The 144,179-nt window shown below is 46.1% G+C and overlaps 2 protein-coding genes across 3 annotated transcripts; one reads left to right on the top strand and one right to left on the bottom strand.

The window, feature by feature from the left end:
• Positions 1–100,033: 100,033 nt before the first annotated feature.
• On the top strand, positions 100,034–122,324 carry MRPS18A (mitochondrial ribosomal protein S18A). Its single transcript, XM_066180398.1, has 6 exons — positions 100,034–100,149; positions 100,320–100,351; positions 103,781–103,885; positions 111,774–111,897; positions 112,696–112,762; positions 121,357–122,324. The coding sequence occupies exons 1-6, from the start codon at positions 100,050–100,052 to the stop codon at positions 121,499–121,501; spliced, it is 573 nt and encodes a 190-aa protein (XP_066036495.1). The 5' UTR covers positions 100,034–100,049; the 3' UTR covers positions 121,502–122,324.
• A 1,085-nt stretch (positions 122,325–123,409) lies between these two features.
• Positions 123,410–141,923, bottom strand: RSPH9 (radial spoke head component 9). Of its 2 annotated transcripts, none has more exons than XM_066180395.1 (5): positions 141,697–141,923; positions 141,383–141,545; positions 140,552–140,681; positions 139,840–139,986; positions 123,410–123,663 (listed from the first exon to the last, which is right to left on the bottom strand). In XM_066180395.1, the coding sequence occupies exons 1-5, from the start codon at positions 141,921–141,923 to the stop codon at positions 123,503–123,505; spliced, it is 828 nt and encodes a 275-aa protein (XP_066036492.1). In that variant the 3' UTR covers positions 123,410–123,502. The 2 variants fall into 2 exon arrangements, with proteins under 2 accessions (XP_066036492.1, XP_066036494.1); XM_066180397.1 differs by having other exon boundaries at positions 140,552–140,729; positions 141,422–141,545.
• Between the last annotated feature and the right edge of the window lie 2,256 nt (positions 141,924–144,179).

Genomic DNA, 144,179 nt, shown 5'->3' with positions numbered 1-144,179 from the left:
AATAGTGTCTTTGTTAACAACCACTCTGTAAATTTAGACAGGAGACATCTGTAGGTTCTGAAACATATATCAAAATCAAGGAAAATGTCAATGCAAAAACTTTGTTGTTTCTTTCTGAGAAAATCTGTCCTGATTACACAATGTCAACAAACAAATAAGGCCATAAACCCAGTTGTATTTTCACTTGGCAGGGCACCTGTAGCATGTGCTTGCTCTTACATAAAACAGAGCTTTTTAGCCAGTTTTATTGCTCTCTCCAGTATCAAGATGCCCACAACATTCCAGCCAGGAGCTCTCCACTGCTTCTGGGGTTGTAACCATGCCAGAAATACCACTGCAAAAAGGAAGGCTTCCTTTCCGTACACCAGAAATAATATTTTCCACAGATCCCCAGCTTGCACAGGTTAGTGTGACCACAGGCTTCTTCCTTAGCCCCCTGTAGTGTCTATCATGATGAAAGCTTTTGAAAATGCTTTGTACACTGAACTTCCTGGAGACGATGGGAGGGCTCAGTGTGGCGTTCTGCAATCTGAGCATCCATCTAAGCGGCTGTGTTCCTCATGGAGTCCCAGCACTGTACATGCTGCATATCTGTGCTAGCAATTACTGCAAAGGGGTGCAGCTGAGCCTGAGCTCAACACAGCTGAAGCTCAAGCACTGCCAAGAACAGAGTGTGTTCGGCGCTGTTTTAAGAAGTATGGCTTGCCTTCGTATGTGGGAGCTCTCCTTGTTCTCATTACCTCTCTTGAGTGCCAGAGTCCTTGAGGTAAGCAAGAGACCCTTCTCCTCCCTTGCTCACAATGAAAACTGCTTGCCTCAGTTTGGAATGTCCTTTAGCTAGAAATTATCTCTTCTAGGTGTTTGTCTGCAACCCGGTATGTCCCAGAGCATATATCCCTATATGTCTATCCAATGATCTCCAGAAGGAATATTCCTTTTTTGCTTGTGGAGACATCTCTCACTACATCCCCAGTTTCATCTTCAGGTTGTTTTATTTGTCTTTGATTTTATCCTTTCACCATCCCAGAAGGAGATTCCTATTCTCTACATCTCCTATTTGGAGATGAAGATGAATGAGTACAAAGCTTTTATTATGGACTATGTGTCTGTCTCATTAATAGCATGCCTATCTTGGTGCATCAGTACAAAGAGGCTATCCTGAATGGACTTTTTTTTTTTTTTTAAGTGAGGGAGAGAGGCTGTGGTGGAACAATTTTTGTGCTTGGTGGTTGGCTAGTGTAAGCCAAGCCGAGATAAAGGAGGATGTATTGTTACTGCATAATCATCATAACCCCTCCAGGTGACCCTTCCCAGGAGTTCCACGTTTCCCTTGTGCAGTTTCAAGCAAGATGCCCATCAGTGCCGCCCTCTTCTTCAAACATTACCTGAGAATAACTGATCCTTTTCAGCAGTTATGAATGAACACACAAGTTCTGAAGGCTGAATCAAAGAAGGCCTCAGTAATCTCCAGCTGCATCATCTGTTGCCACATATGCATAATCAAACTTTCCTCCTCCTCCTCCATTTCAGTCTATCCTTCATCCTCGGATTCAGCTGCCCTTTCCCTCATCAGTTACTCTCCATCTCAATTTACCCTGGAAGACACTCCAGCCATCTCACACCATTCATCCTTACATTCCCCAGCCCTACCAGACTTAAAAGTTTAGGGCACAGATTTTTCCTCGTGCGTGCGAACAGCAGTGGGTGGAGTGGCTGCTGAAATCTTACTGGATCTGCAATATGGGCAGTGTGGTCTGTATGCACTTAAAACAAAATCTTGAGGGAAATTCTGGAGCCAAGCTAAAATGTCAGGATTTTGCTCAAAAGGCCAATAGATCTGCAGTTGAGAAAATGAATCACTGGCACCAAACAAGATAAGGAGGAGATGAGGAAAGTTAGGCTGTTTGCCTAGAAGCCCTTCATACTAATCCTGGCCTCTGACTTTGTGACCTGACAGAGGGACTGTTAATTTGCTTCTAGATGAACAGGCCACTTCGGGAGGAGAAGTGAGGAAGAGAGCATGTCAGTTTTTTGCTTCAACTAGCCTGGCAATGGCCATTTCACTCTCAACTTCACTGACCCAAGTCTGTCTCATCAAAAGAAACCAGAGTTCAATGTCTATTCTGGGAAATACAGATGGGAGTGAAGTGAAGGAGGGGGGAGATCTGTTTCCATGGTTTCAAGCTCTTTCTTTCTCGATGTTGCTTCCCTCCTGTTACACAGATAATTTTTCCAGTTTCGAGGCTCAGGCACAGCTCCGCCTCCTGCAGCAAGGCAGGGTCTTTCACACCTTGGCAAGTTGCTCACTGAGGGACATGGCAGGGAAGCCAGTGGTCTGCTCCTGCTCATGTCAGGGCAGGCTCTACCATGTGTTGTACCCCAACTTCCACTGAGTTTTCAGGTTGCTGTGTCCCACTGCAACTTCCATCTCTTCAAGCTGACCATCACACAACTGAGATCTAGCTGGATTTCTCCCTTGGCTGCTTTAAACCATGGCGATACATCTAGGATAAGCTCTAACTCTCCTCCATCTTTCTTTCCCCAGGAGAGGAGGCTTATTAAGTCCTGCTATTTCCCTCTCTTAGCCTTGCTGAAAGGATGTCCCAGCAACCCCATTTCTTCTAGGACATTTTTCTAACTCCCTTAAAGGCTGCATCCAAGTAGGTCCTGCTGGTAGCATGTAGGATGTCCTTCTGGCAGGGGCTGAGGTCAACCCACTCCAGTGCTCTTCCTCCCTACTGGCCTGCAGCAAAACCTTTTGCCACTTTCCCCCTTGGCACTCCCTCATTCTTCCCCCACCTCGAGCCCCTTTCCCAGAAGATCCTCCCCCAAGACCAGAGGCAGATAGTCTTCCTGAAGACTGTGTAAAGGTGAAGAAACAGAGATCTCAGAGAGATCTCTTGCACTGCCCTGAGCTGGGGCTGAATTTTCCTGGAAACAACTGCAGCCTGCTTTTTCTAGGAAGAAATTAATGTAGAGAAGCCTAGAGCTGGATTCATGGCTACAAGTCCAAATGCAAGAAAAGTGAAAAAGGAATTAAAAAGATAGCTACCTTATCATTAAAATATGAAAATTATTAAGCTTATCTCCTTCTTGGGAAATAGGAGGAAAACGAGGCATCAGTGTTAGGGGCCAGCAGTTGAACAAGCTGTTTGTAGGATAAGTGGCTTTTATTCCTGGTGAGAGACCTAAGCTGTGTTTACAAATAATGCTGATGATCCAGCCCTAAATTTGGTCCAAAAATGCAGCATCCCTACTCCTGGATTGCCTCAGCACTGCATCCCCAGAGGCAGGGAGAAGCAATAAATCAAGAGTAGCAATCCAAAACATGACACAACTTTTTGAGCAATATTTTCTTGTGCCTTGTGGTATGTAGAGGGCTTGCTGTCTCCACATCCCCCTAGCAATTGCTCTGGTAACAAAAATATTATTGTCTACACTGTCATGGACAATAAAGACCCCTCAGGCTCATTGTTTTAATGTCGGGATTTAACCCAAGTATCCTTACCACACCTCTGCCTCTAAATGCTCTGATTCAGTGACTTGGCTGTGAGGTGGTGAGTCACTCCCTTCCATCTGCTGCTTGGGTCAGCCCTGCAGGTGGGACAGAGGTGATGTCTCGGGCTGGCCTGCGAGACAATGGCAAGTTACACCCCTTCGGAAAACAGTGCTTCAGAGCCCTATGGATCAGAGTACTTGTGAGGTTACCAGCGTGTCTCCTTCGCGCTCTTGCCCACCCCGATGTTCTGCTCCTCTGGACTCCATCTCACGTCCGTGAGTTCCCAGGTTCGGTGTCTTCTGAACCCTAGAGGGTACTAGAGAGCAATATTCAGCTTCCTGAGGAGCAGGACACTTGCCTGAGGTCCCAGAGGTGTCTTCTGTGAAAGTAGGAAGCAGCCCTATGTAGCTTGGAAGAGCCTTGGAGGCAGCAGAGCCTGCACATCCCTCTCATTCACCACTGCTCTCTGAAGAACCCAAGCAGGGACCAGTCAGTGTAGGGAACATGCAAAACGTGGCAAAGGATGTATTTCCCTCTGGAGTTTCAAGACAAGCATGCCTGGGCCCCAGTGAAGATAAAAGGATGCTAATGCATCCACCTGTCAGCACCACTCTAACTTCAATAACCTGGGGTGCCTTTGTTACCGACTCCTCTGCTTTACCAGACACGTTGCTCAGATGTTGCGGTGGTAGGGACCAAAGAAGAAAAGACACAAGCAGACCAGGCAATCTGTACCACATTATTGCAGCCCTCCGATCAGTGACTGTACATATTCCAGCATGCAGAGTGAGCACATACACTGCCCTGCCTGGAATCTTAATGCAGAATGGGATCATCCTGAGCCCATCCCATCTAGGGACTCACCCAAGTTTTAAATGTTCTGTGAGTTCAGACACAAGAGAAACATTTCTGCCCTTTCTGCCTTGCCCCACTATGACAAGAGAGGAACAGCAGAGCCTGAGTAGCAAGCAAATCAAGCAGGCCCCACCAAATGATGTTTTTGAGTGTCATGACCAGTCTTGGTAACTTGTTTCTGCCTCCTGGACCGTGCAGAGTCCTGACATCAGTAAAGCCCTTTTGCTTCTGGAGGCAGAAGCAACTCTGATTCCTGACAAGCCAGGGTGACAGATGCTAGCAGTGCTGTGGAGCATGCTGGCCATTTGCCAGCTTCTTGAGGTTGGCATGCTAATTACACCTGAGCATAGAGAAGATTTGAATCAAATCTAACCACTCACAGTTATAACTTTCTACTTGGGCAGCAAAGGCATGTAGAATTTCACAAAACATGGGTTAAAACAAAAATATGCTTTCAGAGCAGCAGGAAAAGAACCAAAACAACTTTCTAAAGAACCAATAAGTCCTTTGCAAAACCTCACTCCCATCTTAGAACACTAACAAAGGACACAGCTTCAAGGTAGAAATGGATCTGTTGCTGAACAGCTCTAAACAGTTCAGCAAAGTGATCTTGATGTTCCCTGTGCCATTCAGCAAAACTACTGCTGTCACCTTAGTATTGCCTGAGACTTGGAAAGAAAAATGAGACGTTACTATGCAGAAGTAATTTTTTTAAAAGTATCAACGGCTTTTTTGTCATGTTGCAAGAAAAAAAAAGAAATAACTCATCTTTTGGCCCTGAAATTTGAAAATGCAATATAAAGTACAGTTTCAAGGCTTGTAAAAAGCCAGATCACAAAATGTTATCTTCAGGTATTTTGTTCTTCCATCATTACAAAACAACAAATTCTACCAAAAAATCTATTAAGCTCCTGGCAATCATTGACTGTGCTATTACCCTACAAAAGGTGTAAGACTTGCATGATCAGCTCTCTGCTATCTGACAGACTTCATTGTGTGTGAAACCATTGAGGATTTACTGTTTCTCACATCCATCACCTAAAGTACCTGTTTGTGGTCACCTGGATAAAGTGTTTCTGCACCTGCACAGCTCAAGGGAGAACCAGCTAGGAAGTGGTCTAAGCTCCAGCAAGCTCCCCAAGTCATGCTTCAAACAGCCATTCCCACCTGTGTCACAGAATCACCAAATCACAGAACCATTGAGGCTGAAGGATACCCTCGAGATCATCTGGTCCAACAATCAATCCATCACTGCCATTATCACCCCTAAGCCATATCCCCAAGCACAACATCCTCTTGAATGCTTCCAGGGATGCTGACTACACCACCTCCCTGGGCAACCTATTTCAATGCTTAACTGCTCTTTCAGTGATTTTTTTTTCGTAATATCTAATCTGAACCTCTCCTGGCACAACGTAAGGCCATTTCCTTTTGTCCTTTCACTGAAGATATGGTAGAGGAGATCAGCCTCACCTCACTGCAGCCTTCTTTCAGGTAGTTGTAGCAAACAGTGAGACTCCTCCTGAGTCTCCTTTTCTCCAGACAAAACAACCCTAGTTCTCTCAACCATTCCTCACAGGACATGTTTTCTAGACCCTTCAGCAGCTTCATTTTCCTTCTCTGGACATGCTAAAGTGCAGAGAGCCTGCAAGTCAGCACACACATGGTTACACAGCCACTGAAACCACACCATGGTGAGGAAAGCCAAGTAGACTAGTGCAGGCTTAGGCCCAGACACAAATTTAGCGGACTCACTCCCTATGAAACCATGGGAAAGGCAGCAGCTACCCTGATAGCACCAATCGAAGCTCAGGTTTCCAACAAGCTTTTAAAATTACCAGTCCTCCTGCACTAGCACTGAGATGAAGGCAGATTTAGAAGCTATTTATTGCACTTCAGGTTCTGTTATCACTCCATTAAAAAAAAAAAAAAAGTTTTGGACATGAACACAGTCAGTTATTTGGCTTTTGCTGTGCATACGCAGGGAAACTTCCTAGTAACTTCTTGCACTGTCATCAAATGCCAGGAATTTGTCCCTTTCCCCTGAACTAGGCTCAGGCTTGAATTCTCAATTCATAGACTTTGAACTTGATTCAGGGTAACATTGTTTTAGCTGAGGTTCACAGCCCCTTAAGGCCATAGAGGGCCAGCCAGAACATCTCATCGAACCTCATGGCTGCCTCCAGGCCACAGACTTCAGCAGTTCAAGAGCTACACTTGGATTCAGCAAATCTCTGCTAGCAGTACCAGGAAGATCTCCAAGATTTTGTACTTTTTTTTGTTTTGTTTTGGTTTGGTTTTTGGGGGGGGTTGTTTGTTTGTTTGTTTTTGGTGGGGTTTGGGGGTTTTTTTTTGGGGGGGGGGTTGTTGTTGTTTGTTTGTTTTGGGGGGTTTTGTTTGTTTGTTTGTTTAGAGATGGTAAGATATTTATTAGGTTGGGGTTTTTGGGGGTTTTTTTGGGTTTTTTTCAAATGCAGCTTCAAAAGAAGACACACAAAGACAGAACTATGGTAAAATCTCCATCACTCCAGTCCTTACACCCTATCTGGGTAAGGACAGGCCAGACCATTTCCAGTTGCTCTTCTGGGTCTCAATACAGAGGTTGGGATGAGGCTTCTCAAGCCAGTGATTCTGCCATTTCTAGAATACTTCCTCCTGCTCCCACTCTGCCTCAAGCTTCCACTGTTTCCATCCCATCCTTCCTCACTGGTGAACCCACAAGCTAAAATGACATGAAAAAACATTTCTGAATGTCAGTTATCCAGTCCTAATAAAAAAGGCTGAAATTTTCCATGTAATTGCAACCAAGTGGTTCTGTTGTAAAAACTGAGCTCATTCATAAAGAGAAACAAAGAGGCAAGTTGTCTACAAAGAACAATTCACAGAGCACATCTCCGTCAGCTTTGGCCCTTTCCACAGACCTTTGCTTTGGTACCCATTTGCACAGGGTGTTCCCAGGAAACCTGAAGAGGAAAATGGAGAGAGAGGTGACATGATCTTCTCTGCTCACCTGAAGGCATGAGGCAGAAACTACATGAGGATTTATGACACACTTTTTTTCTTGCTTTCACCATCTTCAGAGATTCAAACAAACTGTCTAGCTAGTATGAATGCTCATGGTCAAATTCCTGTGGGAAATATTCTTGCTGAGTCAAGCTGGCGGAAAAACAGAAATTCTGCTTTGTGGGAAATTCCAGGACCTCTGTTTTCTCTCTAAATTAATCAGAAAAGTCTGAAATCAAATTTTTCTACAAAATGTCATTTTCAAGTATTTTTCTTGAATATTTGGAAGAAAAAATAGGCCAGTCTGAGTTTCACAAGCCACAGCTCTGTGAGACGTGTGCCAATTATAAAACCATTTGGACACTTCTGTCTGCAATTCCAAAAGCCACATCACACTGCAGTAAACAAGTGCAGCCACAGAGACAGTGCTCCTCACAGCATCAGATTGCTCTGCAGAAAACACAGTGTCTGTGCAGGCAATGTCTACAACCTTCCCCTAGCAGACACACCAGGCTGGGAGAAGAGCCTTTTCCCTGCAGGGTCATTTGTTGGGCTCTCTTCTGATATCTGTGCAAGGTGAAAGCATGTTTACTGTTTACTTTACTGTACCTTGTGAGTAGTTTCTCCTTCCACTGTCATTACCTCTCCCACACACTGTGTATGTTTGAGTGACAGTGCAAAGGAAGCTACAGCTGACAAAGGAAAGGGACAGGCTCTTAAGATCTCCCCAGAGCCTTGAAACAAAGGCTATTGTAAGGAACTGTCTGTGCTCCTTCCAGTGTAGAGTGCAGGCACACCCACATGGCAGCTCCTGAAGCCTGAATGGTGCGATCCTGTGCAGCACCAGTGAGGCTTGGAGCAGGTGGGCGCATGTAGCACACACTGGACTGAGTTCATGAGGCTGAGTGAGGAGGACTTCAACCCTACATACTTTCTTTGCATGGAGAAAAAGGAGTAGTGGTCAGCAGCAGATGGCTTCATGAGGTGGTGCTCAAAGGATAGACTCTTTCCAGCACAGTAGGACACGGGACCACAGCCTCCAAAGCCCAGGGTTGTAACGGGTGGGAAGAGGGACAGAAATAGACCAAGACCTGATTGCTGCTCTTGTGTGCCAGAGCTGCATCTGCATCAAGAGCTGCATCAGAGCTGCATCAAGCCAGAATCAAGCAGAGATTCCATTAAATAAGGCAGTCCCAGGACAAGGTCTCTCAAAGTGCTTCAATATCAGCGACTAAACATGGTTTAACAGAAGTAGGATGAAAGAATTGTTCTGTTACATCCAACAGTCTTCCAGACTGCTCTGTGGCATATTTGTAACAGCAGCATGCTGAGAAGACTGCAAATACAGGCAGTAAAAGTTACACTATGAGGTGCAGGAGGACTTTAGCTAGTTTAGGCAGTGAATTTAGTGAGGACTGACTGGAACACAAAGGAAGTGGTGTGTGTGGGCTCTTCACTGGCAGGCAGAAACAAAAAGCGTAACAAATCACTGCAAACTCCTAATGGGAATTAGTAGACAGAAGGGCTGCAAGACATAGACATGGAGCACACAAAAAACAAGAAGCAGAGTCTAGGAAACCAAGTAACTGGATTATTTCTTCTTGAGCTGGAGTATGAAGTTCCCATCTTGTAAAGGTGCTGTATCATTCATCATTCATCTTCAGCAGCTGTAACAGGAAACAATACAACAACAACAAGATAGTTCTAATGGTATATACTCCTGTCAGGTGCTGTAGGGTTACAAACACAAGCCCTGATTCTACTATGTGTTTCTCACAGGTGCCATCCCCTCCTCCACCTCCAGATGTGGTTAGGTTAACTCAGCTGTGCACTCATAAACTGTTCTTTACAGGACCAGGGCCAGAGTTTTACCAGCAAATTCAGTTTTGGGAAGTGACTTTTAGTGAGGCTTAAAAGATCTGGAAGAGAAGAGGTGTGAAACTTCCAAAAAGCTTCATCATTCTAATTCCCGCAGCCAGAAGAATCAAAGGCCAAGTGACCTGATCACATCTCTCCTCCTTCCTTCTTCACACATCAGGAAACAGCAACAGCAGCATGCCAGAGTGGTTAGAGTGACCTGTGGTTGCAGTTACAAGGAGTAGTGAATTTCCAGGAAGCTTTCACAGAGCCATTACTAAGAGGTTTTTAGGGACAATATCCTAGCAAAACTGAGGTAGTATAAAAAGAATAAAATGAGAAGGAATATACTAGAGTGACGGTTATGTGGTGCAAAGGGTTAACACCAGCCTAATCTGACATTTTAGCTCCCTTTGAATACATGTGGAGTACTTTGGGCCTAAGTGAGATACCAATGGACTCCAGCCTGGTGTTATTTTCTTTGCATAGGAGAGAATTCCCACAAACAAAAACCAGACTGTTATAGAAAATTTCATAGCTCCACTACCAAACCCTAGAGGGGAGAAGAAATGCAAAATAGTAGGACTGGCAGCATATTGTGAGATTTTCCCCAGTTCTTCTACTGCAAGATCCAACCTTTAGGATGCCCAGGGTTTAGGCCAGCAAGTGTTCATCCACACGATGGAGTTAACTCATGTAGTTTGCTGTCCAGCTTCCCTCTCCATTAGCTGACTTTGCAGAAGAGCAGCTGTACTTTACTGGCTCCTCTTCATGCTTTGAAGAACGTATCCCACAGCCCCATGTTCTGCGCAGGAAATGTCATGGCCCTACAAACCCTTTCCCAGAGGACTGGGAGGGAAGATGTCTGTCTGACCCAGAGGAGGGAAGAGAGCTCCTTGAGGACTTAGCAGCACAGGAAAGGGGGTAGCTGCACCCGCATTGCAGAGGAGTTGTGTCAGCAGCCTTGGGGGTGCACTCTAGCCTATCTCCTTGGCTGACTAGCCAGCTTGAAAAGCATCTTCAATCTATAGGGATGTGGGTGTGGATAAGATACAAGTTACCAGCAACAGTGGAGTTATAATCTCATTAACTCTGCAGTGAACACCCACGTTAAGCAGAGAGACCAGGGAGGCAGGATGAATCCAAAAGAGGAATAGGGCAGTCAGGCTTGTAGTACTGGTCCAGTTGTAGCTTTCCCACTCTTTCCCTTCACCGCATACACCCAGTGATCTCATTGCCAACTGCACAAAGTGAGGGCAGGACGTGGTTTTCCTGCCAACAGCAGGACACAGGATCTCAGCAGCAGGACCCCTTCCCCCCGCCTGTATTTGCAGACACTCATCCCTTCTCCATCTCCACCCTGAGACCCTGCAGCTGGGCCCAGAGCACACAGCCAGAAATGGAAGTTGTCAGTGCAATCACTGTTGGTTTCACAACCTCCTATTACTGCAGCTTTACAGTTTATTTGCTCTGTGTGCCAACAAATGTGGACACATGTACTGTTCCTGTGAATATCCATGCATTTTTGGGTCATACTACCCCCCTCCTAAAGTAGACAAGAATGTCAGGCCTGTGAAAAGGTGATATCCATGGTTTGGCTGCTGCACATTTCGTGATTACTCTGTGTATCAGATGGGCATGGGAAACTCCTGCCAGACTCAGGCAACAAGTTTCTCTCTTGGCTAATTTTTAATGGCAAAGGTTTTGTAATCACCATCCGAGCCTGAGGAGCAGAAATTCCTGAGGGGTAATTGGCTTTGTCGGTCTGTTGGGCGCACTCAGCCTTGATCTCTTCAATTACTGTACGCATGTACCTACTGTCACGCTGACAGTGAGAGCCAGTGAGGACAAGCCTGCCGGCTCCATGGATGGGTGCATGTCTTCAAGCAGTGCAACCGCCCTGGCAGCTAATGCAGTGCACAAGGCATGGGGCAAGGCTAGCAGGAACCAACTCTAAGCTTGGTGGGAGCCACTTCAGGAAAAAGATCACTGAGGAGACAGGGCCTGTGGGGACAAGGGGAGAAATGAAGTGGGACTCCAGTTGGTCCTCTTCTACCACTTGACTCTCAGGTTGCTGACCACAAGCTTCCCCACCTGTCACCACACAGGGCATCTTGTTCTCATTACCAGCAAGGAAAGCACTCCCAACGGAAACTCAGCTTCAACTGGCAAAAAGTCTGCACATGCCAGGGTGGCTTATTTTGGATGAATTTTCTGCCAGCAGAGCAGCACATTATCTTACGACTCTTGCCAGCATTACTGTATTGATGGGAGGGACAGGATGACTTTTCCTTCCCTTAATTAATGGGGTTATGCAGGCAAAAAATTTTCGGGAATGGACAAGGCTGATGACCCCTTAATGCTGCCTCATCAGCACACAGCATTTAAAGGATGTGTATAACACTGAAGCATGTTTTGAAGCCCCTCTGTGGGGCCCGAGAGGGTTACACATAGGGACAAATCTTCAGGCCTAACATCTGTTATATCAGATTACACACTGGGGTCTTGGGCACAACGAAGGAGTCAGGATACATGTGCACCATCCTCTTCATGCTCCCCACATCGTCATCATGGTCCAAACACTACATTTCTCCACATGACCCCCAGTCCATCTCTGTCCCACCAGCCCCACATGCCGTTCCCATCCTGCTCTATCTTCCTCATCTCCTCCCAAAAGCAAACTCTCTGCTACTGCCTTTTCTCCTCCAGCCCTCAGGTCTGTCACTCATTCTCAGATCACCCCAGGAGCTACTGCTCCTACACTAGTGGCCAGCAAGTTGTTCTCCAGCTCCACTGTCCTGGAGTTCACCACAGGCAACTTTCACTCCCTCATCTCCTCTAATTGCGGTCAGCACCCCCACAGGCTGGGGGAACTCGTAAATACCACGGTCTTGTGAGGGAGTCTTCCATCCAGTAATTGAGTACACTTTCCAGATGCTCTTCCAGCAAGAAATTAAAGAGCAATGTGACCCTTGTCGAGGGTGCAGGCACCGCCCGCAAAGCAAACACCCTCTCCCAGGAAAGCCCTGTCCCCACAGACATGGGGCTGACTGAGCTGGCAGGAGCCACAGTGACTGGAGCCACTGGGGGGGCTGAGGGGCCATAAATCAGGCCTCTCCTGGCCCCCCTCTCCCCCAGACCCTTATCAGCACCACTCAGCATGGTGGGCACTACAGGAGGGATGTGAGCAGAGATAAGGGCCCCACTGAGGCAGATTCTGCTCCGTTGGGAGTCTCCAGACCCTGCAGGCACACAGGCTGGCTGGTGGTGTCCAGCCCATTCCTCTGGGGCAGCAGGCTTGGCACAGGGGTCTCCTCTTCCTCCCTGCTCCCAGCCCTGGCTCCTGACAGCACTGGGGGCTGCAGTCGGAGTGTCCAGCACAGCCTGTGCCTCAGCAGACCCGGTGTCTTAACCTGGGCGGGCTGTCACTACCCCCTCCGTGCACCCTCATCCCCTCTCCCCTTTGTCACATGAGAAGCAGCCTTAATGAAGAGACTTAATGAAAAATAAACAAGCTGGGAGCTTTGCACTTGGGGAGCAAAACAGCCACAGACTGACACTGTGCACCAGTACCAAGGTGCCCCTTCCCAGCCTTGGCCATGGGAGTCACACTGAGTCCCAGAGGACCTGCCTTGCTGGGGGCCATTCTGGCTGCAAAACCCTTTCCCTCAGCACCCAAGCAGTGACATCATATCTCAAATGAGCATCTGCACCCTCCAGGAATGCTGTGATGGAAGAGGAGGTACAGCTGAGTGTCTCTCTTGCTGCAGGCCTGATTCTTGGCCCAGGCTCCAAAAAACATGCCACCATGTGACAGAGCTGACACCTTGCTGGGTTTGCAAGAGGTCTAAGAATTGGGATCAACATAGGGTGCAGGACAAAGAGGTGTGGGGGCAGAGTTCAGTGAGGAAAGGGTCAGGGAAAACAGAGGTCCTCAGCAGGACTGCCCGCAACCAGCAGGGTCTGGAGAAACTTGGGGCCAGGGCCAAGGGACCAGAGGAGGGAGGCTTTGGGAGGGAAACATGCCCTCTATGTGCTGGGCTCCTGCACCCCCTACTCCCCCAGCACAATGACCTCCAGGGCAGAAATGACAGTCTCCAGCTGTAGGGCTCTCAGGCAGGGGAGGGGGGAAATCCAGTAGGAGGGAGGGCATTCTCCAGCACCAGCGTGGAGTGAAGAGGAAAACTGTGTGTGTTGTGGCTCACTCCTGTCCTGCCATAGTTGGTGGCTGGGAAGCAGAAGCCAGGGCTGGTGAGGGGAGGTAAGACCAGTGATAGTCCCTGCAGAGCAGGACAGGACTCCCTGTGTGGGGCACAGAGGGAAGTGCCTGGGGAGCACCAGTGATTCACAGCATCGAGGGCAGGCACAGATAAGTGGTTGAAAGGTCTCTCACCCTGCTAATCCTGCTTCCTTTCGATAGCTTTAAATCCATCACTTAAAAATTCTGAGTTTCTCAGTTGGAGAGCTGGGTGGCCTACAGGATGAATGGAGCTCTTCACCCCTAGGGCAGCAGGGAGACTCCAGAAAACAGGGCCAGGAAGGTGCTGGCATGTTAGCACGTATCTGGGTTATAATTTACAAGTATATGCCATATGCTTTCTCCCATTAGCATCTTGGCTTGGAAGGCACTCAGTCTCCTTTCACCCCTGAAGGAACTGACCTCATTAGAAAGCACTCAGAAGCCTTCGTGGTTGCTTGCAAAATGGAGGCAGCTACACCTAAACCAAAGCCTTGAACATCAGGCTCAAGCCTTGAACATCAGGCTTGTTCCCTTTGATGGAGTTAGAAAGATGGCACTTTTCATTGTGGGCAATCCCAATTTCCCTGAGGGGACACAGCACACAAAGACAACCTTGCTCTGATTTCAGTGACCCCAGGTGACATGCAAGAGGGATCATTTGTGTTTGCATATTTAAAACAACACCTGTGAGAGATTGCCCAAGGGTCCAGTGAAGATCAGTTAGCTGGTAAGAGAGGAGTCCTTAACTTCATGGCTAGTCCACATAAACTGTGGCCTTGGAGGCAGTTAAAAAGGGACTGAGACCATGCTTAAGTGTGGTTTTACTATTGCCACTAGCGCTGTTCACACTGAGTGTGACAAATACTGTCCCCCTCCTGCACTCCTCTAGGGAAGGTGCAACCATTTCAGAACCTGCAAATAAGTCTCAGAGACAGGTGAGGTCCTCAAGGGTCAAAACAGCAGTCCCAGCTACACAGAAGGGCTTTGCCTCTGTGTGGACTTGTCTCCATGCAGCTCACCCACTCTCCCACCATTCTGGAAGGCTACAGTCCCACACCATCCCTTCCTGTCTTTTTCCACTGTGTTTCTACCATCTCCACTTAATGAGTGCTATAAAACCAACTCCCTGATCTCTGTGGACAGGCCCAGGATTCCAGGTGGAGGGTTGGGGGTAGGAGGGTTGCTGAGTCTGTGTATTCTTCCAGATCTCCTTCCTGCACACTCCTCCACGCAGAAATATCCCTGCTCCTATCAGCAGTTTTGGAGCTGACGTCCTTTGTGACGCAGGTAACATCCACAGGGGTAACAAGGAATGATCTCCCCCAGCTGGGGATCTCCCGGACCCTGCCTGCCCCATCTGGGGAGACCTCACACTCATCTCATTGCTGCTGCTCATGAGATGCTGCTAGATCACACTGGCTCATGGAAGGCCAGGCCAGGTGACAAAGTGGATCAATGCAGATTTAGACCCACCCAGAGAGCTGACCTTTGAAATGCTGCTCCCTTGCTCCCAGCAGCCAGCATTTTCCTTCCGTCAGGCTGTTAAAAAGCCATACTGCCAAAAGCCCTTGCATGCCCTCTTGACCAGCATGGCCAAGCACTGAAACCAGTCCTGCAAATGTTGAAAGTGCTGGAGCTCAAGCCCACGCTCCCCAGTTGGTGCCTCCATCATTTTGTCACAAAGAGGACTTGGATCACTTACAGGAAAAGTGGACTGTATACAGTAGTTGTTCCGGGAAAGGAGCAAAACTCTCAAGGAGTGGCCTCAAATGCAGCCTCACTATCACGCCAGCATGTGTCTACTGTGGAAAGGTGTTTCCAGAGACCCCCATCTCATTCCTTTTCCTGATTTGACCACATGAGAAGCTTTGCAGTAGAAAGAAACCAGGCACTGTAGGACCGGGGCAAAGGGAGTTCACATGATGAATGCTTAAAGCAAGGTACTGAAGTGCTTTCTTGCCTTGGTGCTTAGGGTCAATGCTCTCTGACTAGTCAGGTGCTAAATTCCCTTATCAGCCCCAAGCTACTGCCTCAGGTCAAAAGCAACCTCCACCACAGTGAGAGAATCAGGTTCAGCTGCTCTTTAATTCCTTCCTTCCTTCCTTCCTTCCTTCCTTCCTTCCTTCCTTCCTTCCTTCCTTCCTTCCTTCCTTCCTTCCTTCCTTCCTTCCTTCTTTCCTTCCTGCCTGCCTGCCTGCCTGCCTGCCTGCCTGCCTGCCTGCTTCAGCATCCCCACACTTGTCCCTGGAGGTGCTCCCTGTCGTGCATCAGCAGCTGCAGGAGGGCAAAAGCAGAGAAAGGGACACGAAGGAGAGTTCTGCTTATCTCTCCCGGAGAGTATTTCTCACCTCCACTCTGTTCTGCTCAGCTGCCCGGGAGGCAGCCCTGTCGCCAGAGACAGTGTCTGGCCGGCTGTGTTGACAAAGTCACAAGAGATGTGGAGTGCACATGGAGATCAAGGCAGGGCTGACACAGGCTTTAAGCTCATTCCCAGTGCTCCGCTCATCAGAGAAAGGAGGCGGGGGTGGGAAGGGGAGAAGACTTGTCTTCTGCACTGTGCTCAGACCCAGGAGCAAACCTGGGCCCCTCTGTTTCCCCAGCCCAGCTGCTCTCAGCTACTCACACTTCCCTGCCCAGTCCCAGTCAGAGACAGCACAGGGTTGACAGCCGGAGGCATCACTCCATGACCTTTGCAGAGAGAGCAGAAAATGTTTTCCTCACATTCAAGTAGTGCTGTCAAAATCTGGTGGAAGTTCCTGTGTCAAACACACCAAGGTTTTGCTCCCAGACTTGAAAGGGAAGCAAGCTCTTCAGGACAGGCATCCACAGAGTATGCTGTCTCCTTCCTAGTCTTCTGCTCTCCTATTTCAGGGTTCCTCATCTAGATGATTCCTCATTCAGATACTTATCTGCTGAGTTTGGCATCAACCCTTAGATCTGAGCGCTCTGCCCACGATCCTGCTGCACCCCTGTTTGCAAAGGATCATGATGATATACACTGTAACTGCCTGGCAGAGGAGGACAAGTTTGCATTTGCCTGGCAGTTCTCATGCACACATCTCGACTGATTGCAAGTGCTCATCCGTGCCTCTCTTTAGCACAGAGTTCACGTGCCAGGAGGGGTTTGCCCGTTTCCACAGGCTGGGGCCAGAATCACTGCCAACATCTCCAGCAGCAAGAGCAAAGCTGCTCGGAGTGTCCCCTCCCCACATCCTCCCTGACATCCAGGCTCTGTTGCCCCTACTCACAGCCCCCAGCTGCTTGCACCACCTGCCCCCTTCATGCCCTAGTCTGCCCTCAGAGCTTACTTCAGCTAGGTGGGAAACTCAGGTGTGTTAGGTGCACTCAAAAAACCTCCCACTTGCACTGCAGCACTCCCAGTGCACTTTGTGCACTGGTCCCCGAATGCTGGCACCTGGTGAGACGTCAGAGGAACCTGGTGGGCTTCCAGGACTGAGCACACATCCCTGACCCTAAGTAACTGCTGTCCTTGCCACTTGGGCAGACTGGGATGAGTTAGCAATAACATTTCAGTACTGGTGTATCCTTTAGTGGGTATCCTTCCTAGTATAGAAAGGTTGCTTTCAAAAAAACACCCCCTACCTCTACATGTATCAGTTTCATTGTGTGGCTGACAGAATAAAGGCCAGCTTAGCCTGAAATAGCTGCGTTTTTAATGGTGCTCCACTCTCAGTCAAGACAATAATGAATCCCATCCCCCGTGGAGCATCAGAAGTGGTGCTGAAAATGTGGCCAGCAGTGCTGCCGCTGCCGGCAGCCCCAGACACGCAGCAGTGTGGATGCAGGACGCCTCACCGGGAGGGAAGAACAAGCAGGACTTCCCCTTCCCTGACGCTCTGTCTCCACCTTTGTGTTGCAAAAACAAAGAAGTTTTGGGTGTGATCCCGCCCTGCGCCCGGCGGCAGCTTCGGCGGTTGCGTGCACAACGTGCTCGCTCCTGGTGCTGCTCATGGAGGAGGGTGTCTGTGCCATGGGCACGTTCCTCGGCCCCCGAGGCACCATGCTTCTCCCTCTCCAAAATACACATGCCTGCACCACCTCCCATATGCCCGCAGCGGAACAGTTGGTGGAGACTTTTCCATGCTGCAAGCCAGGTTGGATGAGGAAGGCTGGGCTCTTCTCAAGGTGTCCAACTGCCTCCTAACATGAAATCATGAAGCTGATCGATGCAGATGAGCACATAGAACTGTGTGTGCTGTCTCAGCCTGACTAAAAGAGCTTATGGTTGACAGCCAAACCTGGATTGACCTCTTCCAAGATTACCCCAGGGAGCAGGAATCTTCTTCTCTAGTTCTCCTTGTCTCATTTTATTATTTTGACCCTTATAGCTATATCCAACTAAGCCCCTCAGGCTAGAAATCAAGGGGCTGCACTTTTCCTCAGTGGTCAGTGGAAGCCAAGAACAAGGAGAACCACGTACTGATTCACTTTGCAACCTAGAATACAGGATCAAGGATCCCATGACCAAAAAACAGAAGAGGGCCACGTCTGTATGATGAAGGGCATGAGGTGTCAGAAGAAAAAAGGATCAGAGTAGGAAGAAAAGTACCCTGACTCTACTCACATATGCATGCCCAACTAAAAACAAGCAAACTGTGAAGACCCCAGGTCAGAATGAATGGAGCTATAGTAGTAGCTCCATCCAATTTGGTTCCCATGATGAGGAGAGGAGCCTGTGATAAGCAAGATGGCAGAGCCTGCCAGAGCCAAGCTATACAGTAACATTAGCTGTCAGAGCAGAGCCTCTGGGCTGTTCAGTCTAGGCTGCTTGCTTTTTTTTTTTTTTTTTTTTTTTTTTTTTTGTCTTACTCTGCTTCTTCCAAACTCCTGACTCTGACAAGCATTCTGGACAGCCTGCTAACTGTGTGCTAAGTTTGGCCTGAAAGCATATAATCCTAATGAGAATAGAAAGACCTGACTCTCTTTGGGAGCTCCTGCTACACTTCAAAGGATCCAGGACTTACCAAGCAGTTTTGAAACACATCCATGACTTCTGGCCCACATTCTGATTGCCTCTGAGGAGGGAAGGCTGTGTGCATGCCTGGAAAGTGGCATGGGGCTAGGAGAGGAAAGCAGGGGCTGTGTTCTGCAGGAGCAGAGCGGGAGACATAGGGTTTTGCATGCAGTGTTGGGGGGGGCAATGAGTCTGTGTGCCAAGAGGGGACCAGGAGGATCAGGAAGGATGGACGTAAGTTTTCTTCTTGTTGCTGGAAAGTACAGATGGCATGGTAGAGATGAGAGGGTGTAAGGGGAAGGAAAAATACCCATTAGCATCCAAAGGTAAAGACTTTACAACAAAGAGAGGTGCAGAGCATGGAAAATAGGACTGGGTATCAAAGGAGGTCTACAGAGAGAAAACACAGCCTGGGAGCTCACACATGCATGCTGAGTTGGGACTTTGGATTCTTCACTTGCCCACTTAGAAATAACCCCCTGGACCTTGCAATACCATAAATACCTCTCCCAAAGGGAAGTGCTTCCTAGGGGTGGAGAGGATCCATGAGAGCAGTCTCTCTCATTAAAAACCCTTTTCACCTTATACTGGTTTTGCTGCATATGTCAGAAGGAAGCATGTATGTGTTTGTTTCATGCTGGACACTGCCACACAGGTATTATTACTAGCTCAGGGGATCACATGAACTGAGAGCAAGGGGGATACAAGAGCATTGGGAATGCAAGATCCAACTGGACAGAAAACAGCATCCTTTCTGACTTGTCAGATCTAACATTGCCCAAATCAGGGCTGCACATGGATATGCTGCTGACAAAGCAGGTAAAAGCCTGGTGCTATGCCAGGAAGTATGTGTGGCACATTGCTAATGCAGAGAGGGGCTATCACCCTCAAAGGCACCACTGGCATTTCAGTGCCTGATCTCTCACAGATTTATCCATCTGGCCATCCTGGTGCTGGAGTGCCTTATGTGGAAAGGCAACTGCAGTGCATTTTTCACAATGCAGAGATGCTCACCTGCCTGCCAGCTGCTTGCTGCTGCTCTGCTGACTTGCTTCATTACTTCTTCCTCATGAACATCAGCCTTTTCAACATCAGTCACCAGCAGTCATCATAGCTGTTACTTAATGACTTGCTCCATAGGAGCTGCTTGCCCAGAAATACAGAGGCAATGGCCTGTCTTCTTCACTCTCCATGGCTGCCAGACTGCATCTCTGGGGAGGCCTCAGCCCCATCACCCACTCCCCACCTCCTGGCAGCAGCAAGGTGGGTGGTAGCATTTCATCTCATGCATAAACACTGCTGCTATTCATTGCTCAGAGCTGGCAAGACCAGAGTGTACCACTGGTCTGTACCCCAGATTGTAAGACCCAGCCCTCTTACCAGCCCAAGAGTAAGAGGCACACACATACACACTCTCATCCTGGCCCAAGCACAGCCTCCAACGCAGATGTGCTCTCCTACCCAGCACTCATAGACAATAGGAATGGTCTCATTAAAAAAGCTGTGGACAGAATGAATCACAGCTTCCCTCAGGCCTCATCTCTGGCCCTTCCCAATGAGATGAGATTGGCAAAAGAAACCAGCCCATCACCCAGGGCTGCCTGCTAACTTTAAGCAGCATCAGGGGGAAACATCCTGCTTGCCACTCTGGGATCAGGCTCACCCCAATAAAGAAGTGGAAAGAAAAAGCACTCCACTGAGAAGGTAAAGAAGCCCTGGGTCCACACCAGGGCCTGCCAGGGAACAGCAGTCCTGAAGTTACAGGCTATGCAAGGAACTGTGAATATTGAGAGATGCAGGCAATGTTGTAGCAGTGAGGGAAAACAGATCTTCGCCAAGGGAGCAGCCAAACATTTTCCCCAGGACCCAGCAGTGACGACTGTCTCTTGCTCTGAGCTGGTCTGCTCTGTCCTAGAGAATGTAAGAACTAGCACCTATTTTACTTGTCTCTCCAGTTCTGGTTTCAATTGCTTGTAACTTTCCACTTTCGCCACTTGGGCTGACATTTTCCAGGCCAGGCATCTGCCTTAGCCTGTTACAAGAAAAAGAGGAGAAAAAAAGGAAAACAACCCAACAAAAATACCCACGCACATTTAGGGATTTTGACCATTTTCAAGTACCAGAAGGAAAAGAGGTTCTCTTGTCCATGCTAAAAAAATCAACACTTAAAACTCGTTAACTGAGAATTTGCAGTTTAAAGCAAGAACTTGAAATTAGGCAAGAGAAGTGCCTAGCTGCCAAGAATATGTCTCTGCTGTCCCCAAGAAAAATATCCCTGAATTTTGATCCAGTTATGAGCTTGATACTCACGTAGAACAGATTTGGCAGAGTTGCAGCTCCATTGCTGCAAAGTTTCTGCCCCAAGTGAGCGTGCTGTACATCCACAGGGAACTCTCAAACATCAGACCAAACTGGTCCCACACCAGAACATCTGCATGTCTCTCTGTCCATGTATGTGGGGTGCAGTATGTTGATGGAAATGTTACTTTCCATGAAGTACATAAACATTGGCCTTGTAAAATCTTGCGGAATCTTCCAGTCCCAGTTTCGAAACATTACCTGAAAATGCTTGCCAGGTCTACCCTAACTTCATCCACTTTACACACCTTTTGATTTCTGCCAGGACCAAGACTGTATGTCACAAACAGCTCTCGTTTCCTTCTCTAGAGATGACAAATTCATGTTCAGCAATCCGAAGACCAATGTAAACCAGAAAAACACATAGAAAAAATGTAACATGATTGTATTTATATGGTATCTGATCTCCTTATATCCAGGGATGCAAAGAAAACCTTAATTCTGCCACTTCCTCACTGGAGAGATTTGACAATATTTTTAACCTCTGTTGCTATGTAGGCTCTTACTCTTTCATCTCTGTAGTTTTTGAGCTAGTCCTAAGCAGTATTGATCCTGACTCTGCGACTTAGGCCTCCTATTCTTTTACCCTGCATCCAGGGGAAGAACTGGGGAAATATTTTGAAGCCTCATTTCTCAGGTATTATGCTTTTGGACAGATGTTGCAGAGTGGGGACCACAGCTCACAGATGTCTGCTCCAAGAAGAGTTCCAGAGAGGAAAGCTAACTAAAGGCAAGCTGTGGCCCTTTCCAACAAGTGCTACTGAACTACATCTTTCAGAGTATTTGGAGGTCCAGATTTCCAGATTCAGCTTTCACATCAGCAGTCCAGAAAGCAGAAACCAGAGTAAATCACAGCATTGACATACATAGTACCTTTCATATCAGGACCGCTGGGCATTTTGTATCAGTTTCACCTCCAGAGAGACTCGATAATAATTATTACTTTTTTTCTTTTGCAGAGTAGAAAACAGACAGTGACTATAAGGTGAATTACTCATAGACAACAAATAAACCACATGCAGACTTATGAGAGGAGCCCAAGTGTTCTGACTCCTTTCTTCCTGCTCTGACTGTGGCAGTGAGCTGGAGTAGCAGATGCCACATGCAGACAATAATAACAACATTACCTTATAGAAATGCTGCACCCTTAAATTTTAGCCAAGACTTTTGTGTAGATTTCTTCCTTGTTCTGCTAAGTATTTATCCATAGCTATGTCTAGCCATGTTGGTAGCACTGAGAGTTCTTTCATGGCGCAGGAGTGGTTTGGTCCTTCACTAGTTTCCTGAGAACACAGAGCATGCTGGAGGACATGTGTCACATTCTCCATGCCACTGGGATGGCTTTGGGACATCTTAATGATTTTATTCTGTGTTGTTCAAACAGAGTTTGAATTCAGGGTGACAATGCCTTGCTATGCCATATAAAATCCCCAGCATGGACTGCTTCTTGCTAGCCTGACTTATTGCTAGCACCACCCAGCACTTCATCCCTTTGTCTTTTGTTGGCTGCTGTTCTGTGTCTATGTTTCCCCATCAGAAATGGGCATAGGACTGAGAGCTCCGTGCAACACAAACCTTGCACTGTGCAAGCTGTCCAGCTTCTCTGCAGGGGTTACAAATCCCAACACAAGCAGGACCATGCTCATCCTCAGCCTTCCTTGAATGCTGGGAGCTTCTACCACAGAGACCACACTTTGTTACAGCAGATGCTGTAAATCTGGATGACTGTGTAGAAGGCATGGTGCAGTTTCTGAGGATGAAAGAGGTGGGACATGTGGGAAGAGATGGGATGGAGTTGGGCTGCGGCCTGTGGGACATGCCTGCAGAAGCACATGGCAGCACAGAGAGGCACATGGCAGCACAGAGAGGCTTGTCTCTGTCAGACCCTGGGGGGAGGAGGCGTCACACGGCAGAGCCGTACGGGAGAGGTGCCTGCTGGAAGCTGACAGGTGAACAGCATGTGATCATTCCATAGAAGGACATTTAGAATACGTGTAGCTGACGTGGCAACATGGGATAGGTCACAGAATGAGAATTACTATATAATTACCATACTGTGCCTTGAAAAAGTGTATAAAATCAGCTCATTTCTCATGAATAAACAATTCAGTTTCCCTCCTGGTCTATGTCTCAGTCATTCACAGGACCAGAGGAGCCTTCCCTAAAGCCTTGGAGGCAACAGTATTCTTTGCCGAGTCTCCACTATGTAATTCCTTGCAGAATATTTTCTTCCTGCTGCATCTTGCCCTGTTTCAGACATCTTCTTTTCTGACTCTCTCCTCCCTCTCTCTTTCAGTCTCTGCTGTTTGTTCTATGAAACTATACATCAGATAATTCCCACGCACGGCTCCTGGGCATCAGTTCACCCATGAATAGCTCTTAGAAGTCTGCTTGAAATACCAGCTGCTCTGAGTGGATGTGCATGGGATCCTTCTGTCCCTTGTCATGAGGCAAATCCTTTGGATGGTGCAGATATTCTCACAAATAGGCAAAATCTGAAATGGTTTCCTGAGGTCAGTCTCTCCTGTCTGATGTTCATGTCCCTTTGGAGCACACTGAACACTCTGGACAGAATCACCGTGTTCAGAAGCAGTTAGATAAATTAGTAGGTATGGATCAATTTAATCAGAGATGCAAACATCTCTGGGCAGATTGGACAGTAGGGTCAGCAGTCGCTGATTCTCCAGTAGGCTTGTGGAAAGTTTCCATGTCCCTGCTAAAGTAGAGGAGTGTAGAGGTAGATAAATCTATATTCACAGTTTGCTCTATCCCTTTTCCATGAATTACTCTGTGAGCACAAACCAACCAGTCTTTCCTTGTGCCCATCCCCAACAACCCATCTGAAACCTACTCTAGCTGAGATCACATTGGAAGGCATTTCTCAGGATGACGGCCCTGCTTTCACCCAAAGAGGGGCTTAAAACAAAACAGCCAAAGCCATTCAATTAGAGTTTGGGGCTTAGAAGGCCCCTTATCTCATGAAAAGAGAGATTAAAGCCCTCTGATAATTTATAAAGTGCTTAAAAGTTTAAAGGGGAATTGAGCTTTTATCTGAACTATCAGATAACAGGAAGAGCGCAAAGGCCACGCACAAGTCAGCCCCAGGGTGCAGTCACTTCATTGTAGAGAGTTTCTGCTTCCAACCATGGGTCTGATCCCGGTCCCTAAAATTAACAGCCAGACTCCCAGACTCTTATGGACGAGTAGCCAGGCCAGTCTGACATGCCCCCACTGTTCAGACACAGTCACGTAACTCTCGCCTAGAAAGTCCTTGGGTGTCCTCACATAGTGCCTGACAGCTCCTGTGGTGAGATGGGCTGGATGTCCTGGATGCCTTTGAGTGAACATCCTGGCACTGAGGGCTTCTCCCACCACACCAGTGGCCAGTGCTTACTTAATGACGGTGCTTGGTGTGCTCAGCATGCCCTAAGCAATGTATAGTTGGCCCAAGTGCTCCCAGAAGCTTGAACAACCTGTTTTCCTTTCAGTTGGTATTTCAAACAGCCAGTTATTATTTGTGTGGTTGAGGCCATCATTCATTTACTCTCCTGGTAGACTTCTGCTGTCTTTGCAGCTTTCTCTTATGCTCATGCCCACTTTGGCTGCTGCTGACAACAGTGTCCTGACAGGCTGAGACCACCATTGAACCATGGAGGAAGGAACATGTGTGGGACACAGAGTGTACCCTGGAGCTGGCCTTGGGTACTGGAACTGGCTCCTGCAGGAGACTGGGACTCGCAGGCTCATGGCAAAATGGCAAGCTCATTATTCCTCAGCACTGCCCACACGTAAAGGAAATAACTTGCCCTTTGAGCAACAGGGCTACCAAAGCCTGGGGTTCCTGGTGAAAAAGGGATGTCCTTTGTCCCCAGACATCTTCTCCTCACCTGCTGCATTAATCCTCATCCCACAACATGCAAGGGACAATAGCAGTGTGCATAATCTAGAGCTAGATACCTGTCAGCGAGCAAGTCATGTTCACATTTGGTGATGGTGTGGCCAGTTGATGTCTAATGGTTGGGTTCTCTTTCCTTCAGAAATCACTGGTTTCTACCATTTCACCTCTTCTGACAGCCACAATATTACTGGTTTTGAAACTTCTAACTGCTCTTTCAGATGTGATTGAAGCTGACTGACATGTTACAAAGGTACTGGAAAAAGGGAGGATGGACAGCCAAAAAAGCATTTTTTCCTTTGGAAAATGGGCTTTAAAATATCTGAATATAAACCAGACTTTCTTCTTTTGTGCTGACCTTCAGTAAAAATGTGTCCTTCATTCAGCTCTCCTAACCCCAGTCATCCCACAATGCAGACAAAGAGACCTGGCCCATACTCACTGAACCAAACTACTTGGTCTCTCATGGCTGAATGAATCAAAAACTCCACCTTGCATCTGCTTTGCTGGCAGCCCAGAAGAGGATCAAAATGTTCCCAAAATAAAGCATTATGGAAATTGTCTGCCAAATACTTGTTTTGAAGGACCTTTATTGCAGCTTTTGAAGTCCAAGTTGAAGGTTAACTCTGGGGATTTTGGTGCATCACTTGGAGACAGCTTTGTCAATCTCTGATGTGAGGGCCAGGAAATCTGAGTCCTTTCCCCAGCTCTTTCTAGGACCTTCCACATTATCTTAGAGAAACAACTCCTTTTTGTATTTTCTCTCTCTCAGAGTTTGTCCATCTGCTTTGTTAAGACTGTTTTCTCTTTGGGAAGGAGGCTGACAATAGAGAAGAAGTGACCAACATTTCTAGAATGGGCCCATGAACTTGACAGACAGGGCAGTACAACACTAATAGCACACAATAATAGGTAAGGACTTGACAGGTCTTCATTTCTGGAGAAATATATGCAAGGAAATAAGTATTACAGAATATTCTTAATTGTAAGTGACCAATTAATAAGGATCATCAGAGTCCAGCTCCTGGGCCTGCCCAGGACAACCTCAAGAATCACACCACATTTCTCAGAGCATTGTCCCAACACTTCTTGAACTCTGTCAAGCTTGGTGCTCTGACCACTTTCCTGGGGAGTCTGTTCCTTTGCCAACTACTCTCTGGACGAAGAACCTTTTTCTAATATCCAACCTAAAACTCTCCTGAAACAACTTCAGGCAATTCTCTCAGGTCTTGTCACTGGTCACCACAGAGAACAGATCAGTGCCTGCCCCTCCTCTTCCCATCATGAGAATGTTGTAACAGCAATGGGGTCTTCCCTCACTTTTCTCTTTTCCAGGCTGAACAGACCAAGTGATCTCAGCCTTTCCTCATACAGCTTCCACTCAAAGCTCTTCACCATTTTAGTTGCCCTTCTTTGGATGTTCTCTAATCACTTAATTTCTTTCTTATATTGTGGCATCCAAAACTGCACACAATGCTGAAACTGAGGCTGCATCAGTGCAGAACAGATCTGGACAACCCCCACCCTGGCCTGGTCAGCAATGCTGTGCCTGATGCTCCCAGGACATTCTTGGCCCTCCCGGCTGCCAGGGAACTTCTGACTCATCTTCAACTTTCCATCAACCAGAACCCCCAAGTGCCTTTCCATGGCACTGTTTTCCTGCATCTCATTCACCAGTCTGTCCTTACATGCAGGGTTGCCCCATTGCAGGTGCAGAATCCAGCACTTTCCCTTGCTGAACTACATATGGTTGATGATTGCCCAGCCTTCTGACTTATCGAGGTCTCTCTGCAGGGCCTCTCTGACTGCAAGCGAGTCAACAGCTCTTCACAGTTTTGTACTGTCAGCAGACTTCCTTGGTATCCCTTCCAGTCCTGTGCCCAAGTTGTTTTTTGAAGCTGTTGAAGAGCATGGGGCCTAAGAGAGCCCTGCAGAACCCCACTAGTGCCAGGGCCCCAGTCAAATGTCAGCCCATTCCCTGTAACCCTTTGTGCCCGACCCATGAACCAGTTGCTCACCCATTGCATGACGTGTTCATCCAGTTGTGTGCTGGACGTTTTTTCCAAAAGAATCTGTGAGAAATGGGATCAGAAACATCACTGAAATCCAAAAAGATTACATCAACATGTAATAGATGCATAATACATAAGTACATAATAGATATCTAAGGGAATGCACATATATATACCAGTGTAATATTCACATCTATAAAGAACCCAATATAAAGTGTGGGAATTGATGTACTTAAATAAATAACTTTGAAAATGTTTGGAAGTGTTTGGTCTGGTAATTGGTCATTGGTCATCTGCTCAATATGCATGGGACATAGGAAACTGCTCTCAACAAGTGACATGTGCCACACAGCCAGGCCTCTCCAACACCTTCCATGCAGCCAGGTAAGACTCATTCCAGGCACCACTGTGTGTCAGTACTCAGCAACTGACAGCTCTTGTCTGCTGAAGGAGATTTTGTGTATACATCAGCCACCTGGCTTGTGCAGTGCTGAGCATGGGAGCCCCTGTGAGATGGAGGTGTTCAAAACATTCATGAAACATTAGAACATCTTGGGGGATTTGTGCTGTGGTTTGTCCTTTGGTTTAGGACACCACCAGAACCAGCCAAGAATACTTTAGCGTGACAACATTCTCATTCGCATGGCTGGCATGCTAACATCCTCATTCTTACCTTGCATGTCTGTCAAGTATAAGCAAAGTATCTATTAATTGTGTCTGACTGGATTTCAGCTGCACTTTTAAAAGGTCACTGATACAAGTTTAGACAATTGGCCAAGAGGAGGCTGAATCCCCATGGAGAACACACAAGGCATTCTCTTGCATTGCTGATTTAATAAGGAAGAATTGAATACTCCTGTTTAGAAAGGCCCAAATACTTTGAAGGTTTCTGCTTGAATGGAAGTTGGAATTCACTTTGGCTGTGCTCTGACATTTTGCATGCTCACCTCCCTACACTGCCCAGCCAAGGATTGTACTGTGGGAACCTCCGCAAGAATAGCAGATGACAATGCTAGCTTTTTGTGGGAAACCTTGTTTCCAGAAGATACCTCCTTCCAAATGTGAGGCTCATCCTCCAAGGCCAGCAATAAGAGATGAGATACATGATATTCAACACCCAAGACCATAAATGAGGTGATCACCATGTGCCAAGAAAATGATATTTACTTTGATTATGAAGCACTGGGGATTTGCAAATAACAAACTTCTGAGAGTTCATCTGTAGGCAAGACATAAATGTATCACTTGAGATGACAAATAATCAATCACAAACTCATGGGCTGCCAAACAACATGACCAGGGTTGAAGTGCCCCAGGTACATGATTGGGAATGTTACTCACTTGATTGCAGGCATGACTCCTCAGGTCCACATGGAACAAGAAACTCAGCCAAGATCTCACCAAGCTGGCCCTAGCTGCCAACTCCAAACCCCTTCACTTAGTCAAGTCCTCTGTGCAATACACACTTCCTGCCCTACCCCTTGCCAAAGTCCCACTTATCTGCAGCTCACCCCCAGCAGCAGATGGAAAACATCCACAGCAAGAAGCAACGGGAAAAATCAGCTCTGGTTGGCTCCTCACCTCTCAGCACACTCCAAAATCAGTGAGCTGTGCTGGCTCCCTATCCCAGACAGTGCTGCCATCTCTCCCTTTCCATTTTAACTGCTTCACATAAGGAGTGGAAAATTCTGCAAGGGAATTAAGCTGCCAGGAGCACTGGTAGGCATTAAGTTGTGAATAACCTCTCACTTGCCTGAGTCACAAGAAACAAGTTAGTGACAGAAGCAGAGTAGGTCAGTGCCATGATGGGACACAGGCATGGGTGTCTCTGTGCGTCAGATGCCATAAAAAACAATACTCCATGCATTATATTCATTATATACCTTTATAAGAGCCCAAAGCAGCAAGATGTGCCAGTCTGCACTGCATTACAGCCTAGCAGAGCTCCAGACACAAGGCACAAGCAGGCACAACTCACTCCCTGGCAGAGTATCTCATGGAGCAGTGTACCAGAATTTTGTAAGCGCTGTGTGTCCCTCAGCCCAGGAACACGAACAAATGCCGCGTTCCTAACGCACCTGAGAGTGGAGGCTGTACATTATTGCAACTTTCATAATCACAGCTCCGTATCTCTGATGTGATAACAGACAGACAGTTTCTATTACGCAAACAGCACCAGATAGGGCCAAGCAACCCACAGCAAGGCATTGCTGGCATTCTAGGAACGGCTCCGGTCCTCTGCTGCCAAAACACACCACCCCCAGCACGTCCCGGTGCAGTGACATGCCAATGGGGAGCTACAATCATCTTTCTGCGGCCCTTTTGGGACTGAAAAGGAGTATATTTTGGGGGGATACTGTGAAGTCCTGCTGGAGAAGGCCAGCAACTGGATGAGTGTGGAGCAGCTCAGGCAAGACCTGACACCACACAGGATGCCTGTTGCTTATATAAAACAGCTAATAAAGCTGGTTATCATCCCAGCAACTCTTGTCTTAGGTGTCAGTGGCCATGTGGAGGACTCTCAAAAGCAACATACATGCTGGCTTTGCTGCCCAAGGAAAGGAATGTATAGTAGGAACTCAGCAGTTGGATTTTGTTGGTCCTTTAACAGATATCTAGCAACAAATGTGGAGCAAAGCTCTTTTCAAAAGGAACTTAAGCATGTGTGGATTAAAGTTAAGCATGTGTTTGTGTGCTGTCCTAGATGATATCCACTGCAATCTCAGGGCCTGTGTCTGGAGAGGCTTTGTTGGCAGAAGGTGCCTTAATGCAAAATGCCACCTACTGAGAATAGATTTTTGCTGGTGTCTTCTACCTAAATGGGGGATACAGCAAGCCAATGTGCAGAAATAGAGAATTACCCCAGCAGGTGTAGAGGCTCCAAACATTTTTAGTCACACTCATCAGAAAAAAACAAAGCAAAACCAACAACCTCCTACAGCTGCATCTTGCTCACAGACTTTTGTGAAACAGCCCAGAAGGCACATAAAAAAGATGCACTCACACCTCTGCCTGCTGAGGATAGACTCATTCTTCCATTCCTTAGGGTGAGAATATACTGCGGTGTATTTATTTGCAACCAAAAGCATGACAGGAAAGGCCTCAGTGGAAATTCATCCAAGGAAATTGTAAAAGAACATCACAAGTACCAGGAGCATCAAATGAAAGCAGCAAGCAAAGCACACAGTAGGATGTGTCTGTTTACACAACAGGTAGCGAGACTGTGGAAGTCCTTGCCACAGGATGCTGTGGATACTAAAAGTTCACAGGGTTTAAAACCAGGAAAAAAAAAAAAAGTGTGAAAAAGAACAAAAAATGCAACAAAGATACTAGGTCTGCCTCAGAAAGTCCCCCAAATTACAAACTGTGGGACATGGGGGAACATTTGGGAGATGTATCGCTATACATTTGCCCTCAAGTAATGCTCTTTGCATGTGTTATCAGCCACTGTTGGAGACAGGCTGCTGGGCTCCAAGAACCCTTGGTGTGACACAGCACAGCTGTTCCTCCCCTGTGAACATACACTTTTTGCTTGGTGGGGGAGGAAAAAAGCAGCAGACTCCCAGTAGTCACTGCCATAGGAAACACCTCAGCTTGGATCAGGCTCTGTCCCATAGCTGGTTGTGCATGATCAGAGAAAGATATTTTGCTCAAAATGAGATTGGGCAGAGACTTGAATCTGGGCATTTCTCCCTAGGTACAAACACTAACATGCACCCCTCATATTTCAGCTCTGAAAAAATTTCGTTTCAGTCTGAAGAGCACATTTCACACACAAAAAAATGGAAATTTGACACAACACACTCTCTGCCAGAATAGCTGAAATATTGTGGCTTTGTCCCAACATAGACTGAGAGCTAATTAGAAAGCTTTGAAAGTTGTTCCCAAACAGAACTGCTTTCCTCTGGTTATCTACCATGGCAGTCTCACTCCAGAAATACACAAATATGTCCAAAAATATAAGGATGTGTATCAGCAATTCATAAATGTATCTGGAAAAGAATGGCACGGTCTATTCTACACAGAAGTGGTAGCATGGCTATGGTTGGAAGCTGAGGCTCTGAGAAGTGCTCAAACGCTTTTCTGATGTTACGAGAGGAAATACCAGAGGCCAAGGACACGGGCAGAGTTGGGGGAAAAGCTGGCGGAGGGGTCTGGGATGTCAGCCACAAAAGGAAGCTTCCAAGATTAAAAAACACAACAGAAAGATAGTAAAGTATCATCCTAACACAGTAATGGCAATTCCAGGCACCCATACTCATAAACCAGATTAAAAAAAAAATCATGAGTTTTGTTTAAAAATAAGAAATTTAAATCCAACATGGTAAACTATAGTTTTTGTATCTGCAACAGAGTCTTCAAGCATTCAGACTCCATACTCCCAAGCTTTTATTGATGACTCTTTGGGCTGTAAATTTGTTTTTAAAAGTGCAGGAAATGTGAGGGGGGGTGGGGGGGGAATCACACTGATTTGGGGATTTTTTTTGTCACAGCCTTTTTGAAATCCTTGCTGTTGCATGCAAAGCAGCTCCTGCATAAGTAAGTCTTTGGCCTAAATATTTGCCCTGAAAAAGATTTTCAAAAATAGCAAAGTCAAAGAAGAATAGGGCCAAGGATCCATTCATGACTATCAACACTAAAATAAAATTTTAAAATAAGAAAGCAGAAGAGAACATGCTACATGTTTTGTTTGTGGGGTTTTTTGTTTTGTTTCTGCTTTTTTCAAATAAATATCAACGGCATGAAACAGGGCAGCCAAATTTTCTGGATTAATTGATGAGTAAATCCACTCAAATCAAGTGACTTATGAGCAGAATAGCCCACAGAGTGTTAGGAAAAAGAAGGAACGAAGGTGTTAGCTGGCTTTGCAACACAGAAAAAGAAAAAAAAAACTTTAAGTAGCTGCTTTTCTGTACAGATAGCTCCTGACATTCAAGGTCATTACTGAATGATCAACTTACCAACTCATTAGAGGCCATTTACATTGTTTATGAGCATATGAACAATTACACAATGAAGATAATGAAACATAATCACCTAATAACAGCATATAGTTGGGGCATAGATGAATTGGATGATCAAGGAGATCCTGCTTAAGTGCTGCCAGCAAGCCCCAGCCTGCCCCGATCATGGGGTGCTTGGAGGCTCCTTCCTCATCTTCTACAAGCTGCAAGTCCAGGAGAGGCAAAAAAAAAAAAAAAAAAAAAAAGGGAGGCCACAGTCCAGAGGGAAAGCAAGGAAGGAGGCATGCACATCCTTGCAGGGAAAAACAGGTGAGAGGCCCTGTACAGAGCCTCAATACCAGTGTCACTGCCACAGAGAGTGTAATCAGGACGAGTGGTATTTGGGAGTGGCTCTCATTCTGTCCAGAGGCAAATTCCAAATCAAGAATTTGATCCTGATGAAAGGTGTTTGACAGGCAGCCTTGAAGATCGAAGGCTTCAAGGTATAAAAAAAGGCAACACCAATGCAAATTCAAGTTATGTTAATAAATTAACTTCTCACAGTATCCCATCTCCTATTTCTTATAGGCTTCCCCTGACCACTTCGCCATATAAAAACAGAAAGGCTGACATGGTCCTGTCTTAAAAAAACCTGATGCCTCAGGGTAAAGGGTTGTCTCAGGGATGGTAAGGAGAAACAGTGATGTTGAAGACCTGGCTGATAGCAAACTGATACCAAGTTATGGAACAGAAATTCTGCAAGTGCAGCAAGCTCCATTTGCGGAAAAATCCCATGCAGGAGGAACATCCACCAACACCTCACAGTGATGTGAGCTCTTCTAGCCCATTCAGACTGAACTTCCTGTGCCCAGGAGGATGTTCTGTGCAGTGGCCAGCATCTGAGGGAGTGGCTGACATACCAGAAGGCTGTGCTGCCACTCAGCAGGACCTCAATAGGCTGGAGAATTGGCCAGAAAGAAACCTGGTGAGGTTCAACAAGGGCAAGGGCAGGGTCCTGCACCTGGGGAGGAGTAACCCCTAGTCAGCACAGACTGGGGATTGACCTACTGGAGAGCAGCTCTGAGGAAAAGGGCTGGGGGTCCTGGTGGGTGACAAGCTGTCCATGAACCAGCAGTGCCCTTATGGCCAGGAGGGCCAATGGTGTCCCGGGGTGCATCAGGAAGAGTGTGGCCAGCAGGTCAAGGGAGATGATCCTGCCCCTCTATTCAGCCCTGGTGAGGCCACGTCTGGAATAATGTGTCCAGTTCTAGGCTCCTCAGCACAAGAAAGACAAGGAGATATTGGAGAGAGTTCAATGGATGCCACAAAGACAACGTGGGGTCTGGAGCATCTCTTATGACAAGAGACTGAGGGAGCTGGGCCTGTTCAGTCTGCAGAAGAGAAGACTGAGAAAGATCTCATTAATGCATTTAAAGCTCCCAAAGGAGGGTGCCAAGAGGATGGTGCCAGACTCTTTTCAGTAGTTCCCAGCAACAGGATGAGGAGCCATAAACTAAAATACAAGAAGTTCCACCTCAACATGAGGGAAGAACATCTTTCCATTGAAGGTGACAGGCTGGAACAGGCTGCTCAGGAAGGTTGTGGGGTGTCTCCCTCTCTGAAGACATTCAAAACGCACCTGTACTCACTCCTTTGCAACGTGCTCTTGGTGACCCTACCGTGGGAGGGAGGTTGGACTGGATGATCTCCAGAGGTCCCTTCCAACATTAAAAATTCTGTGTGATTCTGTGTGATCTGGTCAGTGGTCCCACATGCATTGGACTTGCAAATGCACTGTAACAGAGACACTGAAGCATAGCCGGGCCAGGGGAGTGCAAGACTGACTCTTTGCCTACCAGTAGCCAAGAAAGCCAGAGACCCTCAATGTTTGATAACCTCAAAGGCAGCAACATCTTGGATGAGGTGCATCCAGAAGATAGTGCTTTATGGGAAGTGACAAAATCAGCCAGATGTATGGTACCACTTAAGAATATATGTGGTCTCCTAGATGCTATCCCACCTATTGCTATCACAGCATCTGCACTTATCAGAAAGCTGCCTGCATTCCCCAAAGTGCTCCCCAGGTCGATAGCAGAGACATAGCACCTCACACACCCTGGCTTCCCATGCCTCCAGCACTGGGGGTCAAAGCTGTGACCCCTGGCAGAATAATATGCCTATGGTCATGAAGCAAAGAGGTGACAGGAACGTCAGACCACAGCCATGGCTATCTGAAGGCACCTGTAATGGGTTCAGTTTGTTGCCAACTCATATCTGTTGTCATTGGTGCTTTCTCCATTCCTTTTCCTCAAACAAATATTTTTTGCTGCTGTTTGAAGGCACTGTGATGGGGAGAGAAGGAGTGCACTGCACCTCAAGTGGAAACTGGAAGTCTGACAGCACCGTTTAATTTTGAGTACAGCATAATCACAATGGTCCAAGACATTCTGGGTGGAAGTCACTCACTGCATTGCTGGAAGTGCCGAACAGTCACACACAAAGCACCCGCAGCATAACACAGGGAGAGGCAGAAGAGCCCTTGCCTTGTCTGGGAATGTTTTTTCCATGACAGTGCCCAGAAGGGGGATGAACACCACCTTGATGGGGCAGACAGGCAAGAAGGACATAGATGAAGTCCAATACCAGTTTCTGCAGGCAGCACTAATGTGATCTACACCTTCCTGTGCCTGCAAGCTCCCCATGCTGCTCTTATTCCAGGAAGCCCAGTAATAACCATATGCTACAGTTTCCCATCTGCTGCCAACTCCATCCCAAGCTCATGCCTCCAAAGCTGCCAGGGATTTGTATCCCAAAGCCCAGGGAGCAGCTCCTGCTTTTTGTACTGGCTCTTTTGGCCTAAATGCAAGCTGAAGCTCCAGCAAGAAATGCACTGTCTCTGAATGAACCACAAGGAAATCTCAGCCCAAGTCAGATCCCACAAAGGAGAGGCGAAGGACCCAGATCTCTGAGTTTCCCTCTCATCTTCTCTCCCATTCTGCTCTGAACAGGATGGTCAAAAAGGAACATGGTGATTTATTAGTGTAGCCCTTGTTCTGAAAAGAGGCCCTGGGTGCAGAACTGCTGAGCTCAGCTGAAACTGGGCATCTCCCACAAGCAGCAGGACAGGGAAATTTGTGTCAGCTGAGGAGTGACCCTGCTTCACGGCGTCCAGCTGTTTCCCTTCCCGCCTGAGACTTTGCAAGCCAGCCTACCCACTTCCCTCCCCCAAATTGACTGTCACATTTGTCACAGACTACATTGGCCTAAATAGTTAGGTGTCACGTAGCCAGCAACCCATACGGGAAGATCTTACATAACTCAGATAAATGGGACAAGGTCAGTGCCAAGCCCAAGCTCCTCTGGCAGAACCAATACCAATAGGTTCTCACAGCCCTCCTGCAGCATGGGGGGCTGTCGGAAATGAGGGGAAGCAGGGGCTGCCCAGGAGCCCTGGCCACTGTCCACCGGCAGATCAAAGGGCACTGCTTATATGTGCAGGAAGGGATTCCTGATAGGATTTGCAGGACTGGAGTTTGACATCATCAGTCACTAACCAGCAGTGCCAGATCAGGTGAGATGGTTTAGTGAAACCACAGGTGTGTGGCCCTTTGTCTGTGCCCAGCGTCTGGGACAGTGGAGTTTTACCTGTGTTACCTCATATCCCCTCTGCCTGTTCATTCACATTCTTCTCTCTATTTTTAAACAAGGTGTTCAGTGTCATCCAGTCAGGAAAATTACTCTGTGCCTTCAGGAATAAAAGCTATACTTTATGTCTGCTTTGCTCTATCTCAGGGGAGTCCCTCAAGGGTGATAACATTTAGCAGCCATCAACACTGCTCCTTCATGCACATTTCTGCTGCATCTGCTCTGAGACTGTAAAACCTGCATTTATGGGAAACTCACTGAAAGAAAGACAAAGGGCACTGAGTTGTAGGAGAGGAAAGCACAGGGAGAAGAGGGAACAGGATTATGTGTTTTAGATTTTCATGGAAAATGAGGGAGAATAGAAAACAGTTTGGGGAGATGGGCCAAGGAGACTGGGGAGCACTAGTGGAGGTCAACAGCCGAACAGTGCTAGGCCACAATTTGGGAGCACTGGCCTCAGGAGCAGGGACAGATACCAGCTGGGAAGGAGAGATCTGAAGAGGGGCCTGCCCCATGCAACAGGGAGGCGAGAGTGGTCAGGGGGCAGAGGCACACAAATTAGGATAGCTTTTGTGATAATGTGGGTTTTCCCTGCTTTTACTGAGGGAGGAAAATTTTCAGGACTTGCCTAGAAAAGAAAGGCAGTTTCTAGTCTTGGTCATTTCAGAGAAAAGCTTAGAGTTGTGTCCCAAGAGGAATTTTAAGGATAAATGTTTGGAAGTAGGGAAGGAGGGGAAGGGCTGTTAAATACAAATACTTTTCTTTACTGATATTTTTACTTAATCATTTTGTTGTGCACTTCAAGCAGGCAATTTTAAGAGCCAGGAGGCAGGGTGGCTGCTCTCCGTTCACCTCTGCCTTGCTGGAAAATGCAGTGGGCTGCAGCACTGCTCCAACTCTGTGGCCCATGCTGCTTGGGAGGGATCCAGCCCCACTGCAATCCTAGTGCCTCCATCTCACTTCCCTCTCCTGCATCCCCAATGTCCCTCTCTGCTTCAAGGAGCACTGGCTCTTTTACGCAGACCCCTTTCACACATTGTCATGTTGTGTTCTGCAGAGTCCAAAAAGCAAGTCTGCAATGTGTGATTTAGTGTCCTGGTGCCACTAACCGTGACCCATATGGGGACAGGAGGCCAGCTACAGGTGTCCATCACCTGGAGGAAGCAGCTGGTGAGGAGTGTTTTTGTCACGTGTGGAGAAGGAAAACCACAGTATCAGCTGGAGGCCAAAAACAACAGCCTGTAGAGGAGGAATTCATTAAGAGAAAAGTCAAGAGAAGCAAAGTGTGTTTATGTAAAGGCAGAGCCAGCAGCAAGCCATCCTGCAACCCACAGCCACAGAGGGTCAGAGCTGGAGCCATGCCCACCCAGCTGCTCCCACATCAGCCATCTCTTCAGCTGGGCTGTCCTGGCACTTGGCGACCCTCCTGCCCCCTCTCAGTTGGCCTGCAGGGCTGCAGCAGAGGGACTTCACCAGTCTTGATGTTTTCACACCCCCCAGCATCGCCGTTTGTTGCTGGATTTGGGGCACTCAGGCAGCAGTGGGCCCTGGAGCAAGTGGGTGGTTTTTCAGAGCCCAAGGCCCCACACTCCTGCTCCTCATGGCTTCCCAGCTCAGCATCCCCTCTGGCACGCAGGCCAGCAAGTTCCCAGCAAAACAGTTGGAACAGACTTCAAAAGGATTTACAGTGAGCAACCTTTCTATCACTTGATCCTCTCAGCTGTACACTGGATTAGGGGCTGGCTAAAGCCTGGAGCCCCCAGTCTGAGGCTCGCTCCCCTTGTTCTCTGGGGACATACCAAGGACCTCCTTACCCCAAGTCCCAAACCCTCAGTTTCCCATGCTGGCCTGAGGCAAGTTCTGTCCTGTGTCAATGGTCTTTTCTGGACTCTGGCTATTGAGTCAGACACAGGGCACAGGGGACCGCACAAGGATGTGGGATGGGTTTGCCCACTACAACACAACCTGGTTCGTAGTAAGGCAACAGTGTCTTCTCCACCTTAGGACTGCCATTACGGCTGCCCCAGGCAGAGACCTTTATCCAGGAGGAGGGAATTAGCCCAAACCTTGTATTCCCTGACTGTTTTTGCCAAGGCTTTTTCCAATAGGTGGGGATGGGATCAGAGGTGGAGTCACTTCATGAGGACAGGAAACTGCTCAAGCAAAGTTCACACTGCAAAAGTGGAGATATTTAGCAATCACCAAAAAAAAAAAAAAAAAAAAAAAAAAAAAAAAAAAAAAAAAAAAAAGTAGCAAGCATAGTGGACAGGGTTACTGCAGGGCAGAACGCCAGGGCTTCCCTCCAAAGTGGAGGAGAAGGGCTGAGAGGCAGCGTTGGAGCAGCAGAGCAAGGGTCGAGGAAACAGGGTGTGGAAGCAGCATTGCTGCACTTAAAGCCCACTTTTACCACTGACTCCCTGCAGGGCTTTGTGTAAACCTCCTTTGCACCTCAGCCTACTCCTACAAAACATAGAGGGGAAAAAAGTGGGGTGACTTCCGAGAGGAAGCAAAGGTGTCATGTTTAGAGAGCTGCTGAAAAAGGGAGAGGACTCCAATCTGCAACTGCAAGTGATGGATCCATTGGGCTCTACTGGGACAAACTTGTTTGCTGAGCCTTCAGCTCCCACCACACTCTCCCCACAGCTGCACTAGCCAGTGCTGTGGGGGGACTGCACTGGGAGGTGCTGGGTAATCACTGGATAGAGTCACCACTGCTGCCAGTGCCGCTTGAGATTGTTTGTTTTCCTTAGTTGTCCTTAATCCCAAGAGGCAGCATCTCTGACATGGCAGCAGCGTGATTAACAAGATCCAGCATTGCTGTCACAAGCATGTAATTATCAGTTTCCTGTGTCACTCCTGCTGGGAGGTCAGTGACTTGCCCTCCCTCACTCCAGCAGAGTGAAGCCGCCAACTCCCATCTGCCTCTTAACCTCCTGCCCAGCTCCAGCCTCCAGCCTCCACAGCCCTGGTGAGGGAAAGGACAGCAGGCTGTGAGGGATCAGGGAAACCCAGAGCAAAGAGGAAGGGAACTAGGAAGAATGGAGAAACGTGGGCTTAAAAGGCAGACTATAGAGGATCCTCCTCCTTGCAGGTACTCAGTACCGTTAAGTTTGTCCACAAGGCTCTGTAGCACAGTGGCAACATGTGGAGATGGCTCAGCAGCTGCCAAGAAGGGACCTGCCTTTCAAGACAGGGTGTCTGGTACATCTTGGGAGGCTGTACTTCAGACTCCACAGCAGTGGGAACTGCCTGTTCAAGGGAGACCTTGGTCCCAGGGAGATGGGAAACTTCTCCTCATGAGCACAGGGGCCTGCTGGAAGTCAATATGAGGGCTGCATTGCCCATGGATTCAGAAAAGTGGAAACTGTGGCCTGTTGCCCCTCCCACAATCCTTTTAAGACATCACCATACATCTGAGACCATCCTGAGAGGCCTGGCCAATCTTTCCCATCCCCTACATCCACATACCTCTGCCTACAAGTATATAATGTATGGGAGCCTTGCCACAGTTTGCCCATGTTCTCCCAAAGGCACTGCAAAATCATTTAGGAGGCCCTGTCTAAACCAAGACAGGCCCCAAAGGAATTATCTTGCTCTTCAATATGTATATTTCCCTTACAACTAGCAGACTGGTGAGCAAAGCAGAGAGGAGCTGCTCTCACCAGATCAGTTTCTGAAGCTGTTGTGTATGGGATTATCTGCAAATCGCACTGGAGAAGGACCTGCTGCTGGCCTGTCAGAACAACAAGAGTTTTTGTGCTGCATTTGCTCCTGGAGAAGGCCAGGTTTCCTCAAGCTCTGTTTGTTTAGTAACCCCTACAGAAGGGAATCCATCACATAGCCTCCTTTATTAATGCTGGCAATCATCTGCAACCAGCTGTTGCCCAGCTGTCAGAGCTGGTATTGTATGGGAATCTCTGCACAGAGAGCCACATCTCCTTATAGACTTGGGCTCCAAAAGAGACTTAAGGAAGAGCCTGGGAGGATATGGCAGCAGCTTGTTTAGTGGGGTTAGCTCTTAGCCCCACAACAAACTGCAGCTCAGCTGTACCCCAGGCTGGCCGTGTCCCCACAGCAGCCATTTTGAATGCTCACCCTTGGCAGGAGCAAATCACTTCTGCCTGAGGAGCTGCTGCATGGTCACCAGTTCTCAGCCCAAGCAAAGAGTAGCTCTCTCCAAAGCACCGCATGCTGCTGTATTTAGATGGGGACCAAGACCCAGACTTGTGTGTTCAGGCCAAAACAGATTGGCACCTCATATGTAAAGCTAGCTGTGAAACTGAGTCTCAGTTCTTCCCTTACTGATCCCAAGTATTTGCATCTAGCCAGGCATACCTTCCAGAAGGTCATCCAGTTTCAATCCAAAGATATCAACCACAACAGTGCTCTAGCGAAGAGTTGCCTTCACCATTGAAAAATTCTGCCTTCATCGTCGTTTGGATTTGGCTAGCATGAACTGAGAAGCAAACCCTACATGAGTTGTGTTCTCACCCAGCACAGTCACCAAGAGCTTCAGTCCAGAAGTAACTGCTATAAAAACCTACATGGGAGCAGATGGTGAGGATTTTTGTTGCATTAAAAGGTAAACAAGCCCCATCCATAAAATGTGCTGTGAGCAGGGGCATGATCTAGAACCTCACAGGCAGAAGGGGAGGGTTTTCTGGTTCATGCCAGCAGCCATCCCAGCCGCACACTATTGCTCAAATAAGCAAGGTTTCTCTGACACAGAAAACAGAGCATGGAGGTCCTTCAAGTGAAGGCCCACAGAAGCAGCCTCATATCACAAAAAACTGCAACTAATGCACAAGCTTAGGGGTGACTGGGTGATTTAGCTATAAAGATACTTTTTCAAGGGGCAGCACAAAGCTAGCAATGCGAGTGCAGAAAGAAACTGGAGGAGGCATGAGGCAGCTGTGTGGATCCTGCCAACCATCCTTCCTACTTCCTCCACAGGGAGCAGAGGGGAATGCTGCAGCATACTGGGCTGCGGTGAGGATTACTGCTGAAATCCTCAGTGCATGCCCCATGTAGCTGGTCCACTCACTGATACAGCCCTCTGCACAGACAAGGCCCCTGTAAGTAGCCATCTTGCTCCTGACCACTTGCACAGCCAGTCCCTGAAACTCCCCTGGTTTCTTTCTTGCATCCCTCCATTCACATGACACAACACCTTTTTGTTTCTGAGTGTGCTCGGGTGATTCATAGGCACACGGACAATAGCTGTTTTAGTGAGAGGCCAGGGAGGAGCTCTGCCTGCCATGACAGAGGCACTGCTGCTTTCTGAAGCATTTCCCAGAAGGGAAACCCTTCACCTTGCCGAGGGCAACATCATGTTGGCTGTGCAGCTGCAGGGTTAGCAGTGACTGACACGTGCAGAGTCCCCTCCCAGAATGTGGGTGCTAATCACTTCCCCTGACTTGTCACAGCCCCAGGAGTGGAAGTGTGTCCCCTAGCAGATGAGACACAAAGTGCAAAGCCCTGAGGTGTTGCTTTTGGAGGGGACTAGGATGATGCTCTATACTTCTATTATATTTGAATTTCTGTATGGTGGAGGGATCAAAATGTTTGCACACAATACAGGTAACTTTGAAAGCAAAGCAGAAGGCATCCTTTAAACACTAGGCAGGGAAGAGACAGGTAGTTATTTGTCATCTGCAGTACTATTGGATTGGTTAGGACCACCACGGCCATCAGTCCCAGTCCAGGCAAGTATAAGCTGATCCAGAGAGATCAAGGACACTCATCTCCATCTTCTCCATCACTCAAATGTGTCATTTTTCTCCTCTGTAGTTCACAGGAATATCTCCTGCTGGCCAAGGAAAGTAGACTATGCCACGCATTACAGAAGGTTTAAAAATTGTTACAGCCAATCTGATTTGGATGGAAATACTTTCCTGACCCCCAGTCTTGCATTTCCTTAAAGCTTGAACACATGCACTAGACATGTCAGGCAGGCCTTGGAGGTGTTTCTGTGTGCCACTAAAACCACCATGATACCCCAAAACATCTTATATCTAGCAGAAGTCAGTAACTTGTGCATCACAGGAAAAGAAAAACAAACAAAAACCTTTTGAATGTCTTTTCAGTATTCTTTCTAAGTGAATCAAAAAGGGAAAAAAAGTTTGTTAGTGGGTTTATATGGGCAACTTGAGATAGGGATTAATTTAGCAGAATTGTGTATATTCCCCAGAATTAGTTAGTGCACAGCACCAAACTGAAATGACGTCACTTTTCATGTCCCTTTTGGCAACATCACCAACTGGAACATCCAAAACTTAATATTGTGAGCTTAATCCTTGCAGTCCAGAACCCCGTTATTCTGATATCTGATCCTTTCCATAAATTCAGCAATTCTGCCAATGAATTATGCAGCTGTCCTAAGTCTTAAGCATCAGCTGCCATTCCCATGTAAGATCAAGATCATGAAGAATGGGAAGAGGGACAAAAAGTAAGACAGTTTGCTTTTCCTGTAGACAGAGAATGCCCTATATCACATCCCAGGAAAAGGGCCAGAACTCCCCAAAGTGTCTGTGCTTTTCTAGTTCAGGTGCAGAAGAGCCATGGAGAAGGTTGAGAGGCTCATGCGTTTGATCTGTATATTGTATTAAGACCATTTGTTGAACTTGTATTATTTTAAGATCTTGGTCCTTGAGATTTCTATGAAACTCTTTTCTTCACTGCTTGTTGTTTTGGGAGGGTTTTTTTGGTATGGTTTTTCTTTTGTTTTGTTTTGGGTTTTTTTTGGTTTTTTTGGGTTTTTTTTCCTCCTCTATTTATCTAATCCACAGATGCAACTGGTGCAGGAAGTACTGACAGGACATGACTCAGAAATACATACAAGTGCATCACTGTACATTTGTGCAAGTAAATTCCCATGGATTTGCTGCCAAGGATGGCTGCATTGCTCTGCATGTAACAGGTACTTGTACCAAAGTCCTCAGGGCCTCCTGAGCTTATGGAAATGATCCCTCCTTGGACATCTGGGGGCCTTCTCCCATGAGACGGAACAGCTACACTTATTCAGGCCTGTGACCCACCACCAGAAGTCACAGAATTATAGAATCACTCAGGCTGAAAAAGGCCTTAAAGGTCACCAAGTCCAACCATTAACCCAGCACTGTCCTACTACTTTCTGCTAACAAAAGCAAGGAAGCTGATGGAGAGTGGTGTGTTTTGGAGTGTGAGGTGAGATCATACACTAGCTGACCCTGTACCAGGAAGTCAAGCCCAGCCTCATCTGTGACGCCTCTGCTGATCTTTATCTGATAGAAATGTGATTAATCTATCCACAGCTGGGTCTGATGGGGAACTTGCAAAAGGTGAAAGCTCAGTGAGGCGAGAGGTGGATGAAGGATTGGTTGGCACTGATGGAAAAAAGCTTTCCTGCAGCTCAGACCAAGTGGAGCAAGACTGTGAGCTCTTCAGGTGGACAGGGAAAAACTGAAAGTCAGTGAGAAAAAGCAAAGCTCCAGTATGCTCCTTTGGGATACTTTTTGAAGATCATTACCATCATGCTATGAACAGCTGCTGAAAGAGGCAGATCCCAAATTACAACCAAAGATAGAGGTTCTGGGAGTTCTGAAGCAATGACATAAAGCAGGACAAACATTGCCACAAAGACATAGAAGCAGCACTGGATAAGCTGACTCTGCTACCAAGCTCTGCAGAGGAGCACCAAGTCATTAGACCTTTTCTACATGTCCTGCTTGAAGGACATGTAGAATCATCCCTTCTTGAATTCTGACTGCCAAGATGCTCCAGAGGGAAGCAGAACTTCAAAAAAAAAATACACAAGTATGTTAGAACAAGCATGAAGAAAAGATTTAGCAGCAACACATAATACCTCCATTGGGAATTCTAGAGAACTCCAATGTTCTTCATTACAAGAACCAGTTAAACATTACATCCTTGCAAAAAAGGCATTTCCACTTGACCAGTCAGGAAACGGAAGCACTAGGAGATTCCAACTGATGTTTCTAAATGTAAAAGCCTCAAATCAGATGTCTAAAAGCACTTGCAAGCATGTTAAAAATGGTCTCAGTCTTTCCAAGGTTTTACATGTCCCCACTCTTGCTACCTGAATAATTGCCAGCTGACCTACTTCAGCATCTATAACCATAAACATTTCCATAAATCTGAGAATTATTATTTTTTATAAGAGTGACCACTCCATTTTTCTAAATAATTCCAAGGCTCCCAATGCCATTTTCACCTGATAAAATAGAGAAGAATGTCGTCAAATAATTTGCTTAAAATTTCTCTGAGTTTTCACAGTTACCTCTTGCACATTTTTTTTTTCCAATCTGAAGGCCGCAGACTCATGCATGACTATATGGGGCCATTTAATCCTATCACTTTTCAAACAAACGTCCCCCCCTGGAAATCAGGTGCTAGCAAGTTCCAGCAAGAAAAAATCTGTGTTCCAAGACCATGGATGACTGTAGCTGAGATCTGACTGTAGTTGAGATCTGTATTAACATGTTCTTTCCAGGCCAAAAGAGAATTCATATCTTTTTATTTTAAGTTCACTTTATCCAGACTTCTGGTTTGGATCACCCAATTGGATGTCTGAACAAATCTTCCCACTGCTCCTCTTGTGGCAGGACAGTAAGAAGCTTATGAGACAGAGCTGATACTATTTTGTAAGATAAAAGTACACAACTTTCTGAACATCAAAAAAGCGACCCTTCATCACTTACAATGAAAGTAGGAATTCCTGTCCATGAAAATACTAATTTTAACACTTTCCCAGTCTGTGTTGAATTAGTAACATTCATATGCAGCACTTCGGGCCATTTATGAGGTGCATTTCTTGCAATCAAAAACATATGTCCCATAATAGGCCCATTTCTAAGTTTGCTTTCCTAGAGCAGCTGGCCATTCCTGAGAATACAAAGGAGAATATATAAGCAAGTGTAGGGTTTGCTGATACCCGGAGTTGGCTGGGAAATAGAAATCCCTTCCAGCAAGAAAGAAAACAAGAGTAGTTGAGTTTCTTTTTAAGGAAAATACTAAACTGAAAAATCAAAAAATCCTGTCTTCATTAGAGATCCACAAAAATTAAGCTTTACAAGAACCAGAATGAAAACTTCTGGCCTTCTGGCTGTCCATCTGGTAGGGATATATTTGCCTTCTGGAGCAGGTGACCTGTCAAAAACCTAGGGGGGTGACTTCCCTACCTTCTTGCATCTCTACTCAGCATCATCTCTGATTTCTGGACCTGAGAGGCAGGCTGAATGTCTGAGAGCTGCACAGAAAGACAATTTCTGTTAGTCTGCCTACAATGCTCTTGGCAATTTTATTTTCTTCTTGCAAAAAACAGAGCCAAGGATACTTCAGTTTGATTCTCCCAATGGAAATCTGCAATTTTGTTACAGAAACTGCTGAGTTAGTGAAAACAGCATTTTCCATTGGAGAATTATTCTGATGGAAAATTTCCCAACTAGCTTTATTAATACCCTTGACATTGTTTTGCCATTCCTCTTATTTGTGTATCAGTGTCTGGCCACTGAACCAAATTTCCAGCCAGGGCTTTCATAGCTATCTTTCCCAGAGGGCCATCATGTAATTCTTGGAGTACAGTAGACCTGAGATTTATTACAGTAAGTGCTCTGGTGCCACACGTTAGGCAACCTGGACATGTATTTCAGTACTCTCTTTCCAGCCAAGAAGGCTCCAAGGCGCTGTGTGCTAAGCCCATCTCCTCATCCTTTCATCAGATGTCTCTGTCGACTTGGCTTGCACTCTCTTTCACATTGCATTAAGATACCTGTCACTCTCCAGGTGCTTGTGGTACCAGTCACGAGGTAATCCTACCACACCACCCAAGCAGGAAGTACCCCAGAAAACTTTCCTTCTTCCTAACCAGGCTGCTCCTGCTAACACTGAAGCCAGTGTTCGGCATCTGCAACCAGAGTAAATTGTTTCCTCTTGAGATAAGCTGTGGTTAAACCGCTGACCTCCCAAGATGACCCATGGGTCTTTTCTCTGGGTGTGAGCACAGCACTGCAGACAGATGCCAGCAAGCCCCAAGTGTGGCTCTTTTGAGTATTTTACCCTGATGTCTGGCTTTCAGCATCAGTGTTTCAGGCTCATGGTAACATGCTGCAAGTTTATTTTACAGGCAGTTTCATTTTCTGTTAATGTGAAGTTGTTTGCTTCATCTGGAGCCTTGGCACATCATGTGGATCAACATTACTTCTGTCCTTTGTGCACTGGTCTATTTAGGGAGTGTAATAGTGTTGATGTGTTGGGCAAGACCCATTGGTAATAACTGCCTATCCCCAGAAAGGAAGATAATTGTGACATATCTTGTAGTTGAGGTGCCTTGAGGATAGTCTCATGCATTACTGTGATTTATGAATATCATCTACAAGACCCACGGCTTATGGTTGAGACTCTGGAAAAATCACTTTTCCCTCATTTGCTACGCAGACATTCTTGACAGCCTCACAAGTACCTCTGCAGACACCTCTGGTTGTCATTTCCAATAACCCTTGCCTGCATCACTCTGAAAGTTAAAAATGTTCTGCATCAGCAGGGCCAAGACCCTCCATCAGAACATGGGTGTGGAAACTATCCTAGTGTTGGCCTGTTATGCTGGAATAAAACCAGCGTGTGTATGTGTGTTATTCACAGGGGGGTTTTTGCCATCAGCCAGCACTCCCATAGATTTGATAGTCAAACCCAGGCAAAGAATATTCATCTTGGTTCACAGCAACTAGGGAAGCAGCACAAAATGGAAAATCCTGTTCGTCCTCACTGACACCCTCCCTCAGTAGAGGGAGAGGAGAGGATCCCTGGTCCAGCTCATGTTGTCGTTTTGCCTCTACATAGGTTGTCCAGCGGATGGGTTCTCAGAAGCACAGTGGAATTATAATCACGTTTTTCTTCCAACAAAGCTTTCTCTCATGATTTTTTTTCAATACTGATACTCTCCTGAAGGACTTTCACCTCAAAGCGGAGACTGTTCCCCAAAAGGGGAACAATAAAAGTTTTGTTTCAGGCTGTTTGATGCTGTTGCAACTCCCTGTCTTCTAGAGTAGCTGTATCCTTTGACACAGCAGTTCCTAGAGCACATTTTAAGGCCAAATCAGCCTCAGTTAATAACCGTTTTTGTATTGCTTCATTTTACATACCACACACTAACTGCTCCCTTGACACAGTATTTAAACTCTCTCCAAACTGGCAATACACTAGTAATTTCCTAAAACATCCCCCTTCTCCACACCCCCACCAATATTTAGAAATTGTTTAATTTTCCTTTTTTTTTTTTAATTGCATTTTTCAGGAGCCTAAACATAGTGCCATCACAAGCGCCTTTGTGGAGAGAGGACTTGGGAAACTTCCATCATCTAGGCAAGCATTTCACCCTCTGGTTTAACAGAAGCCACTATTCTGTGGTTTCCTCTATAGCTTTTTAGCAGCCACTGTATTCCTGGATTATAATCCCACTCTGGTCACCATTTCTTGTTTTTCTTTCCTTCTTAGACATAATACAAAGAGCCACACGGTCACGGATCAGCGCTTACTGAGTATACACAGCAATCTTTCCCACCACAACTTGGCCATGAGTATGGAGTAAATGTTGCTTTCTCCTTCAGCATTTTGGCCTGTCTTCTTAACCATTGATTTGCTTCCTGGAGACTGTTTAGTTTAGCGATGCAAAGAACTGGTTTGATTACACATCCTTCCAGGATATCTGTGAACTGATCTTGGGCACCTGGTGATCTTCATGTCAAGTGCTGCTCTCGTACCAGTGAATCCTCACAGGGTAGAGTTCAAACACCCAGGTTGTTGTAAGTACGTGGTCAGTGGTGTTGAGGCCCCACCACAGCACACAAATAGCTCACACCATTGCCAACACACATCTCTACTCACAGCTTCAGGCCTTTAACCTCTTTTCTTCCCTCTTCTCTGTAAAGGACTATATGGTGCCTTTGTTTTCCAGTTCCCAGGTCCCACTTTGCTGATAGGAAACCTGAAATAAAGAGACCAGCACCATGCAGCAGCCATGGGGACTCAGCCTTACTGCAAGCCACTGCAAATGCAGCAGTTAGCTTCCAGGATGGCTATGAGTGAATGCCCTGTAATTCCTCCCTATGCCATGGGGGATCTCTTCTGGAACTACAGGAGGCAGGCAGAGGCAGAGGTGCCTCACGTTGCTTTTTTACTCTGCAAGCACTGTCTCTGCTCGTGGCCAGGCAAGAAAATGTCTGGTGTGCATCAGTTGTGGAGGGCACAATTAGGAGCAGAGAAAGGGGGCCCATGTATCTTAAGGGAAAGGGAGGTATACAATCCAGGCATCTGCAAGGGGAAAGGCATTTTTCACACCTTCCTTCTGGCACCACAGCATATTCTGGCAGGGCTGTGGCAATTCACCTGGGGTGTTACATCACTGGGGCCTGGCAAAAAAAAAAAACTCTGAGAAGAAATAAGTTTCACCAGGCACCCAAGCAGTGGCTACAGGCACAACAGCATGGTTGGAAAGGTACTGAGACGTCAATGAGTCACAGGTGCAGAGTCACATCAGAAAGGGGATACCAGCTTGTCCCCTCCCAGTCCGGTTTCAGAAGGAGTTGCTGGTCCTGCTAGTGGTATTTTCCATGTAAACTTGGCAGAGCCCAGGATTAGCTTCCCTTGAGGGGGGAAGGGAAACCCAGGTGATACTTGAAGTTATGCTAGCCTGATCTTCATACAAAAAGAAGACTGGGCTCTTCCCAGGCTCTGTTTCTTTCTCTTGCCTGCATGGGAACCACATCCCCCAGGGGGGACTGGCTGGGAGGGCAGAGGGAGACAGAAAAGCCCAAGGAAGCTAATGGAGTTATGCTACCTAGGCTGGTCTGATGCTACAGCAGTGAGGGGCATTGCAGGATTCCCCTGTTTCAGAGAGGAAAGTAAATACCATGACTGCTTATTTGGTGGCGCTTGTCCTTTCTCTCTGACATGCACCACGCACACAACAGACCTCAGAACAGCTGCAAACTCTCATTGCTGTACAGAAAATAACAGGCCAGCAACTCCTCTCTGTTTTCTTTTAGCTTAAATATGATAAATGTCAAAGATGAGAAATTACTTTGGCCTGAAGCTCAGTATGGACAATAATGAAAGTCAGGTTTAAGGCAATTTTCTTTAAGACAATTATCTTACATTATCTTTAATGTCTTGTAGAGCGTTGGTGTCCTGCCTCAGGAGAGGAATATTGCCACCTTTCCAAAAGCACCAGGCTAAGCATCAGCTCTGCATAGTCCAAGGCAGCCCGTCTAACACAGCATGGAGCTCAAAGCCATGATTTCACATGAAAAGAGGAAGCTGTTCAGGAGCATCTAGGGGAGAGGGCCTGCTAAGGAGGACTGTACTATCAGAGGCATTGGGAGGCTGCAGCACACAGGCAGAGCTGGGGTCCAGGGCTGGACCAGCAAAGGCTGAAGGGCTGGAGTGTGGAAAGATGCTTTGGGTTGGATGAGTCATAGATAGGAATGGAGGGCACAAGTTGAGCATGGATGACATTTCCACAGCTGCTGTCTGCAACAAATGTGGATGTTGCCTCTGCCCTTGGTCCAGTCATCCTCAATGAGCCATGGTTGGTTGGTTGGTTGGTTGGTTGAAGCAATTTCAAACCCAAGACTAAAGCTAAAGCTGCCTGGAGCAGTGCTACTGTCCACACACTGGGTGACCTCATGCATGTATACACCAGGGAGGTACATCCACCATACAGTAATGACCCAGGACCTGCAGCTTTAAACTCCAGCTCTAAGTGTTGCGTCAGGTTATGTAAAGTTCAGTTGCATCATGCACTGTTGCACAATGCAGCCTGATGGCAGCATGCCATCTTCATTCATCGATCAGGTCTCATCCGTCGCAGCACGCTGGTCAGGAGAGAGGTGTCTGCTCCTCAGTGTAGCCCAGTGTGGGAAAGCCTCTCCCAGATCACCACACCCTCCCAAAATGTGCAGGGGGTGTTGCCACCCAATTCTCTGTGGTATTTGGCACAACAGCAGCACAACAGCCCAGTAGGTGAGCAAGGCATGAGCTGCCCAGGTGGCCTCCTCTTGATCAAAGCTGAGATTATGTCTTTTTGGTGAGTTCCTCTGCAGGCACTGCTCCACAGGAAGCTCTGCCAGGCAAAATGTGCCATTTCAGAGCACAGGACCCACCTCACCATGGTGAATCAGTGTAGCACCTCTTGCATTCTGTGCAACTGTGCAGGTGGTCTTGGTCAGCCCAGCCCAGCACTGAACCCAGCCAATGTAGCTGCTGCTCTAGGCATCACTGCCAAGATCTGCAGAATGCATCTGCAGATCAGCCAGGACAGGGATAGGACACTGCACCAGCACTTCCCCGCTCTAGCAAGTCAAGCCATGGACTAATGGGAAAGATGGTGAGTGGCTCTTCAAGGGCCAAAGGTGACAAGAAAGCAGTTGGAAATCACAGACCACCAGGAGCATACATGAAGTTCAAAGGAGGTTTGTGTTTATCTCCAGAGGGCCCCTGATCAACACCCCTCCCTGGATGTGCTGGGCCACCCATGGTGGCAGGCTCGGCAATGTTCAGTGGATTCACTGCTATTGTGTGAAATGCTGCCTTCTTGCCAAATGGCGCCCCTCCTCTGCTATAAGCGCAATCCTGCGATGACCCACTCCAGGGTGCGGCATTGCAAGCAGTGGCCCATCCACCAGGATGAACTGGATGAAAGCCCTACAGCATGGGAGGATCTCTTCCGGGAGGGGTGTAGGGGCACCTACCTCTGCAGCGAGGTGCTCTGTGTCCCTCCAGTGGCAGAGACCTACAGGAATCAGCTACCAGGCTTCATTTGCCCAGCTCGCCCAGCCACAACCATGTCACACTTTCCATAGCAGAACGTGGGTATTTGGGGCCATGGGGCAATGCCACACGTCATAGCCATGGTGGGTTCTGAAGCCACCAAGCATTGTACCAAAAAAGTCTTCCATAAAAAGGTGCCCTGGCGTGTGGTCCAGTAGCCTGTGGGAGACCTCAGCCAACCAGATTCTTATCCTGTGCAGATCTTGACATCAGCAAAGGCATACAGACCTTCATGGCTCCTATATTCACTTAAAAAAATTAGTTTTTGACTTCTGCTTCTTCTATGCCCAAGATACTGTTGCTAGAAATGGAGGAAGGAGTCTCTGTTTACAGAGTGTATACTCCCAGTGTCTCTTTATACAGAACTACACATTTGGTCTTGCATTTGCCATGCCTGTGATTTCCTTGTGAATTTATAATTGAGCAGGGACATGGACTGGTTGTCTGCAAACCTACCTGCCCCTGCAGTACAGATATCTCTACGGGGATCATCCCAGCTCTTGCAAAAGACCACAGAAAAGCCCAATGCAACAGGTATTCACCCAGATTGTGGCATGGAGATGCTCAGGAGTTTCTCCTAGAGGAGTTGCTGGTAAGGTGGTAACACAGCACAAGAAGACACGGACCCAACTTCCCTGCAGACCAGATCACCTTCATGCAGCAGGAACATCCTCCAGTCTGGGCATGAATTTGGCACAGGGAGGATGAAGGTGAGAGGTCTGGGAAGATAAAGGAGCCTGACAGGCTGGCACGTCTAGTGATTTTCCTCTGTGCAATGACAGGAGGAAAACATATCCACACCCTCATGACTGATTTTAACACCAAGATAATGTACACTAACTGCAACAGGAGCACATGCTGGGGAAGAGAGTTACAACCAAGCCACAGCCCAAGTCTCCAGGAGCTATTTGCTCCCTCCAGGAAGGTACTTTGCAGCCAAAACCTGGCTTTGTCAGGTTGGCTCAGGCTGTTGAGTAGGACAAGGGTTTAATACCAGTCAGTCAGTGGTGAACTGTGAGGGCAGACTGAACTGGACAAGGGCATCGAGAATTTGTTGGACCTACTGTGACCTCTGCTGGCTTGGTCTGAAATTGGTGTGCTGGTTGGCCTTGTCTCACCAGAGTGTGGTGGGAACTGGTCCACCTGTGGCAAGGCTCCCCGGAGCTTCTACACTGCAGTCAGTTCCTGGGGATCACTGCCTCCAGAGAAGTCTTTGCTCTCACTCCTGATGTAAACATAATGCAACACCCTTGGGACCTCTGGAAAGAAAACTGATCCCTAATCCTCATGACAACATCTTTCTGTGGTCCCTGGGCATGCCAAGTTTAAGTTGTGATCTCCCCAGAAAATTTTGTGGGGTCAGGGAGTGCCACATTGAGACAGCAGGCTCTGTGAGGCCATGGTGTCCTGCTCCAAGTAGACTGCTGGTTCAAGGGGTCCCACTGCAGGCTTCCCCATTCTGCTACTAGTGTGGTCATTAGCAGGCCTGCGCTATGGAAGGGACCCTCTTGTGGAGAGTGCAAATGATGCCCTGAGCGACTGTGACCATGAGAGGCCATGACAAGTGCCTGCTTGGGTCTAGTATAGATGAGCCTTGGAAAGGACACCCCAATGAGGTGGTCAGAAGAGCTCACTCTCTTCAGAGATGCTATCTCAGGGTCTGAGTCTTGATCCATATTTCTCCAAAAACAAAGCTGATTTAAAAGTTTCTGACCTCTCCTAAGCCTGACTGCTTGTTCCTGAATCCATGCTGCAATGTTCTGCCTTCTCAGGGGCATATTGATGACAAATTCTGCTCTGCAGCAAAGCTGCTTAGGAAGCTCCTGCCCCTAGCCTTGTGCTCCTGACCCTGCACAGCAACTTGTCCTTCCTCTTGTCCCTCACCCCCTGCGGTGCCACTACGTCGATGTACATGACCACAGGGACAGCTCATTCATTGAAATGGTTTGGGCCAAAAAAAAAAAAGAAGCTTCTAAAATTCAAGCAAGTTTTGTGCCCCTCTGTAACCCTCTCTGTAATCCTGCTTGCAGATTACAGCAGTAGCACAACTGAAGGCACAGTCAACCTCAGTGTAGGGGACAGAAACCTCTGCCCATTTTTGCTGTCAGGCAAACTGCAGCTCTGAACTGTACCCTTGGGGTTTTGGGACCTCAGAAGGAGGTGCTGCTTTGCTTCTCTTTAGATCAGGGGTTTGATCTTGCCTATGCAGGCAGAGAGCAGGAAGCTTTCTGTTTTAAAGGAAATCTGAGCTTTCAGTTTAATCCTGTGTTTTTAGGAATGCCTGGATCTTAATCCAAGCCTGGAGTTTGGACTGTTTTAAATGGATGTTGTGTGACATTTCAGAGCTAGTTGCATTTAATTGGTGACTTAGAGTCTGTTCCCACTGCTTTGTATAAAGTTTTAGACTACAGTTTGATGAGAAACACTGAAACACATTCACTCACAAACCCCTCTCCAACCTTTACATATAAAAAGAAATGTGGAGGGAGGGAGAGATGAAATCATTAACAAACCTGTAGGTTGCTGAACTTCACTCTGAAAATAAAACCCTGATACTTATTGGTAGTGACACATTAAAGTGTCACAAGTTATTCCCATAAAAGATACTGCAGAACTTGTTTTGGTTTGTGCTTTTTCCTATGCAAATTACCTCATCTACAACAACTGTTTATTGTAGCAGAACTTTTTCAGTAATTAAACATTTCAAGATCAATTCCTCCTGCAGCACCAAACAAGACTGAATGGTCATACAATTTCAGAGTTTTGCAGTCATCTGACCTGTCTTGTAATCCAAATACTCTTCATCATTGCGAGCACACCTTCCTCTGGGCTGTTTGTTCCTGATAAACACAGGACAGATTCTTACCAATGCCGCAGTACGTACTGAACAAACATTGTATTGTGATCTAAAAATAAAACTTGGTGAAATAAAAAACTGAGATGTTTAAAACCCCCATAAGACATTCCTAGGTTACAGGGATGTCTTACAAAAAGCCAAGACACTCAGACAAATGACACAACACATCCTTATCAAACAACCTTTGTCCCAACCCATCAGACTACTTCTCTCCCATATGATGTATAGTATGGACTTGTGGACCTGACCTACTTGTGATGCTTTAGTAAGAGCCTAGCCTTTCTTTAGCAAAGGGGATTGTCCACATAGACAAGGGGAAGTGATTGGTACACCTCCAGATAACTAACAGTGTCACTGAAGAAAATATTGACAGCACTGAATAAATGATGGTGAAAACCACTAGGCAGAAGGTTTTGTTATTACCCTCACTATCGCATTTGGGTTGCAAAACCATCTAGAGGGTTCCAAATCCCAACTTTTAAGCCCAGTGTGCAAGGCTGACATACTTTTGCCAAAAGCTGAGATCTGCTCCAAGCAACGCGTGACTTGAGACAGGCAAACAAACGAAAAGCATAGAGAGGGGCAAGGTGATGACAGGGGGAGTTCCCAAATATGTGCTGTGCCCCACCACAGGGGGGGGCTGAATTTTCCAGGTCTGAAACAAAACTTGTGCCATCGAGAGAGTTATGATGATTTTGACTATGAAAAAAACTATCCTGCAATATCAGCCTTGACCTCACTGAGACAAAACCCTCTTAGTCCCTGAGGCAGGGTGGAGTGAAGCAAGATAACTTAAGGAAAAAGAGACTCAAATACTCCCAAAACAAGAGGCTTAATAACAAGCAAAGAATGACTGAGCAGGAAGGCAGTTGCGGGATCTGCCGTGGGTTGCAGGCTGTATTCCTAAAGCTGGAAAGTTCCTTTCAGTGTCCATATAAATATTTCTGTAAGTTATTTTTAAGTATGTGTTTTGAAACTGAAGTATATTTAGACTAGTTAAATGAAAATGTGGTTTAAAGGAAACTGCTTCTTCAGAAATTTCCCACACTGGGGAGCCTGCTCAGCTGTGTTTGGTCCATGCCAGGGCTGCCCAGTCCGGCGGGCAGCTTTGCAGACCGGTGCCATGCGGCAGCAGTGGCACTGCGGGGCAGAAGCAAGGCCACCTCTCTCACTGGGGACAAGACAGCTGTGCACCAGCTCCCTTGTTGGCACAGGAACACTGGCAGCCCACACAACATTTCCACATTGCTTTTTGATCCTAGCATGCCAGGAGTGGGGTAAGATGAGGTGCAGCACATGAGAGAGGGAAAGGGGAAGGGGGAAATCCTGGACCTAGAGAAAGCCAGCTTTCTCCTTCCTGTGAGCCATGGCCAAGTGACTTTCCCAGAGCGCAGCAGGGGTCATGACAACACTCTTCCCAATGCAGCACAAATCTGGGGTACTCATCACGTGTGGCCTGATCCCAGTGCACTTGCCACAGAATCAGGATGTTGTTTTGGCCAGGCTCCAGCCTGGGTTGAGCAGCCAGCACCCTTTTCACAGAAGCCAGAAATCCAAAAAGTTCATGAGACGGACAGCGTAGCCCCTCTGCCTGGTCAGTGGAGATTAGCCACCTAGGACCAGAGCATGCTGTGTTCTACCTATCTGGTTCCCTGAGGGAGTTTTAGTGGGCTGCAAACTTATTTTTCCTTGCCCATCCCAAGTCGTTCTGCAGTACACACAGACAGCTTTCTGTCCCACCCCAGAGAGAGCTGCTCTGCGATGGGTGATAAAGTCCTCCTACCTGAGCTTAAGGCTGAAGGAGGAACACAAATATTTATGGACTAGTTCACATTAAATAATGCTGGGAGTGACACCACGTAGAAAAATGCTTCTTCTTCCATTTTTTGTTTGCATTATCTGTCATCTCATGAGCAGAATTCTCACAAGCTTTCCTGTGGATTTCAGCTGGCTGGGTTGATTAAGGAAAAACCTTCTGAAGCTTTTGCATTCCTGCCTGCACAGTTGGATGACTTTTCGGGGGAGTTCTGGGAAGTGCACATCCAAGAAAACTTTTCCAGGACTCTGATTTTCTTTTCCAGCTTTTATAGATAGTCCAGCTGGAACAGCAGTATCATGCATGCTATAGTTCAGAAATCTGACCTAGTTCCTTTAATCCGCACTAGCCATGGGAGCTCTCAGAGGGCTCAGAAACTGTGCTCAGCCTCACCGGGTCACTTGCAACACAGACTTTAAAGAAAAACTTTCATCCAAAAGTAAAAACATTCTTTGATGGGTATGAAATTAACCTAAGATAGGGGGCAGGGGAGACTTTAAGCTTAAGCAGCAGCAAAAGTATTGTAAGTCTGGTTTCTTCTGCAGATAAATGAAAGTTAAATTCTGTGAGATGCAGTTTCCATCACCCATGAGAGCTTTCTCCAGGGGAATTCCCGAAAACAGAGCAAGAGGTGTATCTGCTAAATACAAATACAGGATTAACAGCAACTGACCCAATGGCAAGACCCCAGTCTACTGCTGAAACGAAATATAAAGCTTGCAGTAAGTTCCAGATTCCCTGTTTGCTGTGCTGTGTATCCCAAAGGCTGGAGGGGCAGCGTTCCCCAGCTGGTAGGTTGCCGTCTGCAGAAAGGCTGCCGGGGGGTGCGGGGGGGGGGGGGTGGGGTGGAGTGAGACCGCCAAAGTGTTATTTAATCACAAATAAAAGCAATGTTGCTTCTTTCTGTCTCTCTCAGTGCTATCCTTAGAGGGCCAGAAATCACCTCTCTGAACACCATTTCTCTTCCCAAAGTCATCAGTCAAGCATTTGGATGTTCCTTTTATTTTTTTTCCTCACACACAAGGGCTTTTTTTTTTTTTTTCACTTTTTTCCAGATAAGGGCTTACTCCTTGCAATAGGAAAAGGCTGAGAATGCCATTTCTAGGTGCCCTTTTCTCAGTATAAGCAGAGATTTTTATAAACAATATTCATGGTCTGTTTGGAGTCTATTTTCATCTTACAATGATAGCTGCCACTTAAAAGGAGGAACAGACCTGCTCTCCCTCTAGTCAAAGCCAACGACAACATTTCTTATCCTAAATCACCCTCATCTTTTCCTTCTCTCATAGAAGTGCTTTTCCCAGGCTCCCAGCCTTTCTCAGTAGCAGTGCCCCAACCCCCTCTATTTCTTTTTTACTAGAGCTGGACACTATATTCCCTTCCCATGAGAAAATGCCACTATTATATTTGCTGGTTTTTCTTTTTTTCCCTCTTCCACCCCACTCCCGTTTTTGTTTCCTTTTGACCCCAGTGACACACTGAGAAGAGCTTTCCACCCAGCCATGCCCACTGATACTGAACATCCTGGCCAAGCAACTACAGCTGATTTAAAACAAAGTCCTCTGAACGAATGTTTTGACCAGTCCCTTGCCATGCACCTTCCCCCAGATTGGTTTGCTTCTCTGGGCCTCAGGGTCCAGATGTTCCCACTGCCCTCCTCACACCTGCTTTGAAGCAGAGATTGCACTGTCCCAGAGAGGAAACCTCTGAGCCTCATCAGCAATGTTGAAAATGCATTTTGAATGCAGACTTGATCGCAAAGTATCCCGACAGCAGTGACATACTCATCTCATTGCTTTGATCAAGCCACTCAAGAATTTCAAGTATACAAACAGGACATTTGCTGAGATCAGCTATGAAAATTTAAGAAGTGGTCACTGCCTGCCCTGTAACAAAATTCCTGTTCTTAATCTGCACAGGAAACATTTACAGGATCACTGGAGTTTTGTTTTGCTTGTTTTTAGGCAATGGAAATTTTGGTTTTGTTTCTCAGGTTTCACAGGCAGCCAAAAGGCTTTTCTGAAACAAAACCATTACAACCTACAAAAATATGGGCCCACACAACACTCTGACTGCACAAAAGCAGAAATATTATACTAACAGTAATAATTTGAATCATGAGAGCATTCGGGGTGAGACGGCTGAAGAGAAAGAAACAAAGGTGGGGTTCGGAAAGACTTACAGCCCCTGCTGCTGCTGCAGAGCTGATGCTTCTTTTGGATCCCTGGTGTCAGGGATCACCTGTATCCATCACCCTGGATACAGGTCACAGCATCACTGTAGGTGTTCATACACATGTACCTGTGCAACATCACCATTGGGCTGCAGTGAAGAGCAACCCCAATATTCCTGTGCATGGCTGCACTCTGCAGAGGCGGAAAGCCTGTGGGGCCAGCCAGGCATGCATTTTTCCCCACCTCCCTCTTTTTCAAAGGGTCCTTTCTTATCATCCCCCCCTCCCCACTCAACCTCCCCATTTCCACATGTTACTGGCATTCAAGGCAAATATTTCTCCCAGACTCTTTGGTCTGGTGTGTCCCCCCCAGCTTTTAGGAGGCCCCTTTATCAGGCAAGATCACGGCGAGCCGGGCAAACATTACCTCAGGGGCACCGTGAATCGGGGCTGGGGGTGTGAATAGGCCCCACACATTCTCTCCAGCCTCTTCCCTTTCCTATAGCAACCAAGTTGGGAGCAGGCAGGTCACACAGCCCCTCCGTTGTGTGAAGAGCCCTGCCGGGGCCGGGGGGGCAGCCATTTGGTGGGAGCGGGTCACAGGGGGACGGGATTGGGAACAGGGGGCACGGGGCCAGTCCTCAGCCCTGTGCAAATATGGCAGGGGGTGCCCCGGCTTCCTGCTCGGGGCCTGGCCTAGGGCTGTGCCCTGCTGGCGCCTGGCTCTCTCTTCCCTGTTAACCAGCCATCTTTTCTGGTGTGAAAGCGGAGCTGCTCGTCTCCATCCTGGCCTTTTCTGCCCTTCAGAGAGGAAAAAGGAAAAGAGCATAACAAAAAATCCTCTGTGTCAACCTCAGATCCCAAAGGAGAGCACCAGGCAAAAGGGAGGGAAGGAGCAGGAGGAGCCTGGCAAGTCTTTCCACAAGCAGAGGTTCCTCCAGGAGTCTTAGACAGGGACCCTCTGCCAGCAGGCCCAGCGCACTGTGTGCAGGGCATGAGCCACTGCTCAGGAGGGTCTCTCCAAGGCAGCATCCCAGACCAAGGGATTGTGCCTGCCTCTCCACACCAAGCCCCACATCTCCCTGATGGACTTCTCTGGAAAGCTCCTCAGCCTTGGCACATACAGCAGCACCATGGTGGGAAACATCTTCCTGTGTCACCTGGATTTTGCATGGCAGTGCCCAGAGGCTGGCATCAACTGTGCCTCTCACCAACTCCCAAAGAAATGTGGAGCTCACTTCAGCAGCCCCCTCATCCCTCACAAGGTGTGACAACACCAGCTCTCTCACAGCACCCAGAAGGTTTCCCACAGCCCTGTGCATGAACTCTCCTGCTCCTTTCCCCACCACAGGGCTCTGTGCAGTTTTCTTCCCAGGGGAATTTTCAGTGCACAGATCATGCAGTGCTTAGCTAAAGATACCAAAGGGCCGTCTGTCCTCTCACTTCTGACCTCCCAGAGGTCACCCCTCTCTTGGCACACTTCCCCCTGTGAGTGTGGAGATAGGGTCTAAACACAGTTGCACGAAAGGACGAGATCTCACCCAGCCCCATGAAACTCCATATCTGGGTGCCCCCAGGGACAGCAGACAAGGCACACACCCTGGCACCAGTGACCAGAGACAGCACTGATCAACAGCCTGGGAATGTGAAGCAATACACTTTTTCACAGGAAAAAAGGAAGAGGATGACATTTTGGCTCTGTAAAGCTTTCCCTTGCAAAATATTTATGATCTGATGTGACAGGGAGAGTCATGGGCAAAACTCTACATGCAACAGCAGCCTCCCTGTGGTTCCATACGTAAGGAACATGCACAGCTGTGCTGAGTCAAAGTGAGCATTGATCTAGTCAAGTGCTCTGTCTCCAACACTGGCTGATAGATGCCTGAGGGAGCAGAGAAGAGCAGGCCAACAGTGATATTGCCTCTGCATGCTCTTCCAGGCTGATTGTAGCTCAGGACTTCCTGAGACAGAGACTGCTTTCATAACTAAGAATCCTTGAGGGACTGTTACTCCTTGTGTCTGATTAATCATCATCACAGGAGTCACAGATTTTTAGCATTTATTGCATCCTGATGCTTACCCAAGGGTTCTATGAAGGATTAACCCTCTTTGATTTTGTACTGTACATGATACTGCCTTCCCCTGGCATCTTAAACAAATGAAAAAAATTAACATTAAATAGGTGATTTTTCTTTCGGAAGCATGGTGGTGTCTGGGATGCCAGACCAGGTTCTTTGACCCCAGACTCCTGGTAGTATGTTGGATACACCCACCCAAGTAATGGGATGCACAGGCATGTGAGCTCAGTCCAATGTCTCTTCCATCATGCCCAGGTGTAATGGGGCTTGTTGTCTTTCCATGCCAGAAACGCGGCTCCTGGGATTGATGTTGTCCTTAGCTGTTTGGGACAGCTCCTGCCTCTGCCAGAGAGCTCTTCCAGGAATTCCTGCCGCATACAATGGCACAACAAATTCTCACCAACATTTTTCTCACTTTCACCTTGCTCTCCTATTTTATGTTCTGCAGCCCTCCCCCAGGAGCCCTTTCAGTCACTGACATGGCATACCTCTTACAGAGGATGGCCATGGGTAGATGCAATCCCTTCCTTAGGCTCAGCTTAACCCATCAGAGAACTCCCAAGCCGTTACAGAACTCCCAAGTCTAAAACCAGAGATATTGAGCAGGACTTTGTCTTCCAGGAGAGAAAGCAGGATAGATTGTAGAGGTGTAAGCATGAAAGGGACCCTTCTCAGGTATCACCAGCACTATCTGAGAGATACTAGTCTAAGCCCCTCTGAAAACATCACAGGAAGAATCTCCCATTGTACCCTTAGATCACTTGCCCCTTCATAAATCAGCCTCTCAGTAGGAAAGTTTTTCCCTTTATCATACCTCAAATATTCCTGGACATTTATGCGTGCTAAGCCTCATACCAGCTGGAGCTTTTCCAGGACCCGTGGTTTTACTCCTAAGTATAGAGGGAAACTGTCAATTTGAATTCTCGTATGTTTCCAAAATGAATGTGTGTTGTGGTTATTTTACTAACATTTTTTATGTCACAGTAGCAGCCATGAGGCACTATGAATTGTACAGATGGTGAGGAAAGAATGGTCTTTCCAAAATCCTACATGATTCATGGAGAATTAGGATGCTGACAAAAGGTGGGTAGCAGGGAGTAGTAGGCCAGGAAAGTGATAGTGACAGTGACTAACATCCTGAAATCCAGGAGCCATTTAAGCTCCCCTACCCACGCCTGAGAACCTCCGACACTCTTGTGGTTTCACAGTCATATATTCCACTTTCTAAAAAAGCTTTTGCTCTCCCCCAAAGATTGGGCAAGGCCCACCCAAACAACAGAAGAAACTCACTGACCAAAGGAAAACTGATTGCACCCAAAGTGCTGACACACGCACTGCATGACCCAGCCAGGAACCAAGCAGGAGCATTTTCCTCTGCTCTAGGGGACCTCACAGCTCAGCGAGGGGATGGAAATTGTGTGAGAGAAGTGCATTTTTAAGTGAATAGTGCCCCTTCAACAAGTTGCTATGTCCTCTGCTGATGGATAACTGGGTCTATCTCGGGGTTTTTTGGGTCATAGGTAAAACATCTGACACCTTCTACTGGACCAAGGGTATAGAAATTCCTCCCTGCAGTGCCATTCTTTTGCTCTCTGGGGAGAAGTCCACCTATATCCTGACATCCACAGCCATTCCCACCACATGGCAAGCATTGCCCTTTCCAGGCAATGGAGAAAACCAGGATTTTGACATTGCACTGAAGATACTGCTAGTCATATCACAAGGAAAAGGCTGGGGGATAGCAAAGAGCAGGAACAGTTTGCAGAGTTCACGACCAGCTCCTCACAGGCCTCTGAGGACTTCAGGATAGAGAGGATATAAGAAAGAGCAGGTCCTGTGCCAGTGAATGAGGTCTGGCAGACTTTGGGCTGTGGCCTGCAATCCCAGCTCCACAGGGTGACAGGACAGGGTAAGGCAGCACCATGTGTACGGTGAGCTACCAGATGTTTTGCCTAGCATGAGACACAACAGGGCATAGTAGTACCCACCAAAATCCTGACCCACGCCAGAGTGGATACTGCCTCAGTGTAGGATTATTGCCCCGTGCATCCAAGCTCAGGCCACATGGGACCACAGGGAAGGGTTCCTGCTAGTTCCCAATCCCTAGGGAGGCGGGAAATCAACACTGAGAAGGGCTAACCACTACCATGGCATAGATAACCACAGGATGCAGAGCCACCCACATTCCTTCTCCCTGACTCCAGGGCAGAAAACCAGGAACTGCCTGGCAATCGACTGTGTTATCTGGGTTTAAGATATTGGCCATGCTGGTGGATTTGGTGCATTGGCCATGTGGCAGGCAGTGCTGCAGGGAGAACAAGCTGCTAAAAGGGCACTGGCCTCAGCCACAGGGGGCTCTTGCCACATTCTTTCCACCAAAAAAAGACTTGAAGAAGGATCCTTGTGGGGAAGGCAACTCCCAGCACAGGCCAAGAGGATCTGCTGGCAGGCTCTTTGTCTTTGCAAAGCTCAAAGACTCAGCAAGGGAAATTACCAGGTGACCTGAATTGTCAGATGATGCTCCATCCTAACACAGAGGTGGCACCAGTCACAACTTTTGCCCTGAGTCACACAGAATTTTTTCCCTGTTGTTCTCAGCTTTAGCCTCTTGACCAGGTATTCCTGCAGAAGAGAAAACATGAATTTGGGATTAAAGCGCTGGGCTCAGGTCTCCCTCCTCTGCATGCAGCAGGCAAACCCCTCCTCGCCTCAGTTTCCCCTCCAGGACCCAAGTCTGACAGGTCCCTGCCCCCTTTTCCTGGGGTGATGGGAAAAAAAAAAATCTCATCTACTGAGGGCTGTGTAGGCATCAGCCCCCATGCTTCCTGATGGGGAGCAGGTTAACACATAGCTTGTGCGTCATGTTTGCAGTTTATTTAAAACCAAAGACAGGCAGGAGAATAGTAGAGATGCGTTGGCTAAGGGCCACTTATCCTACCACCCCCATGTGTGTAAAGTCTCCATTTGAGGCATCTGTGCCTCCCCAAGGACACATCCTCTGCTCCCGGACTGTGGGCAGAACATCTCTTTCCAGCTGCCTCCTGCCCCCCAGCCCTGCAATTGCCTGTGAATGAAACTGAGCTATTATTGCTACTTCTTTTAAAACCCATTTCCCAGAAAAGAAAAAAAGAAAAAAAAGAAAAAAAAAATCCATGTTAACGGGAGCCTTCGGCAAGACACCCACCTTTGTCTTCCTGCCTCATTGCCACCCACCCAAATCAGCAAGAACAGTGGGTGGCATTTACAGAATATCTCCCTACTGAGAAGCAAAAGCACTAGGAAGGTGGGCCAGCTACCAGAGTGGGAAATGCAGTGGTCTGAGAGCACTTGGCCCCAAACTTGAAGTGGTTTATTTCTGGTAACTCAGCCACAGTAACTTCCAGTAATGACCATAAAGCTCCTTTCCGCTTGGGAGACAGTGACTTCCAAGGGCCATCTCAGCTAGCGCTCTACTCTGGCTTCCCTTAAAGTGTGCTGGTGGTAGGCTGAACTCCATGAGGGAGCTGAAGCTGACCAAGATCCCACGTGGGGGACACGAGAGATCTCTTAACAGAACCCACAAGGCACTTTTACACCATGAGTATTGACGAGCCAACCTCATATGGTCTGGCCAGCATCCATGTGTTTAGAGAAAAAGGGAGCAGGATGGCTTATGAAGATTGCCAGTTCCTGTTATTCCCAAGATCTGCGTTATCCAGGTAGGAACTCCCAAAGACTTGCTCTGGACAGGTTGCTCACATTGCCTCACTCCTACCAAGCCCAAGACAGGGCAGTGTTAGCCAGAAACAGCTGTGGCTTCTCTCTACATCTGCTCTAGACCTAATGATGTCTGGCATTTGCAGTGTCCTGTGGGGAAGCTGGGATGTTGCCTGAAAGACATCTCTTGGGGAAGCTGCAAGAACAAAACCACAGCACAATCAAAGCCCAGCCTTGCCCAGAGTTTTTGTACATCCAGATCCGGTGACTTCATGCTGTAAGAATGCCACCAGAGCTGCACCAAGTGAGGTGAAGCTGAAGAAGGCATGGTCCGGCCAGCTACCACAAACCACTCTTTTGCCATGCCAGACGCCGTCACTTATTGTTATCCTGCTTATCGCCAAACAGAAACAGGAGGTCTCATCTATCATGGTGTCCTGCCTCCCAGCCCAAGTGGAAAACAGTAGCAGGATCATAGAGCATCAGCTGCAGCAAAACATAACCCCTGCTCCCCACAGCAGCCCTTGGTCTCTCTGAGGTTTCTCCTGACTGCTACCTACCATTGCCACAGCTGGCCACTCAGCCCTGAGAACCTGACCCTGGCCAAAGCCTCCCCAGATCCTGGCTCCAGTGGCTAAACAGCACCACCTGGGGCACTTTATAAAGCAATTGGCTAATGCTCTTCTTGGTCATTAAAAATATTTCATGTCTTCTGCACCTAATTATTTGCTGGTTTCAAGGGTTGCACAATCACCCCTTTTATCTGCCTGGAGTTTGTTCCCTTTGCATTTCAGCCTGTGCCCCACTCACCTGAAACAGAAAGCTGTGACACACCAGAGCCTCTCTACATTTCCCTGCAACACTTATTCCACTATTGCACTGCCCTTATTTCCATTTCAAGCTACTAGGTAGACCACAATGCTCCCTTGTTTGAGGCCATGTACTTGCTGCAGCAAATCGCTCCCTGCTTTGTCTCCTGTCCTGTCACTTTAGGGGTCAGAGCTGGCCATGTAGCACAGAGATGGGGAATGATGGAACAGCTAGGAAAGACAAGATCTCTTCCCATGGAAAGCACATCCAGTGAGTACACACAGCTTGGCCTCAGCAGCATCCCACTGTGTGAACAGGCACAGGCAAACACAGCAGCAGTGCATACACAGACCCAAGCACCACCGTCCAACACCAGCTGGTTGTTGAGTTGGTTCCAGAGCACAGCTCAAGGGATCTTTCCCTGAACTCCCAGATGGGACTTCCCGTTTATCCCCTCTCCCAGGGACCACCCAAAGCACTTGCTCATCTTCCAATCCAAAAGTCAGGGCAAGGAGTGTCAAGGAAGTTGTCCCAGCAGATTCCACTTCCCACTCAGGTAGGCAAGCATTGCCAGTTTCCTGGGTCAGCCAGGGGCTTTTGCTAGCACAGGGAGGAGGGATCTCATTCCCAGCTGATGTGGAAATGACGGGGATCAGCTGAGAGCCCATTTCCACTCCCTCTGCTGCTTCAGGCTGTGATCTGGCCTTTCCTTAGTCACTTTAATGACTGAGCTTACCTGAATTTCCTGCCAAGTTTTAATCACAGTGATGGAGAGAGAGAAATACATGCAGTAAAGGGGAAAGGCGAGTGAGGCAAAGGGAGGGAGAGATATATTATCTTCAGCATGTCAGCTTGGGAGAGAAGGTCCTGAGGAAATGAAGGCAAGCAGAGCACTATATGCTAGCAATGAATGGCCTTTCCCTCAGGCCAGCCAAAGACCAAAGCTGGGCAGGGAGGTCAGGTGCTGCAGTAAGGGAGAAACACAGCCAAAGAGCAAAGGACACCAGCAGGGAAGGAAGAGGAAGAGAGGGAAAAGATGAATGAGGATGTAAGCATCTCCGTCCTCCACACCGACTCCCAGTAATCAGGAGTATGTTGGAGCATTCAGGCTCTAGACAAGTGAATTAGTGAGAATTAACAGCCAGAAGAGAGCAGGTGACCAGAGCGGCTTGGATGCAGTGCAGGCATGCAAAGAGCTTGCTGATCACTAAAGTTCATAAACACAAGAGCCCTGTGGTGCCTCCAAGTACCAGTGGCTCTCTCTCTGGGAAGCACAGTCACAACAGCACTAGACCCTAACACATAATAGTTTCCAGTAAAGGTATGTTCCCCTCCTGTCTGTGCCTCTGCCTCACCACTCTGCAAAGGAAAATGCCAGCAGGGATTTAGCCATCCTCTGTGTGCCCCAACAGGGGAACAAGGCCAGAGGCATGCCTGTCCTTTTGGTTCCATTTCAGCTGCTGACGCTAAACCAGGATGTCCCCTCTGTCTGCCAGTGGCTATGAGTGCGGTTGGCTCAGGCTTCCCAGTAAGAACCCAAAACTTCTCCTCATGCCTCTCCACTTCTCTGATCCATTCACTCCACTGCTTCCACCGCACTCAGTTTGCACTCTGGGGAAATGAGCCTTGAACTTGTCCTGTCCTCCTGCAGTGACCAAATTGTCCCAGGGATATGCTGGAAGTGCTCTCCCAGGTCAATTTTTTTTGTCACTGTGGTGTTTGCCAAGCCAGAACTAAGTGCAACCCAGCCTGGGCTTCCACAGTCCACCTGCCTTCCCTGCGGGGCCCCACACCTTTGGCCTTCTGCAGTCCCAGCACCTAAAGGAGAGCAGGGAAAGCTTTTTCTTGGCTTTGGAGAGGGGAAAAAGACAAAGTGGTAAAAAGAGAAGAGTTGATGCTACCTGCAGTGTCTTCTCTCTATACAGACTTGGTTCCTTCTGTCCTTAGTTCTGCAAATAGCAATAAACACTGTGCATTGCTATTACTGCCAATGTTTTAATTATTGTCACTAATAACACAGTTTGTATCAATAAACACTGCTTTCTGAGGAGTGGAGAAAAGCCCTACAGCAGATGCAGAGGAGAATGAAGTCAAGGAGATGAACTTGGGTGGATATCCCACACCAGCATTCCCCACACCACACTCCGCCCCTACACTGTTGCTCTCCCCCACTCCATAGCCCATCTGGTACCTCTCAAAGAGCGCTGTGGCATCAGGACAGAGTCAGTGTCCTGGGCTTCCTCTCAGCCTGCTCGGAGACACCATGCTTAGTCTCACTTCGCAGCAGTGCTGAGCTGGCTTGGAAACCACTGTGAGTAGCCAAGGAGAGGAAATTAATTCAGAGGCCACTTTACCATGAAGTCTCAGAAGCTAATCAGAGAACTTTATTAAAAAATAATAATGGCGATAAGAAGAGAAAAAAGTAAGCCGCCTTGGAAGCCGTTCAACTGTGAGCTGCTGGGAGCATGGGAGGCCTTTCCAAATGCAAACACAAGAGAGCCTCCTCAGAGCCAGGCTGCGCTCAGGACAGCAGGTTGCAGTTATCAGTTGTGCCGAGGTCCAGCGCCAGATCATTTCTGATCAAAACCAGCCCCTGCTGGGAATGAAGCACATCCCCTCGCCACTTTTTGCCAGAATCAGTTCCTGCCTGGACAGTAATGAATGAAAGCATTTCACAGAAGCTGGTGGTGCTTCTTCCCAGAAGTTTTCCCATCTGAAGCCAGGGAATCCCCAGTGGCATGCCTGAGGCTTACCCAAGTCCTGCTCTGTGGGCAGCCAGAGCTCTTCCAGCACATGGTGATGTGGCAAGACCAAGATCATCTCAAAAGTTTTGACATTTTTTAATGTTTTATTTTAACAAGTGTTTACAAACAAAGTATTGCTCAGAGGCTCAGGGTGCACACCTGGGGTGCACTCCTCTTGATATCACAGAAATCAGATGGGGCAGGATTTGCTGTCCTCAGAGGTACTTGCACCTTGTAATTGTATTTTCTTGGTACTCCCTCCACCACCACTGCTAAGAAGAGTGAGAAGATGGGAAAGTACCACCAATTTTGCTCTAGTCCATTCTCCATCTGGGAGCCAAAGCATGACTAAAACCCATTCAAACAAGGAGCAGCCAGGCCCTTCCTGGGTATAAGCTTCCATGGACTCAGAATCTTCTGTCCCAACTATCTCTGGATGGGATCCATAGGAAACCAAACATCCTGTACACACGCAGCAGATGATATGGCAGGGACATGAGCTTATTGCCCATTTCCTCTTGAGCATGTCTGCACCTGCCCTCAGTCCTGCTCCCAGCATGTAACAAGAGGTGCAAACAAACTCCCAGCTCACGCTGACCGATTCCTTCCCCAGGTGGCCTCTGGGGAGCACCTCCCCTCTCCTTTCCGTCCTTGTGGCACAGTGGAAGTAGGAGAAAATGCTGCTGCTCTGCCTCAGGGAGAAAGGAAACCTGCAGCCCGCAATGCTGCAAATCCAGAGGCCTTTCCAGGAGTTTTCTCCTCTCCAGGAAGCATCCACCAGGCTCAGCCTCCAGCACCTTGCCAGTGTGTCAAGGAATTGCTCCAGCAACTGGGCTCACCATTCTCCCCTGGCCCAGGGTCCTGGAGAAACTCATGAGTAACGCAAGAAGGAGAGAGCACAGGCACTTGGGGCAAGGGAGTTAACAGGCACTGAAAACCTGAGACAAACCCCTCAGCCACAGGAAACCAGCACTAGGGTCCCTTCTGTATGTCTTGACCACTATCTATAAGGCTTTCCCCTGCAGTCTCTGTTTTCCTTTGGGTCAACTTCAGCATGAGTCCCTTTCTACTTCTGTTATTTCCACTATATGGTCCATTACACAGCTGGATGTCTTGGACGTAAAAAGCAGCTCTCATGGTTAAATTGACTGTACCACCTAATCCTTCATCACGGCTGGGAGTTTTCATCTTGAGGGAGAAGTAACAGAGGTCACTTCACTGCTCCTGTTAGGTTAAATGAGAATCTCTCTGGGGCTCTCCCTGAAAATCAGTCATTTGGGAGCTGTGAAGTGCCCCCAGGGAGGCATAGGCAAGGCAGGGGAGAGCTGAGAAGAGAACAGAACGCTCAGACAGACCTGGAGTGCATCTCAAGCATTGATATTGAATAAACCCCACAAGCAAATCCTCCCTTTCGCCCAAGGACACCCTCACAGGGGAAAACATGCATAAGTAAGTCCTGGAGGAGACACTGCACCAAAAGACACAGCCCTCCTGCAGCCAGAGGTGATATTTACACATTACCTGAAAGCCCACCAGGATTTTTCCTTTCCTCTGGAGCCCACTCTGCCTGGCAGAAGGGGCCAAGGTGGGGAGGCTGAAGTGGCTGTCACAGCCCCTCAGGCTCTTTGTGCCCCCCCACTCCGGTCCCAGGCTTCAGGAGATCATTATCAGTCGCAGGTGACTCCCGGATTATCTCTCACCACTCTTCAAGCTCCTGACATCGTGCATTCATTACAAGCCTCCTCCCTTCTCAGGGGCAACCTGGCTTTCCGGACCCCCCTGCAAGTTTGTCAGGGATGTCGGGACACAGAAGGGGTGGTGGAAGACATAACCAATAGCCCATGACGTGCTAATCCTGGGATTAGCCGGAGTTCAGAGGTTAATTGCAAAGGTGTGGAGAGGAAGAGGGGAGAACAGGGACCATGGGTAGACCCAAAATGACTCCCCTTCCTAAGCAGCAAGCCTGCCCCCAGGCAGGCTGCAGTTTCTGAAAGACAATGTGAAGGAGGGAGTATTCTAGGAAGATGTGATCTCCCACCTGTGGTCAGAAGGGCTCATCCCCCACAGTTTCTGATCCATCTCCAAGCCACTGAGCATCTCCTAAGCCCCAGGCCATCAAACTAGCACTGTCTCCCCCACAGGGGGCTGAGGAAACTAAACCCACTGGAGACTATGCACAGCTCTAATATAATCCAGGCTGTGCATGAGCATAAAATGGGAATGTGCAGGGTAGCTATTTCAGAGGGAGGCAGCAGATTTAGAAATCTTCCCACCCAGACTGATTTCTCAGACATCTCTGTGGCAGACAGAGGCATCCCGCAGGGAGAGCTGAATGGGCTCACAAGCAGGAAGAAGCATAAACGCTTCAACCTCAATTCATTATCAGAAAACATCGCTAATTTGCTCCAGCACAACCCTACCAAGTATGGAGTTTTTTGGGGTTTTTTTTGCTTCCAGGCCATAAAGTGGCTATCTCTGCTGGATACAGCTCTCGGATTATGTAGCTTTACCCACCTGTGGAGAGCTGCGTGGGTGCCCAAGCATGACAGAAGCAGCCCTGTGCTACCCATTGAGTCCTGCTGATCTCAAGGGGAAGTGGGAGAGAGCAGAGGGCCCCTCCCCAGGATCTCCAGGCAGCAACTCCTGGGGAGTCAGTGCTGCTGGCCCACCAACAGGTTCCTGGCATGCCCCTTGCCCACCCCATTGCTGCTGCATCCCCAGGGCTTTCCTCTGGGATGTCATTAGTCAGAAACTGCAGCATATGACCACACATCTGGAAGGAATTAGATGACAAGAGCCTCTGCCAGCTGTCTTCATTTAGGTTTGTTCATACTTGGAAGCGCTCTGCAGCGTGATCTGTAAAATAAAAAGTTGTGCTGATTGACACGAGCCAAGGGTTTCCTCTGAGGCGCTCCCTGCCCCCATCAGCTCTGCCCAGGACGACATTAATACTTATTACATCCCCGAGGCTGGCTGCCTACTATGGAGGAGGTTGTGTAAGAATAATGATGGGACAGCTGTTAACCATTGCCTTTCTCCACGTCAGAGCATGGCCAATTCCAGCCTGGACAGGGAGCCCATGGGAATGTAACCCTAGGTGACAATTGGACAGACCCAGTGATACCACCAGACATCACCACCTAACGGGCATCCAATGGATTATTGGGACAGCCCTGCTGGGAAGCCAGGGCCCATCCCTCAGGACTTCACCCACTGCTGAGTGCTGCAGTATGGGCATCCCATGGGCTATGAGGCAGCTGGTTCCTTCCCTAACCCTATTACATTGGGTTTCTCCAGCCTCCTTCCCAGACCCCAGCAATCCCTGAGCTCCATGTGTTTTGTTCTGCTGTGAGAGGTAGAGCCCCCTACTGCAGTAGTCTGCGAGGCTGGCCTCCCTCCAGTAGTTCCCACAGACCTCCATATGCCAAACTGAGACAGCTGGGCAGGTTGTGCTGCCTCTGCTGTAAAGGAGATGGTGAGAAGGACATCAGTGTTGTGGGACACATGAGACACTGGGTAACATAGCAGACACCATCCCGGCAGTGGTCTATCTGTGGGGTTGGGCATGTGCCCACAACCACAGTGCAGGCATTCCTCACCTGTAAGTTCAGTCTAAATATCCCAGATATCTGCAACACCACCAAGCTCAGGATGGGCTGCAGAGCGCACTGGAGAAGCAGATGAGAAGCTTGGGAATCTCCCTTTTTCATTCCACACACCAATTTCCCATCTGAAGCTGTTTTTGCAGGCTTGCCTCTGGGAGATTAACAAGGTCTGGGGTCAACCAAAGGAGGTTATCAGGAGAGTAGTGTCTAAGCTTCACTGACTCTTCATGGATTTGTCAACAGACTTTGGATCAGCTGTTCCCAATCTAATAATCCAAGTCCCACACACGAAGCAAGGGGCTGCTGGGAAAACAGCTGATCTTTTTTTAGGATCTCCCAGGGTTGGATCCTTCCCTCAAAAGACGAAGCAGAACAGGAGCAGCTAACCCCTGACATTGAGTGCTTCCCATGAAACAGGATGCTACTGTGGGGAGGGCAACGAGGAGGTGTGATGCTGCCCAAGTATGTACTCCTGCAAGAGTGCCATGTGTTCACACAGCCAGGTACAGCTTCCCTCAGCTTCTGTAGGGTGTCCAAAAGCAGCACAAGGGGCTCACAACAGAGCCAGGGTGATTGTCTTGGCTGTGTGACATGTGACCTCCCAACGAGGCTGCCATTGCTGGGCCCCCGCCAAGACATTGCGTTCCTAAGGACATGGCTTCAATTAATGTATTTTCTTCCCCATTTTGTTTAAAATTGGGGTTGAGTTGCTTCTAAACTGATGTGTTGGGGTAGCCAAATATTTGTGCTTTTGCTGGCTGCTTGTTTGGCATCCATGCCTGTCTAATACTAAGATATTCTTTCTTCCCACAGGCAGTGAGTGAGAAGCAGCTCAGGGGATGTGGTGGGCACCCTCCACTCAAATGCCCAGAGAATCGCATTCAGACAGGTCCCTGGTGCCACGATGTCTTATCTGCAACCCCGGCATCTCCCACATCAGCTACATGCTATGGAAGCACAGGAAATATGAAAGCAGTTTCCCCCCTGGGAAACTCAGGAAAAGAGTGTCCAGCACTGGAAGGAGTGGGCAGGAGGCCAGGGAAGGATCAGCCTTGTGGAGAAACAACACTCTGTCCCACACTCACTCTGCCATCCTGCAGCCCACACTGAGAGCAACCTGACAAGCAACCCCCCCCCACCAAAGGGGTTCCACTGGCGTTCCACTGGCCCCTGTCAGGGTGTCATGGCCCCAGTAATCCAGGGTTTTTTCATGCCCCTGCTCAGTCAGGGAACTGTGTCAGGACTTGTCCATTCTGTGGAGGGAGATGGCTTTGGAGATACCCTGAACTGCAGGAAATATAAGGATGCACTGGAGAAAAAGACACCACACCAGGGGGTGCAGCAAGGCCAGCGCCTTCTGTCCCTGTGCTCACTACAGGGACAGAACCCACAAAACACAGCAAAGTCCTCCGGGACTTCCACCCACTCAGCGACATTCTCAGCCCTGGCTTGTCCAGGAATGTGTCTTTGGAGACGATTTCCAGCTGCCTGCAAGGAGGCTTCTCCGCACGCAAACCCTGGAGCTGGGCGCTGGGAAATCCCCCTGCTCTCGGCCAGGGCGGTGATTCAGAGGCAGGTGGCCGCGGGGACAGTTGACGTGCGAGCGCCGATGGAGGCGTGCGGGCGCACGGCTGAGTCTGCTGCGTGCCTCGGGAGCGGCGTGCAGACACCCTGCGACCCGGAGCAGCTTGGCCAGCCCGGCGTCAGCCTCGGGGAACGCGCCAGCGTCACAGACGCGGGGGAAACCTCTGCCGGTCTCGTCCTTCGCTTAGGAGGCGTAAGGAATAGTATCGTGCAGTTCCCTCCTCCCTCCTCCCCGTGCAGACACAGACCTATTCATGCTGTAGCAAACCACAGTCAGTTTCAGAGTTGGAAATGGGGCTGTCTCCACAGACTTCAGCCTCCTAAGCACGCTGGGCCACGTGCAGGGTTAAACACAGCCCTCTGCTCTCACAAGTGGCCTCAGCAAAGCTCCCAGAGCCTGACACACCACCCTGACTCCGCAACAACCTAATAACCAGTGGAGAGAGCATTAAACCAACTGCTCTGGTGCACAGACCTGATCCACCCCTACCCAGTCACGCACCTGGACGCTCATCCATGATGCAGACAACCAAGCTAGAAACAGTCCTAGTACATCCTCTGGCTCTGAGCCTGAGGCACCATGGTGGGAGGAAAACATTTCAGCATTGCAAGCTTCTGTTCCCTTTTGCTAAGGGGTAACCCATGATGCTATTGGTTCACCCCAATGCCAGGCTAGCTAAGCCCCCCCTGCCTCCTACCACCTTTTTCCCCCTCTCCCCCATTTCCCAGGTTCCTCTTTTCTCACACTGTGTGAGTCCAGATGGTCAGGACAGACCTGGATATCAAAGGAAAAAGCACACCAGTCAGGTCAGTCCCTGGATACCCATCAGCAGCTATTTGGGTCTCACTCAGGGGCATATTCTTGCTGGTGATTTATACAGCCACTAAACCCTCAAATCTGTGACTGCTGCCCCACAATATGAGGTGCCATGATCTTGAGGAAGAGAGACATTTTACACTATTCACTTGACAAATTGTTTGAGACTACAGTAAAATTCAGCCTTGAGCCATCAGCCCAGTGCTTAGCACCTCAGCAGAGTGTCAAGCCATTGAAAGCCCTTACCCAAAACTGTAAGGTCAGGAGCTGACCCAGGAACATGTCTCTTGCTATGCTTTCATGTAGGGTTTTTGAGTTTGATGCCAACTCTTTGGACCCAGGTGCTTCTAAGCTTCCTCTGATCTCTGTGTTAGCTTCAATGTCTTTCCTATATTATTTTGTCTTCCATCATTTCCCTGAAACAGGACCAGTCTTGTCCTCCAGCAGCAGACCTGAGCAGATGAGATATCACAGAGCTTCACCTCAGAGACAAGTGACTTATTTTCAACAGCAGTTTAGATGCCAAACTGACCGTGTGGGTCTTGCTTGCGGTGTTTTCCAGCTGAAGGTCTGCCCTAGGCCTGATACTGAGGTGCTCACTTACACTGGAATTTAATGCAGCTCACACAGATTCAGCATCCCATCCCTGGAAGTGCCCAAGGCCAGGTTGGATGGAGCTCTGAGCAAGGGGGATTGGAACTAGATGATTTTTAAGGTTCCTTCCAACCCAAACGGTTCCATGAATCTATAATTCTATTATTCCATGACCTGCTTTTGGCAATGGATGGATCCAAACAATAAGAGATGGGAATCAGTGGCAAGGAAGAAGTAGTGGCTGGTAGGATATTCGGGTTGAAGGCAAACAGTTGGCACTTGTGGTCAAGCTGGTCAGAGATGCAGAGCCAGAGGGTTAGAGTGGTTCATCTCAGTGGGACACAGAGCAGCACCAAACTCCTCCTTGCTGCTCCAACTGCGTGGCAGTTCAGTGCCACCAAGGGTTTGTCAGAATGTCCACCTAGCTCCTTTCCCTTTCTCTTCATTGAAGTCTTACCTTTTCTCCTCTGCCTGGGAAGGCCAAGGGGAGAGAACAGTGATGCAGCAACCTCAGCCACAGCACTCCACCCCAGCAACATCCTGCAGCCTCCTAACTACTCCATATAAATGCCACAGGCTATGGAACGGGTTTCCACCTACTGATCATGGCTGGGATCCATCCCTACACCAGGTAGAGAGACTCTGCCTCTCTAATCCTCCAACTTCAACATGTCAGGAGACCAGGCCATCTTCCCCTTGCTGTCCAACTCTTAAGCCCTTAAGTATGCAAGTGTAAAGGGGTGACATGTAAAAGCTTAAAGAACACTCCTGCTGATCCCACATCTGGATCAGCACTGGCTCCTTCCACAGATGGGCCTTTGAAGTAAAGGCCACAGAGCCCAGGAATATTCAGTTTCTTGCCTGCACTTCAGATAACTGTGGGTTCTCTCCTGATCCCACCAGCCAAGACATGGGTATGTTGTGGGAGTGCCCCACAGCAGCACATTTGTAACCCAGCTGTGCACAGCTGGCAGCACTGGCAGCATCCAGAGCTTCCTGAGGGGAGAGGAATCGCCAGCCTATGTGGGCCGTATGGGCTGTTCCTCCAACTCTGAGTAAGGAGCTGGTGCCCCCTCTCAGCCTTTGAGACAGGAGCTGGCTGGTCCTCTGTGGAGTATCCCACTCACCAGGATTTTGTGTCTGAATGCAACTACATAGGAGTATCCAGTGAGGAGGGAGGATGGTGAAGAGACATTGCTTTTTCCCTGATCACCAACTCACTCACGAGCTCATCATGGTGCCCCAGACAGGTCAAATTCCAGAAAACGCTTCTCCCCAAACACTTACCAGGACGAATTCCTTCCCTCTTAGCAGAACTGCCTCATGATAAAACAGGATTTCCCTTGTTTCCTCAATACCTGTGATTTAGGGCTTTGATTGCCCAATGCTTGTGTGATGGGCTTGAAGAGAAGGGGAGGGAGGTCGAGCCAGTGTCCTCAGAACTTGATGACCATCATCCCCAAAAAGCCTCAAGCATGTCTTGGAGGTCTGCCCTGAGTCATTCTCTGTTGAACTCAACATAGCCATACAGTAAACATCCCACTCTTCAAGGCAGCAACGTCAGATGCTGACTGCCCTGACTGGCTGCTCACATACACTATTCACGTATTACTAGAGAGCACTCACCGATCTGTCGCAGCATCAGAGTGGGATTGTATTTTTCCAGTCTGTTGTGACTCAGTGGTGAGCAACTGGGGACGTGCAGATTGTGTCTGGTGATGCTGTGACATGCATACACACATCTGGGGGAATAATTAAATCTGTGGCCACACTCTAACCTCAGCCTTCCTCTGTGGTCCCACACTTAACCTGGAAGCCAGAGATCGAGGGCATAGTCTGGCCTTGCTGACCCCAGATTAGGGAGACCTCCAGTTTGAGGCCATTCCTGGGACAAAAGACATTGTGATGTTCCTTTTAGCCCTTACCAACCAGTGCCTTACAAGCAGTGTGAATGTTGGTGAGGTGGTGAGAGGGGGAAGGATGCTGGTAAGGCTCAGCTCCCAAGGCCCAGCACCATACCCTGTGGTGCATGTCCCCAGGGTGCACCATTCCCAGCTCTGACCGTCCCCATCATTCTCCCCAGATCCTCAGCTCAGTGGCATGTGAAGCAGGGCATTTTCCAGTGGGTGCAGTCAGCTCATGCTCCACCACAGGAAATGAGGCCTTATTCCTCAGGAGTCCCATACTGGACAGGCAGAGATGAAATCATCCAAAATTTGCTCATAAAAGACCTTTTCTCTTTCCTTTGCCTTTCCATAACCTCCATTTCTCACTCCCCACCTCTCACAGCCCTCCTGTACTCCCAAGGAGGAGGCAATGATAACAACAGAGCTGGATAATACCACCTCTCTGATGCCCAGAAAGTCTTTGTATGTGTGCTAAGTGATATCTTGGGATAGCTGCAGTCCATGCTTGGGCAGGCTGACACAGGGGGGAGGGTTTCTGCTGCCCAGAGCTCCAGTGGGGAGGATTGGGATTCTCCAGACTGGGTAAGGTGTGAGCAGACTGGGCCCCCCTGCAGATAAATTCCAGGGGTGAGATGGGGTGCAGCTGCTAAGGAGCAGGGAGGGGGCAACCACCCAGCTTGGCAGGGGAATCCTTCTAGCTGAAGAATGGCTGTAGTTTAAAAAATTCAAAGTTTTCCCCTATTTCCCTACTAGTGCATCATCTGCTCCACCTTAGTTAGTGTCAGACCTCGAGGAGCACACAAGGCACAGGACAGGCAGCAGCAGGGCAAATCCACACACCCTCTAGCAGTATCACCATCACCCACCAGTTCACACCAGTGAACGATCCTCCCTGGCTGCCAAAACGCCATTGGTTTTTTGTGGGGAGGGCTGCTGCAGGGCCATGAGATAGATGCTGCCTCTTCCCAGTTTTGCCAACAGTAAGGTCGGAGAAACCCAAATCTGTAAATAGACCACACCCATTTTGAAAAATCCTTTCATCCTTCCTAACGGGATATATTGAGGATATCTGTGCTCCTATGCTGTGCATCAAAGCTAAAACCAGGCAAAATCAGGCTGGGCTGGCAAAACTTGCCCTGGCTATTATGGCTTGGCACAGCTAAGGACTTTTGGTTTGGGGGTTTCACATGATAGTCTTTCAGCAGCTCTTGAACACGCAAAACATGAAAGTAGAGAGCTGCTCAGCCTCTGCTCTCCACAGAGGAAGCAGAAGTGAGTGTTTGCAGGCTGCTTTTAGTGAAGTGAAGCCCACCCAAGCCCGGCCCTCAGCCCTCCCCAACCTGGCCCTCAGCCTTCCCCTTCACTCCCCACCAGCAAAAGGGCTCACCAGGCCCCAGCTGTCTCTCCACCCCAGCTACCTCACAGATGTTGGTCATTAGCAGGGACCAGTGTGAAGCAGGGCTGGCCTCTGGGAGCAGCCTCCCCGTGCTGTCAGTGGTAGTGTGTGTGAGCAAGGGCACGTGCGTGCAAGCCAGCATGTGTGAGTGCAAGCTTGTCTCCAAGGGCTGCAGTAACCCCTCCTCTGGCCTGCTACCAGAGGCAAAACATCTTCCTTGCACACTCATGCTCTTGGCTTTTTGCTCAGCCTTGCCCCCCGCTGTTTTGTAAAGCCCCAGACTCATCTGACTCAACAGCTGAACTATCCGGAGGCCAGGAACTGGAAGTGTCCCTGCTCCTCAGCTGTGTTCACACCCAGCATACGGTGCTTTCCCAGTGCACAGAGGTGCCACCTTCTGATGCCACTTCTGCTGTACCGTTTGGCTCTTGTTCTTGTCAGCCCACTCCGACACACACACGAAAAGCCCAGCCTTCTGATTCATCTTCCGTGTGTCCTGAGGAAAATTAATCTTCAGCTTTTGTTTTCAGAGGATGGAGTGGGAACTGTTTACTCAGTGAGATGATTGAGTCATTTTTTTCTCCTTTACACCAGTAACGGAAAACCATTTCAAAGGGAAAGGAGTGGGACAGGATCTGGCAGCAGACGAAAGTTGAATGAACCCAGACAAGAATCAAAGGCAAACAAAGCTTTTGGGTGGCTTGTCCATAATACTGATCAGACCCAACCCAAGTTCTCTGCCACCACAATCAGAAAAAGACTCCATTAAGGGTAAAGCTACAGCCTAGGAATTCTGGCCCCTCCTCCCCTCTCCTGGCCACCTAACCTCATCCCCTCCCGCTGCTAGGACACGATTTCAGCAGTCCTGCCTTCCAGGGGCCTACTTCATCTATTAAGCCAATTCATCTCCTAATGCTGGAAGGGAAGCTCTGGAGTTCTGCTCTGGTTGTTTGGCATTAGTATTTAGAAGAGCTTTTGTTCCACCCACTGAACCCAGCAGGGGCTGTGGAGGCACCTAAGGATAAAGCAAAAGGTGGCAGTAACATCACCCATCCACATGACCCCTTCCAAACATAGACACAGGGTCCTCACCTCATGCCCAGCTTCATGTCAGAAGGATTTGAGGTTGAGCACCTCCATCCTAGAAGGATGGAGGAAGAGTCTTTGACCCAAACTGAAAGTACAGTAACATTGTCTCTAATTATGAAGGTTTTTTCTCTTCAAATATTTGTCTGATCTTAAAGTCTCCTCCATTTGGCATTTACACATTGCAGCAAATGCAGCCAGAGTGCAGCAGACACTGGGTGGCTGCTTAGGAAGATGAGCAGAGACTTGTTGCCCTTCTTGCTGCAGGATCCATGGGAATCATTTCTGTTCAGTCTTGAGGAGCAGCACCTGGGAGATGGCTGCTAGTGCTCAGTGGCTAAAAGATTTAGCCTTTCCAAATCTTTCTTGGCCACAGTGGGTCAGTGGTCCTAGGGGTGGCCTCAGCTCCCACATGGGCCTCTTCTTGCAGCAAAAAAATAAGCAGAGATTGCAAAACCATGGACAATGTATTTACAAAAACCTGTGTTGCTAAGCAGAGATGCAGCTGGGATTGACACCAGTTGAAGTCTCCCTTATTCCCTCCTGGCTCTGTTCCCAGATATAACGAGTTGTATTCAAGGAGCCTGAGGGGTCCTGCTGCCAGATCTGCATCCAACAGAACATGCACAAGGGCAACCCATGGTTGTGTAACCCCCAGGACTGGAAATGTCATCACTGACTTCGCTGGGTGCATTTCACTGCTCTCCAGAACCTCACAGAGCGACTCACTGACATCACTGCTATGGGCTGGCTTGGCACAGGCAATGGGGGTGAGGCCCAGACCAGCCAGCAGCCTAGAGATGGTCGGCATGGTTTCCATGCGTTAGTTTTTCCTCAGGAGTCCATCTTTGCTGCTCAAAAGCCTCAAGTGCCCTCTTTAGCTCACCAGTGCAATAACCGTGACTGCTGTTACGTGTGCAATTTCAACACACAGCAAGACACCCTGGCTAAAGGAGCAACCAACTGGAAATTCTTCAGCTGATTCTGCTATAAGCAAAGGGAAATGAAATGAGTCATCCATGCAGACTCTATCCTTTTTGTTGAGTTGGATATGGAATGTAAGGTTTTCACCACTGCTGGAATACTACCAACAGCTCACAGCAGGATTTTGGATGTACACACGTCTGTGCTTCCCCAAAGATACCTGGACAGAGGGCAAGTGGGATGGGCAGAGCAGAAAGGGAAAGGACGAAAAGGAGAAAGGGACAGGAGGTGAGACAGCTGGATAAGCACAATAGCAGAGCACTGCTCAAAAAAATGAACAGCAGAGAAAGATTAAGGGTTGCCGTTATAAATTATCACATCCCATATTGGTCCACAGAATCCATTAAGCAGACAAGAGGCCACAAGAATTTTTCTCCCAGTAATGTTGCTTTCCAAAACGAAGTTAAAATGAGCACAGATTTGATTTTATCTGGAGCAAAATGCACACACCAAACAACGGTGTCCACAAATAGCCAATGAGAATGGCTCTCCATCTCAACACTTCAAAAACATAGAAAAATGAAAGCTATAAGGAACAAAATAAAGAGCATAAACATAATTTATCCTAATGAGCAAAATAACTAGCTCCTCCAATAGACTAACAAATTGATGTATGTGCACATTATCACAGAGCACAATATACTTGAAGTGAGGAGAGATTTCATGACATTTTGGAAAGTGAGATGATGAAGACTTACACAGACTCAGTCAGGATACTATGAACAGGGCTTTATTTTCTAATGAAAAATACCACTGGACTCATGAAGAGGAAGATCACAGGTCTGTTATCTAAGACAAAAGATTGCACTTCCTACACCCTAGTTTCTCCTAGTACTAGGATGTGCCATTGGGTTCAGCAAGGGAAAGTGCCAAATCTTGAATCATCAGGACTTCCTGTTCACTCCGCAGTGACTCAGAAGACATATTTCTAAATTCTATCCACTTCTTGTTTCCCTTTTCACCATGCTGTTCATATTAGATAAGGGTAGTCAGGCAGAAAATATTATACAGCCTGATTTCTGTTACCTGGTGCGTCAAACTAAAGATCCATTTTGTTGGTTTTTTTTATTTCACTTGCATGTACTAGTAGGCAAAAGGCTTACTAAGTAAATTTGCAGTGCATTTTTTCTCTATGAGATTATTCTGGTGCAATATGATTTCTGGCACAGATTCTTTTCTGTGTGGGAGACTGACATGTCTGGACTGGATCTTACCTGATATTTCTCAGCAAGTTTTCTTGCCAGTTTTTTAATTTAAAAAAAATCAATTTACAGGAAATTAACAGCTTTGTGGAAATTTATCAAGGCTGACAGATCACATGGGTCAAGGTTAGGTCCACAATAAGGATGCAGGAGATCCAGATTCACAGTCTGCATCAAATGGACCAGAGAGACTGATTCATCACACTGCTGTGGTTCCTCTGCCAGGATGAGGTCTGTACCCAAATCCCTCACCTAATGAACAGTGAATCCCTTAAACAGCATGAAACAGCTCCTTGGGAAGAGGGAGACCACTTCCACACAGAAACTTGCAATGGGAAAAAATGTCTGGGACACTAAAGGCTGAGATCTCAGTCCTTGCTTCAATCCAAGCAAATATTTAAGCAGCTTTCACATAGCATCTTCAAAATACTTTGTGCCACATTGTCCACAGTGCTCTGGGTGGCCACTGCAGTGACCCATGCCTGGCAGGTCTGACCTGAAGCCCTGCTCATGTATCCTTTCACTCAGGGGATTAGTAAGGACAGCTGAGCTGCTCCCAAAGCACATAACCAGTTGTTAAAGAGTTGAAGCAAAGTACTGAACCTCTACAGGGTAGTGAATGGTGAACACAGATACTAAAAGGTGTTGGGAAGCCGCTTAATGAACAACTTAATTCCTGAGAAAACAATAGGGCCTAAATCTCCTAAAAGGCTTCCACTGGCACCCCCAAAAGCAGATAGGATTTCAGGTGCCTCTGGCTTCATGCTGGAGGCCCTTCTCCTCACAGGCCATGGACAGTCCCTGTAGGCAGCACCCAGAAGCCCCAAACAGGTATTTCACTTCATCATCCCCCAGACCCCATTGCCTAACCAGGCTCTTAAACAGGTCAACAGAGGTCATCTCCACAAAAACTGGAGAACAAGACAGACTGGAGCAAATAAAAGCCAGACTGCACACTCAGTCCCCTCCATCAGAAAGCACATGGCCCACAAGCCACATCCTGGTTGTTCAGCCCTTGGTGTCTCAACATGAGTGCAGCGAGTGCAGCCCCCAGCACCAGCCATGCTCTGACAGCACCAACAGACAATAACCCTGACTCCCACAGCCACCACAGCCCCACAGGCCAAGACATAAACAATAATCCCCCAGCATTTACCAAACTGCCAGAAGGATGCACTGACTACAAAGCTCAAGCCTAGTGTCCTTTTTCTCTACCAACCTATACCTGGTGGTGTAAGAGGCCACCTCTGGAGCTGGACATCAGCTGTGGGTTTATTTTTCATGAGGGGACCTTCTGCTCACTGCAAGGCCACAGAGCCTCTGCCTGCCTGCAGGTGCCCTGTGGTGAGGCACGTGTTTGCCATTGTGTGGGAAGCTTGGCTATCAGGAGAGCTTTGAAAGCCGCTCCCAGCTGCACCTTGGCAAAGCTGCTTTCTGGCAGAAGGAATTCTTCATTGCTAGCTGGTTGCCATAGGCTAAGGAGGGCTGTACCTTCCTGGTGTTCCTCCCGCTCTTCCTCCCCACTCCTCCTTGCCCAGCAAGGGTGTAATCCCTTGCTGCTTTGCTTCAGGGGCAGTAGCTCCTGGGCTGCAGGACCGGCCCTCCTGAGTGCAGTAAAGCTCTGGGCAAGGCAGGTACCTCTGACTCTGCCCTCCCCAGCCAGCTCCATGCTCTTCCATGAGCCCTGTTGGCAAAGTGCCTCTTGGCTCCCAAGAAAACATCCCCTTGGGAGCTGTTCCTAATTGGTGGTTTCCTCCTCTTTCTCTTACAGTGCTGAGTTTTGCTTCCTAGCTCATATTTTATAAGGCTGTTTTTTAATAGGCTGTGCAGGCTGCCAGACCCGAGTCTACCTTCAAACTACTAGGAAAAAAACATCCTGTCTGCAAACCAGAGGATAGATGTGGCTTTGTGTCTGGATGTGGGCTGGGCCAGTGGGCCCATCCAGAAGCCAGTAAGAGCTCTAAACTTTGAGGTTTCAGGCCTTCAACAATTTGAGTAGTGCCCAAATATCACTGCAGCCCAAAGAACACAACCCAGGGTGGTTTCCAATGTGCATTCCTGAGATTGGCTAACCCATGGCATAGTGTACGTGATGGGTGTGAAGGGCAGGAAAGATCTTCATAGACTGTAAACAGCCTGAATATTTATTACCCTCCCATCATTACTATATCCTTCTTCTCCCGGGAACACCAGCTGGGACAGGGAATAGATGAACCTGAAAACAGCACTGTCTGAAGCACAGACAGATTTTATTGCTGTATGCTCCAGCTGCTGAGGGAGGAGTGACTACACACGGGTAATTTTGCCAGGACATGGCATACACACAAGAGGAGCCTTCTGCTGCCTTCAGTAGGCCAGGCATAGAAGACGGAGGCTGGCAGAAGCAGCATGGTCCTCTCCAGCTGCCTTGGTCATTTTTGTCTCTGTCCCCCCCTACAAACCATCCCAGTCTCCCTTAAGAAGCAGGACACTGATGTCTCCAAGGCTACTTTGTCCCTTTCCTCCTGTGTGGGGACTTCTGGGGTGGTCTGGGCAGCAGAGTTGAACTGAAGCTGAACACCTATTGCACACCAGAGGCAACTGGGCTGGCCAGCATTTTTCTCTCTGCCCTAAGAGAAAGTGCTGGCTCTGGCAGGGCTGTGACAGCAGCAGGGCCCATGTTCCCCTCTAGCCAAGCTGTCACTTGCCTGAACAGCTGAATTCCATGCTCAGGGGAGCAGGCAGGGATGGAGGCACATGGCTACGGTTGATCAAAGCCACAAGTTATTCCCCAAGATAAGCCCAGGCTGAACTCTGTGGTGACAGTTGCAGTTCCAGATCCTGGAGGCAGACTGCAGTGAGAAGGAAGACAAAAAAGCCCCACACAAGTACAGACAAAATCTTCACTCCTCCTTCCATCAGATTGTCTCCTTTGCTAGCTGCTCAGCTTCTCACCTCCAAATCCTCACCAGCTCCTGGGCCTGAGCAAATCTGGAAATTATCAATGCTCACCTACCTTTTTTCTCAGATCGAAACTGGGGAGCCATCACTCCTCCCACCTATCATCCTTGTCACAGTCCACTGGTGCTTGGAAAGGTTTCTTCTCTCTAAGGAGCCCACACACGGTGTGACTGCTGAATTCCACACGTGGCTGGCAAGTCATGAGGGGATGTTTGTGCTCCCAATCCAATTTGCAGAACCGACTAACATACCATGAATTACAAGTGTCAGATATCACAGGCACATCTCCAGCTGGATTTTGCATTCACAAGGGAGGTATTGGTTCCAGAAACGGCAGCAAGTGCCTCCCAAGTGTAAGAAAGAAGGGTGACTGTCAGAGAAGGGTCACTGATTGATCCCCTGCCTCTATCTTTCCTCCTCGATCACTTGCATATTCAATCTGTGTCACATCTCTGAGCCTTTGACCCTATTTGCATACAAATCCTCTCAGAGGTAAGAGGAAAAGGAGGAAGACCAGAGGCAGGATTGTTTCTAGAGAGAATAGCATGCCCTCTGTTTTCTCAAGAAGAATCAGGAGCATCCTGCATCCCTTCCAAGACACTGGGCTCCTTCCACTCCCGGGATGAGCCCCACCACCAAGCCTGGAGACCAGGTCACAAAGAAGGAATTCACAACCCTGTGAACAGCAGAGCGGGGTTTATTTAGGTGTGAATTGTTACTAATTGCTGTGTGTACTGCAGCAGAACAGAGGGGCTCCAGTGGAAATCATGGTTTGCAGGCAGAGACACATACACAGAAGCTCATCCCTGCCTCAGAGCTTACAGACTAAGGAGGAGCAGATGCTGATGCAAAAGGTCCCAGCAGGAAACATCAGAGGCTGTCTCAGTCCAACCTGAGTGCTCCGCTACAGGGTAACACATGTAGGGAGAAAAAAAACACTGAGGGGAAGCAGGGTCTGTAAAAGAAAGCAGGTAAAGTACATGGGAGACTTGAGCAAAGAGATTCCCTGGCACAAATCCCCAGCACCATTTATTCTTGTAACCAGAAGGCATCCTGAAGAAAGCATACAAAATACTCACAGAGAGAAAGGCAACTGGCTGTTGCTGCTGTCCTTGGACACACAAGGGCAAACAGGTATTCAATTAGATGAAGAAGTGACCAGTCCAAACTTCACCAAAGTAACTGATTTCCTTCACTCATCTGGACTAAACCATCCCGAACACAAGAAGATGCGGGAGACAAGCATTTAGCAAACCTTGTGAAAAGATTGGACAATGATGTGAATGAGAAGAAAAAAAAAAGCACACTAATGATAGCTAACAACACTTTTGGAAAATATGCTACAATGTATCCTTCTGGTCCCAATCCCATCTCTAACAGAGTAACCAGAAAGCGATGTTAAGTGTTGTACAAGATTATGTTACATCTGCCTACTGCAGATGTTCTTGCACCTTCCCCTGATGCATCTGGCAAAGGCATCAGAGAAAGCATCAGATAATCAGTGACAGGATCTGGGAATAAATAAATTTCAGGGCTCACCCAGCTTGACCATTTCAAGGTTCCAGTGTTTCCAGGGTCAAGATTGCAATCTCTATATTTGTGTATACAAAGTCCTTGCAGACACCAGGGAAGTGAAGCCATTTGAAGCAGCATTGCCAGTGTTTGTGATGGATTGTGGATCTCAGTATCCTGTTCCTGGTTTTTTTTTTTTTTTTCCTTACAGCTCCAGAACCTGATGACAGATTATTAGGTGAGAAACATGTTATCTGCATAAGACAAGTTTCTAGTCTGCTTGTGTGTGGGGAAAACCAAAAGTTGTGATAGTAATGCAACATGTTTTCTATACAAGAGAAGTTTCTAGTAGTCTTCACTGTGGGTAGAAACTAAAAAATGCTATTTAAAGGCAACTCTAAGGCTCAGAAACCAAGGCAAAGAGATAACATGTTGCATTTATTCTTTTACAAATGCTCATGATTTTACAGTTACCACAAATTTTTGTAGTCCAGCTTAAAACATCTGAACCCTTGGGGCTTAGAATACTGAGTTTAAGGCAATGTAAACTGCTTTAAGCTCCCTCATATCTCAGTTCTCTCAGCTGCAGGGCAGCTCAGCTCTTCAGAAGCTCTCCTCTGCAGGGTCTGCCTCCCCCTATGCTGCTGGCTTTCTAGATTTCATCAGACATCTCGCTGAAGTCACTGTTTTTCTTAAAGCTACAGCTCTCGGACTCACTCAATTATGTGAAAACTTACATCATATAAGGAAAAGTTCCTACTCCTCATAGGTGCCAGGAAAAGCTAGCAATAGAGCCCTACTGTAACCCAAAAGCCCAATACTAAAGGCCAGAGAAAAAAAACAGTATCTTCTTACACTACTGAGATGTTTATGATTTGAGAGATTCAGGTGTTGATTGTGTATCTGAACCCCTTCTCCTGGCAACCTTGCTCTCCCCAGCCCTCGATTTTGAATGGATCTTGCTTGCCTCCAGCCTGATGCTCTGCCATTTGCCATTCGAAACTCACATCACTGCTTCCTAAAAAGGCTAAAACGTACTCCAAGCAGTATGGATTCTGGCTAAAAGAAGGAGATTGATGTTCCCTTGAACACCAAAACTAAGTCCAGCTCAGGCACTCAGGTATGTTCTTAGTATGGCCCTGAGCTTTGTCCCAGCAAATGTCACTGTTGTGTCTGCCTCCAGCTGAGCTCTGTGTCCCTCTCCCTCATCTCAGGGCACAGCATCCCTTGGCCAGGCAGCAAAAGCAGCTCTCCTCTTCCTCCTCCCCTCCATTCCTGGCTCCCGTCAGATTAGCAGAGGTAGCCACGAGCTGGTAAAAGTTATGACTAGTTTTCCACTGCTGCTGTAATTTGGCTCTTGTTTCTACAACACAGCATGCTTTTGGGGATGGGCTTTTGGAACCCCAAAGGCTTTCTGACTGAAGATGGAGTTGGACCTGAGGGTTAGGGCATTCACAATTTGCATGGGAAACAAGTTAATGCTCAAGCTCAGGCTCTGACGTAGGTTTAGCACACAGTGTGAACCTGCCCACATATTACAGTCTTGTCCTGGGGACATGTTACAGCAGAATCTTGAAGGTGAATGCACACATCTAATTTCGTGTAACCTGCTCAGTGAGGGTTTCCAGTGCCTCTCTCACCCCAGTACACAGGTGTGTGAGATTTGCACCTGTGGCTGCTGCACACAGGCACAGCTTTCCAGGAAAGGTGTGTTTTCCAGCTCTTTTCTGTGCCAGTATTGCCGCCACCTGGAGATGAGAGGAATGAAGGGCTCCCAGCCATTTCCTTACCTTCATCCCTCTGCCTTTTTCTCAGCCACAAAGCATCCTCCTCTATTTCAGCTGGAGGGAGTCTGGCAACCTCCCAGCTTCTGTGGTTATGATATCCCATGGGTGCAGCCTGTTGCACGCCTCACTCTGCAAAGGATGGGGCCTTTCTGCTCTTGGTAAAAACACAGCTCCTGGGCACTGGGGGAGGCTTTGGCAAAAGGAAGCAACCCCCACTCAGCTTACTTGCAGTCCTTCACCTTTTGGGAGGAGGCAACTTGCCCTGGGCTTTCCCATCCTTGTTAGTTTAGAATTTAAGTTGCAGATCTGCACGAATGAATACAGGCTTGTGTATTCAGCAGAGCTGTGCACACAAAGGAGAAGGGGTTTTGTCCATGTATTTTATGGCACTGCCTGTGTAGGGAGATGGGAGAGAGCTTATATGCTGCATGTGCACGTGCACATTTTCATGTTGTCTGCACGTGTGTGCATGCGTATGTGCATTTCCATATTGCGTCTAATAGGCTCTTTGTTTCTCCAGAGAAGAAGGAAAAGGAAATCCGCATGTAATGAATCCATTTATTTTATGGAGCTCCCCTGGAGAGGGGCCGGGGAGCATGATTTATGCAAAAAACCAGGCAGCTGCTGTTGGGAGGGGGGCATCAATCTGGTTTTGATTTTAATTCATAAGTGGAGGTGGCCACACAAGCCAAGGCCTCGTAAACTCCCCATAGAAAAGAGTGGCTCGTTGGTGTGAGGCTGTCAGAGCCTATTTGGCCATTAGTATCGAGCCGCTCTCCACTGCATCTGACTAATTCCCGCCCTGTTGTTCTGCTTTCTTAGCATGTGCTTCCCCATGTTGAGGCCTCCCATTAAAAGAGAGAGGCAGAGCTGTACTGGGGCACAGACTGAAATCTTTGTATTGAAGGGCAAAAAAGCCCTTTACAGAGTGTTTGCAGTTTATGTCACAATTCAGTGTAGAATGTATACTAATTTAAAAACCAACAAAAAATAACATGACTCATATGCTACAGTCCAGTTCCTCCCTGCCATTTATAAATACATAGGGAGTGAGGTGGGATGGAAAGACTTCTGGGTTGGGATAAATGGCCTTGAAACTACATACCACTCATCAGTCTTTTTTCCATCCCCGCCATTCTGCATAACTCAATGCATATTGTCAGGACTCTGAGTGTAAAGAGACAGTGAAGAGATACTTTAACAGGGCAGAAGTCTTCACAGATTGTTTTATTACATGAAATTCTGTTTTATTACATTACATTCATTTATTCATCAGAATAAGAGTCCATGGAGTTTAACCATCAGTAGTATAAGAGAGAACTGCCCATAGCATACTCACTCACTCTGTGATTCTCCCATATGACAAGAAAGTTGCATTTGGCTTCCTGATCTCCCCCAGCTGCCTGTGCATGGCATAGCTGATATGAAAAGAATCCAACACAGAATCTAGCTCAGGTCTGTATTCTTCACCATAATCTCATGCATGTCCAGCAGAGGTAGGCAGGTAGGTGGACAGACAGTTCCACTACATCAGTTCAGGAAACCAAGAGTGAAAACTGGCCTTTCCTGACAACTGTCCTCACATGCAACCAGCAATTAATTATTGGACCAAATTAATAGTTTTTGTATTTCACTTACTCTGTGTAACTTGGGTGCCTATGAAGAACACAGATTTTCTTGTTCTCAACACTGAATGATATTTTTAGATCACTCAGATACATGTTGTCCCTACAGAGAACAGACAACACTTGTCTGTTGACACTGAACTTTAAAAGACTTTTGCTTGGCAGAATTAAGGACTATTGGTGGGTCAGGGAGAAGAATTTGGAAGAAGAGGTGTGGTTCACTTACCACTCCCTAAAATGCCCAAACCACCTTGCAGAAGAATGATTTGTTTTGAGACTACAAAAAGGAAGGTGGCTCATTTGCATGTTACACCTTTGTTGATTTTCCAGATAGTCTTTCCGTGGCTTTCTAAGAACTTCATTTGGCAGCAGCTTATACATCAAGGGTGTTTATGCTGCCAGCAATACAGCCCCTGGCATCACCCTGCTCTTGCATCACCAAACATTCTGAAGCTCCTGTTCCCAAGTATCTGGAAGAGAAAAAAAACCCCCAAACCTTTGAAAATATAAAGGCCAAGTATGCACTGATGTGAAATGCTGATTTTAGGAAGCAGCCACAAGGGGTTTTTGGGGGGGTTTTTTGTTGTTTTTTTTTTTTTTGAGGGGGGGGTTTGTTTTGGTTTTTTGGGGGGTTTGTTTTGGTTTTGTTTTTTAACCAGTGGGATCAGGGCCTTTCCCTGAAGGCAAAAGTGGTAGGACCATCAGTTTTCAGGCCAAGAGAAAGAGCTGCTTTTACAGGCCATGCTGAAAAAAGCTCCTATAACAGAGTATGGTCTGTGGAGGAATGGATCAGGTCACAGAATTTCTCCCAGCAGTAGCTTTCAAGCAGGATCCATTTCACAATTTTATTTCGGAAGAAACCTAATAAAGCTGGATCCATTTCAAAATTTTATTTTGGAAGAAACCTAATTGCTTACTAAGTCTCAGAACTACTAGTCCTGTAGCAGAGGCTAATAAAGATTAGCTGAAAGGCCTCAAACTTGCAGTAAAGTGGCATCATCCACACTTGCCCCTTGATAATACCCAATTCAATGATTTTACTGTTTGAGAGACAAGATTGAGAACCAACAACCAAAACATTGTGAAAGTCAAGTAACTGGAAGTAAACAGATCACCTTCATGCTCTTCTGTTTTACGTTTTCCTTCCTTGTTATAAACCTAAGTGTCTTAGTAGTATTCCAAAGGATATTTATAATTAAGGAAATGTTTGAACTGATCTCCCTTTCCACCTTCTGCTTGCTTTCACTTCCACTTATCAAGTGCACGTGTTTCAAGTCGTCTTATTAATTGTACATTTTATGAAGTCTTGGTTGAATGATACTACACCTCTCAAAGTTTTTCAATAGTCCCTTCAGCTACAGCTTGTGCAACTCTCAATTTTAATGTGTTCATCTTCCTACAGACCTACAGGAAAAGAGAGGCACAATTATGTCCCAATTATGGTTAAGTCCCTGAGGAACTCAAAAGACTAAGGCTTGTCCCACACTGCAAAGCTCATTCAGCCAAAGAGGGCTGCTGATGTAACTGTGCCAGCAAAACCTCTCATGTAGATGTCTTCAAACTGATGCAACCCTATATTGTCTTCATTTTTGTCATTGGATAAACAAGGAAACGGCCCAAGGCTGGGAAAAAAAGGCAGTAAATAATGCCCAGTCCAGCTTCTAGACAAGAAGACCACATTCCCCCTAGCTGGCTCAGCCAATGTTGTTATGCTGCTGATCACAGAGTAATTAACTTATTATTCCTCCACTAAAAACACACTTTTGTAGGTACTCTCTACTTTAGGAATGACCAGCATGCAAAAGTTTATTTTTGCTATTCTCTTGGAGTTTGACTTTGGCTTCTATAAATGTGTCCCTTAATTGCTCATAAGAAAAACGTGTTGGAAGAATCACCTCATGACTTTTCAAGGTCACACACAAAGTCTGTAGCAAAGCAGAGAATTGAGGCCAGGTGGTCTGTGTCCTCAGCTAGTCACCTAAGAACAGGGATCAGATGAGGCATGAGAAGCAGGACAGCCTAGAAGCACCCCAAGAAAATCAGTGCCATTATCAGAATGTAACATCCCAAAAAACCAAACACAAAATCATCCTGGGAGAAAAGATGAGCTACCTCACCCAACAGACCCCAGGGCATGCTCACACATGGTGCTGCAAGGCTAGAGGCATGGCTTGCTGAATATTCCACAGGATAGCACTACCTACATTGGTGTGTCATGCTAGGCTATGACACCTCCTCTCCAGATGGGCAGCTCTGAGGACAGTGAGAGCAAATAGTTTCCTGCAGTGTCTCTGAAGATCAAGAGAAGCCCCCACACAACCAGAGTGAGGACCAAACAGTAGGATTGAGACAGCAGCTGGGAGCAGGTTCCAGCCTGGCCTCTGGCCACCCACAAAGGGCATGGTAACTTCTGATGCTCCTTACACAACAGTTGTAGGGTTATTGCTGCCTGTTTGGAAAGGGTCTTAGTATACAATGAGGAAAGTTGAAAAAAAATCTTGAAGAGACTAGTCTAGCTCAGCTGGTCAAGAACAAAGACCTTCCTAGCAGCAAGTAATTCAGCATAGCCCTGACTCCTTCATCTAAGAGGGGATTTTCATCCAAGAGTTCCTCACCAGGAATTACACCTTTTCAGCCAGCTCTCTCCAGTTCCTACTGATTTGGTCTAATAAAAGTGACTCCTAACCAATACTGGTTTAGTAAAGTTCCCACCAGATCAAAACTGACCTCAGTTGGCTCCTGTCATTTCCAAAAAGCTCCTGCTGATTTGGCTGACTGACTGAGCTCCAGGAAAATTGTGTGTAAGCCTTGCATTTGCAGAGGGTAAATTCTCCCTTTCTGGAACACAGAGGAGACAGGAACAAAGCCAACACGAACAAACAGAGTCAACTTGTCTGGATGAAAATGTCTGCAGCAACCCCTGCTCTAAGGCTACTGCCTCTGAGCCGGACAGCAAGACATCCTGGGCAGACCAGCATCCCGTGCCACTGAGACACAAACCTTCCCAGTCCCTGGCCACATTCTTTCTAGCTTTATTTGATTTCCCCAGGCCTGGACACTGGCACAACTGCATGCTGCAGCTACTTGCAGCAAGAACTATCATTACTAAGAGTTTTCTCATCTAGCAAGGGGTCAAAAGATTAGGCCCAAAACAGACACTCAAAAGCACCCTGTACTTCAAAGATGAGCTCAACAGGACTTTCAGGCACTTTCTTCACCCCTCCCAAACTCTTGGCAGAACTGTGATTCAAAATTATTGCTTTAATTAGAGGCTTTCAGCTAGTTAAGCATCTGACTTCCATGCATGGCCCACCTGGCAAAGCAGGCACACCTCCCCCAAACCCATGTCAGGCCCATAACATTTGCAGGCTGTGTGGGCTGCTCTGTTTTGGGGCCGTGGAGCCTGTCGCATTCCCCTCCAGCTGCAGCGTCGGCAGCGTCACGCTGACAGGTTCAAGCCATGCAGAGATGGTTGTTTTTATAACCCACTTTCTTTTAACAAAACTTTCCCAAGCTTATTCCTCTCTATTATAGTTAAGATCACCTGCTGCTCAAGGGGATTCAGAGCCTTAAAGGAAAATTGCAAAAAAAACAAAACAAAACAAAACAAAAAAAACCCCCAAAAAACCCCTGGAAAAACTGACATATAATGGCACCCAAGGAAGAAGAAAGCACCTCAGCACTAACAGTTAGTCCAAATACCGAGCTCTGCTATCATCTCTCATTCCTGACTGGCAACTCCCCACCTCTCTCTGTTGTTCCCTAGTATCACCACAAGAAGCTCTGCTGACCTGCAGCTCTCCCTACTGTTCCAGTCCTGGGACCATGACATATTTCCTAATAGTTGTCTTTGAGCCTTGATCAACAGCCAGTGTGACAATGACATGCTGGTCTACTTACAAATTAATCACAGCTCAGCTCTGGGATCCCATTACCCATCTCTGCCACATGCCTGGGCCTTTGCTCATGACATCCCAACTGTTCTTGTCCCTCATTCACAGCACACCTCCTTCCATGCACTTCAGTCCCAATTCACCACCTTCTTTAGCCCATAAGAAGCTATGTGGAACTTGTGAGTCGCTCTGCTGTACTAGTCCCAAGGTCTCCATAGTTCAGTATTTTACATTCTGAAAAAGCTACCAGACTAGAGAGGGGAGGGTTTAAAATCCACTTAGTAGCCTGTCTACCATCAAAATTTGAACTGACAATAGCTTAAAAGCTGAAACATCATGTTTATTCTGGCTTCCAATTATGTTGCTAATAACTACAGTGATTCTCCACATACTTGCCATTCACACACTGCCCAACCAAGTAAACAGTAATACTATAAGTGCACTGCGTAGTGCTACTCAAGTCTTTTCCTAAACTAATAGAATTAAATTCGAGCAATTCAAGATGTCTGAACAAATGAATTTTCTCTCAAATCATGCACTGTCTCCTGGCATTCTACAGGGAACTCCATTTGCCATGGAGCCTCCTCTTTAGTAAGTTTAGCTGGAGCTTAGCAGGGTCTCTCTGAACTCCTTTCTAGTCTTGATTAACCTAAATCTGGCTAGTGCTCACAGTAATATTTAAAGCTCACGCAGTGCAAATGAAAAAAACATGCTATAAAAGGATTCAAAACAATACCATTTGGTTTGTTTTTTGTTTTTGTTTTTTTTTTTGTTGTTGTTGTTGTTTTTTAATTTTGGTATTGAATTTCATGCTATTGAATCCACAACCCTGGAGACCAAAGTCCTCTTCTTAACTCAAAAGGAGCTGCACAGGCAAGACAAGATTCTTCACTGTGTGCTGAAGAATTGATTTCTACACTCCCTAGTGAGTTTAGATTCTGAGCAACATTTAGTCCACAACTTTTTTGATTAAACAGTCAATGAGTGCAATGACAGTCCAAGACCTTTTAGAGAAAGGGATATTCTCACTCACTACAAACTGTACTACAAAACCCCCAACTTATTTCACACATGTACTGCCAAAGGGCTGTCAAATGGAAACAGCTTATTATGAAATGTTTTTGTCATGAGAATGAATATTCAGTCAAGAACAAGACAAAACCTACCAACCTCTCTGACTTTAAAAACAAAAAGCCCTCTGGCCAAGAGTTTTAAAGCTGTTCATCACCCTCAGCTGGCCTGAGATCCAGGATCCAACAAAGTTCAAGAGCGGCTGCCCAGTAGGACAGAGAATGAAATCCCAAACAGGTGTGGACCAGGTGTGAAAAAGTAGAAAGTTAACAGACCCCATCCATCACTAGATAGCACATCTGTAAAAATGGAAATAAATATTAACTCAAGTCACTATCTTGTCTGCAGATGAGCAAAATTCCCCCCAGTGGTAACTACAGAATATCACGTGGTAAGGACTGCAGCTGAGCTGATTTACTGCTAAGCTGTGCTTGTATGTTTGCAGGAGGCTCTCGTTCCCTTGCTGCTGAATTGCTTCTTCTTAATACAAGAAACAAAGAGTCCTAGTGCTCTTCTGAATATCTCTCTGGTTCATTTTTCCAGTTGCAAAGCAAATGGTTTGAAGTTTGATTGTCTTGCCAGACTCATAAAAAGAAACTATCAAGTGCTAGCCAAATTGTGAAGAACAGCATGTTTTATGAAAACCCAATTAAACTATGGCCATCAGTGGCTCACTTTCATCTTTGTCAAGCACTGCCTCAGCTTTCTTGTTGCACGCCAAACTCATATTCTTCTCTGATGCACTCAGTGAGATTACAGTTAATAGTTTTGTTTTTTTGTTTGGGGAAACACACACACACACACACACACACACACACACACACAGAGTCCTTGTTTATATACTAGATCTGCAGGGTACCAGAAACAAGTACCTTTGGGACCAGGAGGGGATTTTATTTGCATGTATTGGATGTCAAAATGGGAACTGGTTGTCATTAGCACTCACACAAACAGGTACAGAATGTCTTTCCCAAAAACAAACTGAAAGACATTAAATGAAAAGCACCACACTGCAATACACTTTAGGAGTCCTCATCAGCTGAACAGCTCTTTGAGCTGCACAATATGACCCATGTAGACCCTACAGTCCAATGTACCAGGAGAATTGGAAAGTGTCATAGAAGTACTCTTTTGGAAATTCCCTTTTCCCTCATCTGTCTCTAAACAGGTCAGGCATCAGGCCTTCCACCCTGGAAGACAAAGGGAAATGCAAGATCATATTGTGTTTTCACCTGATGACAAGGAGGACATCACTATGGTTTTCCAGCAACCTCCAAGTGTCTTCCAGGTCGATGATTAATAAAAGTAAAGAATTCACTAAAAATGCAATGCAACAGATTGCAAAGCAGAAAGCACATACAGTAAGGGATGAAGTGAAACTGATTTAAATGGACCACCAATCATCACTCCCAGCCCATCTAACCCTTTTTCCAACATGCCAGTCCAGGAAGCAGGCTTGATGATGACTGAAATAAAACAAAGAGATGTCCTACAGAGATGTCCTGTCTTGCATTGTTATCACTCTTCTATTGTCTTCTCTTTAGAAGACTGTCTAATAAGATGGTCTCCTATTGTTTACTACTCGGTGCAATTTTGATGCTAAGTGATAAAAATGCATTGAGAAGAGCATTCCCTGCTTTTATTTGTTGCAATACTTGAGGCTTTTCAATACTGGAAAATTAAAAAAAAACCATGAATTCATCAATGCTGAACAATACTGGAATTTTTTTAAAAAAAACAAAAAACAAAAAACAACAACAACAAAAAAAAAAAAAAAAAAAAAAAAAAAAAAAAAAAAAAAACAGAAAAACAACCAAAAACCTAGAAAGCAAATTCATTCTTTCCAGATTTGCAGAATGCAAAGATAAATCAAGGTTCAGATAACAGTTCTCTGTGGATTAGACAAATCTGCTGAGACCCAGAGTGGTAGCATATATAGGTGTGTACAAGAAGTGCCATGTTTTAAAATTTCTATCCAGCTGGAAAATAGCAGCATCACAAAGAAATACCACTCTGAGATCTACATCAACAACACAGTTGGCTAAGTGAGCACTCTTCTCAGAAATACTTGGAGGAGTTAGATGACTGAAAGTCTCCAAAAGTAAAGGACTTAGAGGCGAATCCAGCTGATATATTTGTAATATAGTGCCAGCATAATTTCCCCGAATGGCTAAAGAAAAAGGGAAGAATGAAAAGGGTCAGTTGGGAATATATGTGCACGTGGGGGAGGGGGGCAAAGAAAAGGCAAAACTAGCTGAGAACAGGCTCCATTTAAATTGCATACAGACCTCACACAAAGCACAGAGAATTGGTCAGTAGATTGAAGCCATCTGGCTGGAAGAGCCATAAGAGTAAAACCCTGCTGGAGATCTCCCCATCACGTCCCATCATGGTCCAACATCAGAGCACAGCACGGGCTTCCCCCACTCCCCCACTTTCATTCATGGAGTGAAATATGGGAAGATGAGGAAGAAGAGGACTGAAAAGTTCATCCTTATGGCACAGCCCCTGCTCTTTTCACAAAGTATGATGTCCCAAGGCCTCTCCAATAAATCTCAAGCTTTGGTGGCGACGAGAGAGAAACCGAGTCAAGGCTCTAGGTGCTGCGGCCAACAGCACAGAACAGTGACACCGACAGCTAGCTTCAGGCTTCCATGACTCCCCAGGGAAAGACCACCCCAGGGCTCTCCTAATGTGAACGAACCAGAGGACTCCGGTCTCTTCCTGCGCACCCTGGCCATTTACAAGCACGTCTGTTGTAGAAGGCAGATGCAGCATTTGTTACAGTGCAGCCTGGAAACATCTGAAGAAGCAATATTTTTATTATAAAAACATACAAATGCATTTTTAAAACTTATAAAATGTATCTTGATTTATGTCTCAGATAAAGTCTCTGATTTCATTTAATGCAAATTAAGACTGCTTGTGTTTCAGAACACTGGTATCTGAACACTTAGCAGTGAAGTGGTCTTTATGCCAGCCAACCATTACAAACTTAATGTTTTTTTATTGCCTGTTTTTCTGAAGTCCCTCCTTCACCTGGCTTGGAAAATCAAGGCACTTAACATCTGGAAAAATTAAAGCTTTGGAAGTTTGCCGGTCTGATTGCCATGGTGTTGTTACAAAGTTTTTGTTCCTTATGATTCTTCCATGCAGCCCAAATATTAATTTCCAGAGATCAAATCTAGTGCAAGTGGTTCCGTTGTTTTCCATCATTTTGACTTGCCCGTGTGGAACATTCCCAAAGCATCAAAAGTCATCAGTATTTTTTAAACACTGAGAAGCTCAGAATTTACCATTTCTGTATCTGAAGTAATTTTGAGCGATCCTAAAGTCTTCTCCCTCTAATAAATGCCATCAGTGAACTATTTTAGCTGGTGTCAGCAATGCCACAGATACTGGGTATCGGAACAGTAGCAGCGAAAATGCATAAGGAGTGTGGTGTGGGGAGAAACAGAACTGAAATGCTCTTGCAAAAGGAAGTTGGATTAATTTTCCCACTGGATTTTTCTTGTTTACACTTAGTTTGAAATCTTGGAAGGAAACGTAATGAAATTATTCCTTGGTTATTTTTCTTTGAAAAATAGCCATATCCACTGGGAAAATAAGAGAACCTTAAAAATATAAACAAGTTATATTCAAGTGAGTCACTCGTTCTTCTACCCAAGTGCCATCTCTCTCTGCTCTCTTTGCAGCATTTCCTTCTTACCATCTCCAGCCACCTTTCATCCCCCTTCAAACTTCCAACTATTAATTTTTATCCCAATGTCATTCTCCTTCCACCTTCTAATGTCAGTTTCAGAAGCTAGCTGTCACTTCTTCATGGATGCAAGCATTTGGGGTACATGGTTGTGGTGTGGAATGGGCCAGCCTTTCCAGCTGATGTGGCCACTCTTAACCAGACACCTGATTCACACGTGATGAACCCTGCAGGAGCCTCCAAGCCCTAAAGGACTCGTGACACTGGACAATCTTCAAGGACATTCCCGTATTTTAGTGGTTGAGTAGGGTGAATTGTATTTTGGTGCAGTATGATTGTTATTCTCTTCCCTTCTTGAGACTTATGACAGTTTTTGTCGTGTTTGTCTTTTATAATGAGAATTTTGAGTTTTCCAGGCTTTTGTTTATGTAACTATAAAATATTATAGTAATATGTGCTTTCTAAGTATGGACAACCCAACAGGACAAACCTGTGAATCTGTTTCCCTCTCATTACAGCCAAGTATCCCCAGAACAGTTCTTAGGATCTGTAACACATGTAATGTATGTACATGTCTAACAAGTAATTTTGAAGAGCTCACTAGTTTTCCTCACTTAAAATCTTGGATGATTAATTGTTGGATTTGAACACATTTCTTCTGCTTTTGATCACGCAACATCAAATTACAGACTTTAACATGAATTCTAGACGTTTTGCAACCTACTTGTAACCAGATTCAGGTTTCCTAATTTTTGAAGAAGGGGGAAGGGCTGTTGGATGCAAAGAGAGAGCTGACCTGCACTGACCCCTTCTGGAAAGCACCAAGAATGTACCACTGGAACAAACCTGCACTGGTCCTAGGGGTGCGTGTGGGAAGTACTTGACCTAATAGCTTTTTCCATCTTGATTCCTATGACTTTTAATCATGTTTGGTTGGAACAGCCTCGGCCTTCAGAAGCTATTTGCATGGGTAAGGCTCTGGAGCAAATATACATGTCATCCATTAACATCCAGCAGACCAGAAAAGGCTCACAGGACCAGAAAAGTTTCTTTGTAGATGGAAGCAGATACACTAATACATTGCAAGAAACAAGAAAAATAACAAAATGTAGTCCATTTTCAGACTACATTCCATTTCAGGAACATAACACAAATTAGCATGACAAGAAAATGGAGCCTTACAGAGCATCTACAATGTGTAATCTCAAAGCAGTTCAAACAAGAGAATACAATTTTTTTGAGAACACTTGTATAAAATCGCTGGACACCATGAGCAGTTAGGGCTTAAGTTTCCCAACTAAAATAAGGTACTTCCTTGCTCCTGACCAGACCTACATTTGGGAGCACAGGTTTAATTTTTATTCAAAAGGAAAAGGACTAATTCTTCAACAGTCAGTGACATCCTGTTCTGCTCCTTGGAAATGTCCAGTTCTATCTAAACTGGATGACCCACCACAGGGCTGACAAATCACAGACCACAGCTGAACCAGCTTACAGAAAGAAAATCACTTTCTTTTCTCTCATGTACAGGGACATAGTATTCAGGACTATATTTCTTCTTCCCTGAACACAAGGGCTTGATGAAATAAACACATTCAAAAATTATCTGCAAGAAATCAGAAATATGTCAAATTTCCAAATTTGGAAATAGATTATGGGCTTCAACTCAAATTGGCACATGGTTTGTTTTTCTCCTTGGGACTCGATGGTCTGCACTACTAACAGTTGTAGAAATATTCACAAGACAAAAAAAAAAAAATCTCAGGAGACAAACTGCTCAAGCCAAGCAAGCAGGTTTTTAAGAATGCAACAATCTTCCTTCTTTGCACTAAATTGTTTGTCACTTAAACTCCTTTAGAGACAGCATTTGTTTGAAGGTAAGGCAAGCTGGTGGAGCACTTACTGCATTTGAAGTACCACTATGTTGCTAGTCTCTTTCTGTCGACCAAAAGCCACACTGCTGCTTAAGTATCTGCTTCAAAAGTCTCAGGACATGGAGAAATTTTTGAACAGCCACTAATCCTCGGTTTTACTTCATTTTACCATGGGGAGCCAGCACCATGCTTATCAACTGTTGATTTCCATCCCATAAAGAGAGCCATCCTTTAAGTTTTCCCAATCACAGGAGGCAACAAAGCCAACAGAAGAAATCGCGTTTATTTTAAGCCATTGAAAAAACTCTTCCGTTAGGTTGTTTCTTGCCCTAGGATAAAACTCACTTTATAAAGAAAAAAAACCAACAACCAACTCATAAAATTGTGACTTCACCACTGTGCCCAGCAATGTTCCTTCTCCTCATAAGGAAATAATTCCCAGACTGGATGGCAGTAAATATTTTGTTTGGCTCTTATGTTAAAGCTTTTGGACAAGTTGAAAATCACTCTGCTTCTAGAAATCATTGTATAGCATAAAGCAGTGAGAGAGGAAGAGGTCTCTTCCGGCAAGCATTCTTACTCAATTTGTTCTCTGAATAAATGGGATGGCCCCGCTTTCACTGCTTGGCATAAAGCACAAGAGTCTGGACAGAAGCCCTGCCTTCATTCCCACTTCTTTGGAAAGTCCCAGAGTTGAGAGCTTAGACCTGCAACAGAAAGAGATTTGCAAAGTAGACTGTAACAAGAAGCAAGTGTAACACACAAGAGGAAGGAGATGGAAGGACCTCCTGTGACAGGAAGATCAAATTATACCTTACAATAAATTTTACATTTATGTTGCACTTTACATTTTGCACCACATTTTAGATACAAACTCAGAAAAACATGCAGAACATCTTGGATGAGCACTGTTGACCACTGATGAAACAGAATAGCATAAATGTCTATCAGTGTGCATGACTCACAAGTGATTTTAATTCACTCAGTTTTCACTTTCTGGATTTTTTTTTAAGAGTTGAAATGACAGAAAACAAACAAGCACTTGGAGAAACTCCATGAAGGACCTTTGCTCTCAAGTTCAGTTCAACTCAAGTATGCTCTTCACGATGATGCAGCATTACCATCTCAGACAAACTGTTGGTATCTGAAATCCCAGTGGACTATGTGGGTCTGAGCAAGCATCTCTAGGCTACCTTCCACCAAAGGCAGGTGAAAGAAGTCAAGCGATGATGTATGCTAAGAAAGATGATGGGAAAAGTAATCTCTCAGCACCCTTCAAATTGTCAAAGGCAAGCAATATTAAAACAAAAATGGAAAGTGTTTAAACTAGACTGACTGTTTAAAAGAGTTACAGCCTGGCAACACGCTGCTTCAAATTGTCACCTGATGAAATGCACAAAACACTGCAGGAACAGGCAGGAACCTCAGGATCCCTGGAACATACAGATGTGGCAATGGTGATTTGAAACAAAGGCCCACAGCTAGCTTGAAAAAGTCCTGTAAGGAATGGCGGAGGAAGCTGAGGGTGTTTAGGCTGGTGGAAGCTCAGGGGAGAACCTTATGGCTCTCTACAGCTCCCAAAAGGAGGATGTAGCCAGGCGGGGATCAGCCTCTTCTCCCCAGAAACCAGTGCCAGGGCAACAGGGCACAGCCCCAGGCTGCGACAGGAGAGGTTCAGGTTGGACATCAGAAAGGGTGATTCGACACTGGAATGTGCCACCCGGGGAGGTGGTGGAGTCACCATCCCTGGAGGTGTTCAAGGAAAGACTGGATGAGGCAGCCAGTGACACGGTCTAATTCCCATGGTAGTGTTCAGTCATGGGTTGGACTCGATGATCCCAGAGGTCTTTTCCAACCTAGCCGAATCTGTGATGCTGTGATCCCAAGCTGATACGACCGCCAAAACACCCAAGCCCCCAAACCAACCAACAAACAAAACAAAAACAACCTCCCCAAAACAAATAAACAAACAAACAAGCAAAACCAGGGAAACCCGAGCCCAGTACCAACCACACTAAAGTTAAACAAACGAAAACAACGAGGAGGACCGGCCCGCGAAGAAGATGCTACAGACGCGGCCGCGCCCCGCTCTGGCCCGGGAGCGCCGGGGCGGGGGGACGCGCCCCGAAATGGCGGCGGCAGCGCCGCCCCCGCCGCCGGAAGCGCCGTGACGGCGACACCGCCCCCGGCAAGATGGCGGCGCCCAGCCTGCTGCGCGGGGGGCTACGGCGGATCTTCTCCGGGCTCCTGGGGAGCCGCTGGGTCGCGCCGCCGGCCCGAGCCCTCCGCCAGGGTGAGTCCCGAGGGGGCTGTGCGCGGCCCCGCGCCCCGTTGCCTCGCCGCCGTCTCGGAGAGATGGTTGCGGTCACTGTAATTCGCCCTCTCCTCCCACCTCCCAAAATGCTACTTTTCTCAGGCTGTACGGATCTCATGCTGGGCTCCCGTCTCTTTTTTCTTTTGCAGTCGTGGAGGTGACTGAAGGCAACACGACCACAGTAAGTCCCTGCACCCCTTTTCCTTGGTAGCTCTGCCTTTGCCGTGGCTTCTCCCACCTTCAGCCACGCGTGTCCGTGCCCTACCCCACAACAAGTAAGGGAAGAAAGGGGACGCTTTCCTACTTGAAAGACCTCTCAGGGTGTGAAGGCAGAGCCAAGGCAGGAGCTCGTAGCGAGTGCAGGTGAGCAATGGAGGGTTTGGCTGGTGAAGGACAGGATCGTCACCCTGTTGCTGGTGACAGGTGCCTCCGGTCAGAGCCACTCAGGAGCACCAAACCCCTCGGCGCTGCCCGGCGACAGTCGCGATCCCTGACCAGCGGCATTCAGGATCTAAAACACCAGAGGCCATTCTTCGGACGGGTTCGTTTCCTGAGTTGGTGCCATTTGGCATCGTCATGAGTGTGGACAGGCACAGGGGAGGATTGCCAGTGGCTTTGTCACTTCATGCTGCGATGGCAGTTCGATGTGGCACTGCAGGACTTGTCTGTACCGCCCACAAGCCACACACATCTCATGCCTTTGATCTGTGTTGTGTTTGTTAACCACAGTGTGTGCCATACTGGCCTCGGGTGGTGCAAAACTTCTGTCTTATAACACAGTAGTAAAAAATAAAATTAATTGAAAGGGGTGTTTTCAAAGGAAGACCTTAAATATTAAAGGAAAACTGCTCCTGAAACAGGAGTTCTGAAGTAACTGATAAAGAGCATCTTCTTAGCTACAGTTGAAGATACAAAGGAAAAGATTAAAGCAGTAAAATTAGATTTTTCTGCCTAGGTAGCACCATCTAATCTGTTATACTTTTATCAAGAGAATTGTCATTTTTTAGAAGCACTGAAATTACTGAAGGGGAAAGGAGATTGCATTAGTCTGCTCACATTGCATATGGCAGTAGCACTAGATGCCTTGGCTGGTGAGAGAGAACACAGATATTTTGAGATAGATAGATAGATAGATAGATAGATAGATAGATAGATAGATGAGGTGAGTGAAGGAGGAATTTGGGAACAGCTAGAAGAGAGTGCATTTAAATCTTAACCTATATATACATAAATAATAAGGGGATGGATTATTTTGCTTGCTAATGAAACAAAAAACCTGCTTGTTCATGCCTTTGAAACTTAAGTATTTTTGTCAGAAATATGTTTTGTTGAAAGTTTTGCTGTATTTGTGTAAGCAGACATTGTCATGTCTGAAACCTGCATGGAGCAGATAACTTATTCTATTTGATGTTACATATCAAAAATGTATGGCAGTTAGCAAGACGTCATAAGACTGTCAACAAAAAAATAAGTTTAAGGTGTGATAATAGGTATGATGGAAAGTATCTAATTCTTGCCTTCAAGTGCCGCCAAACTATTAGTCTTTGCCCAGAAACCTGAAGAGTCTACAAGTGTGATTTGAATTTGTTTTAACTGAAACGAGAAGTGTGCACACCAACAAAACACAGTTAGTGGAATGCTGTATTTTGCACTCAGATCAGTTTCAAAGGGGATGTAAATTACATTCTCAAAAGTCCAAAACATAAACTGAGGCTTGAAGTAGAAAAAGTAAGCATTACATTAGCAGAGCCCTTTATGAAAATAACTTTCTGGAGATCTGGATATATTTGCTGTGTAATATCCTAGCATCAGTCTGGAATCCATCAGTGCCCCTAGATGAGGAAAATGTTGTCAGAAATGGTGTAAATTGACAAACCAAAGGGCTGATGTGCTTCTCAGTGTATCCATTGGTCACTCCATTTATCCTGCCAATTTTACATGTCTTCACTGAATCCATCTTTCCCTGTTCATCTTTCCGTGTCCTTGTTTTTAATCAGTGTTGAAGGAAGTGTTTGATGTGAACCAATTAATAAATCCCAGAGAAATACAGATTTGTCAGCATACTGAGTGTAGAGCCCCTACACTCCCTCTTAGTTGTTTAACAGAAAAATAGAAACTGAGCGGATTAACAGTATTGATGTCCTCAGCAGTTGGGAAATAATTGCCAAAACTTGTATACTGAAATTTATCTCAAGAAAAATTGATGTTGACATAGCATTCTGAATCTTTATTTATTTCCAAGATGGAGTTACAGTCATAGTACAGTCTGAAGCCAGACTGGCAAGAATCAAGACTAGATACACCGGCTTCCCGGAAAATAACTTTACTGATTAATAGAAAATTAGATACTGGCCTACATCTTATATTCATAATTAAGTATTTGTTTCTGTAAAACTGGCGGTTGTACTTGTGGGGGAAGGAATCTTTCTTAAAAATTGACGATTCTGTCTGAGGTACTGAGATGCTTAAACTACCAGTACCTGTTTCCATTTTATCATCAGAAAGGCCAAAATCTGGTGTATAAAATAGTCCTGTGAGTTCAGCTGGATGCCAGTTTTCTGTGCCCACTAACAAGAAAGGTAATGCTTTTGTCTTCCCAGGTTTTCAGGCACAGAACCTGATGGTTTTTTAAAAGTAACCTTGCATTCCACCCAGGTTTTCTTTTCAAACTCTGGTGCTTGCACTCTTTGGGGCTGACAGTTGGTGTTCAGAATATGCTTTTAATCTTAATTTGACTTGAGAAAATTCAAAAATATCTTGGAGAAAAAAATAGCTTAGTTTTATTGTCTCTTCTGTTTATTAGGGTGCAATTTGAGATAGATCTTGCTTCCATTACTAAGTCCTCAAAAAAGAAAGACAAGCGCACATGTAGATAGACTTTGTATTTCTAACACATCTACAATTAGTCAGGTTCTTCCTTTACATACCTCATACATCTCTTTGCATGTTACTTGTCAGAAGATTTGAGTATTCACTTCATAGTGATGTAGAAAAGATAATTTTACAATCTCGTAAAAGAATTGTTCAGACAATTAAACTGGATAAAATACTGGTATTATAAAATAAATCTGCAAGCCCCACAGACATTTCCTAACTATCCTTTTTTAAATTGAAATTTTTCTGAGTTTTCCTTGCTGGTGATTTATAATCCAGCAAGCCCCTGCATGTTTTCAACTATAACATGCATCTGCTATTCTGTGACATTCTCAAATTCCCAGAAAAAACGTTATTTTAAGGCTTTTGGCAAAAGGGCCTCTACACTTTCAAGGCATGGTGGTTCAAAAGAGTACTGCAATAAATGGAATTCAGATGATTATGAGAACTTCATACTGACTGTCAACTAGTTTACATTTAGAAAAACATACACAAGAATTTGCCAAAGGGTTTTCTATACCCTTTGAATTTGTCCTTCTCCCCACAGTCTGTGGCATAAGCATACCAAAGGGCTTGTTGTATCTGTGTGAGAGTGAGTTCAATGATGCAGATACTGTTCCCCTTACATCCGCACAGAACTGGTCAATGTACTGAGGACTTTATGAAAAGTATTCCTTGAGTCACAGGTGTGGGTAGAGCTGTAAGCTGTGCCTGATGGTTTGAATTTGTTTCCTAGATTGAAGGGAGAATTATAGAGGATGCTGAAGCACCACCTCCCCCAAACCCCTCTGGCCAGTGTCCCATCTGTCGCTGGAACCTGAAGCATAAGTACGATTATGTGGTAAGTTTAATGAAGGAGTTTCCCCCAGTCCTCACTGCTGGACAAGTATTGCTCTCAGATCTACGTACCCCACAACCCCCCCCTCTTGTCTTTTCCTGGGTGTAGGAAAAATACTGAACTCCAGCGCTGCTTCTCTTGGGTGCAGCAAGAGTCTCGTGCACAGTACTTGTTTGCCTTGGCTGATGGTGTTCCTGGGAAAAAGGATGAGCTTGTGTCAAATAGGAGATTTGGAATTACTCACATGGCCATCTGATCTGAAAAAGCCATATAGCTCTTCTGTGCCCAGCTGCCTTTCACTGTTGCATTTCCCAGAGAATCAACAGGAATGTAACATTTAGTCAGTGGACACAGGCATAGCCCCAGAGAGGCCAGAAGACTTGACTAAGTCAATTATATGACTTCAAGCACTACATTTCAAGCAATACCCTTCTCATTTGTCATTGTCCACTAAATTAATAACTATTTCATACAGCTTGTAAAACTGTTTTTGAGTATGAAGGAGAGCATACATTTTTATTTACCTTGCAAGAGAAAAAACAGGTTTTATTCAAGCATTTTGCAGGAAATGCTAATGAGAAGTTTATTAACTAATGAGGGGATAACTAACATGAAACCCAGACTATGGGAAGGAAATCCTGTGTCCTTCATAAAACAAAAGCACAACAGTCACGAACACTTCAGAATAAGAAGCGTGATATAGCAGATGCAGAATGTAACTTTACAAGAGGTCATGCAAACACAGAGTTTACAAAAGGACTAAGTTCCCCCCTTGCATGCTCAAAACCCAGCACTGGAATTAGAAAAGAAGAAAACCAGACAGGAACATGCTGTTACTAAGATAAGGCAACAGAAAACTCAGAATAAGCTAATGTCAATAGGATTAGAGAGGGGGATACAAATACATTGGGGAAAAAGAAATGTTTGTGAGAAAGGCCATTAATGAGAGGAGAAGGGGACTGAAAGCCACACTGCTTGCAAAATGACTGAGCTGCTTGTGTGTACTCGTAGTGCACACATGCAAAGGAAAAATTATGTTTTAATATCTCTATATTGATAGCAATCCACAAATGTAAAACAACAGGAAAAAACAAATACAGAAATAACTTAGGCATTGAATTAGGTACAGACCAGCAGACCTGGATTGTATGTTACCTCGAGGTCTTGAAAGAATTAACTAACAAACACATTACTTCACTCACAGGATTTTTTTAAACCATGGAAAAAAAGTCCTAGAGAATCAGCAAATGGTTTGAAAATGGCAAGTGAAATACTAAGTAGATAAGAGAGGAAGGAGAATGATGCTGATGATTACCAACTGGTAAACAAAATGTTGCAAAGTCCAAATAAAAGGTGTTAGCTAGGAGTAAAAGCAAATAGCCTGTTGGATAGGACTAATTAAGACTCATGAATTATGAAGAATATGAGTACAGCAATAGTACCAGACAAAATACTTGCAGTTACTCCAGACAAGTGAAACAGCAGATATGAGGTGTAAATGAAATATGTTTAGTGTCTTTCAAAGCATGTGTTGCAGAAATGGAGGAATTTAGAATCCAGTGTTGTCAGCAATACTTACTCAGGCTGGGTGCTATATTAAACAGTGAAATGAGCTGGAGGCAGGGAAGTATTTAGTGTTTTCTGGCCTAGTTTCTCAACAGCATGTGAAACCTGGAAATACAATGAATTTGCAGATTATAATAAATTTGGTGAAATGCCAAAACCATTAAGGTTTCTAAAGTACTACAAAACCGGATTGTGTCTGTTTTGTGTTGCACATGTTCAAACGCAGAGATTCCTTGCAATTCTTTTTCATGGTTGCTGAATTGTGTTGTGATCAAAACCAACTAGCTACTTGCTCTGGAAAATACTTTTTTAAGGTTCATATCATTTCATGTGACTTCTAAATGCAAGAAGTAAACAGCATCATTAAACTCGGTAATTCTAGAGATTTACAGACAGCATTCCATGAGTCACACATTAACAGCCCTTGAGAAACTATAAACTGATGTTCAGGGATGAAATAAGTTATGGCAGTGGATTACATCTTGGAAATTTATATATAGACTTACATAGACTCAGTTCCTACTGCCATGTGTGGTAGAAGACTCCACTGAGTATCTGGAGAGATTAATCCATCAAGAACCAAAGAAGTTTTAGACAACGTGATTCTGTAGAGTCTGAGTTCAAGGATTAGAAATTGGTCACAACAGACAGTGTGAACCATGAGTTTTACATGTTTGTAGAGTAAAATAAGTTACGAGTTTTCTTCCACACTTCACTTTGATTCTTAGATCCTGATTTCTACTGTTCAGTAAGGAGGCAAGAGAAAACTAAATGTGAAGAGAGATTCTGTAGCCAGTCTTGAGAATCATTGCTAAGATCATTTCTGAGAAATTGTGGTGCTGAGAGACCATGATTGCTAGGATGCTAGGAATGTGTCTATCCCAGGTGTCACATAGATTTTGAATGCATGTGCATCAGTAGATATATCCAATACTCCTTCTGGACAAAAAGCTAAAGAAAGCAGTGTGAACTGCTATTTTGGAATTTTAGAAGTTTCTTACTTCATATTTAGAAGCTTCCCTCTGCGGGGCCGATAAGAACAAGGAGAAGTTTGAGTTCTGGAGTATACCACTTCTCTGGCTGTGTAAATCCCTTATGTTTTTGAATGGTTTGTACCAGTCACAGATTTTCAGCATTTTAAATGTTAAGGTGAATAAAAATCTCCCTTTCCTACACTAAAGCACTGTCTACTATTTTATTCTTTGTTGTTGCCATGATGAGCAGCAGAATCTTGAGATGCTTAAGTACCAAAGTGCATGCATTTAACTCTGTGGGCAATTTAACAGTGGGACAATTTTCTCACTGATGGTTAATTGTCCTAAACGTCTGTAAATTGAGAGCAGCTATTTTTGTTAAAGATATAGCCTAGTTCATACAGCGTAACCTATAAGCTGAGCTTGGTGAGAGATTGGAGTAGATGGTGGTTCCTTTGAGATTGATAAGCTGAGATCAGTCGGTTGCACAGAAGGGAAAGTGTGAGCTTTTTTGCTTGGGACGCTTGTAATTGGACTGAATGAGGCACTATGAAAAGGGAAGTGTTGAATTAGCCCCTGAGGGAGTTGAGTAATATGACCTCACAGGACTTTCCTTTTGTCATGTGCAACTAGCACAGTCTAAAGTAGTGGCATAATGAGTTACTCTGGCTGTCAGAGAACTGGGGGACCAGTGTCTCCAAAGTCATTAATCAACTGAGCAGGCATTGTGAGCACTAGCAGGTCATGATTCCAACCTGCCTCAGCTGTGGTGTGGAGGGCTGCAGTTGTCTTTGCCAGTTCAATCCTGATCCTCTGCTGTGGCTCAGGGTAACAGAGCTTAAGATATAAATTCCCACAGTTTGTCATCTGTGTGTGTCTGTCTGTCCGGCGAATCTGAGATCTCAGTTGATGCTTTTTCATATAAATTATTTTGGTCACTGTATAGATGCAACTGGATTGAAACTCTCAATTCTGTTACAAAATGTGTGGAGAATGGTGTACTGCTCCCAGGAGTAAGGGAGAAAGGAAAAACTAGACTCTTGTATAACTGGGAATAATGACAGGCAGACTTGTCTGATACAACCCAGTAGTAATTTGGCTGCACAGATAGAACTGTTCTTGTAGTAAATCAAAGTTTTAATGAATCACGTGGCAGTCAAGGATCTTTCTTTTCAAAGTGCGTGCAGACATTAAGATGCAGGTGCCTCTGCATTTTGGTTACCATTTATTCACAAGAATGTGCAGTATACAGTGCTCCATCCAGCAAGTTTGTCCAGCCCTTTTAGAAGTGGAGGCTAAACTTGTTTTTCGTTTCCCCCCCTTATCCACTTCAAACATCATTAGTTTGAGTAGGCAGTAAATATGTCATCTTGCTTTGGCAACAGTCAGGGGAAACCGAACTGCAAGCTTTGCCTATTAGCCCTAGATTAATTCAGTCCAAGTTGTTTTCATCAAATGCTGCAGATTACAGGGGTGGGAATGTGGGTCCAGCCTCATGGGAGCTGTCCAGTGATTAAAGCAAATCCGCAGTTACAGGCTTGGCTGTCCACTAGCACAAAATGTGAATTTCATGGAACATGACGGTACCATGAGAACTTGCCAGACATATTTTTTAATTTGACCGCTCCACGTACTTGTTCACTTCCCACAGCTGCCCCATGAAGTTGGCTGTACCTGTCTGCCTTCTCCCAGTGGTAAGATACATCTGTGTGAATGCTCTGGGAGAGGCACTGGCCTATTGACTGTGGGGAATCTTCAGAAACGGACAAACCTTTGGTCAAGTGTGCAGCATTTTAAGCCAAGCAGCGTGACTGTAATTTGGAGCTGTAGCAGCTGGGACTTGACTGATGATTTCAGTCAAGAAATGACTGCCACACCAGGGTGTTGGTCAGTTGGTGACACTGTTGGTCAGAGATGATAACAGAGAACAGATTTTCTTGGTGTTTTTTCCCACAGGGAGAAAAAAAAATATTATCTCCATTTGTTTCCCACCACCCCCCTTTGCATGGAAACACTTGATAACAAGCCTGTGACTCCATGAGGTGTGGTGGTAATATGAGAAATCACTTGGACCACACACACACCCTTCACAAGAGTGTGTGGCCTACTTAGACTTTCATGGCTGCAAAGACTGAAGTGCCTCAAACTTGCCATCAGCTCTCTTCTTCCTCTTCTCCACAGAGTAATACAGCAGGCTAGTAGCAAGTCTTGCCTCTTTCTTGGCACTTGGAGCTGAACAGCCCTTTTTCACTTAGGGAAGTGTTATGTGCTAAATGGCAAATTGAGCTGTTGGTGAGTAGAAGATCCAGACAGCTAAAGAAGAGGAAAAAGGGGGATGGAGTCTTGCTCTAGTTTCCTGAATCCCATCCAGTGTATTTCAGGAGTGGTCAAAAGTCAGTGCCCTTGGACTGTTTGGCTGGCCTCCATCCAGTTTCTACCAGTGCAGCTGGCACCATCTGGTCCCCTGGTTCTCCTTGGCAGGGCCATGTTTTAGCTGGGCTGAAGGACATTCTTCCCTTTTAACCATCAATGGCCTCTCAGGAACATGCTGCTAGTTGCTCAGCTGGGCTTTTCTTGTTCTTTGGATACAGCATCCTTCTGTAGGGTGCCTGATAAGTCATACTGTATCAAGGAGACATTAAAGTCAGTGTCTAAATGTCAGTGGGCATACATGACATGCCATGTTTTCAAAGGAGCTGGATCTGAAATTCAGTCTCAATGTGTTCACTGTAGACAAGTGGCTGCAGAAAGGAGGCCAGTTATGAGAAGAGGGAAACTGCGTGTCATGATGATATTAGTGAGGATGGTATTGATTGGGGGTGGGGGGTGGAAAGGACAAAAACAAACCACAAAACCCTCAAACACACAAAAAACCTAGACATTTTGTGTATAACACTTCTAACCAACATTTTGTCCCAGGTGACTGGAATCCATTTTTAATAAGGATAGAAGGGAGGAACCTGAGGACTACTGATCTATCAGCCTCACCTCTGTGCCTAGGAAGATCATGGAACAACCCCTTTGAAGCTGTGCTAAGGCACATGGATGACAGGGAGAAGATTTGATACAGCCAGCAAGGCTTCACCAAGGGCAAGTCCTGCCTGACAAACCCAGGGGCCTCCAGTGATGGAGTGACTCCATCAGTAGACAAGGGAAGGGCTTCAGATGTCATTTATCTGGACTTCTGTAAAGCCTTTGACATGGTCCCCACAATATCTTTCTTTCTAAATTGGAGAGAGATAGACTCAATGGCTGGACTGTTAGATGCAAAAAGAGTTGGTTGGATAGTCACATCCAGGGAGTAGTGGTCAACTGCTCAGGGTCTGATAGACATCAGTGACAAGTGGTGTACATCAGGGTTCCTTAGTGGGGACCAGTTCTATTTAGTATCTTCATTAATGACATAGGCAAAGGGATTGAACCTTTGTCCGGTTTGCAGATGACACACCTGAGGGGCAGGATGCCATCCAGAGGAATCTGGACAAGTTCAAGAAGTGGTCCTGTGGGAATTACGTGAAGTTTAGCAAGAACATGTGCAAAGTGCTGCACCTGGGCCAGTGCAGCCCCCAGTATCAAGACAGGCTAGGGATGAACAGGTGGAGAGCAGCCCAGGGGAGAAGGACTTGGGGGTGCTGGTGGATGAGAGGCTGGACATGACCCAGCAATGTGTATCACAGGCCAGAAACCCAATTCTATCCTGAGCTGCAGCAAACGGAGAGTGGCCAGCAGTGCTAGGGAGAGGATGAACAATAATCTTTAAGGTCCCTTCCAACCCAAACCATTCTAAGATTCTATGACAGTGACAGAAGGGCATCCTAAATTCCAGCAGCCCCCTTGACAGCTGAGCTGGTCTTGTGCACTGGATGTGGGTGAATAATTCCTAGTTAGTTAGATTTCTGAATACTCACTTTATATTCACTTGTGATTATTTGCTTTTCGAGGCCAGTAAATGAAGGTAGGAATGCTCCAGGGAGCTCTTTGTAAATGAGCAAGGGTGGGGGGTAGGAGCAGGTCTGTGAATCTGTGAACTGGCAGTCAGAGTCACCCAACATGAAAAGTAACAAGTACTCTTTGTTGTTGCCTGTTGCCCTGGCTGGGGGGTGCAAAGTTCTGCCATGCCTCGTTTGAACTCCCAGTGTCTGGAGGCTCACTGGCAGGTCCCCTCAGCCTGCAGGCAGCCTCTGCATGGTCCTGCTGCCTCAACTAGGGACACGCAAGAGCCATGGAGAAGTAAACTCTCAACCAGCAAAAAGTCTGTCAACAGAAGGGGAAAAAACAAGTGCGAAGTCTCTGGAGGCCCTTTAGGCCAACTTAATGCTGATGTCAGGATGTCAAGGATGCCTGCTTATATTGGCCTGAGCGGTATCTTTGCACTGGTGTTGTGTGTGGAAATGGAGAGCATGGATCTGAATCCTGGGCTCTTGTACTATGTACAGTTAATGGGACACTTGTGCAACAGCTGTTGCTGCTGTGTTTAAAAATTTGTCATTCCAACCCCATGATACTATCTGATCCAAGAGATCCCTTTAATTTTGTTTTTATTAAAAGGGCTGCTTTACATTTCTAGAGTTTTTAATTGTAAAGGTCAACAGCAGTGTAGTCTAAATGATTCTTGAATCACAAACAAGCCCTCAGCATGCTTCAAGTGCTCCTTTCAGCCACCATGACTGTCACAGCCCCACCTAATGCACACACACTTGAAGGACTGAGTGCAGCAATTTATCCTATTAGTCCTTACTCATTAGCAATGTTCTTTTCTTACATAAAGCTTCCTCATGCAAGATCTTGGACCATTTTCCTGCTCTCCACCCCTCCAGAGAGACCTGAGGGAAGTTCCATCATGGGAAATTAGATAAAAGTTTGAGGAGCAGATAGCAGAGAACAGTCCTGGTCTGAGGGAACAAGGAGGGGATCAGAGGTGATCTAACATATCTGTGAACTTTAGGACAGCAGCTGTGATGGCATTTCAAGTTGTGTAAACAATATCCATCTGTAGGTCTTGTGTAACTCTGCCTGAGTACCTAGGACACATTATCTTAGCAAGAATCTTGGAGCAAGTAGTGAAACAGTGAAGGAGCAGGGATTGCAGCTGACATCATGTGTTTACACTAGTGAAGTCAGAGGAAGACTCAAACCATCTGAGTGACCTTACTAAGCTAAGCTGGCAGGCATGACAGCAAGCAAAAGCCACTTGTTGTCAAGCTGCAGACAAAATGCGTAGGGAGGAATCATGGGTTTTGTTTTACATCGTTCTGAGTTCTGTACACAACACAAGGCTCAGCACAACACCTGAAGTCACAGCAGTGAAGGTAATTGGTGCGCTGATGGTTTTGCCCTTCTCTCTCCCTCAGGATGTCTTGCTGCTGAGTCAGTTTATCCGTTCAGATGGAGGGATGCTGCCACGAAGGGTCACAGGCCTCTGCTTGGAGGAGCACAGGAAGATTGCTGTCTGTGTGCAGATGGCTCACCGTGCAGGTACACAGCCCTGCCAGAGATAACCCCTGACTGTAGGGTACCTACTCAACTGCTTGAGAGGGGTCTCCTGCCCAGCTGGTATAGCTCAGTGCAATGTCATTGTCCGGTCACCCAGCAAACTCGTTATGGTCCAAGTGCTGGGACAGGGTGATGGAACAGAGACTACTTGTTCTGCTTTCTCTGTGTCCTGACTCCTGCCTTGACAGCAGACATTTATCCTTGTGGATGAGACGAGCATTGCAGAAAGATCTGGGAAGTGGCTCAGTCTCCAGTAACTAATGATTAAACACCTGCTTCTGAAATAACTTGATTTACCTAAGCTTGACCTACCCCATTAGTAACATGCAACTCTGCCATCTGCCATGTGGTGACTTTTTTACTTTTCCCTGCGAGCGGGACCCTGGTTGACGCAGTCAAGGGTATTGTGCTGATCTTTATGCCTGGTACCTGAGTTGTATCCAAGTTAAATGGACTGGGAATTTTAATAGTCAGATTTTCCCTCCTGGAGATGGAATCTGATTGGACACCAGTGCCCTGTGTCCTCTGTAAAAGCCTTTGTGATGAGCCCAAGTGACAGTGTCTTTGGTGTGTATTTCCTCCCTGTACCCAGTACAACTTTGCAGCTTCTCTAGTTGGGGTCCAGGTTCAGCAGTGACTGAAGATAAAGTACCCTTTCTACTGTACTTAAGCTTTTGTTGTGCTGTCCCAGTAGTGACCTGGGTTGCCTGGCTTATGAGGTGTAATGCAATAGAAGCAAAGAGACACTGCAAAATATTCTCACATCTCTTTCTGTTTCAGGTTTGTTGCCAAACCACAGGCCTCCACTTCCTGAAGGGCATATTCCCAAGAAACCCAAGCTGAACAGGTGAATAGTCTTGTCTTTCCACATTTCTCTTTTTGAGGAGTAAATTGGAAGGGGAAAAGCAGTTCCTTACAATTGGGTGAGAAATGCCTCAGGCAGCAGGGTTCATAAAGAGTACTCAGCATTTTGGAGAGGATCTGTCACAATATTCTCTTGGCAGTCTTTTAAGGACAAGTCATATCTCATGTGAGCCATTTATTCACACAAGATTAAAACTGCCACACATGTTAGTCTGCCTGCCCTTCCTCAGCTGTGCTCACTTCCTCATCACTAACAGTCAGTAAGGCAGTCACAGGAGAATGCCACAGATGGAGTCACAGCACCGCAGAGTAGCTGAGGTTGGAACAGGCTTCTGAAGATTGTCTAGTCCAAGCTCCCCACTTAAGCAGAGTCACCTAGAACAGCTTACTCAGAGCTATGTTCAGCCAGGTTTTAAGTATATCCAAGGATAGACCTTCCCCAGATTCTTCTGAGGGCAGCTTGTTCCAGAGAACGAGCCTCATACAAGACAGTGTTCTCTTACATTCAGACAGAATTTCTTTTTTGATTTGTGCCCATTGCCTCTTGTCCTGTCACTGAGCACCAGTGACTGGGGAGAGCCCACCCCTCTCTTCTTTACACCCTCCCTTCAGGCACTTACAAACATTGGTAAGACCTCACTGAACCTTTTCTCCAGGCTGAGCAGTGCCTTCTCTCAGCCTTTTTAGCCCCCAAGAGCAGGAGGGTGCCCAGGCAGTGATAGCAATAGTGAAGGGGGAGGGGGAGGTGAGCAGCCAGCAGGGGCCCATCACAGGTCTGTTACCTTCTGCCCCATCCCAGTTTCCTCCTGTCAGCCATTTGCCCTCTGCCTGCCCTTCCTGTGACACCGAGTTTCCTCCCCCTCCCCAACCTGAATGGCCCCTGGCCTTTGGTGGGCCAAGGGAAAGCCTGCAGGCACCTCCTGCTCTGTGCTGGGCACTTGGAGGTGCTAATCCCCTGTTTATAACCTCACGCTCTGTTTCCATGGGGATGGCAGAGCGGTGTACGAACCTCGCATTAGCAAACCCCGGGGTTACCAGAGGCCATGGGGCTGTCGCTGGGAGAGCTTAGACTGCTGGGCTGGGGATGGCTGGAGACTCCTGCATTTCAGGTCTGACTCTACAGTGCAGATTTGAGAGAGGCTCTTGGAAATGCTGGCAGGCTGCATAATAGTTATCAGTGAGGGTCAAATTAGAGGACTCTGTGTTTGATCCAGCCCTGTAGCCATCAGATACTGTAATAACTTCTTCTTTGTGTCTTACAAGTCTTGGGGATTCTTTAGTATCTATGTCTTATCTGGCAGCTGTGGGGTGGAGCACATTATCTTGTTAGCATTCACGTTGCAACCCTGAGTAGCAGGTTGAGACTGGAAATGGTAAATGCATTATCTTGCTGGAGTCACACCAGGACTCCAGATCTGATGCCCTGACTCTTACAAATTGTTCTATAGACCTTTAGTAAGAACAAAGAATTAATACCTCCGGATACATTCTGCATGCAAGTAGGTGTGCTACACCTCTAAGTTAATTAAATTGAAGAGTACTGCACTGCTAGCCCCTCCCTACACTACCCTTGTTTTTTTTCTTCAAAGAGGGAATGTAGCAGGCCCATTGTGGAAGCAATTTAGAAAAAGAGAGCAGAGCTGTTTGCTGAGGATATGGGGTAGCATTGAAGTAGGCAGACTTTGGGTGGAGAACAGAGAATAGGATCAAGAAATGGGATTGAAAGTTTTTGGTGGTGGGGCTGACACTATACAAATGAGTCCCAAGAGCTAGGATAAAGTGCAGGAGTACTTCAGGAGTGTTCTCCTGGTCCATCATGATACTGTTTTCTCAGCCTGCTGGAAGGGGAGAGCTCTGTGTGTTGGAGCCTTGCAAAATCTTGACCATTCTGTATGAGTTTTCACTGTGTGAACCCACCTGTACCCTCGTTGCTCTCTGCAGCAGTAGCTGGCATGGCATAAGGCAGGAGTTACAAATTGCTTCCTTCCTCAAGCCTGAAGTGCACCCACATGCTGAATGACTGAAGTCATTTAGCTGGTACTTGTTTTGGGAATGAAGCCAGAGCTCTTATCAGAAGTTTCCCACATAAATGACTTGTCCAAGCTTACCTTGTCTTTGCCTCTGTACTTGTTTGCAAAGCTTCCTGTAAGTCTGCAGTAACTTGGGAAGCACTCAACCTGTGGTGCTGCCTAATGCAAGTGAGCTGACAGGAGAGAAAAGGGGCAGAACTGGGCTTGAACTTTGGAGTGGAACAAGCTGCCTTGTTCAGTGCCATCAGAACATGTCTGGGTCATCCTCTACATGAGTAACATCAGGGCTGTTCACCTGACTTTGCTTGTTCCTTCGTTGTGTTTATGTCTAATGTCTATGGATTTTTAAGTGCCAGTTCAAGAAGGGCTCAACAGGATCTAAAGAGAGCCTATTATAGCAGCCAGTGCATTACACAGTTAAGTGATGTATTTCCCAAATCTTCGAGCTTCATCTCTTTTTGAGATCACTGTATTGGCTGTTCTGGCCATCTTTACCACTGTTTAGATGAGAGGTAGCAGTGAAGCTGAGATGCCTCAGTATGCTTGGGCCCCTTGTTAAAGCTTTTTCAAGACAGAAATACAGTTAATGTAAGCAATCTGTTGTCTGTGTCTTTACTCTGAATGGAGAAAGTTTTCACTTCTGTAAAGGTAGGGCTTCTGAGAAGCCACTGTCTACTCCAGATGTTACCTCACACACTTCTGTGGGAATTTGTAGTGTCTGGGAACTGCCTGCCATCTTACGCTGAGCTGAAGAATGTTTTTCTCATGGTAGAGCTCTTGACATACTACACCATCAGCTGCTAGAATGACAGGATGAAAGCCTAAGAGTCTTAGGAACTATTCCACTCACACCATCTGAGACTCAAGGAGATTCATCACTTCAATGTGAACTGGGAGTCAGAGCCCAGTGCCTCTGCCATGATAGACACCTGAGCATTGAATTACTGCATGTGGACTCAGAGCAGCAACCCTGGCCTGGCTGAAGTCTGGCAGATTACTTCATTTGGATGAGCAATCCCTTTCACTTTTTTCCTGTCTGGCAAAGTTCTGGCTGATGCTCCCTGTGGCCAGGCTTCTTCCAAGGCTGTGTCAGTATTTTTGAGAGCAGCTTGATTTGTTGCTGGAAGAGGGACAAATGGGCCTGGTGAAAAAGTGATGTGTCCCTTAGACAGTGTTCAGGTGTGACCACTACAACACGTCAGCCACATGGGAGGAACTCTGCAGCTCCTGGGCAAAGGTACTGAGGAAGTATATAAAGGACTGAGGAGCTGCATTAAGGTATACTTTTGAAAGCACTAAAAGAAGAGCTGTTCCTCAGCTATTTTTTTACTGCAGTTGTGGCTGTCTTGGCCAGAATGTTTGGCCCATGTCACTGTCACCCTGATTAAAAGTGAGCCTGCGTCAAATCCAAAGAGTCTGGCATGCACTGGCTAGCACCTCGCTGGGATTAAAAGGTATCATGTGGAACTATCAGCAAACTGCCTTGTTTGAACAAGGGGCAGGGGTGCTGACATGCCATTGATTTAATGTTGTGAAGTGTGGATTTATCATGCAGAACCCCTCTGCCTCTCAAGAAGGTGCTGTTCTGGTGCTTATTCAATGATGTTTCCCAAAAAAGCAGAATTCCTGCTCTGTTTTCTGAACTAGTTGTACTATCTCAATTGTACAAACTTTGGACATTCCCTTCTACATGCCCCAGATTTCTCTGCAAAGAGATAAGGACTTCCCTGCTTTGCACTGGGTCATTTGGCAGCTGGCCTTCCTCTACCCACTCCATCTCCTTATCCTGTTTCCACTACTGGAATTCAAGAAGAGCAGAATGCTTTGAGAACATCTGACCTGCAGATCCTGCCTTGTGCTTGGTCATACAGCTGTCTAGCATAGTATGGAATATTCATCCGTGATGTAATGTAACGCAGAGGAGGAGATTGGGAACTGCAGAAGAAGGCATAACTTGGAAGTGAAATGGTAAGCTTTGTGGTCCGGAGGGTGGTAGGAGACGTATAAGAACACCTTGTGGTCAGAATTCAACTGAGAAGCAGTCCACATCTCCCTCTTCTATCCCCTGCAGTTGGGACACTGTCCAGGTGAGACTTGCCATGATATTTCTCATTTCTTGGACTTCAGTTCTTTCCCTTTTTGCTTTCTGCTTGATTTGTTTTTGACAGTGATAGCTCCTGAATGTTACCACTTAACTGCTTTTACTAGCTATGGTTCTTCTGAAGAAATGGCCATGGGAGTAAACCACATAATCCATGAACTCTAGAGTCTCATGTCCTCACCTTCTCTTACATATAATTCGTTTGCAGAAGTTGGACATTGAAAATAAATGAAGATTACCCTGTCAATGCAGAATTCCTCCTTACAGTTAATTTTCCTCATGTTTGGCCCAGTCTGGGGCTTTTACTCTTTCCAGGGGATCATTCCACAAGCAAATTTGTCTTACAGCCAAGGATTGTTCCCTCATCCTCAGTCTATATTCTCCCTTTCAAAACTTCCTGCTGTTATTTCTGCATTTGTTCATGCTCCAGCGTTGCATGTTCCAGTTAAGTGCTGCAGCAACAAAATATTTTCACTAGCCTGTGAGGCTGAGGAAGTTCTAAGCAATTTCACCAGCATTGTGTAGAGTGACGGACTGCTCCTATACTCCAGAGTCATGTGTGCAGGCCACCACACATCAGAACCATTTGGGAAACAGTCAAACTCAGCTGTAGGTCAAACTTCTTACTTTCAGTAATGGAAACCTGAATAGCTCAGCAGTTTTCTTTTCAGCATGGGGGTTTTTGCATGGAAAATGTAGACTAACAGTCTATCCAGAAGAGTCTGAATTTATGCCAGCATCTAGATGCTCTTTTAATATGACTATAGCACTCATGTTCTTCTGGCAGGTCCGAAGTATTGGTTAAAATGCAACACTATGAAGTTGTTTCCTGCCCAAAAGGACTCAGGGATATTACAGGTTCCTTGACTCGGGGGGTTTGTCAGCAAGAGGTGCTGTAAGATTATGAAGTACTTGTTTCTGAGAGCTCAGCTGCTGCTCCATTTCCAGCTTCCTACTGGAAGAGCATAACTTGGCACAGACAGTATCCAAGTCAATCCCTCCTCCATCACCTGAACTGGAGGAGTTGCTCCGTGTTAAGCAAGAGGCAGGCTCCCTATGAATTCCTCATGAATTACAAAGTTCTTAGACTCTGTGGACACCTCTTGTCCCTGGGAGCAGAATCTGGTTTCCCTCCTATCAGCTTTTCACTCCAGCAGCATGTGGTTCCTCTCATATGCATGGGAACTGGTGTTGTGCATAGCATGTGTGTTCAAAAGCAAAGAGCCAGAGCGGCTGCAGGTGAGCAAAGCCAAGAGGTGTCCTGGGAAGGGATGTGGCAGGGAGGAGGCAGTCTCGCCAGCACTTTGATCGAGTGCTTCCTGCAGTCTGTAGCCCTCTGCCTTCTGCTCTTAATCCAAACAAAAGCCATATTGAAAAAATTCAGTGAGGGTTCAGAAGTTCAGACTTGAACTGTACCAACATGGCCTTTGCTTGAGCTGTGTACAGGATTGTGGTTTTCCCATTTCCCTTACCCATGGAAGCCTTGTGCCTACTCCTTGGTATTAAGTGGCAGCCTCCAAGTGGGAAGGCATGCCCACTGATCAGAATCCATAAAAATAGACTTCTGCATGCTAGAGAGATTTTAGGCTATTAAAATGACTGCAGTTGAACTAACCATAGTTGTTTCCATCCTGCTTATATCTTGCCTTTTCCCATCAGGGAAATTCCATCAGGGTTCCTATCACACTTTATCCAAACTACTCATTTCTGCACTTGGAGTCTAGGAATTCTTGTTCTTGCTCAGGACCCTAGCATACTGAACGGGGCAAGTAGAGCCCCAAAGCGAGTCACAGTTCCCAGGACTGGCAGTTCTGTCCCCCTTTGCCCAGAGTGGGAGCTGTGCACACTGAGGTGACAGGTTAGGGCACTGCAGACCAGCAGCATTTGGGATCCACTTGAAGGGTCTATCTTGACAACCTTCAGCTACTTGAGAAAATTCAGATTGTGCCAGTGTGTGTTCGTAGGTGATTATAAAAACTCCCCAGGACAAACCTTGTTGGATACAATGAAAAGTAGGGAGACCTGGCTAGAAAAAGGTGTACCCTACCTTACATGGATGGCAGAGTTTGCAGGAAAGTCCTGTGTGCTGGGCTTTGAAGCTCTCCTGTGTGAGTTTTGTGGATTGTTTTTACTCACAGAAAAAAAAACTCAGATCTGTGAAATCATAGGAAATGGAGTTAGTCAAAGAGGAGAAGGAACTTTGTAGACTGAGTGCTCCCAGGCATCAGGCTTTTGCACTGCTGAATCAAGGTAAAAAAAAAAAAAAAAAAAAAAAAAAAGGCAGCAAACAAAATAGGACAAGTTTGAGTTTGGGACAAAGCAAGTATTAAAAGCCCTAAAAGCAAATGTGCTCCAGGAAGGGAAAGCGTCCAAATGTCTGTTTCAGCTAACAATGAAAAGCCCCAGCCTGCAGTCCCCAAAGGAAGCCAAAAGCCTGGACCAGAGGGCTGGATTAGACCTGCTCAAAAGAGAAATAACAAAAGCTTTAAAATCAGGCCATTACTAAATCCTCCTTCCTATGCAGAATTGGGGTGTGCACTTCCAGCCCCCACACAGAAACAGAGGGATTTCTTAAAAAGCCACTGTCTGTCTAAACCTGCATACAGCATTGATGTGTATCTCACATTCACACATTCACTTCTCTCCCAGTGAGATCATTTATTATCACAGGAACACTTTCCCGTAATTGTGTGGACACGTGACTAGAATTGCACTTGGCACATGGATGCATTAAAACAATTTGGGAATTTTTTCCCTCCTTTTCTGTAAGTGTAATCTTACAATACCAAAATTTGTGCTATAGCACCCCCCTTGCAGCAAGGGGAATATGAAAAGGAGGACCTAGCCCATGTGCCCATCTAATACCCCTACAGCTTCTCCGAAAGGAGCTGCATTTGCCAGATTGCAAACTGGGGACCTGCATTTGGTCTCTCTGAACTTCCCTTGCATGTGAAATTAGAGACAGGAAAGTCTCTCCTACTTCCTGTCCCGATGCTGTTATGTAAGGGATTCCACTAATGCACTAGCATAGCATTAGAGGTCAGAAGGGACGAGTTTAATGCACATGTAGGAGAACAAGTGGCTGGATCCTGCTATGTGTTGTCACCCAGACCTCTCCTGCTGTTGCTTCTAGGTGCTTTAACTGTCATAAACTCCTTAAAGCAAAGCATTTTGAAAATGGCTTGATTTCAGAGGCGGAAAGCTCCACATGTGATTCATTTTTCAGTTTGTGCTGTTAGGGATTATTGAGGAAGAAAAGTGCTAAATGGGCTGCTGTTACGCAGTCCGTAGCTGCCTGGCATAGCAGGCTTTCTTTGCAGTTCTCAGGAATGTGCCAAATGCCTTCAAACAAATGTATTACGTGGTCTCTGTCCAAAGTTCTTAATATCTCAAATTTGCACGATGCAAATAAAAGGTAAGAAAGCTTTTTGTGGGGAGGATGAGTGATTGAGGTTACATTAAGACCACGGGATTACTCAACAGAGGCATGCAAACATTGCTAGACAAAGTTTATCAGTCTGTTCCAAATTCTAATTTGTTGGAGCATTGTTTGTGCAGATTATGCTAAGGTTTTACTTTGAATCTTTATTGTCTGAAAAAACTCCTCTTTCTCTAAAGACCTCTATTCCCCTCTCTACTGGTAGCAAAAGATTTAAAGCCTAACAAAACTCCAGGCCACCCAGCCACAGGGCGAGATTTCCAGTAACTGATTCTGGATCTGAAATCCCCTGCCTGTTTGCAAAGCCAAGTCTAAAACTTCAAATGGTAAAAAGCAGAGGATATTTGCCAGACACTGCTCTTCACAGAGATTTGTAGTTGTGATGATAATTCCTTTTTAATACCTCTTACACTGTAGGTGCTGACTTCCTGCACTAGCAAGCTGCAATAGTATTGTACAAAGAACACTAGAGGAAATTTGGACATATAAAAATACAAAACTAGCCAGAAACCCATTCCATGCAGAAGTAATAACTAATTATCCCCACAAAGCAAATTTATTCGTTTTTAGAAGCTTTCTCACAGAATTTAGCCTTTGTAATTAGTTTACCGTATTGAGACCAGCTGTTGAAATAACATTTCCCCTAGAGGCTGGATGCATTCAGTCTTGGACTTAGTTGCAGTGAAGGGATTTGGCACTCCAGTTCAGCTGCAGGTGGACAACTTGCCAGCAGCTTGGAGACTACACCTGATTTGTTTTGTGAAACTGGAAGTCAAGCAGGTGCCAGTGGGTTCAGTAGAGAGATCAGCTTAGAAATTCCAAAACAAACAAACAAAATCTCCTTTCCAGTGGTCCCTTCTGAATTGAGGGAGCTCTGCTCACGGTTATTCCTTTTATAAAGAGGCATGTTAGGGAGGCAAAGGCTATAGTGCCTTGCTTCTGCTTCAGCTGGAACATTCTCTTCGTGGTCAGTCTCAAACTGAAATGTGTTTGTGTTGTTTTGACAGGTACCTGACCCGCTGGCCCATCAAATCTGCAAAACCCATTTGGAAGAGGGGACCTAAGTGGTGCAAAAAGCCCTTTCCAGTCGGACACCCTTTGCTGAAGGATAATGTCAAATATACACAAAAGCCTCTCTGTTTCAACCACTAGTGGCCAGAACTGGCATAGTCAATAAGCACATGTTTTCCACATGTTCTGCTGGGGGTTTTTTTCAAGTTTGTCAATACATCAAATTTTCTCATTCAAAAATTGTCCTTAGTACTTTATATTGTGTCCAGCTGTGATCTCTTCCTCTAGGAGAATACAAGACCCATCAATGCCAAGTTCAAGGATGATTTGACAAAAGCAAGGGGCAAAGACTTCTACCTCAAAGGCAGAAAGGATCTGAAGGCTTTTGTTTCTTTATGTTCCACAAATGGGTTTGGGAAAGGATGTTTCCTTCTTTTCCCAGCAGTGAGTGGTGTTCCCCCATTAACGCGTGTTTCAGATTTGCCTCATTTGTGCTTTTGTACCTGTGACATAGATGGAAGAAGAATCTCTCTGCAGCACTGTATTTTCTCAGCAGTAACAGAAAATTTTAATGACTACTGAAATTATTTTTTTTATTATTATCATCTGTATTATCCATAATTTGCAGCAGAACCCCTGTGGCAGTGGCAAATAGGTGTGTGTCTTACATGTCCCCTTAAGAATTCCTGGCTTGTGCTTCACTCCTGAATATGGCAAATACACAGTGTTGACATCCTTGATGAACTGGCCTGGTTTTTTTGCCCCTGGCAAATAAATTTTTCATAAATCTTCTGTGCCAGTGATATGGTTTCTTCCTGGGATAGTTTGGAACTGATTATCCATCCTGTAACTAAAAGGTGGGTACCATTTCTCTCCCTGTGTAGTACGCATACAGATCTTCCACCTACTGACCATTGCTAATTATGGGCCTGGTATGAAAGGCTTATTAAATTTATTATGCTCATTACTGTTTTGGCTCCATTTCTTTGGTATTTATCTGGGGGCTACAAATCAATACAGAATTTTTATGTACTACTATGCCACTTAATCTTGCATTGCTTTTATCAAAATCATCTGCTAATACCATAGCATGGACAAGAACAAAAGGTAAGGATAAACCTGTATTATCCAGGAAATCAAATTAGATGTAAATGGTTCTTTTTACCCTTATTTTGTGAAATGAAAGCCCTAGATTCAGCCTCTTGGGCTGGCCAAGACCTTTTGCTTTGGGAGACAGAGCCAAGACTTCATTAACCATACTGAGATAAAATCTCTGGCTGACTGTCTCTGTTTTAGAAAGCTTTGAAAGCTGCAGCCCTACAGAAAGGAAAATATTTTTCTTTATTCTCATACATACAGAAGTTACTCTGTCTTCCAGCCCAGGTAGCTCTTCTCAGTGAGCTTTGCTAATGGAAAAGTCACTGGATTAAACCATTGTCTTGAGATTAACCTAAATAAGCACATCTTTCAAGGCCAGGTGATGCCCACAGTTTTTTTTGCTACAGTTTAGTGACATGAGCCTGAAAGACCCCTCTAATTTTGGTGAAATCTTAATATCTCAAAAGCAAAATACTCTCTTCAATATGCCTTTCAGAGTTTAGTACAGATCTCTTACAGTATACATCAGCTTTCTACCCTGACTCCCTCTGCTTTTATCATTTATAGGTGACAGCAGGTATTCATTCATGTTTCCAAATTAGTTCTTGTGTAAGCAAGGTGCTTTTGTAATCAGACAGATGGCCCAGGTTTGATTTCTGACCTAGAGCGTGCCTGTCAGGGAAGAAAATGCCATTTGTTACTATCTAAAGGATCCGCAGTGACACGTTGCAGGGAGGGCTTGGTGCTCATAACGTTGTGTTCAATCCCCTTATGGGCCATTCACTCAAGAGCTGGATTCCATGAGCCTTGTGGGTCCCTTCCAACTCAGAATGTTCCGTGATTCTCTGAATTCAGTCTGGAGTTGAGGGAGGATTGCATACAATGAAGTCCTAGGAAAAGAATCAGGGCCAGCATCCAGGCACAAAAGAATTCTGCTCAAAGTGCAGAGGTTTCACATCTTTATTAGAACAAGTAGTAAACAAAATTTCCCAAGTATAAAATAGATCTTCTCTAGTTCTTGAGTCCTTCTGCCAGACAGAAGAGTCACAGCATGAAGGGCAGATCAAGATTCTTCTCACCAGTGCCAAAGTAGACATAGCCAAATTGCTTGGTCATTGGGACATGGTAGAATGTCAGTCCCAGCCACAGCAGGCTCCGCAGCACTACCACAGTGCCTCCCTTCTCCAGCTGGATACTCCAGGAGCCTGCATGAGAAGATGTGCAAGTGAATCACTGGAAAAGAGAAAGAGTCAGTGTTCCTGCAGCAGGTTATCCTAAGCTGAGAGAAGGGCTGCCATGGGTTCTGCCTGACCAGTTAACAGGGCACAAGGCTGCACTGGAGTTTGTGACAGCTGAAAGGAGGGGAGTCAGTGAGAACATAAACCTCCATGGTCTGATTTCCTTTTGTCAGTTCAGCACTGCAGGCTGCCCTCGTTTCCAGATATCTGTCTGGGTTCACATAGTAGCATATTCCCATGGCTGTGGTGGTAATGTCATATGCGTCACAGGAAGGGACCCACAAGCTCCAGACTGGCATAGCTGATCCCCAGGAGAGGCTGCAGCTATTCTGGGCTATTTCTGAGTGGGCAGCAGTTACTCCAACAAGCTCTGCCACCTACTTGGTGTAGCTAATAGCTACAGAGAGCCAAGATGAGCTATAGCAATCCTGCATAGGTATGAAATTTGTCCTTAAAATAAACTTCTAGCATTAGTAGTGGGAAGAGGAAGAAGGTGCTTTCCTCCTTCAGGGAAGACTGGTTTCTCAGATGCAGCAACTGGAAAAAAATGAGAAAATGAAATGTAGGGTATTTCCTATCTGAGAAATTTATGGAAAAGGTTAATTCTCTTCACTCTTTCTTGGCTCCACTGTTGAAGAGGATGTGCGTGGTAGGGGCAAAGGGATTAGTTTTCACATTAATTTTGTTTTGGCTCTACAGAAGAGGTTCAGAGCCAGTGTGAAAATGCAGTTTCTTCTGGATGCAAGGAGCTCAGAGCCTCTGAGTATTTATTTTGCATCTGACATGACAGCTTGGGAGTTGTGCCAGAGGGAGGGGGCTGAAGCATCAGCTTGGATTCAGTGCCGGAGGGCAAGGAGCTGCCAGGAGAAGAAAATACCAGCTTCAGCACCAAATCAGTAATGCCTAGAGGCTACAATGTAGGGAAGAAGGTTCCTGCTGAATCTCCATCGAAGGAAAAAAAAAGGAGCAGGCCCAAATTAAAAAAATGTGTTTGGAACTGTTCAGGCTACCACTGGCCTAGAGTCAGGCAGTCAGCCTATCTGTACCCAAGGCCAAAATCTGCCAGTTCCAGAATAAGCAGAAAGCACATAATGTGTTGGGCCATTTAGGCAGTATTCATCTTTGTAGATAATTTTAGGCTCATTAATTTTAGGCTCATCAATTTATGCTATGATTCATGCTTACTCATGTCACGGTTAGCCCGGGGAAGGGCTTCTGTGATTGCTGTCAGCTGCCTGTCCTCCCGCTCCACTCGCTTGTGACTCTTGGCCAATTTTAGTCACATCCGACAAAGGGCTGAAGGGCTTTAACACCCCAGGTTCCTACTGCAGGTCTCCCTGGGATGTGGCCCAAGGGCTGACTGCAGCTCCTGGAGCTTTGGTCTGCCAGCAGCTGCAAGGAAGTACAGGCTCTCAGGCCTGCCTGGCAGCCATGAGGCAGCAGCTAGCTGGGCAATCCGCATGTGTGCAGCCTTGGGCTGCTGCGTGCTCCCTCGCAGTAGATATTGTCTCATGTGCAGTTCATGCCAAACTACAGTAGCTGCGGGAAGGAGGGAAGTTGAGGGGAAACGTTTATGTGGTGGCTGCAGAATCAGAAAGGAACAATACAATTCAAAACTCTGTAAAACCAGGTGTTGCGAGTTGTGCTGCTCGTCTAACTCTTCACTTCGTATTTCTGTATTTCTCAAAAGTTTCTTGGACACCACTGTTTCCTCTGTCTCCTTCAGTAGCAAATTCCACGTTTGTTATACTATAATATGCAAGTCTTATGTCATCTCTGATCTGTTACCTTTCAAAGTACCCTCTTCAGTCATGTACAAATGTGGAACTCCGTGAACAGCAAGAATACCTACCTCCTTTCTGACAGACTGACTCAAGCTGCTGGACAGAAGTACAAAACAGACATTCACAGTCTTTTTCAGGAGATTCTGCTTTGGAGAACTTACTTCTGACTCACTCTCCTCCACATTTCCACTAAAGACAACTGAGGTTGCAGTAAAGCAGAACGCTACTTAGTATCAAATGGTCAATCCAGGTGTGTGCCATCTTTTCACCTTCCTTGCACTGTGACATTCTTTGCACAAGTCCTAGGTACAACATGAGCTAGCATCTTCACAAGCAGTAGTTTCACATAGAAGGTAACCACAATCTCCCATCCAGTCTCTCCAGTGCCTCTCATACGGACATAAACTGGACTGGATCTTTTTCATACCTGGAGTAAAAACACATCTTATGGTTTAGCTACTGGGATTACAAATCCTGACTGAGGGGATCTGTGTGTTCTTAAGATATTTCACCACTTGGATAGCATGGAAACCCAGATGAGGAAAACTTCACTACAAGGCAGATCATCCAGTGACTGAAGCACTAGAGCCATTTCCTGTCAAAGAACAAGCTTTCAGTTTCTTGAACTTTGTGTCTAAAAGTTTTCAGCATTTACTAGTGACAGTGCCCTGACCATGCACAGGAGTGTTGATCAACAAGTAGCAGGCAAATAGATCAGAATGTAATAGTGACGAGTAACTCTCAATTTCTCCTTTGAATGACTGGTCCCAGCCCATGGTTCTTCAGCTTGAATTTGTAGAAATGATCTACAAGTCTTTCCTCCAAATACTGGTGGTACTTGCTGCAGCTTTACACACTGGTTTTTGGGGAAGGAGATGACGAGACACTGTAAACTTTTTGAAAAGTTTCTCTGACAAAAAGATAATGCAACGAGAAACTCTCATTGTCTTTGATTTAGGACCAGTCCTCAGAGAAGTAAGTCTGTTAAGAATAGGACTATGTCTTGCCTTGCTGGGTGGTGAAAACCTTTAGGGATTATCTAATTTGTTAATGCCTCCCAAGATACTGGAAGCATCTAACAACCTGGGTACATGTGATAGCTTGTTTATATATCTTCACCTACACAGATAAACCCTCTGCCCCAAACCGTTTACACAGAACAAAAAGAAATGCCTGGAGCATGACAATTGGGAAAGGTAAGAGGGAAAACAGGGTTTATACTGCTCTTAGGAACTATATCTAGATTTAGATATCTTTTTGTTGGATAAATTCACAGAGGAGGTAGATTAAATCAAGTTCAACATAATTAAATCCCCGTATCTGTGCTCTGGGGCAATAGAGTGCATGGGTCCATGATCTCCTCAGAACATTCACCCAGGGACTCACAGGCTTATCAATCTCAGCAGAGTATTCATCAGCACTTAACTCTGCTGGTCAAAAGAGCTTCCCATGCACCTTCACACCTGGCAGAAATGGGCAGATATAATTGGAGATGGCTCCGTTCACTTTCACGCTACACCTCTGAAGGCTGTGATGTGCAGTTTCTACATATCCCTATCTTCTGTCCAAGCAGCCAACTCTCAAAGTGCTTGAATTTGTCATTTCATAAATGTGAGATCTTTGGGGAATATTAATTATTGTTATACTTTCCAGCTCTTCTCTGGCCCTTCATTCTGCATGTAGTTCTACACAAATATGAAGAGTAAAGTTTTGCTGATGCTGCATAAGCCTTCCTGTGAAATGAGGGCCTGAACAAAAAAAGCAGGTTACGTAAGGGCAATCCCATCTGGACCAGCACAACATAGGTTGAGAACAGGAAAAAATTACAAGAAGCTGTCTGGAACTGTAATGTCATTCTCACTGACATCCTGTTTTCAGCCAGAATGAGGATTAATCCTAGAGCTGCTCTTTATTCTGCAGAGCAAAAGAGTAGCAGCAGTGCCACCTTCCACTGTCTGCTAACTGGAACACTAGAGACATTTTTCTAACCTAATCATCAAAGGTGATTTTTTTCAATATACTTTTCCAGACTGGACTTCTGCAACATAAAATCCATTCAGAAACTGCATTTGATACACAATGCTGGTGTATCTTCTAAGAAGAGATTACATTAAAGTTCTGGAACCTCTCTGGGTTTTTTGGACTTTTTCATAAAGGGAAAAAATTAGAACCTGTTATCTCATTACTTTTGTTTTTCCATACCTCACCACATCAGCAGTATTTGAGGAAATGGTGCATAAAACAAAATTTGAACTTGTGAGACATGGAGAAAGTTGTTCTCTTGGAAAGATGCAGGGCAGTTGTGTTCTCTTCTATCACAGTTTAAATCTCACAATATTCAAACAAGATGCTTTTTTTTGGGAAGGCAAATCTTTCTTGTAGGAGTTTAAAATATTGATGTCGTAAATCACTCTAGAAATACTTTAAACAGTAACTAATGAACAGTATGCAACAATAGCTTAAAATGAATATGTCATCTTTTCTTCCTTAAGAGAAAGTCCTAGAAATGCATTTAATAATGCAATATAAAAAGGAATGAGAACTATGAAAATTAAATGCTACTTTCATCCTTTTTTTTTTTTTTTTCTTTTTCTCTCTTTTGTTTTTTGAACTTCTGTGACATTACAGATGGTTGTTGGGGTAAAACCATTGCATAGATAGCTTCAGGTCTGTATTACTATAAAAATACAGAAGTAGGCTGCTGGGTCCAAATCCTTTCCATCACTGTCTGAGAATATTCTATGGCAGTTCCTGTGTCAGACAATATGTCTCTTACTGAGAGACTGGGAAGCTCAAAGCATCAGTCTGTAAGGTACACCAAGATTCCTAGATAAAAGTTGTCAAGAAAAAAAAAGATTTAAAAATATTATTATTTGCATTGGAAGGAATACAACTAGAACTAGGAGACAGTAATTTAAGGTTGGATTTCCTAGACTTAAATAAATACTCATTTTAACTTGCATCTTGGTGTGTGCTGTCTCTAAACCAGGCAGCAGAGTTAACTACACTCATCATGTAAAGCTTGCTGAGGTGCAGGGAACTGGTCATTGCTCTCACATGAGAGATTCCTACCAGTAACACTGCTCTGGCGAGGTTCCCAAAGTTCAAAATATATTTCTTAAAAGAGCAAGTTAATATGTAAGCTGCACCCAGCAAACTTAAGAAAACCAAGCACTGTCTGTGCTGAAACTATTGCCTGTTGCTGCTCCAGAAGGGAAGGGAGGGAACTGCTGTGTGGGAGGAAAGAGCATGGGAAAAGTATCTGCTGGATGAAGATCTGGAGCTTCCTATTCCCTCTTTGGATCAGGCTGCAGCCTCCACCCCTCCAAACACAGGCAGGAATTCTGAGGAGTTCCTTACATCTTTCCCAAACAAGAAAGTGCTTTGAAGATCCTGATGCTCACCCAGTGTTAAACCACTGCCTTTTTTATGGCCCTTCAACAGCTGCCAGAACACCAGGGCTGAATTTCAAAAGTCAACCTCCTTCTCAGCTTCTTCTTCCTTCCAGTCGCCAATAGAAATCCCTGTCTCATCCCCCGTGTCTGCCTCAGCTTTGGGCTGAATCTTGTAATCCACAGAAGCAATAGGGTGCGTGAGACATGAGCTTTTAAACAAAACCCTTTTAAGAGGGCTGTTTGCAGAAGAACTTTCTTGCTGTAACTGGTCCACTTGCAGTATGACCTCTCATAACACTGCTGCTTTGGAGGTGATTCAGCAATGCCTCATTTCAGTGCAACCTTGAGAAGAAACAGCTTTAAGAGCTGGACAGCCTGACAGAGAGGCTCCACATTGCAAAAGCTCACAGAGGGTCATAAAAGTGACATTATCAATTCCTCTTCAAAGGAGGAAATGTCTCAAGGGAAAAGCAGCCACAGCATGGTTGCACTTACCATTAACACATTATGCTGCCACAAGAGCAGGTTACAACATCTATTGCTGCAGTTAGTCCTCAGTGAGAGTCAAGTATGGAGTTACAGGACAAATATTAATACCCGGAGAGGGGCAACATAACCATTTCCCTCTGCAAAAGCAGCCACTGCTTGGCTGCGTGACCCCAAGCACTTAGAGCTGACAAAACCTCACTACACCCGTGGGATTTAGCTTCCATTTCCCTCCAACAGAAAACCCTACTCTGGGAAGAGCTTCCGACTTCTAATTTGTTGTCTGTAGGGAACAAAGAGAAATTGCAAACCAGAGCAGCTGTAAGGAAAGGTCACTGTGCTTTGGCTCTCAATAAATTGTGCCACATGGACATTTCACACACAGCCTACCAGCCATAAGGACACATCCAAACAGTCCTATGTGGGGCCCAAACTCCTTCGTGCCACTTACTGGCTGCAAACTAAATCTCTTTCATTTGCTTGACACACCACCTGCACCCCATATGTTAACACTGCTGTCAATATTTCCAATTCCCCATATAACTATTTAATAATAATTAAACAAAAACACAGACTGGTTGCAGGTTCAGTACTATTTTTAAAAGCCTCCAGAGCCAAGAAAGCACAGCTTACAGTCAGATGCTGCCAAGTGGCTCTTGCATGGTCCTAATGCCTGCCATGCCCTTGACACACAAATACCACCACGCCCAAACCCCAAAATAAAATGGTTATACTTCAGAGGCTTTTCCTCTCCATTATCCTCTCCCACTAGGAAGGCCTCTGCAGTAGAGATGATTTCAACAGGGCCAGGCCTTCTATTTACACACAAAGAGCCTGTTTCCCACTGACAAGGAAGACTCAGGGATTGCAGTGCTGTCCTAGATACACAGTATTCCAGTGCCTCCAAGTAAAAATGAAATTCAGGCCGTACTTAGTCACCCAACAACAGTGCTGCTTAATACAACTGAAGCAGCCTCTGCCCTTAAACCCTTATCCCCACCCTCATCATTCTTCCATCATAGAGACCACAAAATTTGTTTATTTACTGCTTAGTGAGTCAGGTTGGGGAAACAATCTGGCTGAAAAATATACTAGACAGAAATAACATTATTTTTCCAGCTGGAATCTGACTGCATAGCCAGCAATGCCAACACAAAAGAAAGGACAATACACAGATATAAATGAGCACCAGAGGATGGGAAAGACTGAAAAAGCTAGCACTGAATCAAATTAGAGCCTACCTTATAGCCCTGTTAGTTTGCCCTTTAGTCCTAAATCCACCTGATAAAACAAAACAAAACAAAACAAGACAAAAAGATTGTAATTAAGAGAAAGATGGAGACTGCACAGAAAGCATTAGAATAAAGACTTGGAATAGGATTGTGCACTAGAGGAAACAGCAAAACCATATGCAATCAAAACTCATAAGGAGTAGGAAAAACTGATTAAAATCCATGCTATTTGGATTAATACAGATCACTGAGTGTTGGGTTTTCTGTAGTAAATTTAGAAATTTCTCAGAGTGGCAAATCACTTCCTTCCAAAGCACAAGGTTATGCTGGATCTCATCACACTCCATATTTCTTGTTCAGCTGGTCGCTGTGGAAACGTTTTTGGAGCGTGCCAGGAGTCACGTAGCATCTACCTGGGGAGCCCCTGCATTAATCCGTCACCTTCGTGGGTTTCTCTGAGCCCATTGGTTGGTAGGAAGAAAAAGGAGTCTCTCGCCCCTCCCTGCTCTGAATGAAAGACGCTTCCTCTAAATCTTGCTACAGGATTTCAGGCTCAATTCAGCTTCTTTGGGGCTTTTGTCACCAAACAAATGTGATGTCTTTGAAAGAAAGATTAACAGTTTGATGAAAGGATGCAATGGGCAGCTTTGTTCTAGCCTGCTTCCCCTAGAGCTTTTGGTCACTGTCACTTTCTTACCCACGGGAGAATATCTGTCTGACTCTCAGAGGAGATTATGGCCACCTTGTAAGATTTTTCCTCTCCTGGTAACAAAGCACTGGCTACTTTGAGGAGGTGATAATGATGAACAGGGGCTGGATTAGGGGCAAAGAACCTCACATTGATCTCTGAATTCTGAGAAAACACAAAGGAGTCGAAGCTGCGATTCAAAACCCACCAAATGCTTAGAGCACATCCAGTTTGCTCTCCTGCAGGAGGGGCAAGGCCACAAGCCCTGTCAGTCCCCCAGTTGTAGTCCTTACCTCATCATCAAATTAGCAAGGCTAGTTAAAAGGGCTTGGGATGAGGAACAGATGGCACGGATTATAAACTGTTGATGTTTTCGTACTAAACTAGATATGAATTCTGGACCAAATTACCCGAAGAGTTTACCAGTTTCTGAGAATACTGTCACACTGAGCATTTCCACACAACACAGTGCAGTGCTAATTCTGAACACTACAGGCTAAGCATTTTTAAATGCCTGTGATAGCCTAGCTACTTCTGCTAGGCTTTCACACACAGTATAACTGCTATACAAATACACCTGAAGATGAACTGTCCCTTGTCCTTTTCCCTTTACACACTGCCATACACCCCTTCAACATGCAGAATTTCAATCTATATGATATTTGTGTACAAATAAAAACAAGATGGAACAAGATAATGCTGACTGGCTTCCTCCTTTCAAAAGCTCTGTGTCCAAAAAGGCAGCAAACAGCAAAGCAAAGTTTTAAGTAGGGCTGGCACCAGTGCAGGAGCCGCCACTCCTTGGAGCCCCTTCAGAAACAGATCACTCCTAGCAAAAGATGACCTCGTTCTGACTTCAGTTACACACAAAATGTCCTAGGATTTCCCTCACAAGTAATTTTTCATCATTCCTTAGAGAAAAAGTTAGGCCAAGGCTGACTGATGTGGTGATAAACCTGCAGCTTCCGGTTCTGTAAGGCTTTACCAGCATTTCTCATCACTTTAGCAAGAAGTTCATCTCCTTTTTATGTTCAAGGAACCAGGACCTTAAATGGAGACGGGGTGGGTCAAGATTTCTTTCACTGAGGAGAAAAAAACCCTTCAAATAAAAACCTTTTCAACCCAGGAAAGTTGCTATGAAGACTCTGCTTCTGTCCTCATTCTTTCTCAACAGCAGTCTGGAGGGTGAAGGACTCCACCAGAGCTCTCAGTTGATGGGCAGGCCTTTTCCAGTATAAACTCATCCAAGGTCTGACTAAACAAACCCTGAGGTGATATCGACCTAGGACCCAAAAGCTGTGAATGCACTGCTTTATAATCCATAGACACAGAGCCCAAGGAAAACAGGCTTCTTTCCAGTAATCAAAGCAGACATCATGATCAGCCAGTCAGAAGCTCTCGCACTAGCCTGGCCCGGGAGTCCTCCTGCTGTGCTGCCACATGAGAGGTTCCTGTCTGATCTTGAACTCCTGAACTGGCAGCACCCCAGCTTGTAGGAGGGACAGCATCTTGTCTTGCACCCCAGGCAACTTTCCTGGGCCACTGCAGGAACGGCCTTAACAGCCTCTACACATCACTGGCAAAAATTAAGACTGACCCTACTTTTGAAGAATGTAGAGGACGTGCTTATGTATTGTGTATGTCTATTTGCATGCATGTGATCTCTAAGGATGCTGAGAAAAATACTGAAAAGCCTGGTGATGATTCCAGAAATTGCCTAAGCTTGAAAGGGAAAGCATATCTTCTCTATACCTACAGTTCAGGAGGCCAGTATGCCACACACAGTCTGGAAACTCAGGACATACCTTTTCCTTGATTTGATGCTGCTCTTGTTGATTTTCTTTCCCATTTTACTCTTCCGTGGTTTCCTTTTCTCTGCTCAGCACTGACAATGCTGGCGCCATAGTGCACCCTGCTGGAAGGCAGCAGCTAGAGTCATCCTGGGATTATTTCTAGGGATGGCCGACTTCAGTTGAACAGAGAAAATGAGGTACCAATGCTTTTACTAGCAACCAACTAAGCCAGTTACTGGGTTCGATTTTCAGATCAGAAATCCTACTGTTCTGATGCACACTCATCTGGTTTTCTCATTCTCTAACACTGTATTCTAAAGCTTGTTTGTCAAAACTACTTGTATTAATGTCAGGTAACTCCATGGGATTCTGTAGCTCAGTTTCACACCTTCACCAAGCCTAAGGATCACATCTCCTAACGAGGAATGAGGATAGCTGTGAGCCATGCCAGGTATTTCGGTCTACATTTTCGCTACCTCACTTTATCCATGCGAACACCAAGTACTGCCCTCTCATTTATTATGAGTCTTTTAGTTTGGATTTCAGTGAGACAGCTTGAAAAGCCTTGTCCCCGTGTGGCTCTTGGCAGGCTAAGGAGTAAAGTGCTCTTGCTCTCGGCTTTCACAGTGCTGGGGAGGTGCTGCTTATTGTTAAGCAATGAAAGGGGAGGGCTCAGGTCACATCTGTGAAATGTTAGCGGAGAAGGGAGGCTGGGTGAAAGTAGGTGGCCAGCACAGCATAGCACTTCGCTGGATTTTGCAAGGCCACTAGGGAGATAGGCAGCCATTTGTCTTAGGGCCCTGATAAAGGGCCCTTGCCTCTGGTGGCTGGCTGAGGGCTGTAAATACCTCTGCAGACACAGACTCTTCAAATGGCTGGAGACCGAGGCTGATAGGGGATTAATCGCCTTGAAGGGAGGAGGGAGGAGGGAGGGGGATCGAAAGCAAGTTAATTAGCTGTGTTAATGTATGGAGATAAAGCAGGGTCGTGCTTCCTGGCCTTCTTCCTTCCTGCACCCTGACTTTTGGGACAACCATGATGGGGCTACCAAAATGGCCCTTGAGAGCGGCCACAGAAACTACCTCCCACTTAGAAATGCAGACCCTTCATCTTCAAGGACCCATTAGGCATCAGCTTTTACTAAACCGATAAAGACCGTGCTAATGAACATCAGATGACAGGAGGTTAGTGTTCTAACCGAGGCTACTGTTCAGCAAGCTTACAGAAAACCTCGTGCTCCAAGTTTTCAGCCAAGGAAATGGCCACAAATCCCTTTGTCTGTAATGCTGTATAAGGAGTGCTCCAAAACCACGGCACTTTTGTGCGAAGAAATAGAGCTGCAATCCAAGTGGCTTTCACATCCTGCACAGTCAAATGGTAAAGAAGCTGGAATGATCTTCTATCTAGGCACTTCTTCTACCCTACCTTCATCTTGAAACGGCAAGTAGACAAGACTCACTGATTCACCCTGCCACGGCATACATTTGGACTGATGCTATAAAATCTCTCTCCCAGCAATAAAGATCCACAGTGCCAGTAAGTTAGGAATCTCCTCAGTCCTCTTTTGAGCCCTCACATACCATAGTTCAGAAAGCAATGCCAGCTGAAATGAGCTGACTTGCACTTGGAACCCATTGTCACCTTTGTGTTACTGGCACTGACAATGAAGAAATCCAAGCTGAACACCACCCTCCATGGCCATCATCAGGTTTATGGCCAGGCATACCAGGAATCTGGACTCCTACATAGCACTGCCCATTAAACTGAAGTCACTTATGCATGTCTGGGACTATCAACTTGTATTTGCATTTGACTGAAACACAATGCCCAGGAAGACATCCAGCATGATGTTAAGATACCAAGAGACAAAGGCTCATCCATTACCCTTGCTAACTGGTAATCTTTTCACTCTTAGAAATTTTATCTCATTGTTCATTTTAGGTGCTGATTCCTGTTATGCCTTTCTCTGCTATAATAAATAGAGCTTCAGTACCTAGTACTTAAACTCCACTGAGTATTTATACAGTGTAATACAGCCATTCTCACGGGCTTTTCCTCAAGATAAACAGATCAAACTGTTTATGTCTCTCACCAGCCCTTGAATCATTTTGTGACTCTTTTCTGCAACTCTCCACTTTTGCAATGTGCAATAATCCAGTTATGATTCCACTAACAGTGTATGCAAAAGTAAAGTCGCCCTCCTGTTTCTACTTGTTCATGTACCTGCAGATTGTTACCCTTTAAAGTCTCAGGATCACTCTGGGAGCTGATGTTCAGTGGGCTGTGCCTGGATTTCCTTTCAGAGCCACAGTTTCTAGAATACAATTCTCGAAGTCTGACTTCCAGTCCTTACTTTCCTCATGTGACTTTGCAGTTAGGTACACCAAAACGTACTGTATTTAAGTAAGTCCAGTTTTCCACATCGCTGTATCCATCCTTCCCTTGACATTATTTGTCTCTCCACCAACCCTAACTTTTAGATAATTTATAAGTAAGTTGAAGCATATCAGTATTGGCACTGGTCCCTTTCTGACCTCTTCCAGAATACACCCATTCAGTGAATTCTGAATCACAACTGCTAAGGAAGATTAAATTCAGGGGAATAATTCTGAAAGGCCGGGATTCATTTAAGATTATTATGCCACAAGTCTCCTGAGATAATGATTTCAGAAGTAACTTATCTAACTTTGCCATTTTAATGTTTTTGATTCACAGTAAATGTTTTAACTCTACCCTCCCTTAGCAAACAGCCTGAAAACTGTCTGAAACAGTATTTTATTGTCTTCGCTTGATGCAAGTCCATATTCTTTCAAAAAAGAAACCAAAAAACACTGAGCTCTTCTGCCCTTCCACATGCTTATCAGCCTTTTTACCATCACCACTTAGTGAGAGTCTCCAGTACCTTTACTATGTTTTCTTCTCAGCATAGTTTTAAAAAATCTGCCTTACCATTGTCACAGAGTACTCCAGTTATTCTGGCTTCCTTTGTCATTCTCTACTCATTATAAATTCCAATTTATATCAATCATTAATCATTCCAAACCTTCTGCATTTCCTTTTACATGTCTTTTTTTATTCTAATTTCTACTCTCAATCTGCAAGTGAACTGTGGTAGGTTTTCAACCAAAGGCAGCTATTTACTCACGGGGGGTCATGACTTTTGAAGAAAGTCTTCTCATATAAATCCTATTTTCACTCATATCTTTTCCTATCTAGGCATACCTCCCCACCTACATCAGTTTTTAGCAGTGTTTTGTTGGTGTCCCTTATCTCCATATCAAAGTGATCTGAGTCAGTAACCTGTATCAAACCCTCAGAGTCAAGTTATTGCGTTTCCAAATTGCAGTTAAAAAGTGCCAAAGAACTGAATTCTCCATCCCTTGTCTCCCTTCCTTCAAAGCTTTCCATTCTACACTAGTACCTCAGGCTTTCACTCATCCCCTTTCTTTATCCTTGTATAATGGGGCATAGTCTGATCTGATACCAGGGTCACAGTAAAATCAACCTTCCCCCTTTGTTTTCATTTCCCCCATCATTATCAATGCCTGAAAATGTCTATTATTTCATATCTTCACAACATTAAGTCATCAAGTGAAAATGCTGTAGGCATGCTAGGAATTATTGCTATTTGCCTTGCCATTCCATTATCTACAAGCAGATGTAAAACTGCCACAGCCCTAGTTCCTGAAATACTGTATCCAGGGTTCCAAACTTCATGCAGCAGAAAGGACAACGCTGGCAATGTGCCAGCAGCTGAAAGGCCACATGTAATTGTGCATAAAGTTGAGCAGATTGTCTGCTTAGACTAGAGGAAACAAGCTTATCTTTAATGCAGACATATGGCCAGCAAAACCTACAGATCCCAGCATGCAGCATTCTGGCCAGCTGGCCATTTGGATCAGGATGAAGCATTACATGATCCAATGCTGTGGTGACAGAAGATCTGTATCACAACCCCTCCACGTTCATGCTGTCAAGACAAGGTTCTCATTTTCCACTTTTCTCTAGAATCATTTTTAAAAATGCATTTTTTAAAAAAAAGCTAAGTCAGTCACTTGTCTGTGGGAGATGAGACACCAAGAAAAAACAGACAGAATAATTAAAGGAGGAGCAGCAACATATTCTGAACTTTTTAAGTGCACAGATAACCTGACAGATAGGCACACAGACAGAATCTGGAACCTGCAAACTCCACAGATATCACTGCCAAAGATAAGAATGGCAGACAGTTTTGTTACAAAACTCCAGGTTTTCCAAATTTGCACTAAACTCTGCTTTTACCATTGTTGCCTTTATTCAACCCAGTTTTAACTTCCTTTCTTCCCACCTCTCAGCTGTCATATAAAATGTTCTCTCTGCCTCCAACTTTCCATTCTGTAAGACACCTCTGCTCTCCTATAATGACACACCATATATCTTATGACAGTTACCCCCCTGACAGCCGTCACAGATGCTAAGTCTCCAATTAATAGAGAAAACTATTCCAACAGAGTTGTTACTTTTAGACAGGTTAAAACCAGTCCTCAATCTCTCAGTTCTGTTCTTTAGGTCTCTGAAGATGCTAGGGGAATTTAGCCAATGCAGGCTGGGAGCTTCACTACTACTTACCCCCAGATCACTTCTTATGTATTTATTGAGAAAAGAGACAATTCCAGCTTCAGTCACAATTCTAGATGCAATAAATTTGAGAATTCCTACTTCTGCTCTGACAATAGCTGTTCAAGACAGGATCTAACCAGGAAAGGCAGGAAAAACTTTGGGTCAAAATGAGGGGATTTGCCAGAGCTGTGAACAACATGTCAGTAAATAGAAAAAGCACTGACTACTTTTTCTGCTCTGTCAGGACCAACATGCACTGTCAGAGCTCAAGGAAAGTAATCTGAGAACTAGAGTCTGAGTATCTCACAACCAGGAGTGACTCTGGCAAAGCCATGCTGATAAAATCAGCAGAAAGCCTGTGTCTGTCCTGGTTTTTATCCCCCCACATTTTCACAAGCAACCAGTACTTTCAGGCAACCAGAATGCTTGTTAAAGGAGGCTGGGTTGATCTTTCTTTAATGTCAGAGCTCCTATCTGCATGTGATAGAATGCAATTAGAAAGGCTACACGCCTTGCTGATCCTGTAAGCAATTCCTGTCTAACCTCCTTCACCTCCGTCACCTCATCCCCAAATTCAGGACAGAGCAGGCAGAGCTGCACAGGCACCATGATGAATCTCCTCTTCCATTAAGAAGCACTCAGCTGCACTTTAGCTCAGATAGCCTTTCAGAGGCAACTTTTTAAAGGATACTGAAATCTGCACTAGCAGCAACATCCTCCTGGGTAGGGGCTAAAGGTTCATGCTTACACAGATGTCAGGCTGCCACAGGAACATAACCACGATGGTGGCACAGTTGAGCCTCACTTTCTATGTGCCACCAGGTAAAATACAGCTACAAGTCAAATTTGATTTGAAGACTTAAACAAAACCATCTTCATGTCTAACATATGGTGTGTCTCCCTACCACGAGGGAGGGAGGGAAAAAGAGAGGGCAGGAGCGGGAAGGCAGACAGTAGCAAAACCCAAACAACCATACAAAACTGCAGCTAAAATTTTCTTAAGAGATATCGAGATATCTATCTAATCCCTCTTGCAATTCTGCTTTGAGTCAAAAGGGCCACCTCAATGAGCCATTGTATGTAAAAATGTGCAGTCTCTGCAGACTGCACCTCTGGAAAACAACTGCATAAGGACACTCCCAGTAAGATGAATATTTTAGCGGTTTGTACTCTGTCAAAAATGTTTAGAATTCAGGCAGGAGCTCATATTCTCAGTTCTTTTTTTTTATTTTGCCAAAGGGAAGATTGGGAGGGGATAAGAAGAGAGAGGAAGGGAGGGAGAGAGAATCTGAAAAGCCATTTACAACACTGGCAATTCACTGTCCATCCACTCAATTCCATCTGGTACAGGTCACCTAGTATCTTATCCTACTACTCCTGGACAGGAATAAAATAGCAAATCTAAGTTTGAATTGTTTCCCTAGAATCTCCTTAGACAGAGGACATGAAAACACTTGGTCCAATCCAAAAAATTGCAGCAAATTAGCAAAAAAACAGATAGAAACAAATAACAAGCCACTCCCATCTCTTTAGAGAAATATCCTGCCAGAGGGATCCCTGGAAGAGACTTTTAATATATTTGCAGTTGTTCAGCAGAACAGTAGAGATGTAAACTCATGTAAATCCAGAATGCCTGTATTTTTTTCCTCCTTTCACGGTATATAATCCTGCCACAGTACAGACTATTCCAACACAGTTTATCAAAGGAACATTTGAATCCAGCCTCTCTGAGATATCAGCTTGGTGTTAATGAGAGCCCATTTAGATAAAGAAGAGAAATACTGGGTGGAACAAGAGGTGTGAAATACTTCAAACCACATAAATTCCCTCTATCACTGGTGGAGTTATCTCTCTCCCAATAGGGTCAGCAGTTGTCACAGGCTTTAAAGAAGTCAGGAGGCAATATAGCACTGAGGCAGAGTGTGACCAGACCTGTTGTGAGGAGTTGACAGCCCTGGTACACTTACATCTTTCCACTGTAAGCATTTAGAACTGCATAAAACACGAAGTAACTACAATATTTAGTAAAGTTCCTTTACAGATTCACAGAATCTTCTCTTACCACCACTACAGTAACCCACACCAGTCCTCTCAGTGTTTGCAAGGCTACTCAAACTTCCCTATTGTCTTCACTTTCATTGCATCTGTTGATTTTGCTACCTTTACCTCGTGGGATATCATGCTCCAGAGAATCTAGAAAGTCAGTGGATGGGTCCAGGTCAGCCTTTTCCAGCAGGGTTTTATTCTTCAGGTTAACAGGATCAGTGAAATGGAAATAGGAACTTAACTTTTTTGCTTCCACCAAAGACAGACCTGCAAATAGCCATTGGTGAACATTAATACATACATGAATGAACATTCATTATACTATGAAGTATAACATTTTTTCTCTAACGCCCACAGCCCAGGACAGAATCGCAGTCTTTCTCCAGGAGACTCCACAGAAGGCTTGTCAGAAACAGGTGCCAGCACTCCCCAATGCTGTGCACTGCAGACCATACTGACTGCAGGCCCAAGTAACCAGTGGGCACTGACTTGAGGACAATTTTCTGTGCCCAGTTGGTCATGTCTTATATCTAAACGGACAATTCACTACTTCTACAATTGCTAAACACTGCCATAAACTACAGTTTATACAGACAAATGACTCAGTTTAATGACTCAGAACTATTACCAACTCTTTTCCCACCTTCCAGAGCTGAATCACACATCCGAACATTACTGGCACTGGATTCTCTCCTCCCTGTTCATCTTATCCAAGGGGAAAAAAACCCAAACAACTGAAATCAGAACATCAGTTAGAGAAAGTAATCTTAATTTACAGGTTTTATGATCAAAGTACAGTTGGTCCTGTACTGTAAAGATAATCAGAATTTACCTTCAAAGTGTCTGTTTTCATGCACAGACCCAAGAGGAGTCTTCACAAATGCCCCACGGGGGACAATACCAACGTCTCTGTCTATCTGCTCTATGGTAGCTATGAGGCGGGCCTCTTCCTTCATCACAGGCTTTGAAGAAAAATAGGCAAGTTTTAAAGGCAGGGCTTTCCTTGTTTTCTGAAAATAAACTTGAGGTGACACAATGGACTTATCATCTTGGAGTCCAATGGCACTAAGAGGACCTCAAAAGACATTTGTCTCCTAGGATAGGACAGAAAACATGGCTAGGAGCAGACAGTTTAGACTCACCAGAGATCTAACTATCCATCCCTTCATCTATTCTTTTCTCCCTCTCAATTCATCTACTTATGACTTGTCTATTAATTTATAAAGAATGCTGCCTGCAGTTACTATTAAAGCTTCAAAAACCACAGTGAGGATTTGTACCAGTTGTGTATAATAAAGCATAAGGGATAATTACGATTTCTGAGGCCTGCTGAACTCCAGCAAGAACTGAAGTAAGAGTTCAATCAAGAAGTTGTTGCTACAGATTGACAGCGAGGAATTACAGACAAGAGTTACGGAATATTCTGAGTTGGAAGGGACCCATAAGGATCATCAAATCCAACTCCCAAGCGAACAGCATACAAGTGACTGAAACTGCAACCTTGGTGTTATAAGCACCGTGCTTTAACCAAGAGGAAATTGTGGCTTTTTTTCCTGACCACATGCTCATGCTGCTCATTACCAACGAGGAGAAGCCGCCACCTGTCCAGCGTGAGGGGCACAAACGTAGCGAACAGAGTTTGAAAACGTTTTGCTGTATTTACCTCCTTACCACTTTGAATTAGACTTGCAGCAGCTTCTGCGTTTATCTCAGCCAAGCTGTACTCAAACGAAGGATCCCCCTGAAAGCGGCCCTTCACCTGCTCAGCCAGCGCAAGCATCTCCTTGGTGGCTGGCGTCAGGAGGCTCCAGTCCACGCAGTTCAAGCTGCCAACGACAAGCACGACTCAGGGCCGAGCCCATTAAAAAACAGGGCTCGAAGCAACTTCGCCAGGCTCCTGAGGGCACAGCGAGGCTCCCCCCCGAGAGCCGGACGGCACCCCCCGACTCGCACAGCCCCGGTCCCTGCTCCCCGCACCTGTACAGGCGGCTGCGGGGCGCGGCGCGGTCGGGGCCCAGCCCCTCGGCGATGTAGTAGGCGCCGCGCACGCCCTGGATGCAGCCCCAGAACCAGACCCGCTCGAAGCGGTAGTCGCGCTGCAGCAGGGGCAGCGACGTGCCCAGCGCCGCCCGCCGCTCGGGGCTGAGGCCCGCGCCGCCGCCGGCCACAGGCTCCAGCGCCGCGGGCAACGACAGCGCCTCCATCGCGGCGCGCGGCCCCGTTGCCGGGAGACCGCGGCCCGGCCCGGCCCGCCCGGGTCACCCCGCGCTTCCGCCGCCACAGCGAGGGGTGAGGCGCCAGCGCCGGTGGGGCCGGGCTCAGCTCGCCCCGCCCGGACACAGAGCCGCTGGCCAGCAGCAGCCCAGTAAGAATGCGGTTATGGGTGTGTGCTGCGCCGTGCTCCTCAGTTCCAAGAGGCCTAAATCCAAAGCCAAGTCCAAAACGCAGGCGGGCGTACAATTGCATTGTGCCTTCAGAGGGATACCACAAAGGGGTCAATTTGCTTTGTTTCTTTCATGGACAACAGGGAAGAAAACCCCTTCTGAAGCTCACAATGTCACTCGTACAGATCCTGAGGAGGGCTATGAAATTGATAAGAGGACTGAAGCACCTCCCCGATGAAAACAGGCTGAGAAAGTTGGGACTCTTCAGCTTGGAGAAGGTTTTATGGCAACCTCATAGCAACCTTCCACTGCCGACAGGGAAGCCTGAGAGGGGCTCTGCATCCAGAACCGTAGTGATAGGACAAGGAGTGATGGGTACAAACTGAAAGACAGGGAATTTAGGTTCGATATCAGGAAGAAATTCTTTACTGTGAGGGTGGTGAGACATTGGAACAGGTTGCCCAGGGAGGCTGTGGATACCCCAAGCCTGGCAGTGTTCAAAGCCTGGTTGGGTAAGGCCTTGAGCAACCTGCTCTAGTGGGAGGTGCCCCTGCCCATGGCAGGGGGTGTTGGGACTAGATGATCTTTAAGGTCCATTCCAATCCCTTAACATTCCACGATTCTGTGATCTTATCTAGCTCACATACCTCTATAAATAAATGGCTTATTTATAAATTACTTTGGATTGCTCTTTGGCAGCTCATTTTGCTGAATCACAGACATCCAGGAAACAGCTCCTGCCCTAAAAATCTTGCCGTCTGGCTTAACACAAAATACCATAAATAAGTCATGAGATTGTGCAGCTGCTTAGACAAATAGAATTTCTGTTTGACGTCTTCAGGAAATTTAAGCTTTTGTATGTGTGCATTATATAAATAAATACATGCATGCACTTACATTTAAATCCATTGTAAAGTCATAAATTCTTTCTTTTTCATCCGTTTCCTGTTCACCTCTAAGGAAAACACTGATCCTGGGACTGCTGCCTGTAATGGTTGTCACCTGATTTTCTGTCAAGTGAGATGTTTAATGGGCTGTACAGCACACAAGCTGACCCATTAGCTTTACTTACCCTGTACAAAAGGCAGCTCAGATTCCTGAAGATTTAACCATGTTCTCTTTGACAGGAATCAGGTAGGACACACAGGAGTGACCGCAGACTTTTTGTCCACGCTGCCACCTAACTGTGCCTGATTTGCTTAATGGAATAGGAATTTTCAGGCTTTGTAGACTCATTTAATCACTGATTTCTCTAGAAGTGTGTGTTAGTATTTCATGTTAGGCCTATGATTGATCAGTTAACAGGAGAACTGCAAGCCAAACTCATTTCACATGAGTCAGAGAGGCAACCCAAAATCATAATTTCTGCCACTGTCACTACAGATGGAATCAAACCAGATGCTAACAGCTGAGAAGCTCTTCAACCTGTTATGGATCTTCTAAGCCACCTAGTCTCTAGTCTTCACCTGCCTTGACTGAAAATTGTCAAAAAGAATATCTATAGCTTAAGGAAATTCTTCCTGATTCAATAAAGTCTGGTGGGTAACTCTGCTCCCCTTTGTCTTGACCCCAATTACTATTACTAAACACTGATAAGGATCGGGAAGTAAGTGGCTGCATTATTTAACAAATGAAAGGTCAAAAGCGCTGCTATTCAGTAAGGTCAAAGGTTACCATCACTGTTATTAAACAGTTTGAAAGCAGTTTCTCCCATTCCTTACTATCCCAGGCTCAAGCAAGGAGCGCTCAGCAGTGGGCAGACAGGAGGGAAGAGAAGCACCAGGCATCATTCAGCTGGCAGCTGGCTAGGTGGCATTTCTGAGACACCTGCTGCAGCAAGGGAAGGTGCCACAGTCCAGCAGCTCCTATCAGGCGGCCGAGTTCTCCTGCCTCTGCACAGAACATGCACGTACATACCTGTGTGCCAAACAGCTTCAGCTTCTCCTGGCTCCACCCTTCAGAGCTGGGATCCTTTTGGGGGAGAAATCAGTCTCAGGCTCCCTTCCACTATCTCAGGTAAGGCAGCAAAGCTTACAGAACTGAGCATCTTGAAATACATGTGAGTTGCTGCTGTGT

Source organism: Chamaea fasciata, unplaced genomic scaffold (genome assembly GCF_029207755.1).
Source record: "Chamaea fasciata isolate MVZ Bird 193981 ecotype frontalis unplaced genomic scaffold, bChaFas1.0.hap1 SCAF_3, whole genome shotgun sequence".
Lineage (NCBI taxonomy): Eukaryota > Metazoa > Chordata > Aves > Passeriformes > Sylviidae > Chamaea > Chamaea fasciata.
Note: the sequence above shows the minus strand (reverse complement) of the source record. Positions and strands in the feature narration are given on the sequence as shown.

Bases quoted from the DNA above. Each gene is read 5' to 3' on its own strand.
- MRPS18A (XM_066180398.1), top strand. From the start codon at position 100,050: ATGGCGGCGCCCAGCCTGCTGCGCGGGGGGCTACGGCGGATCTTCTCC. The intron at 100,150-100,319 runs GTGAGTCCCGAG...TTTCTTTTGCAG, and splicing joins GGCCCGAGCCCTCCGCCAGG to TCGTGGAGGTGACTGAAGGC. The intron at 111,898-112,695 runs GTACACAGCCCT...TTTCTGTTTCAG, and splicing joins GCAGATGGCTCACCGTGCAG to GTTTGTTGCCAAACCACAGG.
- RSPH9 (XM_066180397.1), bottom strand. From the start codon at position 141,923: ATGGAGGCGCTGTCGTTGCCCGCGGCGCTGGAGCCTGTGGCCGGCGGC. The intron at 140,730-141,421 runs GCAGAAGCTGCT...GTTTATTTTCAG, and splicing joins ACAGCTTGGCTGAGATAAAC to AAAACAAGGAAAGCCCTGCC. The intron at 123,664-139,839 runs GTAAAGGTAGCA...CTTCTCATGCAG, and splicing joins GGAGCATGATATCCCACGAG to GCTCCTGGAGTATCCAGCTG.